The following is a 116,340-nucleotide window of genomic DNA, read 5'->3' as shown; positions in this document are numbered from 1 at the left end:
GAAGTGTCTTTACTTATAAGAAATACATTACACATATATATGTCCCTTAAATCCAAGAAAACATGCGTTATCGGCTAAACTGCAAAATGTGTTGATTCGCCAGTTTTCGGTTTGCAATCATAGAACGTATGTCACAATTACGTAAAACGAAGCAACACTACTCAACATGAGTTGTCCCGCCAAATTATAAGTGGAACGTGTTCTTTTTTCTTTATTTATAAAATAAGTTTCTTAGGTGAAATTATTTTTATAGTTTTTCTCATTAGTTAAACTTGACTATTCGCATTGAAAACAAACACAATACCGTACTTGATATTTTATGACGAAATGCATAACAATACCTGCAAGGCAAACCCATTTTCATTTCATTTAACTTGTATAGGGTTCTATCATGTGCCTATAATTCGTGTAATAAAAAATAACGCATCTATAGTCATAATTAGATGTAAAACATTAAAATGAGAAAGACTATCAAGTATTATCCCAGAGTATCATCCATGTACAGTCAACAAAGGCTTAGCAGAAAATGACACATTCCGCGGTTAAGGATTTATTTTTATTTCAATGATGCCTCTTCTAAACGAAAAAACAGTGTAGGCGAAAATTAACGTAGATATTAAAACATTCATTCAATGCCGTTTTCATGGCCAAGAGCTCAAATGCTTGCTTACAGGGTCTAAAACGTAACCACAATACATCAGTGCCACTCCGGGGAGTCCAAGCGTAAATTACAGTTGAATGGATAATACTTAAACTGCGTTGTCGTGTCTTTCAGACAATTTAGGCCATTACATTGCCACAATGTTGTGAGTAGAAGTTCGCAATTCAGAACAATGTTTTACCGATAGTTTGTTATAACGAATATACGCTTCATAAAGAACACACTTCGTGATTCATACTGCTGTTACTTTTTTTAAAGTATAAATTCTTCTTCAAAGTTAAAAAAGAATGCAACATTAAAAAATAGATAAAACCAAAACTATGCTTTGTGACCGCTTCTTGATGTAGGTAGTCCTTGTGGAAATAATAAGACAAAATAAAATTGCAAGATGAAGATATTCTAGGGGTTATTTAATATGCTTTGTTGCTTGTTTTATGTCTTGCGGTTAGTCAGTTTTGGTACGAGCTTACATAAATGTACCATCGTTAATTAATCAACCAAAATCAGAAAGGACTTAGCTGATGCTATTTATTGGAAAATGAAGTTTCTAGTATATATCGATTCAAAAAGTATACTTTTCTAATAAGTATACAACTTCATTTTATACTGGTTGCATGTCGACGTTGTGTAACAAATCATAGCACCCTTGAATATCACGAATGCGGTACTTATGCAGAGACACGTATAGTCTTAAAGTTTTTTCTGTAATCACTCACGGTGTTCCGTCAAAATATATATTCCTCATTATTGCGTTTTTAAAACGTAAAACTTTCTGATGTACGAAAATTGATTTCAGTTAAATGACGTTGCTAAATCGGGAGCAATTATCACAAGTATGCAATTACAGTCAACACACAATGCAATTGTAAAGCAATAACCGTTATACATGTCGGCTCTCTTTAAAATGATCTCTTTAAAACCCATACACATAAAGGTTAAAGGTGCGGTTTATAGTCCGCATCGATAACGTATGCATCTTCAGCCGACTTCGACACTAACCCACCGATCACTCGGATTTAATTCGTCCGTTTACATATGGCGCACAAGGCAGCCACGGCAAATTTACTTATTTCCCTCACAGGTACCCATTTATACACCTGGGTGGAAAGGAGCAAGCTTGGGATTTATTGTTTGCTCAGAAAAATCCAGTGCCCCAAGCGGGATTCAAACCAGGGACCTTCCGATCCGTAGACCAGCATCCTACCACTAGACCACTTTCCTCACATGACATAACATAAAGAAACATGGTGGCTATTACTGAACTGACGCATCGGTTTCCCAGCAAGACAGTTTCAGACATAATACATTTTAATAACATTGCTATTGTCGATCTTATTTTTTTTATTAAATGACGTATTATTGTTTTAAGTTTAGTTTAGTTTGAAATGCAATTATTTAGATAAATGTTTATTTGCATGTATGTTATTTTTAAAATAATTTTAAAGGGACCGTCCCCTGTTTTGGTACATTGACTAAATTGACAATATTTTTTAAAAGTTGCAAAATGCCGTTGTAATTATGTAATTATGATATTTGCGAGTAAAAAGTAATACAGAACATAAACTATGCTCTACTATGCTCTAAAATGTCAATGTATTCATCGTTTGACAATTAAAAGCACCATAAACTCTCAAAATTAACGAATATGTCTTAAAATATTTCGTAAAATAAAGTTAAATAAACCCATCGAAAAATTAGAGTTCCTTATAGCCAAACGTTAAACGCTATGTGTGGTGTAGAAACATAGATTTAAAGAGATAAAAAATGCTTTTTTTATTTTTTGTGACAATATATTCCATGTTAATTTCGCGCCACCATATCCGCACATTAAAAATTTTGAAAAGAAAATAACGACATCCAAATAATCACGGTATTTGCTTATTTTATAAAATACAAATAGCGAAAACATTTTTCTATAACCTAATGTCAATGTCCTGTACATATGCTATAATACAGATAATGCCATCATTAACCTTTTTATTTCCGTGAATTGTCTTACTATGGAATAGTATATTTCGTGTGCGCGTAATTGAAAACGACAAAAAACAACAACAAACGATTTATGAATGACTAAATGATTGGTTCCAATATTATAGAATCTGTAAAGTGCTTTTAACTCAGAATCTTGGGCGACACTTGACATGCATGGCATGCATCGGCTTTCAGGTGATTTGTATAATCGAGCAATGGTATAAATTACACAAAAGAGTCAGTGTGTTAAACGTTATTGTGCACAAGTGACACAAAACATGCAATGAAGACCATTTGCATTGACTAGTCGAACACAAACTAACAGGTTCTAAAACGGAAACTATAATATATCAGTTCGCCTTAGGGGAATTAAGCGAATAACACAGTTGAAGTGACAATAATTAAACTGCGTTGTCGTGTCTTCAGGGAATGATGCTAGTTAGATTACTTCCAGAGCGTGATTGCACAATTCCGCGATTCAGAATAATGTTTTGGAGTCATAACATGACTGAGTGTATGGTTTGATTGTAGTTTGTAGAAGCCCTGCAAAGAAAATATTACATGAGTCGTGTTGCTGTTGTTATTTGTTTTCTCTTAAATTTGAAAACCGTAGTAACTTAACATCGTAGCAGAAAGGTTGATTTAATATATGTTCTATGCCAAAACTCACTTTTAAAATGTACAAGACTAAATTAACAATTGGTTGCTTGTGGAATTTCGGTAATAAAGCTCAGCATGCTTTCCAAAGATAGTTATCAAGAATATCGTATTAAGCCAACCAATATGTACAGCGTTCACGCTATACGCGTTAAAGCACGTACAGTGTTGCGTTAAAGAAAAATATTTAAGTCAGTATTGTGTATTTTCAAACGTAATACGTTCCCATGTACGAAATTCAATTTCAGTAAATGACTTTCTTTCATTGTATACAGTCTTCCAAAATATTTAACTACAGTCAAAACACAATGCAATTTTAAAGGGGCCTTTTCACAGATTTTGGCATTTTTTAACTTATTCATTAAATGCTTTATATCGATAAATGTAAACATTGGATCGTAAAAGCTCCAGTAAAAAATCAAGAATAAAATTAAAAAAAGGAAAAGAACATTGCCCGGACCAGGTTTCGAACCAGTGACCCCTGGAGTCCTGCCAGAGTCCTGAAGTAAAAACGCTTTAGCCTACTGAGCTATTCCGCCAAGTACACATATTAGACGTATTTTATACCTTATATAAGCAATCTTCGTAGTTTCACAAAATTTAACGACAAAAACAGAACTCTCCAAATTATTCAATCGTTTCGCGTTGCAACGCTTTATAATTTTTAGGTTTTAAAATCGTCAAAAGATGCATATAATGGCTATATTAGACCATGGTAAATGTTCAGTATTACTGTTTCCTCACAAATATCATAACTAAAACGAAAATTTGCAAATCTGAAACAACTTTTTTTTAATTTTGTCAATTTACCAAAGCGTGAAAAGATCCCTTTAAAGCTATAAGGATAAACCTGTATACGTGTAGCCTCGTTAGATAACATTTAACGTCATTATACAAACTAAAGCAACATGATTGGTGTTATTGCATGGAAGCGTTCGTTACCCAGCAATAAAGTTACATAAACAGTGCATTCTTAATTACGTTGCTATGGTTACTCTTAAACCCTTAAGTGATGGCATCAAATTGTTATTCTCGTCTGCTGTAGTTAAGTCTGAATTGCAATGCTTTTAGATTATTGTTTCTGTACACGTGCTCTTAAATCATTTCTAGGATAAGTGTGAGGGTTTATTTTGCCTGTACCCGGTTTAAACTCCAATTCCGTGCAATGGCCCTTTCAAAGCTGTTACCGTAGCTTTCATCTTTTTTTGTTATGCAATACAAGACAGTAACTCCTGCATTGTTCAAACATTATGGTCATATGACTTTTATTATTGAGAGTTTTCCGTTGGTATATTTAGCGCATAAGCAAGACACGTAAGTATTTATAAGCAAGCTAAATCCGAATGTTTGAATAATATTAAATCAAAAGCTTTAAAAAAATTGACATTTTAATACACCGCGATTGTTGATTAAATTAATTGCAGTGTCGTAAAATTGTTGTCTATGATTGACACGAAGTATCAAACGAATTCCTCATTACATCCCCAATCTTTTAAACTCAGACACAAATTATAAAATGTCAAAACACGCATGTCAAAATTTGTAGCATCCCATTTTGTGTCAGTTACTGTTACTGCGTCTGTGTCGGTTTATTTACTCAAAAGATTGATTTAAACATAAAAGTGTTATAAATTTCTTAAGGTAATAATAACAGTAAATATGTAAGATTTTAAATTTGTAATTGAAAAATGCCATCGAAATTATCACAAAGGTTTGCTAATATTATTACACAAGAACAACGAAACATGTGTATGGCCTATGAAAATTTCTTGCCCATCTGATGCATTCCAATGATTTCATACACTGGTATCATTAAGGTTTGAATTAACATTCCAGCTGGTCATCTTAAGATTCAATAGTATAGTTTGTATGAACATCCTTGAAAGACGACACAACAAGAAACAATCGGTGAATGACATAATAATAGGTCTCGCTAAGATTGAAGCTTTGAAGAGCTTTTCATAGAATATGTAGCCTTAGAAACTGTTATATATTAAACTGCAGCGATGCTGCATTTACTAAGTATGTAATTATATAGATAATAACAGGTTACTGTCCCCTCGTTTTGAAATATATCAGGCGAGGCTTAGAATACTATAACGGCGAGGCTTGCCGAGCCGTTATTTTATTCGTGCCGAGCCTGATATATTACAAAACGACGGGACAGTAACCTGTTTTTCTGTTTATCATACCACATTTTCCTTAAAACCTGCAAAACAATCGATTTCTTTATATTGAATATGTACGGATTCCCGCTGATTGTGCTGATTCGGCTTTTACACGTTGACATACATGTAGAAATGGCGTTCGAAAAGACAACAATAATAATAGCTTATTTTAAACATCGTATAGAGAAAAAAAGTTGTTTGCACTACGAATGGGAAGAGTACAACCGCTTTAATTATAAACGTCTTGAATTTGATATCAGGAATTGACTGCAGCGACAAATTTAATCTAAGAACACACTTCACCGAATAGTTTGGAGACGCCATTTCGGGGATGTATATTGAAGTTGACATTTTGATTATGGTGTCAATATCGACATAAGCGTGTAAACTCGTTTGTCTAAATAGTTGATGATTAGCATACAGTTATCACTTGTCTTGACTTTCTGTGCAACATTTGCGAGTGCCAGCTGCCTCGGTCAAATTTTTCATCAAATCCTGCAATTTTGAGTGGAAGCATGAATTTTGGCACACTTATGCTCCAATCTATCCTGAACAATTTTGGATATGGAAATGTATGATTTTGCTAAGAGAAGTATATTTTACTCATTTTGAGTGTTTCCAGATGATTTTTTGTGTGTACGAAAATAATTTCAGTTAAATGACGTTGATATATTGCAAACAGTCTTCCCAAGAGTGTACTTACAGTGAACATACACTGTAATTGTAAAGCAATAACCTTATACTTGTCACCTCTTGAGATCACATTAACCGTCATTATCACATAATAAAAAATAATCATGGCTATTTTTTCCACAGAAGCGTTCGTTTTCTAGCAATACAGTTACATGCCTACATTTTAAATTTGTACATTTGTTATTTTCTTTATTGCTATGGTCGATATTAAACGATTAAGTTATGCAATCTACGTATAATTCTTTTTTTGTGTAGTTAGATTTGAATTGTTATTATTTTAGGTTACTGTGTTTTACACATGCGTGTTTTGTAATTAATTTTAAGATCAGTTTGAATGTTGGCATGCCTGTGAAATGGTTTATATCTCCAAGCAATTAGCAATTAATTACAGGTCAGTGGATGACATGTCAAGTATTAAACATTTTTATTGTGTCAGAACCATACATCGTGGCTTTGAGTCGTTTTACCGAATCTATTCAGTATATCAGTTGTTTCTTTTCAATAGTAATGTGTTTTCAAACAAACAGATAACATGCATAAACATCTAATTTTGTTCATGTTTACGTTCCATGTTTTCTTCCTCTCTTCTATATGATTGCTGAGAAACTATATCGAGGAGCATTTTTTTCCAATTCATAAGTTTTATTATAGAACGCAAAATATTAACATACATTGATATAAACTGAAATCAAAACAGATACAACATGGATAAGTAACATATACAATAAAAATTCCGAAGAATTAGTTAAAAAACACATCAAATAAAGAATAGTTTTAACAGTTGCAAAAATTATTGCTATTGTTATTATAAATTGTTTGTTATATTCGGGTTTAGCGATTATGAAACACTTTTTTGTTTTTGTCTATCGTATCGCTGAAGTTATTGTTGAACTTATGTTCAACGTTTTATAAATTGAGAATATAAATAAGCGTTACATTTTTCCCAAATCTATTAATAGCCTTAATTTACGAATGACCTATACTATGTCATTGAGGTGTATGTGAGAGCGTAACCTATTGCGTTGTTATCGCCCGTGGACTTTCCTTTGTTTATCGACAGGCGCATCTAAAAGCCTCATATTATGAATGGACTGAGCAAAAATACTACGTCAATGAAGACGCTGCAGAAAGTGGACTATTTTATTCATTCATAAACAATCTCCTCCGCGAAACGTACATTACGATCATTGTTTATTGATTCTTTTCTATAAAAGCACCGTTCGAAACTATTGCATTTAACACGATATTAATATCATGTTTCCATTTGTGAATGCATATAATTGGACAACTCCAACCTCTTGCATAAATTATACAACTCTTTCTCGCGTGGATACGCGTAGTAAGCGGGTATTGGGCTCCTAGTAGCTAAGGCGTATAGACCTGAATTTTAGACTTACCACCTTTGACGGTCGCTAGGCGACCATCTAACAAACGATTTAACACGCTAATGTCAATATTGACACCACCATCAAAATGTCAATTTCAATACACATCTACAAAATGGCGTCTCCAAACCATTCGGTGAAGTGTGTCCTTCGATTAAACAACTTTTTTCCTCTATACGATGTTTAAAATAAGCGATTATTTGCGTCGTCTTTTCGAACGCCGTTGCTACATGTATGTAATGAGTAAAAGCCGGATCAGCAAAATCAGCGTACACATTTAAAATATAAAAAATGGATTAATTTGTAGATTTTTAGGAAAGTGTGGTATGATAAACAGAATAATAGTTTACTGCCCAATCGTTTTGCAATATATCAGGCTCGGCACGAATAAAATAACGGCTCGGCAAGATTCACCGTTATATTAGTCTTAGCCTCGCCTGATATATTACAAAACGATGAGATAGTACGTGTGATTCTCTATAACAAAGTCTTATCACATGGGCGTTTATTAACTCTTGTAGGAGAGTTCTTAAAAGTACTTGCATTGCGTCCGAAATTCGAACGCTCGCGACATCCTATGAAACTTCATAAACCCGTGTTGAGCAATATGCGTATCTATAAAGAATAATTATATTTTTAATATACAATATTGAAAATAAGTATTTAATTAAACTGAAAAATATCGTTAATCAATTGTGAAAGCAGCGAATGTTTTTGTTATTAAACGGAACTTTTTTATACTTCAAGGGACATAATAGGTTACAAAGGGAGATAATAGATCATATTCATATCAACGTTCTCACATCATTGTGTATAATATGAGGTATATACAACCCAACCAGAAACATGATCGTCGTTATAGTCATTGATAACCATCAAATGAATTACAACTTCTAAAAAAATAAGAAAAAAAAACATTAACTTTCCGGCACTTCTTAAAGGTTTTTCCTTTAATGCACGATACTATGAGAAGAACCGATATTATGAGAGTAATGGATATATATGAGGCTACACATCAGTTAAACAATTAAGATCCAAACAAATTCTATCCCATTTTTAAATGGCTTTTATAATTACTTTCTTATATTTTATATTACCAAAATATATTATTAAAACGGAATTTCATGTTTTGTTTTTATGTTTTGGAGGAATAATTAACATTGTATGCTTATTTTACTGATAACATTTTTTTTTATTGAACATGCTGTATTAATTCTTTATTTTAACTCGAATTTCGTTGTTTCATAATTTATTCAGTATAATTATGTGTATTGAGAAATAATCAATAGGATATATCTGATAAGTAAGAGTCAATAACATTGACTTATTTGCTAACACGTCAATGCCTTTATAAATTGTATTAAGTTGCAGAAAGCAATAGTGGCTGATAAGAAACACGAGAACAAACCAAGAAAACTTTGATATTTAATTTCGGATCTCTAGATTTACAGAGAGCCCGCGCATTCGGAATTACATCAAAAGCGCAATGTATTGATGCGTTCTTTATACAATATTATCAGCATTAGCTATATCACTATCTATTTCAATGCGGTAGGTTGTTGAAGTTTTTAGCATAGGTGCAACGCAGTATATACGACATTTCGAAAACCCACATCGATCGGTTGACCATTATAAAGCCTTACCTGATCAAAAATCAGACGAAATATCTATTTAATTTAGTATATGGTAATTCTTACAATTTTTTTATGGAAACGTTTTTCTAACGTTTTCTTCCAAGAATATTGCTGACACCGTTTTTAGTGAATTTTTCTTAGCCCGTTTTACGTGAAAAAACCTTCTAAGAAACTAAAACAAATTTGGTTCGTAAAACAATTCTGTTCTTTTGTTGATAGTGACCTCACACCTAATTTCTATTTCCTTTGTTTTCTGTTCTGTGAGAGGTCAAATGTTTACATAACTGAATTCATAAGGCCCTGGTTTAAGGATATGTAACATTTCATCGGTTAATTATAAATAGAAATTAAAACATATTCTCAGCAGGAAGTGGGGCATAAAGCACTTTTATTCTTTGAAAATGTGTAAAAAAATTGGCGGACTACGATGATTTTTTTCTGATTTCTAGTATGCCTGTATTAATTCATGAACTCATATCCAACTGTCTATGTATTGAGAACTGTGAATATAAACAAGCTAAACCTTCTACTAACCTTCTACTATTGCGTTGCTAGCACCCGTAAATACAAAAGATCGCCGCTATCTGTTGAGAACCAAAGAACGTTTTCCAGAAATACCCGTTGTAGTAGCATAAACGAGGTTACGAAACAGGTCATATAAAAAAATAAAAAAATAATGATAATAACACCTTTATTACATGAAGATAACACATTAAGAAATAACATTTCTTTTTTAAAATGTGGTCTTCAGAAACACAGTATATATAAATATAACTCAACAATATCAAGCAATATGTATTACTATATAGGTCTTCAAGAATACTGGTCCTTTCTTTGCAATAATTTATATTTTAGAGCATGGTCAATGTTCAGTATTACTGTGTTCTCACAAATATCAGAACTACAACGAAAATTTACGAATCTGAAACTTTTTTGTTTTAATTTTGTCAATTTACCGAAAAGTGAAAATGCCCCGTTTAATAAGAGATGATAAGAATATTTCTGTGGAGCAACTTATAACTGCAGACGAAACCAATGTTTTATGTGTTTATGAGTACTACGTTTATATTGATTTAAAATACGTTTCAGAACTCCTCGAGGCGTATGAAAGACGTTAAATCGGTTTATGTTATAAAGTACTAATAAATTAAAACTTAAAAACATCCGAATCTTTAGATTTTATGACACACATTCTTGAGCGTTTTGCGCTAATTTATTTCCAATTATGCTGGGACAGGTATGATTTCTTATTAGTTAAAACATCGCTGAAGCTGTATGAAGCTTATCTATACATTAGTCTTATCAAGTAAACTTTTCTCGCGAAAAAGCGTCTTAAGCAGGAATATAATCGGCAAATGATAAAATAAAAAGAAAATATTACATGTACATGTTTTTATTAAAAACATTTTGATATTGGCTTCAAAACAGCTGCAGCAGTCCATATGTTTTGGAGTGTGCTTGGTATGCTATTAGTGCATTCCTTCTACAGGCAGTTGAACTAAGACCCAGTATATTTATTTTACGTTGTTGTTCATTTTCGAATCATTTTAATACACCAGAAAGTGCATAAACCGGTTAAAGACGTATCAAAATGATATATACACAACTATCCATAGATTGCTTTTATTCAGCTTTAAACTAAATTGTGGTCACCTATGTACGAATATCTAATGCACTATAAGATTTAATTCCTAAAATAATACTTTTCATTTGCGATGTTTTTTAAACATAGTGTTTTTTCTATTCCTGCGGATTGATACATTTTGTTGTTGGTATTTGCATCGTTAAAGCACATTGTATGCGCTTACGTTTTCTTTCACTTGAAATGTATTTGCTACGAATGTACTTATTGTAAAGAATACGTACCAGATTCGTAATATTAAGCCATGCCTTTATTGTAAAGTCTGCAAGTATGAAACTTCCGAAACTTGTACAAACTGGGACGTGGTGCATTCTAAAACAGCGTGCCACACATGAGCACAATATTGTGTACTTCGGTTTTGTAAGAATTACATTTTGCAAGAAACTCAAGAAACACGTGTCTTGAATGTAAGAAGTTTATATTTCCTTGAATTAGATAATCATGTTATGATTGGAAACATACCCTACAAACACAAGGCTTATTTTTTGTGATCTATCAATCCTATTTGTACGCATTTGATATCACTGCAAATATCAATGATATAATATTAAGAACAATTCCGATGGCATAACAAGGATTACAACAAGAATTGTTATCTAATGAGAGATTGTATATCGATCTTTAACGTGCATTTCACTACCGTTATACGTGAATATTAGGTTATTTTATTTACCAAATTGTGTGACCATCTCTTTTTGTTATCCATTTTCTATAATAAATATTATGTATCTCGTCGTATTCTTCAAAATATCAAGTAAACGTAACGACTTACAACACGCTGTGGCTTAAATGTCAATGTTTTTCGTCATTGAATGTATTTGTTTATGGCCAATATGCTACGGAGAACTACGTTTAAACAGAAATACATTGTCTTCTAACTGATTCTTCTCACTGAAGAATTGTCTCGCTTGAAACCAGTCAAGAAAACAAATAACACTCACTATCAATGTTGACGAGTCTCATGAAATATAAACAAACTGGAAATACAGGAACACTTTCCCGAATGGATTAGCGAATCAGTTACAAATAAATAGACGTTATCGGATCTGTTTAGTTATTCAGTATCAAGATATTCTAGAAACCGCAAATTAAAATTAATTTCGCATAATCAATAAATAGAAACCCGCGTTTTCCGAAGATAAAATATTTGGAAGCCAAACACATATGCAATCATCTATATTTTTCGTTACCCAACTAAAATTTGTTTATAATCATTTAATTTTCCGATGTGTTATCAAGGTATTAATGTCCATTATTTTGATGAAAATACACTTTATTTAGTTTGAGTCTTTAAAAAGTTACAATTGCAATATAGCATTTAAAATCCCAATTATTTAATCCGTGATTTCCGTATTGGAACGGACACTGGAATGCATTGTATTATTGGGATATGAGATAAAGCAGCTTTTTAAGCTGGTAACAAAACCACAAACACTCTAACAAATCATAATACCAGCAATATTATGTCGTTTGTTCCTTCCGATTGATATATTATATATCCTATTATCGTGATTAAATTAGATTATTGACCCGTAGCTTTTGTCTTTTCCTTGCTGTCTGAGGACATGATATTTGTTTTGCGAATCTTAAGTAATCAGTGCATGTCTTCAGTCGAATGACAGATTGAATAAATATAAACACGTATGCTTTGCTTCAAGCACTTTCTTATGTTATGTCGCCTCAAAACTGTCATTCGTTTTCGTCTTAATTGTACATTTTAATAAGGCATTTTAAAATGTTTCTACAATACATACATCGGAAGTGAAGACACTATGATCAAAATATATTGTTTCGCAATATGCCAAAGATTTGATATGTTTCGATTTTGAGTTCAAGTGTTTGCAACATGAATATTAAATAAACAAGATTAATTAACCATTTTCTACTGTGAACATTTGTTTACATGTGTAAAGGTATCCATTATTTGATTCATTTATGTTTTAAGATTTAGATAACGAAATACTTAAAACTCTATAAAAAGCATAATGTGTTCAAACCCATAAACAAATCGAAACAAATATGCTATATTGTATGTACAAGATAGCATCTCAGAATTGCGTTCACAAATGCTTTTCACGAGACCGTTTATAAAATTGAATTACATTTCACTTACTAAATGGCTTTACATTAACACTATCTACCGAAATGCTATTGCTCCGAAAGAAAAATTTACACCATTAAGGCTTTAATTTAATAAACTGTATACATGAAATTTATTTTTTACTTTTCTTCAACGTTATTCGTACCAAACATACCAACTTTAATTGAAATGATCTGGTTGTCATCCCTGATATTCTTTATGCATTCATCACTAAGCATGAAAACGATGTGTCATTTGTACGTGTTTAAATTTCAGATGTGCTGTTTGCATCGGAGCAATAATACTCAGTACTCTATCCACAATCGACACTTTTGAAACAACAATGACACAGGTTGTGATATATATGGTAAGATTGTTTTCGGTGGTGATAGTTTTCAAAATTAGTGTTAAGTCAGAGGTGATCATTATTTGAGCTATAATTCCATTTCCTTTAATAATCTGGTATTCTAAACATAGTTGTTATAGTGTTGTTTTTATTAATTACGTAATAGGATATATATCCATGTTTGCATAGTGAAATTAAAGGTAGCAGGCGTATATATCTATTCACTTTTTTTACATAGTTTTTATAACCTATGCATTATAAACTCGATTAAACAGAGAGCCTGTGGTCTTAAGAGACAAATTTGAGTCCGCTTATTTTGAAACAGGATGTAAAGTTGGAAGATCTGTAAGTGTGTAGTCATAAGTCTAAATTAATATTCACTTTACTAAACATTTGACACTCTCATGCTTATTCATGTGTATTTTATATTTCAGGAACCAATACTTCTTGTCTGGCTGACGGCGGAGTATGTAACACGAATCTGGGCTTCCGGATGTCGCTCCAGATATCAGGGCTTAAACGGGCGGCTGAAATTTGCTCAACGTCCTCTTTGTGTTAAAGAATATGCTGGTATAATGTAATTTTGTAAAATGTAAAAAACATATAACGGTATAACAAACGTTTAGAAACATAATCAGGCAAAAAATAAGTATGTTCCCCTTTCTTGATAACTGAGATCTATACCATTTTTACAATCAGAGCAATACATCAACACAGCTGTAAACGTAAAAACTGTTGGAACCACCGCCTAAGAACGGACAATTTTATACACAGTTTCAAGTAACTAAAATTTTTCAACTATGCACGATAGGCAAGATTCCTAAACCTGAAATAAATTGGGAGTATACCGTAATAAATAAGACAAGCGCTCGCCTTTTTAAAAGTTAAATGAATACAACGTCAAGTCCCTGTCTGACTGAACCGACTAAAGAGCAACCGTAAATACCAATACAATCACCTTAAAGATGTTCATGCAGGAAATGTGTAGGTAATAGTGTTATCGTATGATGCCACTATAAGGATGTGACCGGCCTGAGAAACGAAATATCGGAATTCTGTTAACGCCAAAATACAAAAGTCGTTCGACCATAACGTTATTAAGCACGAAAAAAAGACGTTTTATTATTTTATTGATGGTTATCATATTTAACCACATTAATGCATGCCAATATTTCTAATCAAATATATCAAATGATTTATAATTTAAATAATAATTTAACAAACTTATATGTGTCCTGTTGTTGTTGTTAAAAAGTTGTTTTCACCCTTATAAACTATTTGAAACAAATTACGATTAATAACTATTCAAATCCTTTTTATTAACAAAAAATGTAATAACGCGTAAATTAAGGAGCTTCACTTAATGGCATTGATCATTCCTTGTACGTACTTACACTTTGAACGTTATTTAAAGTTCGTAGTATAAATTGTTTCTTTCAAAGCGAACTATGCAACAAAAGAAAAATAAACAATATAAATGACTTTTTAACATTTTCCAAACATAAAAAATACCAACGTTTCTTCACGTGTCTTGTTGGAGCTTTTTCAATTACTTGAGGAACATATTCAATCGTAATTCAATATTTCAGATTGCTTTTATATATCTCCCTTTTGACGAAAAAGCTGGGCAAGATTGTTCTTTTGTTAGGTCGTGAAACTACTTTGTGGAGATAATTTTCTGACACAGATTTGATTTGCTAAGATAAGATTGAAAGCTTGTGCACAAGCCTTTTTCGTTCAGTTGTATTTGGCAAGGACTGCATATTTATATTGCTTACAGTCTTGCACTGATCGCATTTGACCCGTTAAAGAACCAATGTTTGTGAAATCAGAACTTTTGATCAGATCAGAGGTAATGAAGTACAACAAACCACCAAAATACTCGGAGAATAAGGCATACTTAATTATATGTACGCGCTAAGCCCGTCCTTCGTAAATGATCACATGAATGAATGCAATTATTTAAACTACTCATCGTGCAAGGCAACAGATGTACATTTTGTTCTATACGCTTTTATTATATAATTATCTTTTTTTTACTTATCTTGTTAGTGCATTAATGCAGATCAAGTTATAAACAAATGCATCATGAATAATATTTTCCGGAAGTTAAATGGGGGTACCAACTAGATATAAAACTATAAATGTAGTCATACAAAGTATTTATATACCCACCAAAACACAGCATTTTAACAAGTGTGTTTCATATTTGCTAGCGCTCTGATTTCCTCGATATAATTGCTTTCGGAACTAATACAAATTCAGTTAGCAATGTCAAACTTTCTCTTCAGATGGATTCAATGAAATTCAAACGTAAATGAATAATGCATTTTTGGGAACAAAACCTCCTAAAATCGTTAACGGCTAATTGTATGATCGCGTTGTGTTCTCGTGATTGAAGTTCAGAAGCGTTATGAGACAATATTTTGTTCTCTGAATCCAAAAATATGTAGTTGAAAAAAAATCATCGACTTAATAGATTGTTGAATATTGTCAATGTTTGACATTTCAAAATATAATAGTATTAAATTATACAAAAACATTGATGATTCTGGGTTTGCACAATAATGGTGATATGGAATTTGATAAGAAACTGTATGGTGTCGTAGATAATTTCACTTTAATTACAACGTCATTATTTCAAAAAATAACTACATGGTTAATTGATTTTCTTATATTAAGGTTTCTACAGCTGGGTGTTGTGTCTGTGTGTACGTGGAATGTACTTGGTCAGCGAATATTTTAGTGTGAAATGATATCAAATGTTACCACTTACATCCAAGCAGATAAGTAGCTGCTGGGGAAAAATTGTCAAAGGTCCATACTTAACGTAAATGTGTTTATAGTTTATCCATCGATGGAGAAAAAATATATGATCTACCAATGACGGTCAATTGCCTATAATATATCATACGATTTACTTTTTCGAGTTCTATTAATCCCTAATAAGTGTGATTAATCAAAAACAGATTATTACCTAGAGATTACATTTCATATTAATCGAGAGTTCAACAAAGCATTTCTATGTTTTGAAAAGTAATACTTTAAGTTACATATACATTGGTTTGTTTATTTGTTAAAACAAACAATAGTTATATATATGTAATGCTTGACAGATGGGTTTCAGCAATTAACTATAGAGAAGAAAGCTGCACATTATTTCATTGTTCTTCAATTTAGAACAAAATAAAAGTGTTTTGCAAAGGGATAAACGAATAACAATTATCTGACCGATGATATATAATTTTGTAATTTGAAACAACATACACGTTGCTTTTCAGCATTTCAAATAAATATCCATACAAAGAGATTATTGTTCACCCGAAGTCATTGGAGCATGTTAATAAGATGAACACAACAGCAGCAGTAATTTACTTAGAATGTCTATATGCAAACGTCTTCTTCGATCATATCTTTTTCTGACTTTGCAGACGGTATTATCAACGTCTCCACGGTGATGGTTATACTGGTAGGAAGCTCAAGCGAGATGTTCGCAGCTTCAACACTAAGAGGACTAATGTTCTTTCAAAGTCTACGTCTCGTGCGCATGGATAGGCGAGCCGGAACCTGGAAGCTGTTGGGTTCCGTTGTGTGGGCCCATCGTAGGTCAATACACTTAACGTTTACACGTGTATTAGTGAAATAGTTTTCTGAGTTCCGAATTTGAACTTTCTATATGTAGTTTATACATTTCTAGAACCTTCTGGGTACTCTTCTATGGGTAAGTCACTTGCAGCGGTAAACGCTTTATTTTCATTATTGTCCTTTGGAATAGTTTTGTCGTACATTTGAACATAAATGAAAATTATTTAACGAGCAAATAGTTAAGGTTTATTGTAGTGGACTTCAAACGTTTTATGCAAAATTAAGCGCCTAGCATATGTCAATTAATTTTGAATATGTTAACCTGATATTTATTGCATATTTAAGCTATAACACAGCAATTGAATTCACAAGTCACAACACACTTTCTCGGAATCATCGTTTATTTACATGTTATGTTGTACAATACCATGGAAATATATAGCCAAACTTGCTGAACATTGTCCATATGTGTATATAGAAAATGTCAGAGCGTATGTACATATATTATAAACTGAAATAACAGAAAAATGTGTATGCGTGTACATGTTACCGGACAAAACTGAAAATAAATACTGCGAAATCCAAATTACTATAAAGCTTCAATACACAAGCAGAATATATTGTCTGATTGAGCTGATACCATTTTTATGCCATTACAATTTCAGACGTTTTCTGCAGTTTTATTTTAATATCATCATAATATATATCATCATGATATGTTTCTAATCAGTAGATGCGTTCCATTTCTAAAAGTATGTGCCTCATTCTGGAACAACATGGCTACATGAATGTGCGTCAAGTGTCGTCCTTGATTAGCCTTTAACGTCCGTACTGGCCAATCAAGGACGATTCTTTCTGATTTTATGGAATCGTTTATTTGAATAAAACTATCTAAATAAAAATCCAGTTAAGGTGGAAAATATCCTTCCTGATTAGTCTTTGAAATTTGCGCTTTAATACTTTACGCCTATCCATTCAGTCCAGTTTGGCCTTAACGAGACTCATTAAATGATAGTACCAAAGAGGTTCCGCGTTTTATATGAGCAGGAGCACTTCAGGTTAATGTGTGTCTATTTATATCATGACCCTATCATATATTTTTTTCTAAATGGCATTTAAAATAACTGAGTATATATTGTTTATGTTACATAAATCAGAGGACACATCTCACAACGTCCTTATTGAATCTATTTCAGGAGTTGTTGACACCAGTTTACATAGGTTTTCTAGGCTTGCTTTTCTTCTCATATTTGGTGTACCTTGCCGAGAAAGATTACAACAAAAATCGCTTCGGAACGTACGCAGATACATTGTGGTGGGGAGTGGTAAATAACACAACATCATTGAAGCCAATAAAATGTTATTTATGACCTCGTAGGCTGTTAACCTTCGAAACCTTTAAATTTGGATCATTGTAAAGTGAGTTTGCCGTGACTTACAATGCTAAGCAAGTAAGACATGTAAATCACAATTTTTCATTACCACTGGGTCCTCATTCAATAAGATAATGTAGCTGTAGAATAATGACCAACGTGCGTCCAGTGTTTCGTGTATATATTATTATTCACATTCGGTTTTAGATGTGGATCACTATCCGCCAGACATCTTGTGGGATCATACGAGGTTGTTAATTAAAGATTCATGACTCCTGTCTTAAACAGGGGTCTTGGTTATATTAGTTTGTTTGAAATATCTTGTCGATTAACATATTTTGGGAATAAGAAAGCATCGTGATAAAGAGCATACTTAACATCAATGACCCGTTCTTAGATTTGCGCCTGTCTTTATCCCACCTTATTAAGCAACATATTCAATTATTTTGACAAAATTATTATATATGATAACTGGTCAATAGTTATTAAATATTTAAACAACAAAAATAAGCAAAAATACATATATTATATAATTAATCTTACGTTTTAATTGTGACACAATGTGTACATATAGCATCACTTGTTATAAAAAATGCGGAGATATATTTTACCTGAAGTGTTAGGAAACGAATTAAGACCGTAGCAAGTGTTACTTTCACGCGACATATAAGGACCTCTGGCATTGTTAATCAAAGAATGAATTAATTTTATATACACGGTTACAACACGAAAGTAGACTCTAAAATAGGTTTATGCAAATGTGTAATTTCTCTAGGATTTAATGTTGAATATCATGATTTCATTTTTCCTTACTTTGAATAATACATTATATTCGACTTTCCATTTCATACTTGTCAAACATTGTGTGTAACATCTTTCTCATTTTTATGTATGCCTATTAATAAAATTGATCTGAAAGTAATATACATGGACAACTGAAGGAATGGTTGATTAAAAAAGAAGTAAGTATAAAGGACACATAAATTACCGCTTTTGATGAACAATATATTTTATAAATATTACGTTAAAGGGGATCACAAATGTGAACATTTAGAATGTAACGACCTATTCCACCGTACAAACTACACATATTTACGAATATGTATTTACGCCAGAAATATAATAATGCATTTCTTCTGGAAGGGGTTTTCAACACATCAAATCGCTACACCAACATCTATTGCAAAATAACCGATTTTTATTTATCCGTTGAATGATTGTTTTGGTTATAAAATATATCATAACTGGTATCATTATGCTTAAGTTACGTTTCGTTCATACGTATTATTCAAAATAATGAAATATAGTTACTCTTTAAACATTAATCGACTTAATATCAGTAAATTTAATTCTTATAGAGATATCATTGTTTATGCAATACTACAACCTACACACGATAATGTTTTGAACAACAGTGTGCATCTAAGAATTGTATTGTATTTTAAAACTGTATATTTTGTAATTTACGTGTATATACATGCAACTTTTGAACTTTATATATATCACTCTTATCGGTCGAAATAACTTCTGCATAATATCTACGATTTCTTTTACGGTCAGGCTTAACATTTGAGATCCTAAAGATTATCTGATACTTCAACCACATTAAAAGTTTGGTTTAGAAGGGAAGTGTTGTGTTTGAGCGATAGCGTTTTTCCAACCTAATCACTACGACATAATGCAACCATAATAATGCAGAACAAACATAGCCATGCTAGTTAGGAGAAACGTTTCCATGATCTTTAAGAGTAAACATTGTCGTGATGTGTAAGAGGTATCATATCCGTGATACAATCATATTTTTTGTTTCGATGTTTCGACATATATATAAATCATTGAACATATGATGTGTACTTGTGTATACAATACATATTATTTTGTGACACATTTCAGGTGGAGGACATTGAATCAAAGCTAGATCTACTTATAGACATGTATAAGAAAGACAGAAAAGTTTTAATTCAATCGCGGACTTTTGAAAACACTGCACACGGTAAGCATGCTCACACTTCTATGAAGCCCAGATCGATTCTAATCGACAAGCAATATACCAGTGAACCATCATCCCCTATAATTGATAAACATCCCAAGAAAATGATGTTGAGAAATCATTCGGATTTAAGTTCTCGAATTCGTAAGCGTGTAACGTATCGATTGAACTCCGCTCCACTTCCTAAACCGGTTGCTAACGAGCAGGCGGAATCCAAACTTTTATTGCGAACGTGGATGCAATACCGATGTGTCGAATGAAGATATTGCCGAAGAGGTAACACACGATCCAATGGTTGAACTTGTAAACGAGACCGGTCGTTGTATGTTTGACTTACATGAAGAAAATGCTAACAACACGAGTAATGATGAGGAGGTGTTTCACGACTCTCACACGGTTTTAAATGATATGCATACCTCTGCGAATGTTCAAAATTGTTGCTCACAAAACGCGGTGACGACAGCAGTGTCAGGCTTCGACCACATAAAAACTGAGTGCAAAATCGACATCGATCATGAAGAAGATATCAAAAATGAGAAATATTGTTTAACCCGAGCTTGTCCAATACTAAATGAACCATCAGATCATAGGGTTTTGGTACCTTTGGGAATGGTAAATTCACTTGTCTCTGATGTAACGGATGTTTAAGTATATTTATTGAGAAGGTATTTCGGCTGCAACAAATATGTTGTTAAGAAGTGAGAAGAGTCTATAAATTAGATGAATTTAAATACAACCGTACCATCATAGTTCCCTGTTTAAACAACGTTAAGATTGTCACACTGGTACAAACAACACAAATTATGTTATTGCTATGAATAGTGTTAGCATCGGTATAGATGTAACCATTTTACTTAAGGTAATGCTGTTTTCTGTTATTATTATTGTGTGTTTGATACATCAATCATATTTTGTGTGAAAATCATTTTATTGTTAACGTTTCTCGTTCGAGTTTGAATATATATATTCTCACGGTATTAGTGTGATCATTTTATTAGATGTTGCATTCGCACTTTGCTGGAAACTTAAATATTGTTCTTATGTCTTGATAAAGTGTTTTTTTGTGCGCGCGCGTAAAAATACAACATTAAATACCAACATAAATATTTGGATGGTATACTAAACACGTGTCTATATTACAATTTCTCTGCGAGAGTTACCTAAGATACTATCATCCCTTAAATGCAGACTTAATGCGGGAGCTAAGTATGCAATTGAACTGATATAGACGTGTTTTGTTTTTCTTAACGAGGCGTTTCGACGGGTTCAGTGGTATTTTAACTAAAATGCGCAATATTCCGGCTTTCTAGACGTCCCATTCCCAAGGTCTGATCAGGATCTTTCATTTCCGCTAATAAGACCTAAAAAAGTGAGATACTTAAAAGCTAACAAGATAGCTATTTAGCGATAGCGATTTAAACGTGTTTAAACTGGTAATTTACTTAATCATAGGGTTGTAGTTCTGTTTTCTGAACGATTCCTCCAATTTATTACAAGATATAAATACAAAATGAAATAGGTGTTGTTTACGTAGTGTCTTTAATACATTACACATATATATGTCCCTTAAATCCAAGTAGACATGCGTTATCGGCTAAACTGCAAAAGGTGTTTATTCGCCAGTTTTAAGTTTGCAATCAATGAACTTATGTCACAATTACGTAAGACGAAGCAACAATACTCAACATGAGTTGTCACGCCAAATTATAAGTGGAACTTGTTTCTTTTTTTATTTTTAAAAAAGGTGCTTAGGTGAAATTATTTTATAGTTTTTCTCAGTAATTAAACTTGACTATACGCATTGAAAACAAACAAATAGAGAATACCAGGTCGGTGCCGATAAAAGCACAGTTTATTTTGCGAGGCTTACAAACTCTAAACCACGAGCCTTGGCGAGTGGTTCAGATTTTCTAAGCGAGAAAATGAACTTTACTTTATTCGGCACCGACCTAGTATTCGATTTATCCCATCAATTTTCTTAGTCGTACATTATTTAAAAAAAATAGAATAGGAAAATCGAACTAGATCTACACGGACAATTCCAAAGTTATTTTAAGCAAACATTGTTTCATTATTTTAATCGTGCCGAGCCTAATACATAACAAAAAGATCAGTAACTAACCTGTTTTTCTGTTAATCATACCTCTACGTCCCCGATTTTTAAGAAATAATGACCAATAAACTCTTAACAACTGCAGCTTGAGCTTGAAAGAACATGCATTGTGTCGTACGACGTGTTAATAGTGACGTCACGAGTACGCGCACTTAATATTTGTAAATAATGTTTTTTTGCTTTTTGGGTTGCATTATGTTTTAAAAACATATTACATCTTGGTATCAAATTGTTTGTTTTGTTGAATCTGATTCGATTTTACTAAAAATGATTACTTTATAGTTGATTCCGATTAATATGACCAATCTCCGCCGCGCGTGACAACTATATTTCAGCACTGCCGAAATACAGGAAAATTTATTCAACAGTGGTTTATTTCGACAATGCACGTCTGATGATGGGATAAAATACCGTACTTGATATTTTATGCCGAAATGCATAACAATACCTGTAAGGCAAACCCATTTTCATTTCATTGAACTTGTATAAGTTTCAATCATGTGCCTATAATTCGTGTAATAGAAAATAACGCATCTATAGAGTACTAAATTAGATGTAAAACATTAAAATAAGAAAGATTATCACGTAGTATTCCAGAGTATCTTCCATATGCAGTCAGCAAAGGCTTAGCAGGAAGACACATTCCGCGGTTAAGGATTTTTTTTTTATTTCAATGATGTCTCTTTTGAACGAAAAAAAGTGTAGGCGGAAATCGACGTACATGATCAGCTTGTTTTGACTGCACAGATCGATACTTGGCGACACTTAACGCACATGCATTAAAACAGGCTTTTCCGAGTGCAGTTAATTTGTACTAAAGGTAAATGCTGTAAATTGTCAGTGTGTTAAACGTCATTGTGCAGAGGTATAATCAAAGCTAGGTTTAGTGTGACGTAAAATGCATTAAGGATGTTTTGTCCGAAATTCTCTCTTTGTCCGAATTTATACGAATTGATCCTAGCGGTTGAGTTCAGAAGCTCAGAGACTACAAGAAAAGACAATAGTTGTGTATATACTACAGTGTACATAGACGGTGGAGGACAACCCGATACTGGTTGTGGGAACGATAACCTTTTGTTTAACTCTACAGATCTGGTAGAGGCTCGTCTACATAGGCGGTGAAGATATACAACAACAACATGGCCGCAAAAAACTGTTATTGTTGGCGTCAAATAAATACCTTTCAATAGCCCAAAATAGTTTTTTATTACATGATTAGCAGATCAGGAAAACCCTCATACTTCCTTTGTAATGTGTATACAAAAAAGAAAATCCACTTAAACCCAAGTCTCACTTTTGCCGGTAGAGCCCCGGTCCATCCCGGATTGCTAACGCCGGTCGACCGGCGAGGACCGGATGATTCGTAGCGTAGACATTTTTTAACGCAGTCACACTATTTGCCGGTGCCGCCCCGGTTGAAGCCGGTCAACAGCCCGGCAGAGTCCCGGTCAACCCGGACTGGCTACGGTTTATCCCGGTCAAACCCCGGTTGTCGCCGGTAGATCCCCGGTGAAAGCCGGCAGCATCCCGGCATAGCCCCGGTTGTCGCCGGTAGTGCCCCGGTGAAAGCCGGCAGCGTCCCGGCAGAGCCCGGTATACCGTAACACCGCCGGCGCTTACCGTGTCTATACCGGCATCAGCATCGGCTACAACAACGCCCCAGTTTCACCCCGGTCGTCTCCGGTAATGCTCCGGCGGAGCCCAGGTGAATGCCGGTGGCATTCCGACAGAGCGCCGGTTTTCTTATGTAACGTAGCTTTACCGGGACTCTAACGGCTTTCATTAAAATGAAAGAAAAGAAAATTGTATGAACAAGTTAACGCTTTCTGCGCAGATTGAGGGTGTTGACATGTTGATTTTCTCTTCTTTCTTCGCATTTTTCTAAGTATTGTTATATTCTGCATTGATCATTAAAGTTTAAATACAATTCACCGTACAATATTTTTTTCTTGACATTTTCAGTTTTTAAGCCCCCAAATTTGTTTCCTCCATTTTTGTGTGGACCTTTAATTTACAAAATTCACTCTCATTCATCCGAATATTGAACAAACAACACTTTTTAAGTATTTATTAATTAATAAATGCATAATATATACAAATATGATAGTTTATAACATGTGACCAAAGGAATAAAGAAACAAGGGCTGTTTGTAAAACATGCATGCCCCCCTATATGGGCTGTCAGTTGTAGTGGCAGCCATTGTGTGAATACGTTTTTTGTCACTGTGACCTTGACCTTTTACTTATTGACCTAAAAATTAAAAGGGTTCATCTGCCAGTCATTATCAATGTACCTATTAAGTTTCATGATCCTGGGCGTAAGCATTTTTGAGTTATCATCCGGAAACCATTTTAATATTTCAAGTCACTGTGACCTTGACCTTTGACCTAGTGACCTGAAAATCAAATGGGGTCATCTGCCAGTCATTATTAATGTACCTATGAAGTGTCATGATTCTAGGCCTAAGCATTCTTGAGTTATCATCTGGAAACCATTTTACTGTTTCGAGTCACAGTGACATTGACCTTTGACCTAGTGACCAGAAATTCAATTGGGATCATCTGCCAGTCATGATCAATGTTTCTATGAAGTTTCATGATCCTAGGCGCAGGCATTCTTGAGTTATCATCCGGAAACCATTTTACTGTTTCGAGTCACTGTGACATTGACCTTTGACCTAGTGACCTGAAAATCAATAGGGATCATCTACCAGTCATGATCAATGTACCTTCGAAGTTTTATGATCCTAAGCGTAAGCATTATTGAGTTATCATCCGGAAACCATTTTACTATTTCGAGTCACTGTGACCTTGACCATTGGCCAAGTGACCTGAAAATCAATAGGGGTCATCTGCACGCATGATCAATGTACCTATGAAGTTTCATGATCCTAGGCCTAAGCGTTCTTGAGTTATCAGCCGGAAACCATTTGGTGGACGGACCGACCTATGGACCGACCGACGGACCGACCGACATTAGCAAAACAATATACCCCCTCTTCTTCGATTCGAAGGGGGGGGGGCATACACATTAACAAACAAGTGATGGCATCATCCTTCGAAAACGAGAAAAATTGCAATCTCTAGTCACGAGTCTTTTTTAAAATAATTTGTCAAACGAGAGCTGTCATCATAGGATGACATATGTCCCCTATAAACGCTTTGATAAAAGTTATAGCATTTACCGAAACCTAAACGCAGATTTCGAGACCTAAACTCGGACCCTCAGTTCAAGGTCAATGTCACAGGGGTCTAAATGTTTGTGCGTATGGAAAGGCCTTGTCCATATAAAAATGCATACCAAATATAAAGGTTATATCTCATAGAAGTTATGAGCATTTTTCGAAACCTTAACGCAGATTTTTAGACCCTTAGTTCAAGGTCAAGTCAACAGGGGTCAACACTTTTGTGCGTATGGAAAGGCATTGTCCATATACACATGCATAACAAATATGAAGGCTTTATTTCAAGGAACATAGAAATTATGAGCATTTTTCGAAACCTAAACGCAAAGTGCGTCGGAAAGACGGAAAGACGGACGATCACTATATGCCCTCTTTTCTTCGCAAGGGGGCATAAAAACATGACAAAAGTAAATTACAATCTTCGAAGATAGAAATCATCTACAATGTATGCTTGAATGAAAAATAAAGAAAACAAGAGCTGTCAGAGGGCATCGCGCTCGACTATTCGAGTGCTTGACAGTATAACATAAGCCATCATGGGGAAATTGTTCAAATTATTCAATAACGTCAAGGTAATAGTTCAGGTATATTTTCAACAATCTATTGAACATTTGTAAAAACATAAAACAAACTAACTTTTCCCAAGTTGGATAGCAATAGCTTGGGTGGAATGTTTGGATGGTCCTTCAAATATAAATATTTTTTTTAACCGTTTTTCAAAGAAAGAAAAATTATTTTTGGGTTGGGTAGGGGGGTTGAGCGGGGGTATAATGTGGGGTGTGATCATTTATTAGACAATTTTTCAAAAATATAAAAGGAAAAAAACATTTTTTTTTGGGGGGGTGGGGGTGCAGGAGACTGAGCTAGGGCGTGGGGTATTGTTTTGTTTGGGTTGAGTCCATTGTGGTATTCAGGTAAGTGTTGTATTGTCAAATTATGAATACAATCTTATCATACATAAAGAAGTTATGGCAATTTAACTGAAATTTATTCTTGTGACCTTGAGAGTCAAGGTCATTCAAAGGTCAAGGTACAATTTAACTTGCCAGGTACAGTACCCTCATGGTAGTTAAAAATATTTGAAGTTTGAAAGCAATAGTTTTGATACTTTAGAAGTCAAGTGGATCTAAACACAACATTTAAGAAAAAATTCAGTTGCTAAGACAAAAAAGGGCCATAATTCTTACAAAATGCTTGATACAGTTGTCTGCTCTAGTTTATAGAATAGGGCCATGTTGATAAAAAAGTTTGCAAAATATGAAAGCAATATGTCAAGGGATATTGAACATATTTGATGTGGTACGCAAACTTTAACATAGATTGATCAATAAAATGCATATTCTAAATGGAAAAAGGGCCATAATTCTTTCAAAATGCTTGATACAGTTGTCTGCTCTTGTTTATAGATTGGGGTCATGTTGGTAAAGAAGTTTGCAAAATATGAAAGCGAGGTGGTACGCAAACTTTTATATAGATTTATCAATAATATGCATATTCTAAGTGAAAAAATGGCCATAATTCTGACAAAAGGATTGATACAGTTGTCTGCTCTTGTTTTAAGTTTGGGGTCATGTTGGTTTAAGATGTATGCAACATATTAAAGCAATATGTCAAGGGACATGGAAAATATTCGGGGTGGTACGCAAACTTTAACATTAATAATATGCATATTCTATGTGAAAAAAGAGCCATAATTCATGCAAAATGCTTGATACAGTTGTTTTCTCTTGTTTAAAGGTTGGGGTCATGTTGGTAAAGAAGTATGCAAAATATTAAAGCAATATGTCAAGGGGCATAGGAAATATTGGGGGGGGGGGGTACGCAAACTTTAACATCATTTATATGCTTATTCTAAGTGAACAAAGGGCCATAATTCTTACAAAATGCTTGATACAGCTGTCTGCTCTTGTTTATGGGTTGAGGTCATGTTAATAAAGAAGTATGCAGAATATTTAAGCAATATGTCAAGGCACATATTTGGGATGGTACGCAAACTTATATATTTGCACGCTCACGCTCACGCCGACGCCGGGGTGAGTAGGACGGCTCCACTGTATATATTTCATATATAATAGGCTTAATAACAATAAGCTAAAAATGGGGGTCACCAGTGAAAAGTTCCCGCTTTACAATCACGGTTACCCCCCTTTTCCAAAAACGCCATACTGAATTTGAGATTTTTATATGTGAGCATAAAGATGAGCTTAATGTTCAAATTTTTTTATAAATAGATAAAAAAGAGGAAAAGCCTATAATAAACTCAAAAACATATAAACATACATACATCTCATATGACATGTGTGAGATAGAACCTACTCAGTGCAGTAAGATTTGCTAACCTAGTTTGAAATGCACGTGAAATGCGTTCTTCTAAAAATAAGGCTTGAAAATGTTACAGGGAAATAAGAACATTAAACATTAATTAACAAGGCACATTTAATCATTCAATCAAACACGTTTAAAAGAAAATAGATTCGTCAATTTATCAACGACTAGTGATACTAGTGATATTAAACTTTAAACTTATTATGACAAACAAAAAAATACATGATTGTCATGATAGTTCTTTGAAGAGCTTTGACAGGTTGGAATTAGTGTCTTCAAAAGACGCTTGGCATTGGTGACCCTGGGCTGACCGTCAGAGTTATTCATTATAAAATGTTCTTGAGACCATCGCGTTCAAAGATCATTTTAAGATGCATAAGGTTGAGTCCAGAGCCAGCTATACTATTTATGTTGTTGCAGCATTGAACACATGACTGTAAACAAGAACACTCAGTGACTGCAAGTTCCTAGCTTTTTAACGGGTTGAATCTGAGTCCATAATCTGTCTGGTTTCATTTTCCTCCTGCACAGGTAATCAGCATACAATGTATCACTGAAAATATAACACCATTGTTGTCTTAAAGTTTTCTCTGTAATCACTCACGGTGTTCCGTCAAAATATATATTCCTCATTAATGCGTTTTTCCAAATGTAAAACTTTCTGATGTACGAAAATTGATTTCAGTTTAATGACGTTGCTAAATTGAGAGCAATTATCACAAGTATGCAATTACAGTCAACACATAATGCAATTGTAAAGCAGTAACAATATATATATGTCGGCTCTTTAGATCTCATTAAACCCCATACACATAAAGGTTAAAGGTGCAGTTTATAGTCTGCTTCGATAACGTATGCATATTTAGTCGACTTCGACATTAACCCACCGAACACTGGGATTTAAGTCGTCCGTTTACATATGGCCACAAGGCAGCCACGGCACATTGACTTATTTCCCTCTCAGGTACCTATTTATACACCTGGGTAGAGGGATTTATTTTTTGCTCAGAAAAATCCAGTGCCCCAAGCGGGAATCAAACCAGGGCCCTTTTGATCCCTAGACCAGCATCCTACCACTAGACCACTGTCCCCACATGACATAACATAAAGCAACATGGTGGCTATTTCTGAACTGACGCATCAGGTTTCACAGCAAGGTAGTTTCAGCCATGAAACATTTTAATAACGTTGCTATTGTGGATCTTAAAACAATTGATGAAATGACGTATTTTTTGTTTTATGCTATAGTTTAGTTTGAAATGCAATTAGTTAGGTTAATGTTTCTTTGCATGTATGTTCTTTTTAAAATGATTTTAAAGTGACCGTTCCCCGTTTTTTGGTAAATTGAATAAATTGACAACATTTTTTATTAGTTTCAAAGTGCCGTTGTAATTATGATACTTGCGAGGAAAAAGTAATACTGAACATTAACTAGGCTCTAAAATGTCAATTATATTCATCGTTTGACAATTAAAAGCACCATAAACTCTCAAAATTAACGACTATGTTTTAAAATATTTCGTAAAATAAAGTAAAATAAACCCATACAAAAATTAGAGTTCCTTATAGCCAAACGTTAAACGCTAGATGTGGTTTGGAAATATAGATTTAAAGAGATAAAAAATAATTTGTTTTATTTTTTGTGACAATATATTCCATGTTAATTTCGCGCCACCATATCCGCACATTTAAAATTTTGAAAAGAAAAAAAGGACATCCAAATAATCACAGTACTGGCTTATTTTATAAAATAAAATTAGCGAAAACATTTTTTGTATAACCTTATGTCAATGTCCTGTACATATGCTATAATCCAGATAATGTCATCATAAACCTATTTATTTCCGTGAATTTTCTTACTATGGAATAGTATATTTCGTGTGCGCGTAATTAAAAACGACAAAAACAACAACACACGATTTTGAATGACTAAATGATTGGTTCCGATATTATAGAATCTGTAAAGAGCTTTTAATCTTATTAACTTAGAATCTGGGACGACACTTGAAATGCATGACATGCAACGGTATTCGGGTGATTAGTATTATCGAGAAATGGTATAAATTACACAAAAGAGTCAGTGTGTTAAACGTAATTGTGCACAAGTGACACTAAAACATGCACTGAAGACCATTTGCATTACCTATTCGAACACAAACAAACAGGTTCTAAAACGGAAACTATAATTTATCAGTACGCCTTAGGGGAATTAAGCGTAAAACACATTTGAAGGGACAACAATTAAACTGCGTTGTCGTGTCTTCAGGAAATGATGCTAGTTAGATTACTACCAAGAGCGTGATTGCAATATTCCGCGATTCACAATAATGTTTTTGAGTCATATCATAACCGAACTGTAAGGTATGATTGTATTTTGTAGAAGCCCTGCAAAAAATATTACATGAGTCGTGTCGTGTTGTTATTTGTTTTCTCTTAAAATATGTAATCCTATTCACAATAAATGGACTGTTGATATGACAAAACTCTACACGATTTCTAATTTAGGTTGTACCTGCCTAAATAAAACAAGAAAATGATATCGCTTAGTATTAAAGACAGTTGGTATAATATGTTTATGTCGTTTTGCTTGTGATTGTCCAGTGATCGAGAATTAAGATAAATAATAGAAAAGTGCTGCAAAGAGTATGTAAACCTTACATAAATGAACATACATTAAGAAATAATGCAAAATCAGTTAGGAATTTGCTGATGATGCCGGTAGTAACTTTAATCGTTGCAGAAAGGTTGATTTAATATATTTTCTATGCCATAACTCACTTTTAAAATGTACAGGACTACATTTACAATTGGTTGCTTGTGGAATTTCGGTAATAAATCTAAGAATGCTTACCAAACATAGTTATCAAGGATATCGTACTTAGGCAACCAAAATGTACAGCTTTCACGTTTTACTCGTAAAAGCACGTACAGTGTTCCGTTCACGAAATATATTTCAGTCATTATTGTGTATTTTCAAACGTAATACGTTCCCATGTACGAAAGTAAATTTCAGTTAATGACTTTCTTACATTGGATACAGTCTTCCAAAATATTTAATTACAGTCAAATCACACTGCAATTTTGGAGCTATGAGGATAAACTTGTATACGTGTTTCCTCGTTAGATTACATTAAACGTCATTATAAAAACTATAGCAACATGATTGATGTTATTGCATGAAAGCCTTCGTTTTTCAGCAATAAAGTTACATAAACAGTGCATCCTTAATTACGTTGCTATGGTTGCTCTTAAACCCCTAAGTGATGACATCACATTGTTATTCTCTTCTGCTGTAGTTAAGTCTGAATTGCAATGCTTTTAGACTATTGTTTCTGTACACGTGCTCTTAAATCATTTCTAGGATAAGTGTGAGGGTTTATTTTGCACGTACCCGGTTTAAACTTCAATTCCGTGCAATGGCCCTTTCAAAGCTGTTACCGTAGCTTTCATCTTTTTTTGTTATGCAATACCAGACAGTAACTCCTGAATTGTTCAAGCATTATGTTCATATGACTTTTATTATTGAGAGTTTTCTGTTGGTATATTTAGCGCATAAGCAAGACACGTAAAGTATTTATAAGCACGCTAAATCCGAAGGTCGGAATACTATTAAATCAAAAGCTTTAAAAATATCAACAATTTAATACACAGCGATTGTGGTTTAAATTAATTGGAGTTCCGTGAAATTCGGTCTATGATTGACACAAAGTATCAAACAAATTTCAATGCTCATGGCTTCAAAATACTCCCAAATGTTCCTCGTTACATCCCAAATCTTTGAAACTCCGAAACACACATTTTTAAATGACAAAACACGCACGGCAAAATTTGCAACACGTAGCATCACATTTTGTGGCAGTGAATGTTACTGAGTCTATATCTGTTTATTTCATTTAAAAGATTGACTTAAACATAAAAGTGTTTGAAAGTTCTCAAGGTTATAATAACAGTTAATATGTAAGATTTTAAATTTGTAATTGAAAATGCTACCGAAATTATCACAAGGTTTGCTTATGTTTTTACACACGAACAACGAAATATGTGTATGGCCTATGACAATCTCTTGCCCATCTGATGCATTCCATACACTGGTATCATTAAGGGTTTTATTAACATTCAAGTTTGTCATCTTAAGATTCAATAGTATAGTCTATATGACAGATATATATTCTTTATTCAGGAAAAAAGGCAATATGCCCATCATTCATCATATAAAACAATACAAAGAAATATATAACTGGTTAATGGTGAGGTATGTTACGTCACGTTAGGTATCTGTACATACATATTGTAAATTAAAGATACATATACACATCATTGAAAGACGACTCAACAAGAAACAAACTGTTAATGACTAAATAATAGGTCTCGCTAAAATAGAAGCTTTGAAGAGCCTTTCAGAGTATATGTAGCCTTAGGACCTGTTACCTATTAAACTGCAGGGATGCTGCATTTACTAAGAATGTTATTGTAATCATTTACACGTTGTTGTTTTTACATTAAAGGTGCGTATCAACGCATACTGTGGATATACATTATATTTTAAAAAGATTCATTAGACCGTTTTTTAAATTTACATTTATGTTTAAATTTTATGAACAAAAGACCATACAACGTACACATCATGATATCGTGATAATTTTTCTGACGCAGGAAAATAGAGAAATAATAAAACTGTAACGCAAAGCTTATTCTAAACACAGTCGTACTGTTTAGAATTATGTATATTATAGTTTTAAAGTTTTTTGTTTGCAAAACAATGTGTTGACGTATTTTGTCTTAAATATAAAGTCCGTTTCTATTCGTAAGATGTGTAAAGATGTTTGTATTTTATATTGAATTGTAAACTGAATTCGTATTTTTTTAAAACTTAAATTGAAGGAATTTCAAACAAAACTTAAATATTTGGATTAAAAAACGAATACAATAACAGGAACATTTATAAAGTGCTTACCACGCGGCTTGAATCTAGAATTTCTAGCAGCAGCAAAAGATACCGCGCAGACTTTAGAACATACATGGTAGTGTATAACGCATTTTGCCTAATATTTAATGAAAACCGCTTTACTAATTTTACGATTTCGATTTATGATAATCGATACACGAAATCTTTAATTCCGGGCTTTATTGTGGTTGATATGAGAATTTAAGTGATTGAAAACGAAAATTCATTTTAATAAACAGGGAAAAATAACGGTGTAAATTCTCGAAGATTATTACTATTTTAATGAGTAAAACAATCTTATTTTTGACGCCATGACGTGAGCATTCGATCGTTATAATCCAGTATATTTGTTTTTAAAATAAGTTAATGGTGGGAAAATATGCGCAACACGTATTTTTTATAATTTATCTGTTCACTATCGATTTAAAATACATAATCTACCGAAAAACAAAATTTCTGTTGATGTAATGTACTATCTAATTAGTCAAAAGTGTTATTTTGCACGCAATTTATACATTCCTTTTTTCGCAAGAGAATGTTCCAAAAACATACCAATCATACACAAACCACACACCGTGACATACAGACCAGCACTGTGCATTTGTGAATTTCAATGTTCTGTTCAGGTGCATTACCACGACCGACATCTTTAATTTCCTTGATTGTTCACCAAAATGGCATTGTGTCGCAAAAAGTTTTAAAAGACAAACAATAAAACCATAGAATCTCGTTACATCTGATAGACAGACGACAAGACTCGTGATCGTTATACAAAAGCTGAACAAAAATTTTGTTAGCAAGGATATGGATGCGTGCTGAAATTGATTGCCTTAGCACCTTTATTTCAATATTAAGCATTATAAAGTACAATATGAAATACAATGTAATTTGGATTTGAAAATAACGCAATTAAAATCCTCATGAATGCTTATTCGATAGCACACGAATAATGGCAACTGTTTTTATCAAAGAATAATAGTAATCTTCTCACCGTAACAATTTAATTTAAATGTTCTTTTTTTCCATTTGCTTGGAACTTAAAGGGACCTGTTCACGTTTTGGTAAATTAACAAAATTACAAACCTTTTTTTCAGATTCGCACATTTTCGTTTTGTTACGATATTTGGAAACACTAATACTACGCATTTACCATGCTCTAAAATATCCATTATGCATATCCTTTGACGATTTGACGATTGACCTGAAAATTATAAAGCATTGCAACGCGAAACGATTGAATACCTTGAAGAGTTCTGTTGTTGTCGTTATGTTTTGTGACACAACAATGATTGCTTATATATAATATAAAGAAGTAAAACTCCAGCTGCTGGAGCAGTATTGCATTCCCATTATATACAATTAGTGAATCCTTTTTTTAAATTCATTTATCAATATAAAGCATTTGATGACAAACTTCAAATACTGCTAAAATCTGTAAAAAGGTCCCTTTAAGATTACAACGTCAAAGAGAAACACACATTCTGTGAACGGTATAATAATTTCCTTCACATATATCACAATAAAATAACTTTTTGAAGTTCTTTTCTGTAAAATCGTTACCTAAGAGACAGTTATCTCATAAGCGCAGTATTTCTGCGAATGCTTTGTACGCATCTATAACGTTGTGGACCATATTATTTTCTTTAAGAGGCATTTCCACCGTTATTATGGTATATTAATAAATAATCAAACTTCTGTTTTATGAAGTTGTAGTTGTTTAAAATGAAACGAATGTGTCTGCACTATACGCATGCGCACTTTTGTCCATCGTAAGTTGCGCTCGTAATTGAATCATTCGAACCGTACATCGACACAATTATATGTTTGTTGCATTTTTGTACACTATTCAATCAATATATCAATGATGCAAATCATATTTATAAAGCTTTGGAAAAGCCGTTGTTTAAAGAACTGTATATGATTACAAGAAATACCATACATATTTGTGGCCCGTATATCCAAGCAGATAATTCTTTATTTATAAGAATTTTAGGTGCCGTGGTTACGTTTTTCTTCTCAATAATTTATCATAACCATGCGTATGATATGAAACACAATAACAAAAAACTATTGATGATATTTTATGCTTCAATTTATAGCAATACGTGTTAACAACTCACACATTCCACCCATTTTCATTTACCAAGTATGTCTTTTTATGGTGTGCATAAACTCGTTTTGTTTCAAGCGATATGTATATCCAGTTAAACTATGATAACTCCATTAAATAACAATACATACGGATACAAATCAGTCAAATCAAATATAAATATTCAAAGAATTAGTCTTTCGAAAATTATATTGCATTTATCATTTCTTTAGGTTTGCCTACCGTATGCGGTCCGTTCAGGCTAATAACGGAGGACAATTTCCGCTTTTATGGGAATTTTCGTTTATAGTAGGTTTTTTTGTAAACGTAAATCCAGTGTAGGCTGGAATTGCCGCCCCATATAAGGATGCGGGGATTGTAAGTTTAATCTGAGACGACACATATCGCAGATGCATTAAGCCCTGCGTTTTAGAGTGAGCCAAATTAAAAAAATGTGACAGTGTGTCCAACGTACATGTGCACTATTTGCAAAATGAAATGTATTGAAAGCAGTTTGAATTGATGAGAGCTCGAATGCTATATGACATAATCTTTGACACACATAATAATAATAATAATAAAATATTTCAAAGACTTATAAAATATCATAGAAAAACCTATCCTACTTCCTAACACTAGTCCCATATCATGTCTTGCGGTATGTATTATATAGGCCGAGCTGGCATCATATGGAAACATGTATCCTTTGATTAATTAATTGGGTATATTAGAATGTACACTGCTCTACCTATCTGAACTTTAAGTCTTTCCTGTTCAATTATATAGACAACGCTCCCAATCTATATTCGTCCGTATGTTACGTGCGACTACAACTCGCGGCGGGTTTTATCTTAAGTGTCATCGTGGACTTCATATCTGAATGCCAATCTAAACAACAACCCGTCATTGGTGTATTGTCTTTGGACTGAATGTACGCCCATGCACCACGATGCCAGATGCTATCTTTGTATTTTCGATATTGGTTAAAGAGGGAATTTGCAAATTTAATTTCTGATGTTTAATATTGTTCCAATATTTATAATATTTAGTCTATTAATATATTATATTTAACTTGTATTTATTAGTATATTTATGATATTTAATTTCATAACTTGATTATCCATCTTGCTATGCGACAGCTATCTGAGTGGTTTTTAAAACGCAAACATTATTCACCAGCCACATTCTTGGGCATTAAAGAGTATAACACCATTGCATTGACAATAATTTAACCGGATTTTCGATTTTTATTTTCCGATTTCAACCAGATTGTTAGTTTGAATTTCACGATATGCTTTTAAGTCAAATATGACCGATGTTTGGTTTTGTAGCCCCGTTAATTATACATTACGTGAGTCAAACTGCTGTTCAGACAGAACTATTCTTCACATTAGATGGAGTGTCACAATTAAAAATTACCTACACGATAAAACACAAACTCTGCGTAGAGTTTCCCCCGCCTCATGTTGCAGGTACTCGATCGCTTAACCTCTTCTAGTATTAACACAATATGCTTTATATTGGTGTTATTTTTCGCTTCTGTTCCATCAGGCTTTGATACGTCCGTTAAGTATGAAAATCTAAAGGAGATGCAATGAGTTTGTTAACCTTACATAAATGAACCAACATAATTAAATCATCCAAAATCCGCAGGGCTTTTGCGGATGCGTTCTGTGAAAATGTTTGGTGTTGATTAAATATAGTTTCGATTCAAAAAGTCCACTTTTCTTATCAGTTCATTTGATGTTGGTAGCTTGTGGACGTCCTTCCATATATTTTAGAACCCTTATCAAACATAATTATCAAGAATGTGTTACTAGCGCAAAGACAAGTAAAGTCTTCATGTTAAACTATGAAATGCATGATGTTTGGTAACAGAAATATATTTTACTCATTTTTGAGTGTTTCCTGATGAAGTAATTTTTTTGTGTACGAAAATTTCAATTAAATGACGTTGATATATTGCAAACAGTCATCCCAATAGTGTACTTACAGTGATCATACATTGTAATTGTAAAGCAATAACCTTATACTTGTCACCTCTTGAGATCACATTAACCATCATTATAACATAATAAAGAACGATCATGGCTATTCTTTTCACAGAAGCGTTCGTTTTCTAGCAATACAGTTACATGACTTCATTTTAAATGTGTACATTAGTTATTTTCTTTATTGCTATGGTCGATATTAAACGATTAAGTTATGCAATCGACGTATAATTCTTTTTTTGTAGTTAAATTTGAAATGTTAGGTTACTGTGTTTTACACATGCGTGTTTTGTAATTAATTTTAAGATCAGTTTGAATGTTGACATGCCTGTGATATGGTTTTTATCTCAAATGTCATGCTTTAGCGGTTTCGAAGCAGTAACCCTTCTTAAATCATTGATTTGGTATTTTAATACATGGCATTCAATTCCTGTATAATACCGGAAAATGATGACATACCTTATATACAAATGACTATATGTTGGTAGTTTAGGCACATATGCGGTAGTAACAAACGTTAAATATTGACCAGCAAACATTTACTAATTGCGAAGATTTGATTTTTTTTTATCAAAAGCATTGAAATCCTGTACTTTTTAATTTGGTGATTTGATCTGATACCATTAAAGGGGCCTTTTCAAAGATTTTGGCATATTTTGAAGTTTGTCATTAAATGCTTTACATTGATAAATGTAAACATTGGATCTTAAAAGCTCCAGTAAAAAATCAAGAATAAAATTTAAAAAAGGAAAAAAAGTAGCCGTTACCAGGGTTCGAACCAGTGACCCCCGGAGTCCTGGAGTTAGTCTGAAGTAAAACGCATTAGCTCCCTCGGCTTTTCCGCCGGGTATAAACAGTTTAAGTATTTTATACCTTATATAAGCAATCTTCGTAGTTTCGTAAATTTAAACGACAACAACAGAACTCTCCAAATTATTCAATCGTTTCGCGTTGCAACGCTTTATAATTTTTAGGTTTTCAAATCGTCAAAAGATACATATAATAGCTATATTGGACTATGGTAAATGTTCAGTAATACTGTTTTCTCACAAATATCATAATTAAAACGAAAATTTGCGAATGTGAAACAACTTTTTTTCAATTTTGTAAATTTACCAAACCGTGATCCCTTTAATACCAAGCAGCCGTTGCATCAATTAATTACAGGACAGTGGATGGCATGTCAAGTATTAAACATTTTTTTTGTCTACGTATGACATGAAGTATCTAACATTCTTTCAAAGCATATGGTTCTCAAATACACCGAATTGTTCATCATTCCAACTCCAATCGTTTGAACTCATTAACAGAACAATAACGAAACACACAAGACCGAGATGTGCACAACGTACCAGCACCAACGTTTTGTGTTTGCTTCTGTATTTTTCCGTTAAATTACCAGTGCTAACTAGTTGATCTTACATTCATTTCATTGCAGAACAGATTCCAGATTTACAAAACAATCACCGAAAGCGTTGGCCGACCGAAGTTAGAGAAGTAAACGCAATACAAAGATGTATTAGAAAGTTCTTTTGGAATTAATAACAATTCAATTGCACTTTGGATTAAAAAATATGTGATTACACACGAAAAACGAAAGATGTTTTGTATCCTCTTTTTAATATGATTATAAACATTATTTGCAACGTTATTATTGAAGTTCCAATTAGCATTCCAGACAATTGGGAACTGTGTTAAGACGTAATGGAATATTGTGTGTGCGCGACACAATATGACAGCACAACAACAAAAACAACGTTTGTTAAACATATCAATTAATTGTTCACTTTCAGTGATCTTCATTTAAAAATATGCTCTAAGAGGTTAGCTGAACTTAAAATGCGTTGAGAGTAACGCAAACACATGCTAGTCTTTAGTGCGGAAGTTATTGCTATTTTATCACAGCAATTTGAAAGGTAGTGTTATTAAATGATTTAATCACATTTCAAGAAAATTGGCTTTCTTCTTTAACGTAAGTGTACGTGTATGACGAAATACAATACATTGAATGCCTATTTACGTATTACAGAACTCAAACGCGAAAGTGCAATTCTGAATTAAAAACCGCTATAAATCAGTTCTAATTATTGAATAATAATTAAGTGTATTGTCTGTCATACAGGGATTGAAACTTTGTGGGTTGATGCCAGCTTTTCTATTGGATTTCATTGCTGCTTTTTCCTGTATTTTCACGATGATGATCTGACATATTAATTATATGATGATATATTCTTATTTGTTTTGTAAACAATAAGTGTATGGTTGACACTTGATCGTAATTTCATTTCATCGTTCCTCAAAAAGTTGTAATTCTGTTGCTCTTAGGTCCTTCCTCCCATTCAGTAATTACATGATAAATAAATAGAATGCGTTTTAATTCCCGTTTATTATTGTTTAATTTGAGTTAAAATGCTATATGTTGTTTCGTATTCTGCCGTACTGTCAAATAATACGTTACCATCATACGTATAGGATCTGGCACGAGTTGTCATAGCATACCATAATTTATTAAACGAGTTCAGGAATTTAGTTTGTAAGAGAGCCTTTGGCGAGCTTACTAACGAATTTCCTGGACGAGTTTAATAAAATATGGTATGGTATGACAACGAGTGTCAGATCTTTTTTTCACATGTTTTTAAATGAGCAAATTAAATAAATATTTACGCAAACATAATGATAAATCCCGAATGTTGTTTACATTTCGTGACGCCATTTGACATTGCAACGTCATTTCAGCAAAATAACTAAATGCGACTGGTCAATAAACGAAAACTTCGCAAATGAAAACGCTGAAAAATGTTGTATTTCACATGTTTAATAAGAAAAATATGTAATAGTTGTATTACATGGGAAACATGGTATAGCATGTGATAAAATTAAGCATGAATACGGGTAAAGTTTCTCTTAAACGCAATTATATTGACAGAGAGAAAAAAGAGGCAATTGTAAAAAAAAAAAATCCCATGATTATAGGAAATGGTATTCACATAAAAAATATTCACCATACTAGACACTGCATGTAAGTATGTGTGTAGTTTTATTGTTTATATTTTATATGCCTTATCGTCACAAACAAATGAATGCATGCGAAACAAAACTTATCAGTTCACAAAATGGAGTACTTTACGACCAATTCTCATCACTAAGCCTTCACGTGTACTCGTAACCATACATAGTGTCTTTGAGTCGTTTAAACTAATCTATTCTGAACATCGGTATTTGTCGATTTTTGATTTTAATGTGTTTTCAAACAAAACAGATAACATGTATTAAAATCAATTTTTGTTCATGTTTAGGTTCCATGTTTTCTTCTTTATTTTTATTTGTTTTTGATCAACGTATTATCTGATAAACAGTAAAATCGTTTAGATGCATGATAAAGCACGTGACGCGAGCGTTCTATTATTTTTCAATAAAGCAAACAATGAATGCTGAAAAACTATATCGGAGGAGCATTTTTTCCCAAATTCATTATAAAACGCAAAATATTAACATACATTGATATAAACGGAGATCAAAACAGATAAAATACGGATAAATAACATATACAATAAAAATTCAGACGAATTAGTTAAAAAACACATTAAATTAAGTATAGTTTTAAAAAGTTACAAATAATGATCTTAAGAACAGTCTTAATTATACATGAACAAATCTCCAGTAGTCTGTGCGTATTCGCCCGTATGACATTAACCCATTTATGCCTAGTGGACTCTCCCATCATTCTAAATTTGATCAATGTATTTCCAAAATTAGGGATGTCTAGTATATTTATTTCTATATTTATATTATTTCCTACATAAACTCCTTTAAGCGAACAGCGCATACCCCGATGAGACATTATGCGGCGTCTCATCTGGGTCTACGCTGTTTACCAAGGCCTTTTTTCTAGACGCTAGGCATAAATGGGTTAAGACACAATTAAGGTGCGGCGCCAAATGCAAGAAGACGTGAAGTGTGTGATGACTTTCATTTAAGACTCATTACAGATGTGGTAAACGTCTAGACGACTGGGAAATAGCGCGACAAATGTTATACAGACATAATATGTATTACTATATATGTATTCAAGATTATTGGTCCTCCGTCTGTTGTGCAAGTTATCCCAATAAATACTACGATGGTCATAAACGCTTCCCAACGTTCCGTGGCTAAATGTTTTACATAATGTTAATGTCATACAGTGCGATCAGGTGACGATTGTGTTGTAGACTTAATACATTGTTAAGTGGGAGCTAGATCATTCCATAAGTATCCAAGAAATCAACATTGTTATCACATAATTAATGATATTGTTGTGAAAACATATGTTGGCATTGTTCCATATTTCAATATTTAAAAATCTATCAACATAATTTTGGATAATTAATTCACAAAACATATCCTTCACCTATTTAGGTCAAACTATCATATAACGACCGAGCTTATATATAGCAAGTCTCATTTTTTTAATTTAAAGTCCGTTTTGAATGCGTTGATCGCTGATTTTATGTTGACGCAACTAAATGTTGTGTAAACTAGTTCAGTACGATAAGCGCTTCTGTGCAAACTGATTTGCATATATATATATATATATATATATATATATATATATATATATATATATATATATATATATATATATATATATATAAACACAGCAATATATCACTGGGTCCTAATGGCTGTTTTGGTGGGCGGCTGCTTTCACATTTACACAAATCACGTTAAAATTCCTCGATTTGCATTAGTCGACTCATCGGATTCAGATGGAAATAGCGTTTGAAATAGCGGTTATTCTTGTGTATTGTCTGACCATTTGGGTGTCTGTAGCTATCCAATTCATCAGACGGGACGAACGCGAATAATTATCATTTTAAAAACATTATTTGTTGCTTTCAATCTGGATTTTGATTTCTTTGAATATGTTTGCTCTTTCTCCGAAATGTGACTCAAAACCATGATTTAAATGGATCTATTTACATATCACGAATTCTCATGTAGACGATACTGTAGTCCGTGTACTGATGCAATATTCTGATGGCCATGTGAAAATGAAACTTTTCACAAGTCTCCCCACGGGATTCAGCAGCAAATGGCAACTGACATTGAATTAATTAAGAAGTATTGTCAGGGCAATCAGAGTCCGGAATACAATAAAATAACTATCGAACGGAATGAAACACGTACGTAAAAAGAGAAGACGAATGGGCGCGTAATGTAATAGCTCCCGAAAAGCGGTCAAGGCGACTTGCGCGGTCATTGCCATACATAAACAACATTTGTTTTATTGAATATTATAAAAAGCTGTTAACTATTTAAGAGGTTGTATTGGTTCGTGTTCATCATAAGTAATACATTCAATTTTAGCAGCACTCTTCTAGCGTCTATATTGACGCGGTATTAGTTGTAGTGTGATTTTTACTGTTGAACCTCATGTTTGAACTAAGAGAAATAGTTACGAAATTTATGTCATGCATGTTATACATTCTAAATTACAAAACGTTTATGCAAATGAGTGATATCTTGCTTTTAATATCAATTGTTAACAAAATTGTGTTATGATTTTGACAGAAGAGCTACAACATAAGCAAAATCAACAAAAGCAACAAGTGGAAAGTACAATATGCCACAAAGGAAGATATACAAAACACATTAGAAAAGGAATACATCTTTGTGCTTGAATGCGTTTTTATGTATTAAATAATTCCATTCTATTTCCGCATTGTAAACAATGTGTCAAGTTTCTATAATTTATGCTGAACGAATAAACAGGCAAAAGGCAAAAGGCAAATTGAAAATGATCGCTTGACCTGTATTTATCAAAATTACATTTTGTGCGATATTGAATAATACTGACCAACACGTTCATCTTTTCTTTAAACGAGGAAGTATTAAACATATGCTTATGTTTGATGCATATATACGTACGCCTACGGTCATGTTTATATGTTTACTTATATGAATGTACATGACTTGGTAGTACAACAATAGTAATTTAATATAACCACTTTTACAAAACCTTTAGCAGTTATGCTTCATGTGTCACTTTCATAAATATGAAACTACTATTACCACTTCTTAATGTGCACGGAAAATTTTAAGCAAATTTTATTTGTGAGTTATAATCAGAGAAAAGAAATGCAAAAGGATGGAATTAATTGTAATATGCTAAGTGTTCTCGTTGAAACTAATGCAAATGTCGTTTTCCATTAGGGTAAATCATCACCATCATTTATTCATATTGAATTAACCAAGTTTATTTTGAACCAGAGTTCACGGGTTTGAAATTCGGAGAGATTGTTTTATGTCTAAACCTGTTGTGCACATTCTTGTTTTGTTTTTACCGTTCCATTAGAAGACTATTTCGTCATAAGTAAACATATTCACTATTGTTTCTATAGGCCTAATACGTTAGTTGCAATACATACGATTGAACTTGAAACTAAATGAGCAATACAAACAATTGTCAACACAATCAAAGAACACTCTACACATTGTTCTACGTTATGGTTGCATACACATATGTTAAATAGATATTTTACATTAAATTACATCGGTCATCAAGCAGTGTGGTTTTGGCAAACTGTTAACGTATGTATTTGTTCCGTGTAAAGTTGGGATTCAATTGCTAATAAGTATTGATGCTATTTATAATCGTGAAAACTATAATGCCGGCAATAAGTCACCTTTCAATCGCGAAAAATTCAAATATGTACTCTTATGATGAGGAAGATATGGTTCGTTCAAATTGATCCAGTCTTTCTTTTCTCAAAAACGCAGTAGTGTTACGATAATGTGACGTTTTAAAGTCCATATTTTTATTGGAGTACATCAAATATTTAAGAAAGTAATTTCCAACATGTGCAGTTGTTTCGGACTAAGACCTAATCAGATATAGACTAACAGTCCCGACTGAAATCAACCATACTCGTTATACGCATATACGACATTGCTTTGTTAAAATAGTAGAAACGGTGTAGCACAAATACAAGTAACGCGTGATTAAATACTAACCACACAAGTTATTGTCCTAATTTTCCTTTTCTAAGAACTGAATGTTCCTCTGGTAAACATGTTTTGATCTCAATCGAATATTTACATATGTCTTAAATTGTACGCCAAATCCTTCCGTTGACTTGCAAAAAACTCTTTGCATTTGCTCCGCATTTGGGAGATTGGCGGATGTATGTCATTGCAGATATAAATCCCTTGGTATAGACATTTTGACATATTTCTAATGCTAAATAGTTTTGGTCATGAAAACCATATCTGCAATATTTTTATTAAGTGTATTTGGAATAGGTCATTTGCCTTAAAACACGATGAAGCTGACAAGAAATGAAAGCTCGGTGAATTACCATACTTTATTAAGTACCAGCATATGACACTTAACCAATCGATAAAATACACGAAAACCTGCATATGAGCCATCCGAAAAATATCCAAAACAAGAAAAGTTCCGTCAACAGCGTTCCAAGATTGCGTTATCGGTAAGTGACCATATACAATACTTTAGTTGCGTGTTTCCAAAGATTTCGTTGGCAAAGCTTTTATATATTTGTTTATCTTTTAATGAATGTATTTTTGTAAATAAAATGAGCCACAAAAAACAAACTCAAAAATATAAATGAACACATCAACCTCAGGGATACCCGCTGTTGTCAAATAATTGCTTTACAAAAACAAAAGTTGTTGATTATGTCAAACCTGATGAAGTTAAGACTGAGGCCACAGACGTAAATCTGCCATGCTCTCACTTTATTTTATAGTAGATGCCCACTCAAAATGGCCCGAGATCGTTTTAATGAAATCCACAACTACCGAGAAAACAATACAAGTTCTTCGAACAAATTTTGCCAGGTACGGATTACCTAAGCAACTTGCTACCGACAATGGAAGTCAGTTAATTTCAGACGACTTCACGAAATTCGTGAAAAGTAATGGTATTGTACACATTCGCACGGCAGTAGCCCACCCGGCTACGAACGGTCTAGTGGAAAGATTTTTTCAAACATTCAAGTCATCATTGCGTGCTATGCGAACAGAATCCGATGATTTGCACTTGACACTAAATGATTTTTTGCTTCAATACTGAAATACGCCCCACGCTACAACAGGCGAAACACCAATGCTTTCCCGAATGGATTAGCGAATCAGTTACAAATAAATAGACTTAATCGGATCTGTTTAGTCATTCAGTATCCAGATATTCCACAAACCGCAAACTAAAATTATTTTTTGAATAATTAATCAACTGAAGCCCGCGGTTTCAGAAGATAAAATATTTGGAAGCCAAACAGCTATGAAATCATCTATATTTTTCGTTACCCACAACAAATGTTTTATAAACATTTATTTTTTCCGATGTGTTATCAAGGTATTAATGTCCATTATTTTGATGAAACACTTTATTTAGTTTGAGTCTTAAAAAAGTTACAATTTCGATATAGGATTTAAAATACCAATTATTTAATCTGCGATTTCCGTATTGGAACGGACACTGGAACGCACTGATTTGTATCATTGGAATATGAAATTAAGCAGCGTTTTGAACTGTCAACAAAACCACAACCAATCTAACAAATCATATAAACGGCAATATTAGGCCGTTTGTTTCTACAGATTGATATATTATACTATCCCATTATCGTGATTAAATTAGATTATCGACCCGTAGCTTTTGTCTTTTCCTTGCTGTCTGAGGACATGATATTTGTTTCGCGAATCTTAAGTAATCAGTGCGTGTCTTTAATCGAATGACAGATTGAATAAATAAAAACACTTATGCTTTGCTACAAGCACTTTCTTATGTTATGTCGCCGAAAAACTATGATTCGTTTTTGTTTTAGGTTTTCCTTTTAAGCATTTTAAAATTGTTTCTCAAATACATCTATCGGAAGTAAAGACACTATGATCAAAATATTTTGATTTTTAATATGCCTAAGATTGGATATGTTTCGATTTTGAGCGAAAGTGTTTGCAACCTGAATATTAAATAAACGAGTTTTAAAAACCATTTTCCAATGTGAACAATTGTTTACATGTTTCAAGTTATGCATGATTGCAAAACAAACTCATGTTAAATTGGTACATACTATAAAGCAATAATGGAATGGTCGAAGAGAATATCTTTAATGGCAAAATATATAATAGCAAATCCTTATATTTATCAAAATAAAAGAAAACGGGAAAACAGAATGTTAACCGCGATTAAAATGATGATTTTCAGAGTAATAACTATTTGAAGTTATGACAATATACGTATACCCTTCCGAAAACATGATAAGAATGAATGATAAGAGATAATCCAACAACACCAATACATCCTTACTTATCAATGCATATTCTTACATGATGATGTGTAAATTGGGTTATATTTCCCATTATGAAGCATTCATACGTCGTCAGAGACACTCGGCATATTGGGCATACAATATTCTAATCAATTTAGGGACATATCATTGAAATTGATATACGGCCAATACATGCATCAAATGTTCCAATCAGCGATTCATGGTGTTTGACGCAGTAAAAATTCTGATACTTTCAAGCCTGTTACAGGGCTTATTTCATTTTCTCAATGAAAATAATCTTCCGATGTTTTATATATGTCAGTGAAACCTTTATGGATGATGGCGTGTATGCTTCGCCAGACATACATTGTATTTGGTATTAACGGACTAAGCGATGTGAAACAGCATTTACTGAATGTACATAAAGATGTTATTGGAGACAAAAGCAAAGTTTGATATCGGTGAAATTCCTCTTTTTCAAATAGGTAACATTATGCAGTATCAAAACCAGGCAAGTGAAAACAGAACATGGAGTGACTTCACATTTGTTATAACACTGTTTTGTTAATTATTGCAAAGTGTTTTTTTATTGCCATTAATTAGACTATTTCGACTATTTTTCAAGATTCAGATTACAAAATGTTTAAAGCTCTAAAAGAGCCTTTGGTGTTTAAAAAATGCTATACACGAGACCGTTAATGAAATTAAATTACAATTCAACAACTTAGTGGCTATACGTTTACAATAAAAAATGTGTCAGTTTGTACGTGTTTAAAGTTCAGATGTGCTGTCGGGATAATAATCCTCAGCACTCTATCCACAATCGAAACTTTTGAAACAACAATGAAACATGTTGTGATATATATGGTACGATTGTGTACGGTGGTGATAGTTTTCAACATTAGTGTCCAGTCATAGGTGATCATTATTTGAGACATTTACTTTTCCTTTTATAATCTGTTCGTACAAATATTGTCGCTATATTGTATTTTTTGTTATTTAAGTAATAGGATATGTATTCTGGTTTGAATAGTAACATTATAGTTAGCGACCATATACATTTATTCTCTCTCTTTGCACATTACTTATAACCTATGCACTATCAACTTGATTGAACAGAAAGCCCGTGGTCTTAAGAGTCACATAATAGTTCGCTTTTTTAAAAACAGGATGTAAAGTTAGTAGATTTCTAAGTGTGTTGTTTAAAGTATAAATAAATATTTACTTCATTAAGCATATTATACTCTCATGCTTTTTTTGTTTGAATTTTATGTCTCAGGAACCAATACTTCTTGTCTGGCTGAATGTGGAGTACGTTACACGAGTCTGGCTTTCCGGATTTGGCTCAAGATAACAGGGCTTAAACGTGCGGCTGAAATTTGCTCAACGTCCTCTATGTATTATAGGTGAGGAACATGCTGGTATAATGTAATTTTGTAAGATCGTAAAACAACAAATGACGGCATAACGAAATTTGAGAAACATAGGCAAATAATAAGTATGTTCCCATTTCTAGATAACTGAGATCTATACCTTTGTTACAATTAGGGCTATGCATCAGCACAGCTGTCGACGTAAAAACAGTTTTCAGCTGGACCCACCACCTAAGAACGGACAATTTAAAACACTGTTTCAAGTTCAAGTAATACAAATCTTTCAACTATGCACGCTAGGTAAGGTTCCTAAACCTGAAATACATTGAGGGTAGACCGTTCAAAATAAGACAAGCGCTCGCTTTTTTGAGAGTTAAATGAATACAACGTGAAGTCCCGGTCTGCCTGAACCGACAACCGTAAATACCAATACAATCACCTTTAAGTTGTTCATGTAAGAAATGCGAAGGTAATAGTGTTATCCTATGATGCCACTAGACTGGCCTGAGAAACGAAATATCGGAAATCTGTTAACACTAAACCCAAAATACAAAAGTCGTTCGACCATAACTTTTTAGGACGTTTTATTATTTTATTGAAGGTTATCATATTTAAACACATTAATGCACGCCAATATTATAATCCAATATGTCAAATGATTCATAGTTGATAAAACAAATCTGATTTAAATAATAATTAAAGAAACTTATATTTGGCCTGTTGTTGTTGTTAAAAAGTAGTTTTTTTCCTTGCAAACTATTTGAAACAAATTACGAGATATAACGTTTCAAATCTTTTTATTAATATTGTAATAACGCGAAAAATAAGGAGCTTCACTGAATGGCATTAATCATTCCTAGTACGAACCTACACTTTAAACGTTATTTAAAATTCGGAGTATAAATTGTTTCTTTCGAAGGGCAATATTCAACAAAAGAAATATAAACAATATAAATGACGTTATAACATTTCCCAAAGATAAGAAATACCAATGTTTCTTCACGCGTCTTGTTGGAGCTTTTCCAATTACTTGAGGAACACATTCAATCGTAATTCAATATTTCAGATTGCTTTTATAAATTCTCCTTTTCGACGAGAAAGCTGTAAACGGTCATTCTTTTGTTAGGTCGTGAAACTACTTCGTGGAGATAATTTTCGGACACAGATTTGATTTGCTAAGATAAGATTAAAAGCTTGTGCACAAGCCCTTTTCGTTCAGTTGTATTTGGCAAGGACTGCATATTTATATTGCTTACAGTCTAGCACTGGTCGCATTTGACCCGATAAAGAACCAATGTTTGTGAAATGAGAACTGTTGATAAGATCAGAGGTAATGAAGTACAACACACAACAAAAATACTCGGAGAATAAGGCATACTTAATTATCTGTACCCGCTAAGCCCGTCATTCGTAAATTATCACATACATAAATGCAATTATTTAAACTACTCATCTTGCAAGGCAACAGTTGTACATTTTGTTCTATACGCTTTTATTATATATCTTTATTTTACTTATCGTGTTAGTACACTAATGCAGATAAAGGCATATACAAATGCATCATTAATAATATTTTCAAGAAGTTTCATAATAAGGGTACCAACTAGATATAAAACTATAAATGTAGTCATTCATACTATTTATATACCCACCTAAATACAGTATTTTAACAAGTGTGTTTCATATTTGCTGTCGCTCTGCTTTCCTTAATATAATTGCTTTCGGAACTTAAACAAAATCAGTTAGCAAAGCCAAAAAATTCTCCTTAGATGGATTCGATGAAAATCAAACGTAAATGAACAATGCATTATTGGGAACAAAACCTCCTAAAATCGTTAACGGCAAATTGTATGGTCGCTTTGTATTCTCATGATTGAAGTTCTGAAGCGTTATGAGAAAATGCTTTGTTCTCTGAATCCAAAAATATGTAGATGAAAAAAAAATTCATCGACACAATAGATGTTTGAATATTGTCAATATTTCACATTTCCAAAAATAATAGTATTAAATTATACAAAAACGTTCATGATTATGGGTTTGCACAGTAATGGTTATGTGGAATTTGATAAGAAACTGTATGGTTTCGTAGATAATTCCACTTTTGTTACAACGTCATTATTTAAAAAAAAATTAACTACATGGTTAATTGTTTCTCTTATATTAAGGTTTATACAGCTGGGTATTGTGTCTGTGTGTACTTGGAATGTACTTGGTCAGCGAATATTTTAGTGTAAAATGATATCAAATGTTACCACTTACATCCAAGCAGATAAGTAACTGCTGGGGAAAAATTGTCAAAGGTCCATACTTAACGTAAATGTGTTTATAAACGTAAATGTTTATAGTATCCATCGTTGGATCAAAAATATTTTATCTACCAATGACGGTCAATTGCCTGTAATATATTATATGATTTTCTATTTCGAGTTCTATTTATCCCTAATACGTGTGATTAATCAAAAATAGATTATTACCCAGAGATTACATTTCATATTTAACGAGAGTTCAACAAAGCATTTGTATGTTTTGAAAAGTATTACTTTAAGTTAAATATAAAATTGTTTTGTGTTATAAACAACATACACGTTGTTTTTAAGTATTTCAAATAAATATCCATACAAAGAGATTGTTGTTCACCCGAAGTCATTGGTGCATGTTAATAAGATGAACACAACAACAGCAGTAATTTACTCAGAATTTCTATAGGCTAACTTCTTCTTCGATCATATCTTTTTCTGACTTCGCAGACGGTATTATCATCGTCTCAACGGTGATGGTGATACTGGTAGGAAGTTCAAGCGAGATGTTCGCAGCTTCAACACTTAGAGGACTAATTTTCTTTCAAATTCTACGTCTCGTGCGCATGGATAGGCGAGCCAGAACCTGGAAGCTGTTGGGATCCGTTGTGTGAGCCGATCGTAGGGTAATATACTTAACGTTTACACGTGAATTAGTGAAATAGTTTTCTGAGTTCCGAATTTTGAACTTTCTATACGTAGTTTATACATTTCTAGAACCTTTTGGGTACTCTTCTATGGGTGGGTCATTTGCATCGGTAAACGCTTTATTTGCATTATTGTCCTTTGAAATAGTTTGTTCGTACATTTGAATATGTATGAAAGTTATTTAACGAGCAAATAGTTAAGGTTTATTGTAGTGGACTTCAAATGTTTTATGCAAAATTTAGCGCGTAGCATATGTCAATTAAGTTTGAATGTGTTAAGCTGATAGTTATTGTTTATTTAAGCTATAACACAGCAATCGAACTCACAAGTCACAACACACTTTATCGGAAACATCGTTTATTTACATGTTATGTTGTACAATACAATGGAAATATATAGCCAAACTTGCTGAACAATGTCCACATGTGTATATTGAAAATGTCAGAGCTTATATCCATATATTATAAACTGATAAAACAGGAAAATGTGTATGCGTGTACATGTTACCGGACACAAACTGAAAATAAATACTGCGAAATACAAATAAATATAAAGCTTTACTACACAAGCAGAATATATTGTCTGATTGAGCAGATACCAAGTTTATGCCTTTACAATTTCAGACGTATTATGCAGTTTGATTTCCGATACCATCATATATATATCATCATGATAAGTTTCTAATCACTATATGCTTTTCATTTCTAATAGTATGTGCCTCATTTTGGAACTAAATGGATGTGCTTAAAGTGTCGTCCTTGATTAGGCTTTAGTCCGTACTGGTTAATCAAGGACGACACTTTCTGCTTTTATGGAATTGTTTATTTAAATAAAGTTTTCTAAACAAAAATCCAGTTTGGGTGGAAATGATTCCTGATTATCCATTGCAATTTGCGCTTTTATACTTTATGCACATGCATTTAGCCCAGTTGGCCCTTAACGAGACTCATTTAATGATAGTACCAAAAAGGTTCTGCGTTTTCTGTGGTCAGGGACATTCCAGGTGTATGTATGTATATTAATATCATGACCTTATCATATATATTTTCTAACTGGCATTTACAATACCTGAGTCTATATTGTTTATGTTACATAAATTAGAGGTATCATCTCACAACGTCATTATCGAATCTATTTCAAGGGTTGTTCACAACAGATTACATAGGTTTTCTTGGCTTGCTTTTCTTCTCATATTTGGTGTACCTTGCCGAGAAAGATTACAACAAAAATCGCTTCGGAACGTAAGCAGATCCATTGTGGAGGGGAGTGGTAAGTAAAACAACATTATTGAAGCCGATTTATTGTTATTTACAACCCCGTAAAGCTGTTAACCTTCGATACCTTTCAATTTTGATCATTGTAAAGTGAGTTTGTGGTAATTTACGATGCTTAGCAAGTTAGAAAGACATGTAAATCACATTTTTTCATAACCCCTGGGTCTTGTATAAAATAATGTAACAGTAGAATAATAACCAACGTGTATCCAGTGGTTTGTGGATTTTATTATTCACATTCGGTTTTAGATTTGGATCACTACCCGCCAGACACCTTGTGGGATCGTACGAAGTTGTATATTTAAGATGCATGACTCCTGTCTTATCCAGGGGTCTTGGTTATATTAGTTTGTCTGAAATATCGTGTTGATTAACATATTTTTGGGACAAGAAAGCATCGTGTTAAAGAGAAAACTTAACATCAATGACCCGTTCTTAGATTTGCGCGTGGCTTGATCCCACCTAATAACGCAACATATTCAATTATTTTGACAAAATTATCAAATATGATAAATGGTCAGTAGTTACTAAATTTTAAAACAACGAAATAAGCAAAAAGTACATATATTATGTAATTCATTTTCTCACATGCTATACCCTGTTTCCCATTTAATACAACCATTACATTTTTTTATATTACACATGTGTAATACAACATTTGAAAGCGTTTTCATTGGCTTAGTTTTCGTTTATTGACCAATCGCATTTAGTTATTTTGCTGAAATGACGTTGCAACGTCAAATAACGTCACGAAATGTTAACACCAGTCGGGATTTATCATTATGTTTGCGTAAATATTTATTTAATTTGCTCATTTAAAAGCATGTGATAAAAAGATCTGACACTCGTTGTCATATCATACCATATTTTATTAAACTCGTCCAGGAAATTCGTTAGTAAGCTCTCCAAAGGTTCGCTTACTTACAAAATTCCTGAACTCTTTTAACTAAATATGGTATGATATGGCAACTCGTGCCAGATCCGTTATGTACGTTTTAATCGTGACACAATTTGCAAATATAACATCCCTTGTCATGAAAAATTTGGATATATATTTTACCTTAAGTGTAAGGAAACGAATTTTGACCGTAGCACGAGTTTCCTCTGTGTTTCTTTCACGGGACATATAATGACCTTTGGCACTGTGAATCACATAATGAATTATTTTTTATATACACGGTTACAACACGATAGAAGACTCTAAAATATGTTTATGCAAATTTGTAATTTATCTAGGATTTACTGTTGAACATCATGATCTCATGTTGCCTTACTTTGCATAATATATTATACTCGACTTTCCACTTCATACTTGTCAATATAAAGACGTTAAAATCCAGCTGCTGGAGCAGTATTGAATTTTCATTTAACAATTAGTTGGTCCTTTATTTAAGGCAAGTGACCGATTGCCCAAACAGTACAAAACAGCACAATACAGCACAATACAAACCAACATAAACACAAAATATGAATAAAGCTGGGGTCACCGCCTTGGAAGGGTCAATGCAAAGCATTGAGGGTTTAAACCTGGTTATAGAGCGCTCAACCTCACACTTGGCCCAGCAATATTCATAATACATTTAAGTGTTAATAAAATTTAACGTCATAGCATTGTAACCCAAATTAAACAATAATAAAAGGGAATTAAAACGCATTCAATTTAATTACTATTTAATTACTCAATTGCATTGAAGATACAAGAGTAACAGAGTTACAACTTTTTGACGAACGTTCAAATAAAACTATTAAAGCGGGTATATACGATTTTTTTTTATATGTGTTTAATTTTAATATATTGATAAAATATGTTACAATAACACAAAATAGGCAAAGAAAAATTATACATTGAAGCCGAATTTCATAAAATGCAGCAAAGAAAAATTCCCGCCCGAGCCGATAGTGACGTACATATTTTCCTACAATAACCGAAGCATTCGTCTTTGTATTATAAACCGTTAAACTACGAGGGGTGTTCCAGAAGTTCGTGGATTTTCGCTATAACTTATTAGTTTGCTGGTAAGAGTCAATGAAATTTACATATTACACAAACCAATTATCACGGACTTTATATATAAGCTAAAAATGCATGAATTCCATAAAGCGCGTCTGAAACGCGTTGCCATAGAGACCTCAGTAACGACATGCGGCGCATGCGTGTATTTTATTATAAGTATGAGCGTTACGCGAATTTAAATTCGGTTTAAATGTCGTTGATAAACAGAATTTACGGCAAATTTCACGTTACAGCGCCTAAGTCCTCCTTACAGCCCGGATTTGGCCCTTATGGACTTCCGCGTCTTCCCGGAAGTTAAGTCACAGTTGCGCGGTATTCGCTTTGCTTTGCAAGTAAACAGGAACTTACAGTTGCAGCAAAGCGAATCGTGTCGTCTTTTGACGCTGACTGGTATAGAGACACTTTTGACAAGTGGATTTCCCGACACATAAAGTGCATTCGCTTTGGAGGTGATTATGTGGAAAAGATTTGACAGTTGTTAACTTCATAACGTCATTGACGTTGAACAGAAACGTTACACGTGCGTCGGTGTGCGCATTGTGCACATGTTTAAATCTCTGTTATATATTTATTGTTTTATGTATTTCCATGATATTTTGAGGGTAGATTTGGAAAGGACGAGATATTCTTAACATGCTATTTGTTTGTCCATTTATGTTGCCAAATGAAAGTTAAAGCGAAAATCCACGAACTTCTGTAACACCCCTCGTAAGTTTAGATGCACATTGTACATGTATGGTATACATGCTGGCGAATTCGGCTGTACAGCCGTTTTCAATTTCAGAATTAAATATCTGGCTTATTTCGCATTTTTCGACACCTGTTCTTTTTAACTTTTATTTTAATTTATATTGAAATATGTATATAAGTTTTTTACACAGTTTATATAAATTCATAAATATTTGACAAAATCGTATATACCCGCTTTAACAATTGTCAACTACATTCCTTCTTTATAGAAAAAGATTTGAGAATATAGCGTCATGGAGTTAAAATCTCAGATAATCATCGCGCAAATACAGGAAGAAGCAGCAATAACTGGTGTAAAAATTCCATATTACATAGCTTGGTTGTTTATGTGACTGCTAAAAAAATTAAAAATAATTAAATCAAACAAGAAACGCCTATCAGAAAATACAAATAAAATGGAACGTTATAAACCCAATGACCTATGCATGTAGATTACAACTGGGAAAGTCGGTCGTATGACGTCACAAAAATCCATAATGACATAATGACGTGAAAAAATTCCAGGGGCAGTACTAAATAAAAATATTAATGGCGCTGTGCTACTAATAAAACAAGTTTAGGTGATTTAATATTAAGAAGCAAATGAATAAAAATGGTAATTCCATTAAAGCGACATTATTGGAATCAAACAGTATATAGGTGTTTTGACAACTGAAGACAGAAATGATTAGATGTACGATTTTAGTCCAAATGTAGTTTTCATGCAGATTTGTTCATACGACACAATGACACAATTTTATTCAACAGTGAAAAATGCCTATAATGTAGTTTTCTAGCAGATTTGTTCATACGACACAATTTTATTCAACAGTGAAAAATGCCTATAATATCACTAATGATTCCAAATTTTAAGGGAAGAAAGATATAGTGAATCGAAAACCATCTAACACGTGTTTTTATGTACATAAGCATCGTATCCTTTTGATAAAAACAAGTTAATTAAATTGAAAAGTTTAATATGAAAATTTGGTTTAACATATTTTAATTTGCGGACACGCTTCAAAACATCTCCGTAAAAAGATGGATGGGAGATTCCATTATTTAAATGCCATTTTAAGGAAACATTATATTTTGAAATTAAAGCACCATACTTAAAGTAAAATCTAGCAAATTTATTTCTTAGGTTATGATACAAAAAGCCTTGTTATAGCAATTTTTTAGTTAATATTAGATTACGATGATTAAAATCTTTAATACACGAACATGCTCTGGCATTACGTACCAACTGCGAAATGTAAATACCATAGGAAGGTCCTTTAGGGATGTTGCCATCTAGAAACGGAAAATTCACAATTTCAAAGTTAAAATCGTCCCGTTTGTCGTATAAACTAGTTTTGATCAAATTATTAATAATAGTTAAATGTAAGTTAAATACGCAGCGTCTGTATTGGATATACACGATCTATTTAAGACTAGTTCTTTTGGGTAGATTTTGTGAATATATTGTTCAAATAATGGATTATCTAAATTAAGTATGTCATCAATGTACCTACGAGTAAGGTTAAAATAATTAATCAAATCTACTTGCTTAGTTTTAGATAATTCTAACATAAATTCGCTTTCATAACAATAAAAAAAAAGGTCAGCTATAAGTGGCGCACAATTAGTACCCATAGGAACGCCAAAAAATTGTTTAAATATTTTTCCATTAAATTCAACAAACAAGTTATCCAAAAGAAAAGTAAGTGCTGCACAAAAGTCAAGACCAGTCCAAATGATGTAATTATCCAACACCTGATTAGTAAAAAAAGCGGTTTTAGTGTTTAAAGCTAGATACAAACACTTCTCTCTAGCAAAGTTTTTTTCAATCAAAGAAACACGTTTGGATTTTATTAAAGCGTGAGGAAGCGTTGTATATAGTGTAGAAAAATCATAAGAAATTACCTGTGACACATTATATTTTTTATTTTCAATTTTATCAATAACTTCTAAGGTGTTTTTTATTGACCAAAATAGGTTTATATTACTATTTTCATAAACTTAATTAAAAAATTTAGCTTATAGTATATGATATCTAATAGCACTCAATGCAGATGTAAGATACACTGATAATTGTTTGGTGGTACAAGACACTGAATTAGCGATAAAACGACTTTTATATGGCGTCTTATGTAATTTAGGTATCCAATAAAGTGATGGCAATTTCTTGTCAGTAATATTGACTATTACATTTAACTTTATGCATTGGGCAATATGGTCGGTAATAATTTCATTAGGTTGCTTATTGTACTCACAATATGATGTAGTTTGTGAAAGTTCTTGTGAAATAGTTTGAACATAAAACACACATTGTTTGTGACATTTTTCTCATTTTTATGTATGCTTATAATTGAAATTAAGTAATGCACATAGGCTATGGAAGGAATTGTACAGTGGATTAAAAAGAACTAAGTATAAAGGACACAGTAATTACCGCTTTTGATGAACAATATATTTGATAAATATTACGTTTAAGGGGAACACAACTGTGAACATTTAGAATGTAACGACCTATTATACCGTACAAACTTCAAATATTTACGAATATGCATTTACGCCAGAAATATAGAAATGGAGTATAATAATATAGACATTTCAAATCGTTATACCAACATCTATTGCACAAAAGCCGATTTTTATTTATTTGTGAATTTATTGTGTAGGTTATGGGATCTTAACTGGTATCATTATGCTTAAGTTACGTTTCGTTCACAAGTATAATTGAAGATAGTGCAGTATATTTACTCTTTGAATTTTAATCGACTGAATGCCATAAATGTAATTCTAATTGGGATATAAAAATCATTGTTTATGCAATACTTCAACCTACACATGATAATGTTTTGATGTCTCATGTGACACTGTGCACAGTCGGATATGGTGATGTCGTCCCAAGCACCTGGGCAGGAAAGCTGATAGCCTCGTTGTCAGCTGTGCTCGGAAAAGCGTTCTTTGCACTTCCGGCAGTGAGTCTCCTTGCATCTTTGTATTTATGTACAGCCCTTCCTACCATGGTCAAGCTTTAGTTTTAAACTGAAACATGACATGTCGATTTATAGTTTGAATATGCTTTTTGCTTTACATGTGGTTACGTAATAAATCTTCGACAATATTGGCCCCTTAAGATTAATTGCTTCAATATTCCTTTAGATGCGATCATTGTACACAAGTGTTCTTGTATAATTAAGGTCTGATAATATTTAGCATACTAACCCAATATAAATCAGTAGATTTGTACAAAGAATTGTAAAGAACTAATTCATTATTTCCATTCTTATAAAGCGGCTTTAACTATTCCACATTTCATTGGCCAACCAAGTATGTACACCAATTTAAGTGTTTGGATAGAGAAGAGATTTGCAGTTATAAAGTCATTAAGCATAAGTGGGCTAGGTAAAACATAAATGTCTACACACACTAAATAAATGATAAATTCAACAATAACCACAGGCGGTTGGCCTCGTAACGTGGATTCGTCTTACAATATGAATAATACTACGCAACCTTTCTTATGACTGGAGACATGCGCCAGTTCAACGCTGTAAATGTTAAATAAGTGTCACACGCAGAGGTATACAATAGGTTAAAAGACATTTATATTGCGTACTCGACGGTAACGACGGTAATTTGTAGACCGATTGTATTAATCACGGTCTGGGCCACCGATACGACCGCCATTCATTTCAGGAATGTCAAAATACATAAATAACAACGCGGAATCCCGATTTGCGTAATAATACTGTACATAAGTTATAAAAGCAATATTAGTATAATGAGGAACTATTACTTACCAGGGTATACTGGGTTCCGGTTTGCCCTCAAAGTTCAACAACAGCAACGACAGAAACATCTAATCTGGAGACGAGTACCAGCCGCGCTGTTGATACAAAGTTTATGACGTTGTTATGCGGCAGACGAGAATTCTATATCCGTTGCTACATGGACACCGCATATGGTTCTCTGTCCGAGTCCAACACAGTATGTATAGCATTGCTGATTAGTTACCTTTCTATTCATCGCAACGCTTATTAGGTGAATTTAATAGTATATGGATACTAATTGCTTACCAACGCGGTACATTTGTTTTCTACACACGTTAATAATCTAAGTTAATAAATAGTTGCAGTACATGTTATGTCCCATGTGGAAGTCAAAGTGTGCTTCACATTTATCTGCAATATTTCCAAATCACATGCAAAACTTTAGGTTGCCGTTCCTATACGTTTCTTACATGCTTGGCAAATCTCGCTTTTTTAAATGTGCTCAATAAGTGCATTGGTAAGTTAAATAAGTAAATGATTATATAAATAACAACTTAATAGACTACGCTGGAATGGGCTTTTTACCCCTAAAATTGTTGAAAATCTGATAATATCTACATGTATTCAACATATAACACTGCATGTATTGCAATGTATGTTATGGGATTATGTCCACCATTCGTTAATATATCTGACATCACGGTGGTTACTGATTGACAAAAAGCAAGGAAATTATGCCGACATATATTTTCAATCAGTCAACAGAAATTTGAAACCACGAATTAAGGTTGTTTGTTAGAGGGTTTGCATTCAGTTGTTCGGATTTTTCAGGAGTAAATTTTTTTACCACTTTATATAAAACCATAGCAGTCAACTAACTTATTTCTTTACAACTATATACTGGACATGCATTTAACAAATCTAATCAATACTAGTCTCTGCTTCAGAGAACGACCTTTCAAGAACAATTCCTCATTTGTAAGCAGATTCTCCGAGCGGCGGAAAACTGGTGGCAATGGAGGCACGAGCTCGAGCAACAACAGCGTCGGGGCCAGCCCGCATTCGCCGCTCATATCGAGAAGGGACTCCAGAAAAGCGGGGAATACTTTGGACGACGATATTCCCGATACATTACAGAAGTAAGTAATACTAAATATTTCGGTATGTCTTGTGACAGTGTTTTTATGATAAACCTTTGGTAGACTGCTACTCATTTTCGGAAACGTTGTCGTACCATCACTGAAAGCATGTGTATCATTTAAAACTATTAATCTATTAAAAATAGTTAAATAAATTATTTCGATGGAAAACAATACTTTATAACATGCCACAGTTATTGTGACAAAACACTTTGTTTTGTTTGCAAATGATTGTATCAGAGTTACAAAATAAAGTGTTATTTATAATAACACGTGCATCCATAATGGATAAAGACTTTTCAGTAAATTACGATAAACAACAAAACAGAAATGAGTTAACATGTACATTCTTATAACTACATGTTCATTTGAAATAATGCAAATCGCTATCTGTTTACTAAAAACACACGTAATCTACACCAATAATATATAAAAGCAAATATATACCATGAATAACACAAATGAACATCAAAGAGAAACATAGCACATTATAAAACGATAAATAATATGGAAGCACAACCTTAATGTAGTAATTTAAAGGACATATATTTATATCGCCTAAATCCATAAGTGTTGTCTGTTGTATCTATTAATGAAAATGATCTTTTCAGCAAATACTGGTCCCGATTGATCGATTATTTAACGGACAATTGAACTAAAGAGATGTGTTTTATATTGCAGTTCAGTGTGCAAAAATGTTATAAAATATAAATGTGAAGTGCTTTTACGTTACCCGAAGTCACTCGCATTTGTACAAACACATTTATGTTTAACTATTCATACAAACGTCATGAATACTTGATGTAATTAATATATATGTCTTTATGAAATCGTGACCAGACCTTTAGTTTACGCATACATTCGTATGCAATTTAGGTGTGAAATATAACGTTTATTCATATATAATGTGTGTATTTGCGGTCTTGAAATATAAAGCTATAAACGTATGTATACATTATATGTATTTAGCTTTCTAAATCGCACATGGTAAGCCCTGTAGCATTTGTTGTGTTGATCTATTGTCTCTTTCACTTTGTAGCATCGTAAATCTTTATATGTTCAATAGTCCCTTATTAGCTGTATTCTTTTAATATATGAATGTTGTTAATGTGTTTAAATATATCTTTTTGACATGAAATGTGATGCTTATGATATGTCATCCATATTTAAAAAGTCACACACTTGTTGTAAGCGTTCAATGGTCAATACTCGTCACTTGTTCCTTGTAGTGATTATGTTTTTATGTGGAATTATTATAATTTCATAAGACACATTGCATTTTATGTCGTCTGTGCTTTGCATTTTATTTCACTTGCACTTCGCAACCGGTAATACAAGTGTAAATGAAAACAATACAAATAACACATCATTTCTCGTTTGAGATAGAGCTTTATCAGCTATTTTTAAATAACTGCAATAACGATACTCAAGAAACATTAAAAAAGATATTCGTTCTTTATTAACTCTAGCTTGTCGTAAATTAAACAAATATTGCCGATTAATTAAGCCTCGCAATGCAAAAAATATTTCAAATTGTATACAAATACAGACTTACTTCCAGACAAGCCCGTGCAGCCTGGTCGGGAGCAAATCAGTCCGCTATAAGGTCACGCAAGATATCGTCATCTTATTAGCGGATATTGTAGTTTATGGCCAGACTGCTCGACTTGGCATGCTTGGCAGGATATACGCGGGTCGCATAAAGCATAATACCCATTTTCGCATGACTTTAGGTATTTACTCTTTCTCGACATTAATGTTAATCAAGCATGCTCTGTTTGGATAGGAGTCATCTCAGTTTGGCGACAGGGCTCATAGATCAGCGAGTAGAACGGTTTGCTGTGCTGCGTGACCACAACATGACAGGGTCATCCAGACATGACCATTCCGAAGGTGAGACTTTGTTGCTACTATACCAGTACTTAGTGCAAATGTACATGTCAATCATTCAACACTTTCATATTTGAATCAGAGGTGAGGGAAATATTTAAGTATAGTTACAATACTACTTGTATAAATTCATTGTAATTGATCTTCTGATTTGGGTTTTATGAGATTTTATAGATTTTATCATCGCTTGTTGTAATTGGTGTATTCCAGATCTTTAATAATTTTTGAAATCAGTCAAAACTTTACTGACCCATTTAAAGCACAAATATAAGTATTATCTAGGTTATCATTTTTTCTAAACTGTATGATTTTCAATACAATTTAAATGGGTCAGCAAATACTCTATCCAAGCGTAATGTGGTATTGATAAGTCTATTAAATGACAGATGTAGCTGTATAACTAAGTTTCCTCGCTAGTCGTGCCTAAAATTCCCATAGTGTATATTTTTCTATTTTAACTATTGTTCTGTTTATGTAAATTGCAGAGGAGCTTGAGCTATCACCAAAAATTCGAGAGCTGACGGTTGTCGACAAAAGAGTCATTCGTTCTCTACGTAAAATAAAGTATTTTGTGGCGCGTAAGAAATTCAGGGAAGCGTTACGACCATACGATGTCAAAGACGTAATCGAGCAATATTCCGCCGGTCACGTAGATATGCTTAGCAGGGTGAAGAGTCTTCAGATGAGGTGACTTAGTTTGTTACGATTTATATACTCAATTTATATTATAATATCGCTTTAACTGAGAATCGTTTCATGGCAGCGAATATTTATTGACAAAACCCACGAATGTGTTTTCACATATGCCGTTTCAAGACGGTGAACATTTTGTGATATAGCACAAATGTATTATTTTTCTCTTTCTTTTAGCTCATCGTCAACCATATTATCTTTTAGATATAGATGCTTTTTAGAGAAAATCTCCGAGACTGTCATTTGCCTCCAATGAACCCAATATATATATTTGTGTGGTATGTGTATGTTGCGTGTATTTGTTGTGCATATACATTTTTCGATATTGGGAACGTTGTTTTGTACAAATACCTTTTATAATTGCGGTTTAACAAACTTGACCAGATATTGGAAAAACTGGAAGCAAGAGCAAGGAATCATACGAATCCAAAGGAAGTCTGTCCTCACGTATCGTCAAAGTGGAGCGACAAGTAAGCAAATACAACAGTGTGCATCTAAGAATTGTATTGTATTTTCAAATATGTATATTTTGTAATTTACGTGTATATACATGTAAATTGTGAACTTTATATATACCACTCTAATCGGTCGAAATAACTATTGCATAATATCTATGATTGCTTTTACGGTCAGGCTTAACATTTGAGATCCTAAATGATTATCTAATACTTCAACCACATTTAAAGTGCGATTGAGAAGGGAAGTGTTGTGTTTGAGCGATAGCGTTTTTCCAACTTCATTTCTAAAACATATTGCAACCGTGTTGTTGAAGAACAAAGCATAGCCATGCTAGTTAGGAGAAACGTTTCCATGATGTTTAAGAGTGAACATTACCGTGATGTGTAAGAGGTATCATATCCGTGATACAATCATATTTTTTGTTTCGATGTTTCGACATATATATTAATCATTGAATTTATGATGTGTACGTGTGTATATAATAGGTATTATTTTGTGACACATTTTAGGTGGAAGACATTTAATCAAAACTAGATCTACTGATAGACATGTATAAGGAAGACAGAAACGTGTTAATGCAATCGCGGACTTCTGAAAACACTGCAAACGACAAGCATGCTCACACTTCTGTCAAGCCCAGATCGATTATAATCGACAAGCAATATATCAGTGAACCATCATCCCCTATACTTGAAAAACATCCCAAGGAAATGATGTTGAGAAATTATTCAGATTTAAGTTCTCGAATTCGTAAGCGTGTTACGTATCGATTGAACTCCGCTCCACTTCCTAAACCGGTTGCTAACGAGCAGGCGGAATCCAAACTGCGAACGTGGATGCAGTACCGATGTGTGGAACGAAGATCTTGCCGAAGAAGTAACAAACGATCCGATGGGTGAACTTACGTACGAGACAGGTCGTTGTATGTTTAACTTACATGAAGAAAATGCTAAAAACACGAGTACTGATGAGGAGGTGTTCGCGACTCTCATACGGTCTTAAATACCGTAATATGCATACCTCTGCGAATGTTCAAAATTGTTGCTCACAAAACGGGGTGACGACAGCAGTGTCGAGATTCGACCACATACAAATCGAGTGCAAAATCGACATCGATCATGAAGATGATATCAAAAATGAGAAAATGTGTTTAACCCGAGTTTGTCCAATACTAAATGACCATCCGATCATAGGGTTTTGGTACCTTTGGGATCGGTAAATGCACGTGTCTCTAATTTAACGGATGTTTAATTATATTTGATGGGAAGGTATTTTGGCTACTAAAATCATGTTGTTAAGAAGTGAGAACAGTCTATAAATCAGATGTATTTAAATACAACCGTGCCATCAACGTTCCCTGTTTAAAACACGTTAGGATTGCCCCACTAGTACGAACAAGAAAAATTATGTAATTGCTGCTAATATTGTTAGCATCGGTATAGATGAAACCGTTTTACTTTAGGTAATACTGTTTTCTGTTATAATAATAATTTTTTGGTTGATACATTAATCATATTTTGTTTGAAAATCATTTTATTGTTATTAATGTTTGAATATATATATATATATATATATATATATATATATATATATATATATATATATATATATATTATCACGGTATAAGTGTGATCATTTTATTAAATGTAACATTCGCACTTTGCTGGGAATTTAAATATTGTTCTTATGTCTTGATAAAGTGTTTTTTTTTCGTGCGCGCGCTTAAAAATACAACATTAAATACCAACATACAGTATGTGGTTGGTATACTAAACACTTGTCTATATCACGATACAATTCCTCCTTCACGAGAGTTGCCTAAGAAACACTCACCCCTTAACTGCAGACTTAATTCGGGAGCTAAGTATGCAATTCAACTGATATAGACGTGTTTTGTTTTTCTTAACGTGGCGTTTCGACGGGTTGAGCGGTATTATAATTAAAATGCGCAATGCGCTAGCTTACTAGACTTTCCATTCTCAAAGTCTGATCAGGATCTTTCATTTCCGCTGATGAGACCTTAATTTCTGAGTGACTTTAAAGCGAACAAGATAGCTTTTTAGCGATAACGAATTAAACTTTTTGTTATTTTTTTTTATATTATTTGTTGTTATTTAAATATTTCGTTAAAGCGAGTATAACATGCTATTGCCAAACATAGTGATACACGACCTCCTTCTGTAATTTTGTTAAGCTGTTTACTAAGATAAATAATAATGTAACCTTTGATTCTGACTTTTGAAAGTACATGATAGTATTCTGCTAAAGCGCATACAAAGGACAGGTTTATAAATCTTAAATCAATGAATCATAGTTGTACTTTGACAGGTGTGCGATGTGGTTTGAATTTGACAGCTAGGGGACACACGCGAAAGTAAATAAAACACAACGGACAATTTTCTGTTTAGGAAGTAATATGTGTTGCTCAAAATAACGTTAGCAACGAAGAACACGGTTTTTATTTGTATAATCTATGGTTAACAAAAAACAGTTTGTAAAACATGAGCGTTCACTATAGGGATAATATACGTTTTCGAGTGCTGCGCACTCGGGTAGGAACGGATTTTTCGAGCGCCCGCAGATGATTATGTCCGAGAAAATGTGTATTTTCGCTATTATTGCATAAACAAATCACAAATACCAAAATAAATTAATATATCATTGAAAACAATGTTTTGTTCATTCGACATCGACAAAATATTTCGATTATTTCAATACAGTTCAAGGTTGTGTTTTACATATGCCTCACTCGGTCATCATCCGAAATGACGAGGCTTTACCTTCGGATAGGCAGTTTACGATCTAAAATGTATAACTTAAGCAGTAAATTAATGCAAAGTTGAAATGCAGCTGCGCAAATTAAGAAATAAGGAATTATTTTGGAACTTACAGCAGGATCGTTTAAGGTACATAACCACTTAAATTTGCAGCATAGTCTTTTGAAAGTGTTGAGTAAATAACCTTAACTTCATTGACGTTGCCAATATAATAAAGCTGTTGTCAAGAAAGTACAGATGGTATAAGTTGAAAAGTGGATTGAAATAGTCATTGCCATTATCACTGCATGCATGAGGAAACTGGTGCTTATTCAATTCCCCATTTATGCTTGGAAAGTCGTCATACGCCGTTGTCGAAGGCTGGAGAAGGGAAGTAACTGCGTGTAGACCAGGTTATGGATATGAAAAACACATAACAGGGCTTGAACGGCACGTGGATCGCCTTGTTAGATTTCTTCCGTTCAAGTCCTCCTTTTGTCAAGTTTCTGCACCCCACCAGAGGGCATTATAGATAGAGTTTATGCAATAATATTGGAACAATAACATGCACTGTAATCTGTTTGAATGGTCAAGACATTGGTCGCTTACATATACGCTCTAAAACGGAAACCATGCATGAGTACTCATCCGGGTAGTTCAAGCGTATAACATTCTTTAAGTAACAATAATTTAACTGCGTTGTCGCGTCTTCAGGGAATAAGGCTAGTTTGATAACAACCCTATAGTTGAGATTATATCGCTATTTAGAATAATGTTCGTGTAAGTAAAATATTACCCTATTATGGTTTGAACGTATTTTACAAGTTCAAAAAGTGCAAATTTCGTGATTCATATCACTGTTAGGTGTGTTTTGCAAATAATATGAACTCTTAGAAGATGGAGTGTTACTTTTACAAATATGCAAGATAAAACCCACAATCTGCTTTGTCAACGTCTCCTGTTTAATGAACTCTTTTCCGAAATAATTCCACAATAAACACATACATGCAATATCAATACATAAGAATCTTGTTTTGTTTATTTAATGTGATTTATTTTATTGATGTCTTACTTCTAAGAATGTCGCGTTGCATTTACTCATTAGCATAGAACCTAACATTATATATTTTCACGGTTGCTCTGCCTCACGGGAAAATATTAATTGAAATTGTTATTTTGGATTTCAAATATGATTTCTATAGTAACCAAAAATATCATCAATACATTTGTTATATTTACAAAAGTAATGAGTGTTATTGTGCTTCGGTTAATGCAATTGATTGCATTCCATTATAATCAAAATGCTGTTCGCATTACACTCCAATCTTCTATATTGATCAAGATAACCATAAAGAAACACATTATGTTACGATGCAACACAACTTCAGACAAATATAATTTCCTTTATTGCTCATGGAGTCGCCATGTTTTGTGAATTAGAATTCAAAAGATAAACCATAAATTTAAAAAAGCATTACGAAAAATAAATATCAAACAAAAAATGTGTATGTGTTTTGATATTATTTTTCTGATCATTTAGATTACAACGTTTAGCATTTGAACGTTTCTTACAGAATCTATAAAAGTTACACGTGACTGTATTGTTATTTAATTTTTATATAATTACAAATTACATCACATTGATATGAATGCTGCATTCTGATCGGATAATTTGTTCACGTGTCCGGTTTTTCATTTTCCTATGAACCCATTTTGTATGCAAATTTAAATATGAAAATTCATGGCGCTACTTTCTGGTCATAAACAAGTTGCCAAAATGACGTAATGTTTTGCGCGAAACTTAATGGCGTTGTTTGTTATTGGTCAATAGCGAAATGACATTATATTTTTGCCTGAACTTCAACGATATACCCGTTTGACGGATATGAAACCGAAACTGAAAATACATTCAAACGCTAGATTAAAAGGAATTATAAATCTTATCACGATAGAATTTCAGCTTTTATATCATTTTGTGTTGTAATTATAACAATTGAATAGCATTTTCTGCATTTCATCGGTGTACGAACTGGAAAAATACACCTAATTTATGCATGAACGCCGTCGGCGTTTATGTAAAGTAGGCATACTTTTCCCGACAGTTCATACATGCGATGAAATGCAGAAAATGCTATTCAAGTTTTAATTGAAAATAACGCCATTCAAATCCGCACGGGTTTGTGAATTGGATAACACACGAGCAACGTCAACATGTTTCGTATCAGCCTGTGTTAATTTTCTCCGCATCGCAATACTCATTTTAATTTAAATTGATAGAGATATAAATAAATAAATAAATAAATAAATTTTATTTTGAGTCGGCAAGACATATAACAAATAACATAAGCTGCAAAGCTTTTTAACCGACTAAACAACAAGTGTAAGCAATAAAACATGAGTAAAACAGCTAAAAGAAAGATCAAATACATGTTTTTAAGGGTGAAAGCACAAATTAAGATAATAAATTACATGCAACACTGAAATAAGTTTGACAATATTAAAGCATTTATAAAATTTGAGGCAATTAAAAACTGTGTAGGAAGCTGCTGATCTAGACCTGCTAGTAGGACTAAAAACTGCAATAAGACGAGTGAATAAGAATCTGAATTCAAACAGAAACACAAAAGTGCGACAGATAAAAAAGTGCTAAGAACGAATATCACCTCGAATCAGATTCGAAATGAACTGATCAGCAGCTTTCTCACAATAAAAACAGAATAAAGCATGAAACAAAATTAAGCATGAAACAAAATAGGAGCAAACTAGAAGCAAGCACAGGCAATCAGAATAAAATAATACATACTACATAAGCAAAACATAGACATCAAAAGCCACTAAACACAAATTAGAAGCTAGCACAAAAATAAAGCATGAAACAAATTAGAAGCAAACTAGAAGCAAGCACAGGCAGACAAAATAAAATAATACATAGTACATACGCAAAAACAAAGACATCAAAAGCCACTAAACACAAGTTAGAAGCAAGCACAAGCAATCAGAATAAAAAACTAAATAATACATAAGCAAAACAGAGGCAGCAAAAGCAACTAAACACAGTGTGGCATGCAGCTCCAGAACTTTATGTACCTATGTAACTTTACAGGAAGAACATTTGCATTCTTTGCCAGTCCAGCTCATCATAAAGCTTTTAAATTGGTTAAAATTACTTGCTTTCCTGTGGCTTTCTGGTAAAGCATTCCACAGAACTGGAGCTGCATGCCGGAAGCTGTTTGTACCATACTTAGTAGACTTGACTTGGGGAATCTCAAGAAGATTGGTATACCTGAAGTGATAACGAGATTCACGTTTGATAACAAGGTCATTTAGAACAGGTGGAGACATTTTATTTATAATTTTGAAGGTTTCAAGTGCTATTACTCTGGTTCTTCTAATGTATAGACTAGGTAAGTTTGCTTTTGTGAGTAATTGGTCATATGAGCTGTTGTAATCATCATATACAAAGCGAAGAGCTCTCTCTTGTATTTTTTCAATTTTGTCTGTGTTACTTTTAGAACAGAAATGCCAAGTTAGAGGGCAGAAACTGAAATTTGATAAGATAAATGAATGGAAAATGGTTAGTCTACTAAGACGACAGAGGTTTTTCCCTATTCTTTTCAGGATATTTAGCTGCTGTGCTGCCTTACTGCAAATGCTACTAATGTGGTGATCAAAATTTAGGCTTGAGTCTAAGTTTACTCCTAAAAGTTTAACAACATCGGCACATTTTATATTAGCATTACTTATGTCGAGAGAAAGGTTTTTGGAAGCGGTTCTCTTTTTATTTGAACAAGCGTTTACGAATACAACATTAAGAAGCATCACACACAATTTGTGAATGGTAAAATAATGTTATGCATATATATCGCGATAATATTACTTTTTAAATTTGCTTCCAGAGGAATTGTAACGTAAGAAAATGTAATCTCTCAAACGCAGACTTTTTGCAGGTGCGGATGCTAAGTATGTAATTAAAACGATATTAATAGATACGGGGTTAGTTACTGACCCGATACGGGATATACGGTTCTGTGGAAAACCATATCGGGGCTAGAACCGTATATCCCGTATCGGGTCAGTTACGAACCTTGTAATGAGTATATCACGCCAACTACTTTCCATGTCATCAAATTAACAAGGACAAACAATTTTTTTTTTTTAACTTGTATAATCGAAAATACTAAATTCAAGAACATTCTTCTGCCCCATAAAGTCTACATACACCATATAGAATATATGGTGTCAGCATGTGACGTCAAACAGCAAATGAGAGAAGAGTATTTTATAGATGGCGTGATATAGACGGTATTTGATTCATTAAAGAGTCGTTCCCTGTATCAGAACCGTTTATTGATGCAATCACAGGGTTCATCAATGTTTGTTGAACGATATCATCAATATATCTTTTTAAATAAAAAATATTTCTTAAACATTGAAAAAAGCTGTTGTTTAAGGAAGTGTCTATATTTACAAGATAAGTCATACACAAGCAGACTCGAACGTTATCGGCTATAGTGCAACATGTGTTGATGAGCTTATTAACGGATAGCAATAATACAACCTTAATCACAATTTCAAACAGGTAGCAACAATACACAACACGATTTTAACGCACTATAATACGTAGAATTTGTTAACCTTTTCTTGATAAATACGAATTTAAGTGTCATGGTTAAATTATTTCTTTTGTTTTTCAGTGATTAAAAAATGACCATACAAATTGTATAAAAACTTAATAACTTAATATTAGTGTTGATATTTTACTCATAAATTCATATAAAAAACGTGATCATTCGCATTGCGAAGAGCACATACGCTGATTTACAGGTACTTAAACTGCAACCATTATTCACCATTACTTTTTCGGAGAGTTATCTCGTACAGCATCCTTAAATTTGCAATAATATAATTGTGCTATCTTCAGGGATCGAGACTATTTACATTACTACCAGAGTGTCAGTGGATTGTCTTGATTCAGAATATTGTTTTAGTGACGTATGATCAACATTTGGTTTAGGTGTATTTCAACGAAGCGCCATAAATTAAACATTTTGATAGAGATATTATTACTTGTTCCTACAACTAGTTGGTTTCTAAACATGAACTCTTTTTCAAATTAGATGGAACACAATTTATAAATAATACAGGTACATAAAAAAAATCTGCGTTTAAGTCGTTATCTGTTTTAGGTTGTTCCAGCCAGTATACGTCTACCAAATGATAATGCTCGATAAGGATCTACTAATGTTCATGTAAAACGAATAACATAATAATAAGTAACTGTTTTTGTCTTCTTTTATATAAGACTGCGATGATTTGTACATTCAGATTAACAATGAGAGTGAACGGCGTGAGCATTACAACCTTACACAAATGTATAAATTTGAAGAAATAATCCACAATCAGTAACATTGGCTAGTTTTCTGATGCTGGCGGTGGTAAATAGAGCATGATTGTTATATTTTCAATGCAAATATTCCACTTTTCTTATCGGAATAATACCGATTTTATATTGGTATTTTGTGGGCTTTATGTCATGTTACCACATATAATTATCAAGAATATGGCTCATGAGCAAAGACAAGTGGATACTCCAAGTTTTTACTGTAAAAACAATTATATAGATATGAAAAAATATAGTTTCACGCATAATGTAGAATTCTACGATAAAAACCATCCAATATACGTACAGTGATTTCAAATAAATTACGTTGTAACATTTGGATAATATTTTCCCCATGTAATTAGACTTCACATTCAATCCAATTGTAGAGCGATAACCTTTAAAATTGTCGCCTCTCAAGATCAAATTAACGTAATTATCCTAACCTAAAAAACATGATGTATATAATTGCACAGAAGCGTTCGTTTTCCCGCTGCTAGTTACAGGCATGGTACGTCTTTTAATTACGTTGCTTCGGTGTACATTAATTTTAAGCGACGACATCGACGAAAGATTGTCTTTTGTTGTAATTATGTGCATTACACTGGTTTTCGGTTAATGCTTTTTTCATGTAAATGATTAATTTTGTAATTAGGTTTAAGCGTAGTGTGAAAGTTTGTATTCTGGTGATCAGGTTTCAACTTAAATACTTCGCATCGACCGTTTAATTGAGGTTACTTTATATTTTCATTTTTTTTTAGTTTTTCAAATTCAATTCGAGGCATTTACTTTCCTGTATTTTTCAGGAAAATAATCACACTACTTATATTTGAATAATCGACGTGCTAACAACATACATTAAGTTTTGACAAGCAAACTTTAACTCAATCTTAAGGTTCGAAGACAGTTTTGAACTCGTCCATATTTATTTTATAATATATATTCACATTAACACTCAGCCTATGTGATATCGATTTATTAAAGTGCAGTTGATGTTCGTCTATGCACGACATAACGTATCGATAAATGTTTCAAGATAACGAAGCAAATGTCGACATAATCTGAATAAGTGACAACTATTATACTATGTTTGTGTCTATTTCTGTTTTTTTTTAATTCTTACTCATCCCCAGTGATTTATGGTCCATCTAAAATTTCAATCATTGTTCACCAAATGTCTTGATCTTTAAAGAAATTTGCCGGGGTCGAACTCTGAAATCGCGGAACGAGTCACGTTAGAGATATAATACACAACAGAAGACGCAATGTTTATGCAATGCAATCGATGAATGCGTAGTAAGAAGAAAGTATGAGTTTAGAAATAAATTATTTTCGAAGATTTGTGGATACTTAAAGTATTTGAAAGATACACCTGCAGTCAATAAAAGTGCAATATGTAATAGTGTAAATTTGGCTTTGAAAATAACGGCATCCATATACGTTTTTTTTCTATTTGAATACAAACACACACATAACTCATGTTAAGTATCACCTCATCTCTTGCTCATCTTATTCTATAATGTCATAATCTAATTTTTATATCAAACTCTAGTTTGTCGCGATTTTTAAAAATAATCTTATGGTACATTATGTGTGCGCGTGCTTGCAAATACGACAAAAACAACAACACATACATTGTGCATGACTACATGATTAGTCTCGATTAGTGGAAGCAGTGAAGTCTTTTTCAGAAAGAATGTAACCTTTGAACTGCAGGACTTCTGCACGTTCTTAGTATGCTGTTTTAATGATATACATATATGTTTTTTTTCAATGGGCGAATCGACGGTATATACGGAAAAACATTATGTTTTAAAAAGTATTCATTTTAGAATTATTTGTGATATAACTTATGTATTTGAATTTCATGAAAAACGTACATAATTCACATAGTGTAATATTGATTTTGTGACGCGGGTCAATGCATAAGTCGGATTAATACTATCAATCAAATACATATCAGCCGCTAAACGCAGGAGTACTATTGAAACATATAGTCTGGTTTAGCAAAACCTTTGTTCTGTGACGATTTTGTGTCGAAATAAAAGCGTTGAAGTAATTTTTTTTCTTTTATTTAACATGAAGCAGTTATAAATACTTATCATATTATACATTTGCTTAGATATGATTTAGATTTAAATGGGATTGAAAATCATGTTTGTATTTTGTAAACAATGTCATTAACTAAATTTACTTACAAAACTGTACTTTTTAAACAGTTTTAAAACATAAAAAAGTTCCTGCTATGAGGCTTCAGCCCTGGAGCTTGAAGAAAAAAGTACCAGTACACCACACATGATTGCTTACATGCAGGATATTTATCAAACACTATTGCGGTAATACGCATTTTAGCTTAATTACCGATACTAAGCATTGCAGGAGCTTTGGTATTACTTTCTATGTACGATTGATGATAATCGTCAAACAAACGTTTAATAATATATATCAAAGGTACTTGGCTGACTGATTGCATTTTGTTGCTTTTTAATAACGCTATTTATAAAAGCTCTTACAGGAAACAATCGACCAACTCTCGTTTGACGTGTTCTCAAGCGATTACGTAGATGCATCGCATAAAATGTGAGTTTTAATGCCATGTGAGTTTTAATGCCACTTAGGTAAAGGCATATCCTTAGGTTAACATACGAACAATATGTGTTTCACTGTTGCAAACACGGAGTTTATGCAAAGTCTAACATATCGAAAATAGTATCATGATCAATTTATTTATTAATACACGACGAAACAATGTTTCTGTTCGAATTCAAACGTCCTTTTTAACGATATGCTACATTTTTAAAGGTTATAATCCTCTCTTAACCATGTAAATACAATCTACATATAATAAGTGCATGGATGCAATTAAACAAAACAATACCCTTTGCATATAAGCTTCCTGATAAGTACCGTGGCTATTTTTATAGACATACAGACAGAGACAGACAGACATACATACATACAGACAGACAGACAGGCAGACGGACAGACACACGGAGAGACAGACAAACATACAGACAGATAGACAGACTGACAGACGGACGGACGGACATACAGACATACATACATACATACAAACAGACAGACAGACAGACAGACAGACAGACAGACAGACAGACAGACAGACAGACAGACAGACAGACAGACAGACAGACAGACAGACAGACAGACAGACAGACAGACAGACAGACAGACAGACAGACAGACAGACAGACAGACAGACAGACAGACAGACAGACAGACAGACAGACAGACAGACAGACAGACAGACAGACAGACAGACAGACAGACAGACAGACAGACAGACAACAGACAGACAGACAGACAGACAGACAGACAGACAGACAGACAGACAGACAGACAGACAGACAGACAGACTGACAGACAGATCATAAATACATACAGACAGACAGACACACGGAGAGACAGACAAACAAACAGACAGACAAACAGACAGACAGCCAGCCAGACAAACAGACACACAGACAGACGGACGGACATACATACATACATACATACATACAGACAGACATACAGACATACAGACAGACACATAGACAGACAGACAGACAGACAGACAGAAAGACAGACAGACAGACAGACAGACAGACAGACAGACACACGGAGAGACAGACAAACAAACAAACAAACAGACAGACAAACAGACAAACAGACAGACAGCCAGCCAGACAAACAGACAGACAGACAGACGGACGGACGGACATACATACATACATACATACATACATACATACATACATACAGACATACATACAGACAGACAGACAGACAGACAGACAGACAGACAGACAGACAGACAGACAGACAGACAGACAGACAGACAGACAGACAGACAGACAGACAGACAGACAGACAGACAGACAGACAGACAGACAGACAGACAGACAGACAGACAGACAGACAGACAGACAGACAGACAGACAGGCAGGCAGGCAGGCAGACAGACAGACAGACAGACAGACAGACAGACAGACAGACAGACACACACACAGACAGACAGACAGACAGGCGGGCGGGCAGGCAGGCAGGCAGGCAGGCAGGCAGACAGACAGACAGACAGACAGACAGACAGACAGACAGACAGACAGACAGACAGACAGACAGACAGACAGACAGACAGACAGACAGACAGACAGACAGACAGACAGACAGACAGACAGACAGACAGACTAGTTTATTAACGCCTCATTTTTCTGTACGTAAAACACATTTAATCAGTACAACCAAAGGTTCTGATTATATATATGTACAAAACTAATCCAAAAGAGTAACGCAAGATGATGGTTCTAAACATTTTACAGTGTTCAACAATTATATACATCATAAAAACTTTCACATATTAAAGAAAATGTAAAAGCGATCCTTAAAGAAATTTGATTTAGAATGTTAAGAGTTCTTACAATTAAAAAACTATATTAACACACACTTAAAATAACAGACATTGCAATTTGTATTTATAAACACTTAATAGTTTTTAAAAAGTTTATATAATTTTTAAATTCATAATTGCTAAGTGCACACATTAAAAGGCTCATGTTACATGTGGTTGCGATGCTTCATTAAAATGTTATGACAGGGTCTTGAACTGAATTAAATGATGCGATCATCTGACATCAAGAATTTTATTTTTACTCTATAATTTAATGCGTTGAAACTTGGGTTTACGAAAATAACACGTTCTGTTGAAGTGGCTCTTATATTTGCGTATAGTGGACACATTATTAAGGCACGCTGTTCACTTTTTACACACTTTTAAAAAATTAAACAATATCGTTCATTTTCCGGTACACCTTCATATCGTCTTGTTTCAATACGAAGAGGTGCGACAACACAGCGGACTTTGGCCATGTTGTCTATTATCGATGTCTTCCCGTCACAGACACATTCGTGCATCATGACCTGTTGATTGCTAATATTATCGAATTGCGTTGATCTTTGCTGTATATATGACCATGACCAAGAGATGAATTTCGCAGTTTTGTATTGACAGATGTAATAATCGTTTTGCTAGAACTGTTTCGTCGTGCGTCCTGTGTGGTTAAGTATTAAAAACACTGTTTATTAAGTATGTTTTCAATCCTGTTTAGGCGAAACCATTGTCCTAGCACATAATTCCACTGTATAGATGTCACACAATTCGGTCTGGTAACGAATGTATTGTTGGGCTGAATATGTTGTTAAGTGGGTATATGACATATGGAGAAAAATTCAAACATTTGAATACAAACATGGCGTTGTTAAAAATTGGAAATTCCGTCAAAACAATTTTGGAACAACAAATCACGAAATATTGCTTACATCTTTTTAGGTAAAGCCATCGAGCGAATAAAAAGCAATTCTAATTCTTCTCAATTTTATAAAATAACTGCAAAATACATACGCTGACTTTATTTGTACATTTACAAATTGTGTTGTTTGTAAACGTTATTTCCAATGTAAAGAAGTTAAGTGAGATTCTGTTCGAACTAATTGGTAAAAATGTATCTGTGAACTCATCAGCGGGACCCTGCTTTTGATCGACAAAAACACATTGAAACAATAACGTTACCGTTCCTCTTTTTTATGAGTATGTAGCTATCCGGTTAATGCAGTGGTTAATTCTAACCTTGGCGATCCTGTTAAATTCACGGTTCCCGGCGCATGTAAGTTGTTCAGTGGTCACCGTAACGGTCAGTTTGGGGTTCCTCTGGGTAATCCGGTTTCCCTCATATAACACGATCAGACGAACTTTTAATATATTTAGTACAACAAAAAGCAGGGTCATAGAGCTATAATTGTACATTCGTCCTAGCTTTTGTGCTTCTGGTAAGTTTATAAGCTAAAAATGCTGGACATACTCCGGGAAGTCGCATAAAGCAGTATCAGGCACGGAAAGAGCTTATTCAGTAAGAAACACACACAAACATAATGCAGGCACGTACAGAAGAAAGCATTCACGCACACAAATACATTTTGGATGTTCCTGTGTATCTAAATAAAACACGTTCATTTATGGCATTCTACCTTGAAGACAAAACACGTATACTATTACAATGTCGTAACGCGTCATCTTATAATACGCTGTTCTAAACTGTTTGTTAATGATGTCTAAACTCAAACGAAACTATGTTTTTCATATTAAATAATCAATTTTAGAAACGTATTATTATTATGGTAATTTGATGCCTATGTATTAATCTGGCTTTCAGACTTTTGCATCTAAATATTCCACAGAGGTTGAAAGCTACGTAGCTTCCGCTAGTGTTTTCTGTGACTTATCTTGCATTGATGATAGCACAGTACATAAAATTGTACAATGTAATTATGTACAGGAAATATAATTGAATATATGTCATCAAAATTCACAGACTTGATTTCAACCATTCATTTCTTAGACACAAAAAATTATACGATGTAACTAATGATTCGAAGAAAAAACATGAATTAAAAGTCAGATTAAAACATTCACGTCAAGCAGATTTATTTGTAATTTGCTGATGAATTCGTAAAACTATACTATTTTTTCTTGAAAACTAAAACTAATATCAAGAAGTGAAACTCCAGCTGCTGGAGCAGTATAATTTGACCATAGTTTTATAATTTGGCGAAACCACCAATCTTGTAGTTACATTAATACACATTGCCAATTCAACATAAATAATATAGTAAATGGCAGCTTGTCAGATAATGGTCTGTAAAAATTCAGTATAACCTGCAGAACTCTCAATTGATGAACATACAAGTTATGAATACAGAGAATGTATAAGAATCTAAGTACAAGAAAAGTCTTTAACAAGGTGTCAAAAAATAAAAGAAATAACAATACCGCTACCAGCGTCTGAAGGCTGAAAATATAACAACATCGAAGATGTGTTCGGGGGAACACGCTACTGCATCAACGCAGCAAACATCAAACTGTTGTTTGCGGAAACTTGATATTCGAAACAGATATTCTGAAAGATTTTACTATTTTTGTTTAATAGTTAAATTCACAGGTATGTTTATCACATACACATTTAAGAGTCAAACATGTGTTTGAGTCATTTTCGAAAAATCATAAACATTTCAAATAATAAAACCGTAATTCATTCATGGCTGAAACGACAAATTCCGCTAATGAGCCCATGTGCATGTCAATAGCAAGCAGCTTGTTCCGGTTGCCGTGTAGTGAGTTTGCTCTTGAGAAGTAATCTAAGTTTATTATTATTGGAAACGCAAATATGAAGCACACATACGTATTGGGACGCTTTTCAAGTTAAACCGATATTTAAAAGTGTTTAGTTTATCTAGCTTCTCTCAATCATAGCAATGCTATTTTTTTTTATAGCAGTAGCCTTGATTGGATCATTTAGCTACACTTTAAAAAAAGAAATCCTTCAAGCATGTTTACTTCATTGTTTAACGTAAATTGTTAAAAACATATTTTGTAAACTTGATTTTTCTTCAAAAATTAAAATCCGGAAGTATTAAAGATCGTGGTTTGAATAACTGACTAAAGTAGTTGAATTACCAAACCACACTCACTGTTTAATGCACTTTTCAAGCATAAACACAAAATGAAGTTTACAAAGGTAAATTCGATAAACATAACAATTAACAGTCAAGTTCAACCAGGATTATACATAATACAAAAATCTGTTAAACAGCTATTGCACTCCATTTTTTTTTTGCAATCACGAAGTAATATATAGGTACTTGGTTGCAATTGCCGTCAAACGGCGTAGCCTGTAAACTAATTCATTGGTTGATGATAAACTTCGATGCCAATGAATAAGCATGGAAAAACGCGAATATTTTTCATTTTTAATCCAAATAAATTTTTGATTTCTTTTTAACATTATTTCGGTTTCTTTGAAGTGTTATTAAAACAGTGATTGAAATGAACCTAACGCAAATATCAAGTAATTTCATATAGGCGATACTGTGTTTAATGTAGTCCTTTTACTGTTGCAATAGTGTAGTGGCCAAGTGGAAATGAAGCTTTTCACAAATATACCCACGGGATTCAGCAGCAAATGGCAACTGACATTAAATTAATGGAGAAGTATTGTTTGGGCAGTGAGAGTTTTGAATACAAGGAAATAACTACTGCACGGAAAAAAAACGTACATGTACATACAAAGGGAAAACGTATTTGCGCGTAATGTCGTTGCTCTCGAACAGCGGTCAATGTCACTTGCGCGGTCATTGTCATAATGGACAACACGTGTTTTATCGAACATCATCGGAAGCTGTTCACTTGTATAAGTATTTTTATTGATAAGTATGCGTCATAATGTATACATTCAATTTCAGCAGCATTCTTCTAGCATGTATATTGATGCGGTATTATTTGTCGTGTGATGTTTACTGTTAAACCTTATTTTTTAACTAAGAGAAACGTTACGAAATTTATTTAATGAATTTTTAATTAAAAAAGGTTTGCAAATTTGTGATATTTGGCTTTTGATAACACTTGTTTATATAATTGTATTATTATTTTTGACACAACAGCAACAGAATCATCAAAAACATGAAAACAACAACAAGTGGAAAGCTACACTATGCCAAATAATAAAATATGGAGCGATAAAACACAAAGTAGGAAGGGAATACATATTTTGGTTTGAATGCGTGCAATATGTTTTTTAGAATTCAATTGTATTTCCGCATTGTAAAAACTGTACCAAGTGTATGTAAATGAATGTAAACAGCCAAAAGACCAATTCTAAAAGATTGCATGCACTGCACTCATAAAACGTAATTTGTGTGTGATATCGAATTGTTCTGACCAACACGTTCATCTTTATTGTGATAACGATCTAATATTAACCCATTTATACCTAGCGTCTAGAAAAAAGGCATTGGCAAACAACGTAGACCCTGATGAGACGCCGGGTCTGCGCTGTTTGCTTAAAAAAAATTCTGTCATAAATATTCTAAATATAGAAATGAATATACTAGACATCCCTAATTTCGGAAATAAATTGATCCAATTTAGAAGTATGAGAGAGTCCACTAGGCTTAAATGGGTTGAATGCATGCTTATGTGTGATGCATGCATACATACGGCATTGTTAATATAATTATTTATTCAAATGTTTATTTTATTATCAATATAAATGAATAGTGACTCGTTAGCAATGGACATTACTTGATAGTACAATCATAGTTTAATATATAGAGAATATTATGTGAGTTTTGGATAAAGATCAAGTTTATCATGCGAGGCTTAGAACCATGTTATCGCGAGCTACCGTGGTTCGAGCCGAGCATGATAAACTCGATATATATCCAAAACTTACATAATATTCTATTTATCCTATTATTTCCACCCTTTTCCCATTAATAATGATAACATATCACATTTTGGGCGATTTTATCTTTCCGTAGTTGACAAAAACATATTCTCAATTTTTTGGAAAACCCCAAATCTGATCTAAAAAATAGCGATAGTATAAAGCTTAAGTTTATACGATCGTTGTTATTCTATCGATTTTCATCTGGTTATAGGATTAAACCTTTTTTACGATATATTTAGCAGGCATGCTATATGTGTCACTTGCATACATATACAACTACCTCTGTCATTACTAAAACGCCTTATTATTGTATTTAAAGTATAGAAACATTTGTACGGACAACTTTAGTTTATTCTTATTTTTGAGTTATAATCAGAGGTAAGTAATGCGAAACGATGGCATTAGTTGTAATAGTTAAAGTGTTCTTGTCAACATTAATGACAATGCCGTGTATTCCATTAAGGCAAATCTTCAGTAAAATCGTTTCATGTTGAAATGACCACGTTTCTTTTGACCAAGTAGTTCCGGGTTTGCAATATGTAAGATGTTTATGTCTCTACCTTTTGTTACATTCTTGCTTTGTTTGTTTACTTTCTCATTATACGACTGTTTCGTCATCAGAAAACATATGCAACGTTGTCGCTAAAGAGATAAAACGTTAGATGCAGTGCAGAAGTGTCACCATGAATCTAAATTAGCAATAAAGCACTTTTCAGCACAATGGAAGGACACTGTGACCATTGTTGTACGTTTAGGTTGCAAACAAATAGTTTATATAGAATTCTAACACGGCACGCGACTTGTTTTCAATAGACAAAGAAGGAAATCAAGTGTGGGTTATTTTGCAATAAATTATGGGCGGAGCTTAATGTTTCGAAAATAGTTCCGAACAAATGAAGAAAATATTGCAGTAAAATGCACGTGCTAAAGGCCGCTCTAAAAGAAATGTAATAAATGTAGCATGTATATAAATGCAATGAAACAACAAATTGTATATTTGGTGATAAGTGGCATAACCACGCCTGCAAAGAATGTTATTTGTTAGGAAACGTAATTAAGAAAACATTTATAGCATGTCAGCTTTTCAGTAACATCAATAAAAGTGACGTCATTTAGTTTCTACGATTGTTGTTCTCAATGAAAGTGACGTAATTTGCAAAATATTCATGAATGAAAACGACGTCATATGTTTGTACAATTCAATGACGTCACTAAATAGTAGACTTTGTACTAAGAAGGGCGGAGTATTGAAAAATATAGTTCACGTCCAAAAGCTTGAACCAAATCAATCAGAATCGTGTTAGAATCGAAATAATATTTTTCTATGATGATTTGTTGTCGAATAACCCACAGTAAGGAGTATAGGTGCTTGTTATCAAATCACTCGTTCTTCGCACTCCTGATTTAATTCCTACGCATCTATACTCCTAACTGTGGGTTATTCGACAACAAACCATGATAGCAAAATATTATTTCTTAAATGTTATATGATGCGCACATATGCTTGAAACATATGGTAATCTATTACATCGGCCATCTAACAGTTTTTTTTGCGCCTGTTTAGGTATGTCCTTGTTCCGAGTAATGTTAAGATCGAATTGCTAATAAGTATGGATCCGGTAATAAATGTAAGGTAAGTTGATTGGCTATTCTTCCGCTGCTCTCCTGAAAAACATTAAAGCAGACCATTTGTCACCATTCAATCGCTTTAGATATAAACGTCGCCTCTTACGATAAGAAAGGTTTGGTTCGTGTCAGAGATCAAGTCCTTCTGATCTCAATTATGCATCAGTGGTACGAAAATGCCAAATTTGTTATGTTCATGTTTATATTGTGAAACATCAACCTTTAAAAAATAATCGACACCATGTTTAGTTATATAAGATTAAGACTTGTCCAATCAGATAAACAGAAGCAATACCAACTGAAAAAAGAAACGTACTCGTTATACGCATTTATGACATTGTTTTACAAATATAGTAAATTTGATGTAAAACCAATACGCGTTACACTTGATCAAATGTATTTGCTCCGAATTTGGGAAATTGACGATAATGTTTCATTACAGATAAAATCCCCTGGTATAGATAGGTATGACATATTTCTAGTGCACATAAGTTTTGTTATTGACAAACAATCACTGGAACTATGTAAAAATGCTTGCATCAGCCACTTATGTATTTAGTATTTAGGAAATTGCTCTATTGACATAAATGAAGTTAAATTAGACAGGAATTGAAAGTGCAGTGATTTAGTTTTCATTCTTTATCAAGTATCATTAAAAGGCACTTTCGCAAGTGATGAAAAACAACAATAACAACATTACATTTTTGCCATAAAAAATCCGAAACAATAAAAGTTGCGAAAACAGCGATCCAAGATTGCAATATCGATAAGTGACAAAATTAAATTGTTACGTTTGTGTTTCAAGAGAATCTTTTCGATTAAATCATGTTAAATATAACAGCGTGTTCGATCAAGGATACCATACCCCTTTTAATAGCCAAGTGATTTCGTCGGGCAATCTTTGATAAATTTGGTTTTCTTCAAAGAATTGTGTTTCTGTAAATAAAATAAGCTCCAAAAATAAGAACACACACACAAACTACTAAATGAGGGCATCAAAATCAGGGAAACCCACTGTTGTAAAATAATTGCATGATACAAATTGTTGATGAAAGTTTAAAATGAAGCCCCGAAAATGCATATATCATGCTCTCAGTTTATTGAAAATGTTAATGCCTCCAATAAAAGTGTGCGTCCCAACTGAGCACTGAAACATATCACAAAATAATACTTAAATCGTGTTATGCACTTGTGTACCAACCTATTAACCTTACAAAAATTTCGAATTACAAGATTTCATGACGCGAGTTTTTTTTTAATTTGTGCATTTTTGCGATAATTTTTCCTGGTAGCGGTATTTTACCTTATAAATCATAATTTCACTGAATCTATATAATGCATATTTAAAGTAAATTCTCAACAATTAAAATTTGCTCGTTAGACAAAAGCAGGGATATAATCGAAATATGAAAAAGGATTGATTACTGGTACATTTTTAATTAAAAAGCCTTTGATATTGGAGTCAAAATAGGTGCAACAGTTTATATTTTTTTGACTTTGCTTTCGGTGCATTCCTTATACATGAAGTTGAACTTAGAATCAGAACATTTTTGCACGTTGTTGTTCATTTACAGAATACATACACTAAATACATAAAAAATGGCATACATCGGTTTAAGACGTATCTATATGATATTTACACCACAAACCATTCATTTATTTTTTGATCAGCTAAAACTATCGTTTATGTTTTGTGTACGTATCGATCTTTAACGTACATTGTGCTACCGTTATAAGTGCATATTCGTTTGTTATATTTAACAAATTGTCAAACCAGGGTTATGTTATCAATGTTCTTCTTTCAATATTATGTATTTTGTCGTATGCAGTAAAAAGGCAAGTAAACGGAACGATAAACAACAAGCTCTGATTTTATCATTGAATGGATTTGAATATGGCTAATTGCCACGGAAAAATACGTTTAAATAAAAAAGCATTGCATTCTGATGGTTCTTCACAACGAAGAATTGTCTCGCTTGAAATCAATCAAGAAAACAATTAAAAATCGCTATCAATGTCAACGCTTCTAATGAAATATAAACAAACTGGCAATAAAGGAACACTTTTCCGAAAAGATTTGTGAATCAATGTCAAATAAACAGAAGTCATCGGATCTGTTAGGTCATTCTGATTGCAGATATTACAGAAAACGCAAATTAACATTATGTTAGAATGTTTCATATAATAAAAGCACGCAGTTGCGGAAGAGAAATTTATTTGAAGCCAAACACGCATGCAATTTTCTAAATCTTTCGTTAACGAAACTTACTTAAATTTGTACATATACATTACATTGTTTCGATGTCCATAATTTTGAAAAAAAAAACGTTATTCAGAGCGAGTCAAAATAGACATACAATTTCGATATAGCATTAAAATCACAATAAGTAAATCCATTGTTTCCGTATTAGAAAGGCCAATTGAATGCACTTGGGTTGAATACATGTTGTATCTGATACTTAGCTACAAAAATACAAGCCTTATATGGTAAAACAGAAATTGATAACGGTTGGTTTTTGCAATTTTCAATGCATTTTAACATGGATATACGTATCGTATTGGTATGGGATATAAAAACGTATAAACAGAATATCCAATGTGAACGGTGAACGAAAAGAGATATATTTAAATTATTGCTGAATTTTTAACTTAAATTTGTGTGTAGTTAATAACATCGATATAAAAAAGGTGTCTGAAAATATATACTGATTTTGTTATTGTAATAAAAAAGCCTTTTGAAGGGTCTGATATAAAAAAAAAACAGCACGTGAAGACGGCAATGTTAGGCCGATTGTTTCTTAAGATTGATACATTATATTATCCCATTACCGTGATTAAATCAGATTATCGACCTGTCGCTTTTGTCTTTTCCTTGCTGTTTGAGGGAATGATATTTGTTTCGCGAATCTAAGGTAATCAGTGCGTGTCTTCAATGGAATGATTTTTTTATATAAATGCAATCACTTATGCTATGCTGATACCAGTTTAGGGAGCAACACAAACAAACAAATAAGACTGTAATGCTTTGTAGCATCAAAACTATTGTGCGTTTTTGTCTTAACATCTTGTTGTACCTTTAGGCAAGTTAAAACTATTACTCTGATACATTTATCACAAGTGAACAAACTATGAACAAATTATTTTGTTTCCGTTTGGCATATTTCTATGTTTAAGTGCTTGCAACATAATATATTAAATTTAATGAATATTAAATAAACGAGTTTAAGTAACCCTTGTATATTTTAAGCACTTATTTACATGCTTTAAGTAATCTATTACCTTTCATTACAAAACTAACCCAGGTAATAAAATGGTACATAATATTGCGTAATAATGACATGGTGTAACATACAATGAAGACAGCCTATATTTAACAAAATAAAACAGGACAACAATAAAGGATGTATACCGCGATAAATGATGTTTTTAGACGAAGAACTATATGAAGTAATAACAAATCACGTATTCTCGAAAAGTGTACACCTCTGATAACATAAGAATAAAAGTAAGAGATAGTAGAACAAAACAAGTAAATCCGAAATTATCAACGCATGTTTTTACAAGATGATGTTGACTCTTTGCTATATTAAACAGTATAAAGCATATACACCGTAAGAAACATTCAGCATATTAGGCATAGTGATACAATCTTCGACTACATTTAGGGACAAAACATTGAAATCAATATTCGGCAAATACATGCACATATATCCAATCAGCGATTCGTTGTTCACGGCGCAGTAAAGATTCTAATACATGAGCTTTCGGGCAGTCTTGCCTTGTCATCTACATGACATCTTTCAAGCCTATTACAGGGGTTATTTCGTTTGATTTTCCCAAAACATAATTATCTTCCAATGTCCCATAAATGTTAGCCAAAAGTATATGAATGATGGCATTTTCATTTTGGCAGACACACATTACATGTACGGTATTAACAGAGTAAGTGTTGCGAAACAGCAGTCACTGGCCGTACATTAATATGTTGCTGGACATGGAAGCGAATTTCGATATCGGTAAAATGTCTATTTATCAAATAGGTAGGAACATTTCGTATCAAAACCAGGCAAATGAAAAATTGAACTTGGGACAATTTCACAGTTATTTTTTAACTGTTTTATTAATTTTAGCAAAGTTTTGTATTGCCTTTTATTAGACTATTTTGTTTATTTTTCAAGATTGAGATAGCACAATACGTGTGCAATTGTACAATTGATATCTTGTAAGAAACCCGTTCTACGCGTTATCTAGATACTGTGTATCTAAAACGTCATGAATAATATCAAATTTATTGTCATACGAAAATACATTGTGTAACAGTTGATATATTTTAGGAGTGTTGATACATTTCGAATTGTTTCTACAGTCTGCTGTGAAAGCATTTTTTTAAAACCTATTTTAGTAATCAAACAATTGTTTACATACCTGTTATAAAACTAATTTTCTTTTTGAAACCAAACAAAGTGCATTTTGTTTTAAAATTAGTTGAACATATAAGTTAAAAGTGGCTTAATAAAAATGAACTGAAATCAACAACATACCTTATCAAACAATCGACACTTTTGGAACAACAAATGACACAAGTTTTGATTTATATGGTAAGATTTTGTTTAGTAGCTGCATTTAATTTTATAATATGTTCTTCCAAACAATATTGTTATATTTAAGTTCATATAAGTAATGGGATATACACTCCTGGTATGCATAGTGAAATTAAAGGTAGCGAGCGTATACATTTATCTCTTTCTTTACAGATTACTAATACCATATGTATAATATACTCGATTTAAGATAAAGCCTGTGGTCTTAATAGACAAATAAGAGTTCGCTTACTTTAAAACAGGATGTAAAGTTGGAAGATCTCTTAGTTTGTAGTCTTAGTTTGTAGTCATTAGTCTTAATTAATATTCTCTTCACTAAACATTTGCCACTATCATGCTATTCATTGAATTTTATATTTCAGGAGCCAATACTTTTTGTCTGGCTGACGGTCGAGTATGTAACACGAATCTTGGCTTCCGGATGTCGGTCCAGATACCAGGACTTTAACGGGCGGCCGAAAATTGCTCAACGTCCTCTTAGTAGTATATGTAAGGAACATGCTGGGATAATAAAAGTGTATAAAATCGTAAAACAACAAATGAAGGTTTAATGGCAATTGAGAAACATCCTCATGCAAATAATAAGTATGTATCCCTCTTTATGACTTTATCTGCACCCTTGTTACAATCAGACACATGCATCACATGTAAACGTAAAACTGTGTACAATCTGTAGATGTCTTAATCAGAAAAACATTGGGAGTAGACCGTTCAAAATAAGACTAGCGTTCGCGTTTTTAAAACTTTAATCAATACGACGTTAAGTAACTGATACACTAAGGATAATGTCGTAAATACCAATCAAATCACCCATTAGTTTCTCATCTACATACTATGACAGTGTTAGTGTTATCTTATGATGACATTATAAGGACGTGACCGGGTTTACAAGCGCAATTGCAGTAATCTGTTCATACCAAACCCCTCGCTCGATCGTTACGTTATAAAGTAAACAAGCAAATTCGTTGCATTGATATCCCCCGCCAATATGCTTCTGTACACAAAAGTGTTATATTTGACACTCAGCTATAAACATTTTTTAAGATACAAAGGGCCATAACTCCGTTATTAACATATGATGTACAATGCCATTTGGCGTGCATCATCCTCTTATCCATATATATATATATATATATACTCATACTAAGTTTCAATGAAATCCGCCAAAGCACTTCCAAGATATGGCTCCGGAAACAAAAGTGCCGGACGGACGGACGGACGGAAAGACGTACGGACGGACAACGCCAAAACAATATCCCTCCGCCTATGGCGGGGGATAAAAAGCTTAAACGAATGGCATTATTCAAGCCTTTTACTTACTTACATTTTGAACGTTTGTAATAGGTCGGCAAAAACAAATTGATTTTTTCAATAGGGAAATATTCAACAAAAGAAAAATAAATAATATAAATGACGTTATTACATTCCCCACAGATAAGAAACACCAATGTTTCTTCGCTTGTCTTGTTGGGGCTTTTCCAAGTACTTGAGGCACACATTCATTCGTAATTCAATATTTCAGATTGCTTTGATAAATTGTCCTTTTGGACGAGAAAGCTGAACATGTTCAGTCTTTTGTTAGGTCGTTTAACTAGTTGTTGCAAACAATTTTCAGATATAGATTTTGTCTTCTGAGATAAGATTAAAAGGTTTTGCGTAACAGTTTTTCCTTAAGCTGTTTTGGAGAGGACTTTATATATTCATATTGATAACAGCCTCTAACACTGTTCGCATTTGACGCGTTGAAGAACTAATTTTTGTGAAATCAGATGTGTTTATAAGAACAGAGGTTATAAAGTACAACACAAATAAACAATACTTGGAGCATAAGGCACATGTTATTATCTGAACTTGCAAAGTGCTATCCTTTGTTAATGATCACTTAAATAAGTGAAATTTAATTCTAGCTTACTATGGATCACATCGTTCAATGCAACAGTTGCCCATGGTATTCTGGAAACTTGATATTATTTAAGAATTGTCGCGTTAGTACGTTCATGCAAATAACGGCACATATTAACGCATTATGACTAATATTATAAGCAAGTCTCATGATAATGGTAAACAAATGATTAACATATATGAAAGTAGTTGTATATACTATTTATATAACCACCACAAAACAGAAAGTTGACAAGATTAAATATTTTTTTTCCTCATAATAATATGTAATTCGAAGAAAATTATAAATACAAAAAAGTATTACGCAGAGTTAACGATTTGAAAATTAAAAGTTTAAATTTCATATATATTGTTTTTTTTAATTGTTAAAAATATGTTTTTCCTTTGAGAAACAAGATGTATTTGTGAAACACAATGTCCCCATATATGATGTTTGACCTTGTAGGATGACCTTGACATTGACCCTTCACCACTCGAAATGTGCAGCTCCTTGAGATACACACGCATTTCAAATATAAAATTGCTAGCTTCAATATTGCAGAAGTGACATTACATGCGCAATTTTGACCCATATATTTGACCTTGAAGAATGACCTTGACATTGACCTTTCCCCATTCAAAATGTGCAGCTCCATGAGATACACATGCATGCCAAATATCAAGTTGCTATCTTCAATATTGCAAAAGTATTCATAAAATGAGCGATTTTGGCCACATATAATTGACCTTTGACCTTGAAGGATGACCTTGACCTTGACCTTTCACCACTCAAAATGTGCAGCTTCATGCGATACACATGCATGCCAAATATGAAGTTGCTATCTTCAATATAGCAAAAGTTATTGCAAAATGTTAAAGTTGGCACAAACAGACAGACAGACAGACCAACCAACCAACCAACAGACAGGGCAAAAACAATATGTCCCCACTACTATAGTGGGGGACACAAAAATAAAAGAGTGGTGTAAAGAGATGAACGTTGAACAAATATTTGACCGATTATATATATTTTTTAATTTAAGATTGCATTTCTGTCAGCATTTCAAGTAAATGGCAATACCAAAGTAGTTTTAATTGCCCGAATGCCTTAGTGCATACTAATAAGATGACAAAAAAAAGTAGTAATTTACTCAGAATGAGTAAAGTGAAAATAAATTATTTTCTGATCAAATCTTTTTTCTGACTTCACAGACGGTATTATCATCGTTTCTACGTTGATTGTAATCAGCATCTGTATACACTTAATTTGACTATTTTCCTATTGTGTAGTCTTTTCGTTCGTTTTGTCATTCACCATAGTTATTTAGGGAGTGCATAGTTGAGGTAAAATGGGAATACTACAAGGGTTTTATGCTAAATTAAGTTAAATTTTGACACATGTCAATAAATACGAGATGTGTTTACTTGATACTTTTTCATATTTAAGCTAAAGCTTAGCTATTGAACTCATCAGACACGACAAACTTTCTCGAAATCATCGTATATATATATATATATATATATATATATATATATATATATATATATATATATATATATATATATATATATATATATATATATACACACATGGCTAGGAAACTTTAATTATGAACTGGTGAATAATGAAAATATATATGCGTGTACTTGCAACCGAACATAACTGCCTTTTATTGCGAAATTCAAATAACTATAAGTCTTCACAACAATCATAATATTGTCTGATATTGAGTTCAAACCACGTTTACACCATTGTCACCATTTGCACCATTGGAATTTCAGACGCATTATGTAGTTTTAATGTCATCATGATTAGTTTTCAAACAGTTTTTCGTTTCAGTTCTAATCATATGAGCGTCATTCTGAGAAAACATGAAAAAAAAGAATCGGCGTAATCAAAGACGACGGTTTTATGTAATTTTTCGTTCAAATGAAGTCTCTTTTATACAAAAATCCATTTTAAGTGGACATTTTTTTCCTCAAAATTGACGCTGTCGCACTTTACGCACGTTTATTAGGCCCAGTTTAGACTCTGGATTAGGTTCCAATAAGTTTCTGCGTTGTATGTAATCAGTGACACTCCAGTTGTATTTATGTCTCCTACTATAATTACTTACTCCCGAATATTTCCTAACTGACTTTTATGATACTTGATTATATATTTTATGTAACATTTATTAATGGACAAATCTCACAACTTCATAATTGTATCTATTTCAGGAGTTGCTGAAAACAGTTTACAAAGGTTTTCTATGCTTGCTGTCTTCTTATATTCGGTGAATCTTGCCGAGAAAGAGTACAGCAAACATCGCGTTGGAACGTACGGAGATGCATTGTGCAGGGGGGGGGATGCGTATACGGGAGCTAACCGCGTTTAAGTGAGAAAGTTGTTGCAAAACTTCAAAGATGGCGTCGTTTAAGTGTTTGTTTGTGAAGGAGTAGAGGATATTTTCACCCGGTAAGCCAGTTTATATTTATATTTCTTTTTAATGAATAAGCCCTTTCGGCTCTACGGTGTTTGTGCTCCCCTCGGTGTTTTGTTTCATTACCGTAGACGTCGGAATAAAAAAGTTATTGAAGCAAAACCGTCGACAAATGTGTTGTTTAATTTCTTGACCTTCGAGATGTTGGATGTTCGAATATCATTTTTTCTCATAATAAACAGTATTTGTGTATGTTTACAGTAAAATATAACATAAATCACGATTATTTTATTATCCCGACGCGGTTTTATGTCTATTGATTCATTTAATGCCGTATTATAACGGGTTAACCCCCATTTTTTGAACTAAACTTCCTTTTAAGCACATTTTCGGACCTGACTTCCAAATGATAAACAGCTCTTTTCTATGTTTTATGCGAAATAACTTTCGTGAATGAATTCCGCATTGGTGCGAATGTTTTGGAAAACATTTTCACTTGAGGAAATCAAGAGTTATCTTTTATCTATTAATTGTTATATTATTAATTTTTATTATAATATGTTTTATCGCGTACTTAAGCGTTAATAACGCTAACATTTAGTGAGTGATATATAAGACATTCGACCGTATTATTAACACAGTGTAATTCTTACCTGTTTATTTTAACACATATGGACATACTTGTGTTTGAATATGCATCAAAAGGAATACTATGCCTACTAAACGGAATACTATGCTTACTATTTCCAGATATCAAGACGCCAGTGTTATATGTTGAGGATGCCAAGATTAAAAAAGACGGCGTAACGAAGTGTGTACCGCTCTAGAAAGAGGTAGGTACATAAAAACCCACCAATCAAACAAAAAAGATTACGTCGAAGTACCATGCCAAACAATCACATATACGTGCAATAAAGGTGTAATGAAAAAAAGAAAAGGGTTAAGCCAGTTTGATACTTGTATAAGGTTTATGTAACCAAATACTGCCGTTGTTGCGATTCGGAATACATGAAGCAATTTGGAATACCTGACATCTGCTTAGAAGATGCATATTGGTGGATGTTTTTTTATGAAAACTTAAAAATTAATTGTTTATTTAATACAATGACATTTGACGCGTTTTACCATAACGATACTGACACATGTATATGACTTTGATGTGACACATTTTTGACGACCTTCTTTAAAACCAGTTCTGAGTTGGTCACTATATTATAGTCGCAAAAAGTGAATTTGTAGTGGATAGAAAGATTTGTGCAAATGCAATACACGATATGATTTCATTAGAATTGATCAATATATACATGTATTTTTTCTGTTTGATACCTATGTGAATACATATTATTTATGACTGTTGTATTGAGGGCATACAGTATTGGTTCACTTAGAAAGTGAAGTTTGTTCCTAACATTGCCTTTTAATCGTAAGTAATGTTAATATGTCAAATGCACAACGAATTAAATCCGACCCAAATCTTTTTTATTATGTATGTAAGTGCTGAATATAATTGAAAATGTATGCAGAGACATCGTAGGAAGAAATGACGTAACATATATAATGGTTTATTTTCATTACAAAGTTAGAAACTAGCATCCTTAAATAAACGGAACAAAACGTGTAAGTAAGTAGCACTAATAGCAATTATATGTCAGACGTGTCTATGTAGACTTTATAAATAAAACAAAAACACTACAAACATCAGCTGTACATGTTTTGTTTGGTTCGTGTTTTTTTATTTGCTGTTTTAGTCCGGCTCTGTTGAAAGATTCTTTCTTGCATATTCTACATTTAAACTGATGTGGTCCATGAATGGGGCATGGTATCTCAATCCTCCCATGATGTAAAATTCCTCATTACATATACTGCAACGAAAGATGCACTTATTTTCGCCCTTTAACCTGCATCATCTGAAAAGACAGTAAAAGAATGGTTAAAAAAAGTTCATATCTGAATAAGGTCGACACGTCATAAAATACATTATATTAATTATAATATTACTGAAAGGGCTGACAAAAGTTCTATTATCTCGTACATCAGCCACAACACAGCCCATATTCTTGAAAATAGGTGAATTGATTCAGTTGGTCGGCAGGTTTTTCGTACAGCATTATTATTATTCTACAGTAAGTAACTTGATTAAGAAAACACTTATATTGCACCACATAACATGCTATAAAACTATAATATTGAAGTGCACATATACACTTTATTTAAGATGGGTAGGTATATCATGTCAAGCTCTTTTACATATGAAATAGCTGTTTGTCATTTGGAAGTCAGGTCCCAAAATGTGCTTAAAAGGAAGTCAGTTCCAATTAAGGGGGTTAAACCAATAATGTTTGCCAATAAATTAATTATCAGTGATAAAACGGCGTCGGTAGAATGAAATAATCATGATTTTATTGATATTTTACTGTTCACGTGTGTCAATTCTGTGTATTATAAGAGAAAATTATATGTGTACATCCAATTGATCGAATGTCCCGTAAGTAGACAACAGATTTGTTGACGGTTTTCCTTCAATAACTTTTTTATCCCGACGTCTACGATCATGAAACCAAAAAAAAAAACGAGGGAAGCACAAACATCGGAGAGCCGAAACGGCGTATTCATTAAAAATAACTATAAATACAAAGGGGCTTACCGGGTGAAAATATCCTCCCTTCCTTTAAGACATCCAACAAACGACGCCATCTTTGAAGTTTTGCAACAACTTTCTCACTTAAACGCGGTAAGCGCCCGTATACGCATGCCCCCCTGATTGTGGCGGGGAGTGGTACGTAAAAAACCAAACATTATTGAAGCCAATTAGATGTTATTAATAAGACCATGCAAAGCTGTAGGCATTCGATACCTTTTACTTGGGATCATTGCAAAGTGCGTTTTCAGTGATGGATCCGTATATTAAGTGAGATTAAGGCAGCAGAAACATCAGTTTTTGTTTTGATGGTGCAAAATTTGAAAGTGTTTGTATCAGAGCTTAAATTAAGATTTTAACACAAAAAGTCGTTGAACCTTGATCTGCCGTGCAAGTGATTATTGATCCCATATCGAATAGCTTATAATCATTTACACTGGAAGTCAACCATTTAATTTAACATTGAAGTTTGCGAATAAAAATGATCACTCTACTATTTTAGTACTGCAAATGTAAAGTAATAATCAAATATTGATAAAATACTCAGACAGCATACGTGTATGAAACGCGACACTATGTCAATGTATAAACTAATTTATACACGCGATTTCCTGATCTACTGTCAATTCCCTGCACTTAGATGTTATTATTTGTTTACACTCCTTGCTTATTGTCCTGAACTATTCCTGTTAATCTTGCGCATTTCACAATGTATATACAGAACAACTTGCTAGTATTATTGTATATTCGAATTAATGCGATGAGTCGAAGATGAAGACGTCTTGTAGAGCCGAGTAAGTCTTTCTAGGACGAGTCAAGTACACAATGTCTTTAACCGAGTATTCTTATCCTACAAAATAATTTCGCTGATGGACTCGGATAACAGTATTTAATTGATAAAATCGAACGAAAACCAGATTATTTTAACTGAATCTGACCGTGTTTAGTAATATAAATTATATGTGACCGTTTTTGTTGACGCAACTAAAAATAGTCAGTAAGAATTATATACAAAAATATAGTAGGAAGACACACTAACGCTGTATGCCTTGATTTAAATTTAATCAACGTTGTTAATGTTGCACACTCAAGTACATGTAGAACACAGAAGGTTATAATTTGATGTATCGTTTAAAAACAACAACAATGTTATGCAATGTTAAATATCTTATTGCATGTAAAAATAAATAATACGTCTAACAAACTAATCAGACTGTTTCCCGCAGAACGAATAGCCATAGATTTGATATCAGAAATTGTTCAATAAATCCTATTTCACATGTATCAACACATTTTGGATCCACCGACAATGATTGCACTTTATCAGATTTCTCTTTTTTATTTTTACCCTTTGATGTTGTTCAAAACATTCTAGACCGTTTATGCAAATAAACATATTGGATACATAATTTAAAAACTATAATTCCTTACGGTCTAAATAATAAATGCTTTATGACATATAGAACATAAACATAATAAACATATACTTATGATGTTTGTCTATTACTTCGTTTTTTTTGTTTATAAATTATATTACTACTAATAGGCTGTTGTATCATCAATGATCCATCTTTGTATTATGTAATATTATGTACTATATATATTTGTTTCCGCCAGACGACATTACTTTATTGTATGACGTTGACGTCGCTTGTTATGTATTTGTTTATATTGATGTACATCTGATGAAGACTATGGCCGAAATATGTTTGGTACTTGAGACATTTTGATAAACAAAAGTGACGTGTTTGTACGATTTATTTTATTAATGTATCGTTTCATCAATCCAAAATAGCGGAAACAAACGTTTCAAAATGTGTCCTGCAACGTGAAGCATGATGCAGCATTAATGTAATTACTCTAAGGTTTCGGAACTGTAAGTTTTCGGACCTCCTCTTTTTAGCAATGGATATTCTTTGATTCACGACTTGTTCATCAATAAAATTTCCTTTAACAGTTTAAATTAAGCAAGCATTTCCTTCGAAAAGTGAAAGAACAATTTCCTGTGATTGTGATTTTGACAATTGAATGCCAGTAAATTTAAATCTTATTAAAACTATTAAAATGTATTGTTTCACGCCGGGTATGCGGATACTTTGATACCAGATGGCACTTCGATACCAGATAACAACAAAAGCCACGCGCGAGAGGTGAGTTCTCCAGCATTTTTTGCATTTATGTTCTGTTAATTTGGTTTTCAGACACGTTACATTGTTTGGTCGATTAATGGTATAGTACTTCATATTGCGGAGCAAGAAAGTCGTGAAAAAAAAACTACAGTGGATTATAAAATTGGAGATACAATTTCATCGATAATCGTCATGAATTCGATGATCAGTACTTATTTCAACAAAATACAAATACTTGGAAATAAATCAAGAACGTGCCAACTTATCGTAATAAAAGATCAATTTGTCCATTAATGTTACAACATGTTAAATTTAAGATGAATAACGTATTTGAGGAAATTCAAATGTTTTAAGAGTCGGATGCCAAATTTTCATGGACACTTCTTTTAACGATCATCTCAAAGACAATGGCACTTCGATTCCAGATAACTCGACACTTTTTACAAGATATAACACACTCTATTTAGTGAATCAGAAACACAGAATTCGCTGTGGAATACTTTTATAGTAAGCAGGCAATAAATAAAAATGTATGTACTGACGTAAATTAAAAACGAATTACTGAAACATGTTCTTATCCCTTTTGGATATGATAATAAAAGGGAAAGGGAAGTGTAAAGCTCAATATATTGGGCGTTCTCCAATCTCTTTTAAATGTTGTGGCTACGCATAAGTATCGTCTTCATGATGCGATTCTAATGAACACCAATGACAAAGGATTTTATGAGGTGTATTGGCCGCTTTAATCTAAAAAATCCTTGCTCCCCTTATTTAGAGTCCTGCTTTAAGTTAAATTGAACACAGTCGTGTTGATCCACATCATCCGTTGTATTTTCAATTCTCTTAATCTCAATTTACGACTTAAAAACAAGTTTATTATTTAGACAATTATTTTCGGTCGTCGCTTGAAATATATAACTTCAGAAATAAACATTTGAATATTATTTAAAATGTGCACTTATAATATTAATTAGTTAAATTAATAACATAAGATTTTTGAAAACGAACAACGCCGTTGGTTATATTTTACATGTGTATGTAATAACGTTATGAATAGGTTCCCAATGTGTCGGGCAATGCAAATTGATTCGAACTTTAAAATGTTTGGTTAGAATAGCCATATTATACATAAATGCATTTCAGGTAGAAGATAAAACTCGGTTATCAGAGTGCCCAATTTGTTGAACGTCTCTGTTATCGAAGTGCCCTATATTGGCAATCAAAGTATCCGCAACTTCATGGATACCACCTATTAAAACATGCTCTATATTCGTTTATATTTCATTGAATACTATCATATTTCAGTATTTGAAGCACAGTGATTACTCTACATGCTGGAATATCAAACACGTTCTTGCAATATTTCTAAGTAGTTTTATTTTGTTGAAATGTTTACTATCCAGTTAATGCTGTTTTCCGACCGAATTTTCTTCTTTTGGGGGGAAATATCTACCATTCTTCCGTGATGTTTTTCTTTGCAATAGAAAAGGATACACCATTTATAAACTCGACCATGCTCCTTGTCTAAAAAAAACTAATCTTTATGATTTAACTTTAAAAAACTGATGAACTTACCTCTCGCGCGTGAACTTAACTCTCGCGCGTAGCTTTTGCTGTTATCTGGTATCGAAGTGTCATCTGTTATCAAAGTATCCGCATACCCGGCGTGTTTTTATACCATACTATAACCTACATTAGACACGTCCACCGTCGGATATGGTGATGTCGTCCCTAGCACTTGGGCAGGAAAGCTGATTGCCTCGTTGTCAGCTCTGCTCGGGAGAGCTTCTTTGCACATCCAGCTGTGAGTATTTCAGTCTAATTGCTACTTTGTATTTATTTGCATCGCTCCGATCAAGGACAAGTTTTAGTTTTGAACTTTAACACGACATGACGACCTCAATTTGATAAGCCTTTTACAGCAATCTGTAATGCAAAGGCGTATTTTTTAATATTTAATATTCCTTTTTATTTGTTCGTGTTTACTTTATAAATCCTCGACAATATTGGTCTCGGCGCTCATTACGATGCGAAAATCGTGTAATAGTATAATTATTTTCTGACAATGCAAACTAATCGAATATAAATTGATGATTTGAACATCGGAATCCAAAGAACTCATACATTATTAACATTAGTATGTGTGGCTTTAACAGTTGCACATTTAACTAACAAAGTATATACACCGATTAAAGTTTTGCGAAAGAGATCGGGTTTGATGTTCTTAACATATTAAACAGAACCGTGTTATGAACAATTTATAGATCTAGACAAACCAGATAAATTATTCATTCAATGAAACTAAAAAATAACCAACTGCGTTTTGCCCACGACTTGAGAGTTGCGTCTGTGCAAACGAAGCTTATTTAAAATAAGTGTTCCACGCAGAGATATACAACAGGTTGAATGGCTTTTATATTGCGCAATCGACGATAATGACGGTAATCATTAACCGACTGTATTAATCACAGTCTGGTCCACCGATACGTCCGCCATTCATTACTGTCTTTGGAAATGTTCAAAGGCAACAATAACAACGTTGAATCCCGATGTTTGTAATAATGCTGAAGATAATTGCAGAACAAAATGTTAGTATAATGATGTACTATGTCTTACTCGGGTATACTGGGTTCCTGCTTTGTCCTCAACGTTCAACAACAGCAACGACATGAATATCTGCTCAGGAGACGGGTCCCAGCGGCGCTGTTGATACCGAATGTTGGCGTTGTTATTCGGCGCATGAGAATTCTAACACTTATTATGGAAACTTGATATTTGGATATTACATGTTCCTCGAAGATATTTACCCACGCGGTACCTATTGTCGAAACGATTATTGTACATATCTATATTTGATTTAACTGTTAAATTCTTTATTTAAGATCCTTAACGATTATCAAATACTTTTACCACATTACAAGTGCGTTTAAGAAGGGACGTTATCGTTTGAGCGATAACGTTTACGCATGTATTAAAACATACTGCACCCGCGTTGTTTAAGAGCAAAACATATGCATGATCGTTAGCATAAATCGTTTCCATGATGTTTATGAAAAAGCATTTCCGTGAAGTTTAAGAGGTTACATATCAGAGATGTAATCCTTCTTTGTGCTTGGACATATATTAAGTATTGAACTATTTAATTGTTTTCGCATTTATATAATATTTATAAATTATTACACATTTTAGGTGGAAAAAAGATAGAAAGCTAGATCTACTTATAAACATTTATAGGAAAAACGCTGCACACGACAAGCAAGTTCACACTTCTGTTAAGTCTAGATTAATTCGAATAGACAAGCAATATACCAGCGAACCATTCTCCCCTATAATTGACAAACATCCGATGTGTCGAACGAAGAAATTGCCGTAGATGTAACAAACGACCTAAGGGTTGAACCTGAAGTTAAGAGCGATATAAGAGTATCTTTTTTAGTTTAAACATATTTATTTCTTTTGGCAAACACAGTGTACATCAAGTAATTTACAAAACAATCAGTATAAGAAAAGGATTGAAACGAAAGAAATAAATCTTATATAGTTTCTCTCCTTGCAGTAATAGTTACGCAATATATGGGTGTATTATAAGACTAGTTAGCAGTGGATATGCCAGAAATAAGAGCTATACGCGATAAATCTGAAAAATAAAAAGTGTTGAAAGAGAAATATGGGGATGAAGGACTGTTTATGCAAGAGATCGTACATGAGGTTGCAGCAATTTGTGACTGTGTCAGTATCGGATTGTTATGAAAAGCGCCTGGATTCTTTAATATATTGTTGTACACATTTAAATATTTTGGAGTTTTCATTTTCGTCGAGGTGCGAACATCCAAAGAGTAGTGTATCGAGTTCGACATCACTAGTTATACCGGTTATGATGTTAATAAGTTCAGTGCGAATGTGGATATATTTCGGACATAAGAAAAAAAAGTGGTTAGTAGTTTCAATAGCACCACAAGAGCAAAGAGGCGACGAGATAATGTTTTTCGCAAAAAGGTGATCATTTAGCGCACTTGATTTGGTTCTTAACCGCGTGTGAGTTAGTTGGAGATAGCGTTTACCTACATAATAATACGCCGGAGTTTTAACTAAGGTTCTGTTTAACTTGGATTTAAAGATGTTTAGCGATTCACTATTTTTAACCTCGTCTGGTAATGTGTTCCACTTTCGTATTACTGCGGGAACGAATGAATTATAATAAAGGGTTGATCTACATTCGGTAGTGCGTAAATCATTTGCATTTCGAAGATTATACCTCGCAATAGATCCTACCTGTTGGGGTACCAGATCGGATAAGTATTGAGGACTTAGAGAGTTTTGCATTTTGTAAAATAATATGAGTTTATGTTTATCGCGTCGATCTTGCAGCGGTTCCCAGTTAATTTCGTGTTGCAAATCATTTAGGGACACTAATTTGGTTGCTCCACAGGCAATTCGCGCTGCTTCGTTTTGAATTTTGTCCAGTTCATATTTTTCTTCTTGTGTGCAATTATCCCAGATAACATCTGAATATTCGATAAGTGGGCGAATAAAGGACGTATAAATGATTTCTAAAGATTTTCGGTCAAGCTTAAATTTTAGTTTGCGCATAATATTAATTCTACCCCATGCTTTATCAGTTATATATTTAAGATGTATGTGCCATTTACAATCCTTCGACAGGAAGACTCCTAGATGCTTGTGGGAACTAACACCAGGTATTTGTGTAGCGAGCATTGTGAAGTTGTATTGATTAGGTTGTTGCTTTCTGGAGAATGTAAGTGATTCTGATTTAGATGGATTAAATAGAACATGCCATTTTAAAGCCCAGTTAGAAATTTTATTGATATCATTTTGTAATATTGCATTTGAATGGTTGGGCTCGTCTATAATAATGTACAGGGATGTGTCGTCAGCGAATAGACGGATGCTACTTTGGATATCATTTACAATATCGTTTATGAAGATTAAAAATAGGAGGGGCCCAAGTATAGAGCCCTGGGGAACCCCGGCCTCTAGTAAAGCCCAATTAGAGACGGCGCCTGGAATGACTACTCGTTGGCGTCTACCATTGAGATAATTTTGAATCCAAGATAGCAGCTTACCGCGGATGCCATAAGCATGGAGTTTAAGTAATAGACCCTGGTGCCATACTTTGTCAAAGGCTTTGCTTATGTCAAAGAAGACAGCTTTGACCTCTAATCCATTGTCAAGGGCTTTGCAAAACGTATCATATATATAAGTGAGTTGGTTGGTGGTTGAGTCCCCCGGCAGAAAACCGGACTGGAATGGGGTAAGAATTTTGTTACTTACAAGATGATTGTACACATGTTTAAAAATTATTTTTTCAAAGACTTTTTCCATCGTGTTAAGTAGAGAAATTGGACGGTAGTTACTCACTTCTTTGGGATCACCTTTTTTAAGTACTGCAGTGACATTAGCTTCTTTCCAACAGCTTGGCATTATACATTTGTTAAGTGAGAAGTTAAAAAATTCACATAAAGGAGTGGATAATTCAGCTCGACATTCCTTTAAAATATGGTTACTTATGCCGTCAGGTCCTGATGCTTTGTCAACAGAAAGAGACTTAAGGATGTCATGGACATCAGAAGGTGAAATAATAAAAGTTTCTAAAGAGTTAGTAATTGGAGCATAAGTGAGCTCTGGTGTACCTACGTTATCAATGTTAATAATTGATTGACTTTGAAAGAATGTATTTAAAATGTTCGCCTTTTCAAAACAATCAGTCACGGTGGAATTGTCCAATGGATTAATAATATGAGAGTTCATGTTATTATTAGGTTTATTGATAAAGGACTTAAGTATTTTCCACCAGTTCTTAGGTGTGTCATTATTTTCTTTAAGTTTATCGCTTAGACTGTCGTAGTACTGATTTTTCGCTTGGCGAATAAAAGATATTGTCTGGTTTCTGATTGTTCGAAACTTGGACCAATGATAATTACTTTTTTTAGTTTTTGCAATACGGTAAGCCCGTTTGCGTTTTCTAATCATTCGAAGTATATGTGTATTTAGCCATGGAGCATTACGCGGTTTGATTTTTATAACCCTGTTTGGGATACAAACTTTGGCATTACGAATAATAGTGTCGGTGATATTAGTACAATATGTGTCAGTATCCAAACTTGAAATTGTATTCCAATTAAGTGAAGAAAACGTTTCACGTAGCAAATCGTAGTTACCATCCTCATAGCTCCATATATGACGCTCGTATACGTTCGCATTTGGCATTTTATATTTAAAAAGACCATATATAGGACAATGAAAGCGATGTTGTTGATCAAGAAAGGGATCACCAACACCTGACAATACCAAGCTGTTGGGGTTTGTTAATAGCAATAGGTCAAGAATTGACGAGGATCTTTCCGTAAAATGCGTAGGTTCATTGATAACTTGAACAAGATTGTATTCTAGGCACCAGGAGTCAAGCTTTCTTACTAGTATTGGTTGACTATTATTCATATTGAAGTCACCGGTTATAATGATGTCAGATATACCAGTTTCGATTGCCAAACCAATCGAGTCGTCAATTAAGTTGGTATATGATGCATCCGCGTTTGGTGGTCTATAAAATATTCCAAATAAAACACGCTTCATACTCAGCAAGTGGAGCTCAATCCAAATGCACTCTAACGTAATCGGTTCGAGGTCAACTCTGCGTTTATAATGGATACAATCTTTAACATAAAGCATAACCCCACCATGGCTATCATGTATTCGATCTTTGCGTTCGGGACATTGGTAAGAAGGGATAAGGAGTTCATCAGTTTCGATAGAGTTGTTAAGCCACGTCTCAGAAAAGGATAATATATCGAAATTTGAAAGTTCTGCTGTAAGAATTTCTATTTTGTTCCGTATACTCTGGACATTGTATTGCAAGACGGAAAGGTTATTGGGCATTGCTAATAAGCAGTTTAGTGAATTGTACTCCGATATATTGGAATCAAGAGAGCTAATCGATACAGGGCCTGGGTTCAATTCGATATCCCCAGAAAGCAACATGATAGCATAAATCCATGTAACTAAGACGACTGTAATTAAGACGAAAATAGATCTAATTACGAACAGTGAGTTAGAAGCGTAACGTTTACCAACTATGGCGCGTGTATATGGCCATCGGATACATCGGCAAAGTTGAGATTTGCCTTTGATGTTTCGTAGAGACGACTCTAGAGCAATTTCATTTGTATGTATAGACATAAGAACTAGCACATTTAACGATGAAAAGAACAATCCGACTGACGTGTATCTTGATAAAATACTATAAGTATCCATCACTACACAATACAAACTGTGAGTGCTCTTTGTCACGAATTGCTACAATCCCATGGGCATCAACAAATCCTTCTTCATGAAATAACACAGAACAGTAAACAATGCAAATAAAGATAACAAAGAAAAGGGTTATGGGTAGATAGATACAAGGAAATACAACAGAAAAATAAACAATGGAAGCAAAGAAAACAAAACAAAGCATTATGAATAAATAGGTAAATAGGTAGGGCATTATGCGAGAAAGTCGGTCATATGATACGATTCACATGTGCTGTATATGCTAACAAGATGTGATTGTAGAACACAATGTCCCACTATATGACGTTTGACCTTGAAGGATGACCATGACCTTGACCCTTCACCACTCAAAATGTGCAGCTCCATGAGATACACATGCATTTCAAATATACAATTGCTAGCTTCATAATTGCAGAATTGACATTACCTGTGCAATTTTGACCCATATATTTGACCTTGAAGGATGACCTTGACCTTGACCTTTCACCACTCAAAATGAGCAGCTCCATGAGATACACATGCATGCCAAATGTCAAGTTGCTATCTTCAATATTGCAAAAGTAATCATAAAATAAGCGATTAGGGCCACATATATTTGACCTCTGACCTTGAAAGATGACCTTGACCTTTCACCACTTAAAATGTGTTGCTCCATGAGATACACATGCATGTCGAATATCAAGCTGCTATCTTCAATATTGCAAAAATACTCATAAAATGAGCGATTTTGGCCACATATATTTGACCTCTGACCTTGAAGGATGACCTTGACATTGACCTTTCACCACTCAAAATGCATCATGTTTATTACAGGAAATATCGCAATGACAGTCATGCATGTTATTATAAGAGAGAATACATTTCTGAGTGACATAATTCGAAAAGAGCTTACACAAATCACACGAGAAGAAAGAAAACAGATGCAAATGATATAGAGAGATTGCTATAGACATGATTAATTTCGAGAAAATCTTAATTACAAATAAGCAGAAGAGAAAATGAATCGACAGTCTGTTTTGAAAAGGATTTACTCATCGCCGATGTATCATAAATGGTTCGTAAAACACGTTTTTAAGGTATGATTGTGTATACTGTTCATCATAGAAAAGGTGGAGCAGTTAATGGCTACTTGCTAGCTGCAACAGACGCATACGATCTGGATTTGGCGCGTAGCTCAGTGATCTGCTCGGGTTTGTCTATTCGGTGGATGACCCGCTTAAGATCACGAACCAACACTTGCCCGTCATGCGTCCACGCACCCTCTACGAGTTTGTCTGAAGCCAGCTTGCGAGCATCGTAGAACATCTCGCTGCGGTATCTCGTGAGAGCCTCGTTTACATAGACTTTCTTGTAAGGGTCAGTTGTTTTCGCACTTGTTCTAACGTTATAGAGCTTCTGCCGGGCCCTGTAGGATACGAATTTAATGATGATATCTCTTGGTTTTGATCCCACTTGTTTGCGAGGTCCTAGGCGATGAGTGCGATCAATCTCATCAATTGAAAGGTTTGCGCCTAGGTCGTTCACCATCTTTAAGATTATGCCGTCCGTATCCTCCTTTTCAGTTTCAGGGATCCCACTGACCCGAAGACAGTTACGGCGGCTATACTGTTCCGCCCGATCTGCTTGTACTTGCATCTCAGATATCTGATTTTTCAGGACCTTGTTCTCGCATTCAAGCGATGTAATCTTGGTGGTTAAGGACTCATTTATGCCACTGATGATCTGTGGTATTAATGATTGTACAACTGAGTTTACAATTGCTTCCACGTCAGCTTTAAACAGGTCACGCATTTTCCTGGAAATGACATCAATGTCAGCCTCGCTGAGGTGGAATTGATTGGTTTCTCTATTTTCCATAAGGTCAGAGTCAGAAATTTTATTCTTTTTGTTGCCAGGGACCAAATCAATACTCGAAGTGGATAAATCGCGTTTGTCCGGCCGCCTCCCTTGTATAGGTGTGGAGTGATTGTCCATGACGGCGCTATTTATTTTGACCAGTATAGATATGCGTTACGGTCAAGGTACGTTGATATCGAGGATCTCGAGGATTACGAGGAGTACAGGTAAAAGGCAATAGTAGAATGTACTGGTTATTAATTGTCAACAGTCTAGTATCTAGTTCAGTGTGATAGATCTATAGCTATATATAGAATATCTTTTTTAAATAAGAAAATAAATAAGTCAACCAGATTTCTATATATCACGAAAAAAAAGAAACAAAAGAAAACTTCTAAAATACCGTCATTAAATGCTTTATGTTTATAAATTTAAACACTGGATCTAAAAATCTCCAGTAACAAGCCAATAATGCATTTACAAAATATAACCCTCAACAGGGCTCGAACCACTGAACCCTGGAGTCCTGGAGTAAAAAAGTAAAAAGTCCATCATTTAGACCACTCGGCCATCTCATACAATGAGAGTTGTATTTTATACTTTATATAAACAATCCTCGTAGTTGCACTAAATATAACGACAGCAACAGAACTCTCCAAATAACCTGATAGACATACTCAGAAAACTTGTATTACCGAATATACTGAAAATATGAAAACTTAACAACATTTTTCAAGTAATGTAATATACCAGTCGTGATGTTTTAATCAATATAAACTAATAATTGTAAACAAATACGGTATTTAAGAACTTTTCTGTTCATGTTATATAAAGATATATGGTTGACCCTTGCAAGTGTTAATTAATTCCAAACAGATAACGTTTGTAATCCTATACATTATTGGGTACATAATTCAATTGCTACTAACGAATAAATTCTATCATTAAATAACCCTACACACTCTGTGTATACCAATGGTGTGCATATATACAATACAATAATGTTTTCAAGCTTTTTGAAGAGAAATAATAACCTTAGAATCTGTCATCTCTTAAAGTAGACTTTATGCTGTGCTACGTATGCAATTATAGTATTGCCGGATTCTGTTTCCTTAACGAGGCAGGCCCTCGGTAAAGCGGTGTAATAATTAAAAAAAGAACTTTACAAGCTTAATAGCTCTCATTACAAAAGTCTTATCACAAGCTAACATTTCCACTAATAAGACCTAGAGAAATTGATTGACTTTAAAGCGGACAATATATCACCTGAACAAAATTCGTTCGCTGTACGTGGTACAAAAAATTGCTTGCATTACCAGGCGCATATGCCGTACTTTATGCTATAGCATTGCATCTCTTAATATTATTGCCTTACAGTATTTACTAATAAAACACGACGGCGGTTTTAGAACAACTCGGATAACCTTAATTTTCGATCTTATACAATGCCTGGTGGTAAAAGCCAAGGCAGCTAATCAAATTTACTATTTGTTAACACTATTTTTTTTTAAATATTTCTTTTCATTAAATTTCTTCTTAATAAGAGAGTATTCAACCTCTTGCCGAACGCAATGATAAACGATCCCCTGTTCGCAGTTTTGGTTGAACTGTGTGCTAAGATAAAAAATGTCTTATTTGCATTTGACTTGTGAATATATATATAATTTTTCTGCTAAAGCGCATAAAAGGCCAGGCTTGCACATCGTGAATCAATGATTCAGAGTTGCACTGTGTGTGGTTTGAATTGAAAACAACGGACGAATTTCCTGTTTAGGGACTAATATGTGTTGTTCAAAATAACGTTAGCAACGACGAACACGATCAGGTTTTATTTGTATGATCAAAACGTGATTATGGAACAAAATCATACAGTGTAAGCCGATTGAATTGTCAAGACATTAAACGCTAACTTACAGGTTTTAAAACGGAAACCATACTCAAGCAGTACCCCTCCTGGCTGTTAACGCGTTTAACAGCCATACAGTGACAAAAATTAGAAATCGTTGTGTCTTCTGGGAATGAGACGAGATGAATTACGACCAGATTTTTAGCGGAATTTTGCGATTCTAAAGAATGTTTGTGTTAGTAAAATAGGATCGAATTTATTGTTTGCGACGTATTTTATAGAAGTCCCATAAAGTAAACATGTCTTGATTGATTTTCTGTTAGGTGTACTTTTGCAAATATGATCTCTAAGAAAATGAAGTGTTACTGTTAAACAAATAAAAGATAAAACCCAAGTACTACGTTGTTGCCGCTTCCTGTTGAAGGAACTCTATTTCAAAATAATTCCAACATTTTCTTGCACTCAGTAAGAATCTTCGTGTGTTTATTTTGTATGCTTTATATTATTTATGTTCTTTCATGTACGACAATAATAAGTCCTTATTAAGCCTTGCATATATGTACTTACATATTTAAATAATTTAAAGTCAGTAAGATATGCGCTTATTCTGACTGTTGTTACAATAAATTGGAGGATGAAAGTTGGCTCAATGTATGTTCGATGACAAAAGTCCACCTTTCTATATTATATTATTGATTTTATGTTGGTTGCGTGTTCACTTTCTGTTCTAATTCTAAGCAACTTTTTGACTAAATATAATAATTAGGAAAATGATACTTGTGAAAATACAACTATATTATTCAAGTCAAGTAGAAAAACACGTAGAGTTTGCAATTAAATATATAATTATTTCCAGATATAATACTTTAAAATGTAAAAATATAGTATTCATTTAAATGACATTGTTACATTTTGAACAGTCTTCAAAAATAAGTTATTACAGCAATAACCTTCATACGTGTTGCTTCTTTAAATAGTATGCATTTATGTTTTCAAAAGTATTAAATTCACAATTCTATGCTATTTAAACTTTATTTTTGAATTTCACGAATTTCCCACACGGGCTAATAAAGTGGAGCAATAATAAGAATTAAATGCAAAGCTATCGTTAAACGAAGGCGCACTGAAGGGAACTATTATCTAGTGCCGTAAATCATTAGTTAAATATAGGAATTTAATTGGAACACAACATGCATGGCATTTTTTATTCCGAAATATAACATTAATCTATATTTGAGAAGTATCATAATTATTATCATAAAGAATGTAACTACATATGTATACTCAAACTGGAATAGTTAACGACTTTCGTATTTATGAAACGTTTAATTGAAGGAACTTCGAACAAATCCATAATATTTGGAATTGTGTTAAATAAATAAAATTGCCAAAAAGTGTTAAATGAAAATTACGCGATTGCGCTATGGTGTAATAGTGGACTCTATATAGCAGCACCAGCTACAACGCAGGCTGTACACGATGTGTGATGGTTTAAACACTTTGTCGGTAAAGTGTCGATGGAGAGCGCTTACCATTGTTCATTTTTTTAAACCTATTTATTTAAGCTCGATTGCGTAACAAGCTTAAGCTTATATGAAACGCTCTCGAGTCCGTTTCCTTGGTGTCTATGGGGATGATTTAAAGAACGCTCCCACAGTGGGGATCGAACCCGTGACCTCCCGATCGCTAGGCGGACAACATATCCACTACGCCACGGCGATCTTGATTTAATATTATCAATACACGCACACTTATTAACTGCTTTATTGTGGTTTATATGGAATGAGTGATGTATTGGACGTCATCATTGATGACGTTCATTCGAACGAATGATAAAGGGGGCTAAGTTTCGTTAAGTTGAGGCATATAGCCGCGATTTGAGCGCCTTGAAAACTGGCCGAACACGTTTGCTGAAATTTGACATGTATATGGACAAGAATGCTATCTACCTGTTGGCATAGGCGTTATACCTGGCAAAAATCAAGTTTTCGAGTATTTTGTGTTTAAATACTTTTATGGGAAAGGGCACGCGCACAGATAAACATTGTGACGTCACTTCACAAACAGCGTTAGACATCCGCCATCTTGTAACGCGACAAAGAAACTCAGTGTTATTAGTTCAATAAGCACAGAAAATATGATTGTGTTTAATTATCATTAATACAAATGTCTATATTTTGTGCAGCGGATGTTTATTCAGACGGATACGACAGAATTACGTAAGTATCATTGTGTACTTTACAGTAGATTTTACTACGGAAGAAATTTATTATATCTCACTCAGTCACTGACAAAATGAGCTTGACACATAAACAACAACCGGATCGGATTTACATCCACATAATATTGTGCGAATCCGATGCTATTCAAATTACTAATGTTTGATAACGTTTGATGAATTCGTTATATCAATATGCATTAACTTTCAAGGGGAATAATTATAATTGAAATGTGCGATTCAATGACAGTGTTATATTGGGATAATTAGTCGTTTAGCCGTAACAGATAAGTATTTAGTTTGTTGTGTTTCATTTTCAACATAGTTTTACCGTTTTTTACTTAAAGTAAAACAGTTCAGTCGTCATTATATCTTGAATTTTAAATATTGAAATACATGTCGGATATTTCATATTTTCGGACGTTGCTACGTAAGCTAGTTGTCAACATAATTATTAAGATACATATTTACCTTTTACCATACAGTTGTGCAGCTGATGTCTAATTAATGACGCGCTGTTTAATGTCAATAATGTTTTTCTGCCCGTGATGATAATAAGTCTTTAAATCAACAAACCCCAGCAATGTCAATGGTCTGTCAACATTAGAAAAATATTAGCTAAAGAAACTTCAGCGTACAATTTATATGGTATTGACATACCTGTACTCTGAAGCCAACTCTGTATCGAAAGTCAACCAGAGTCGTAACATATTTATGTCACGCTATAAATCAAAGAATACTCATTTTCTTGGATACATTTCTACATATATTGGTGAATGAATATAAATTACTGCATCGAGGAATGTTTTAAGGTTTAAATGTTTCAAATGCATCTAACAATAGATGAAAATAACTCTCATCAGTCTGAAATTCACAATTTTGAAGCCATTGTCGCTTTGTCCAAGACTAGTTTTCATTTGGATACTGTCGGATCATCCTTGACATCTTTTGCTAATATTGTAAACATTGCCTTTGTTTTCTGAAATCTATTATTTGTGATTAACAACATACGTCTGGTGGATTATAAAACTGATTTCAGTGTGAATCGGGTAGTTTTAAATATTTACTTTGAGTTTGTATTTACACTACAATTTGTTAACAACACAAGCCAGAATATTCTAAAATACCGGGAAATGTCATTCTGAATTTGAAAACACTTGAGCACATGGTATACAAATATACAAATACAAATTTTATTTTAAGTCAGTTTGTACATAACAAGTATAACATTAACATCTACATTTTCACAACAATAACACGTATACTGAAAGCGCTTGGACAAAGCGGAAAGAATCCGGGTATTTCGGACGAGGGTATTTCCGGGACAGATTTACTCAATATGCAAAGGAAAAATATGATATGCCTAATCGACAATTTCAATTGGGTTTCGGAACGCATGGTTTTATTTTTCTATGCGTAATCGGCAATTTTACATTGGGTATTTACACAAATGTGCACCTAATCTGTAGCTCTGTTACAGTAATCTGTGAAACAACGTCATTAATATAACAAAAAATATGTTTGACCACAACGGTGGCTAATAATGTTTAGGAAAAATTACCAACAATATAGATTTATCTATAACATAACATGTTAGAATTTTATCATGCATTTATAATCACTCATAATGAGATTTCAATATACAGTTACATGCATAGACAGTTTTTTTTAAGCCAGTGCCTTTTGAATTCAGAAAATAAGCAAGATAAACCATAAAATTGGGAAAAATAGATAGTAAACCATAAAATGGAGAAAAATGAGGCATTATTAATATGATTATAAATAACAGAATCACAATAATATTGTTTTTAAGTGCATGATTTAGTGCATTTTTAAATTTATATTATAAAATGCTGCTTGAATTTCTTTTTACCTTTCATATGTAAAAAAAGAAATATCATCTGCTAGTGCAAAATATGACTGGTCATTTCGTAGCAAAAGAGAAGAAAATAAGTGCATTAAATAAATGAATTAATATTTTTGTATCTGGAATAGTTGTATTTTAAATTGATCCTCCACCCTATTATGGCCGAATAAGGGCTAAATTGCTTTCCAACTTGAAATGAAAAGGCATATTGGTTGATCGTGTAGCGTTTATGTGCAAAATTTGAGGGCCAATTGATAAAGCTTGTTGATGCCAAAACAGGTAATAATAATAATTTATTATCAGGTACATGTACACAAGCAAATAAGTATATTTAACCCTTTCAGTGCGGGAACCAAATTTTAAAGGCCTTTGAAAACAGTTTGGATCCAGATGAGACGCCACACAACGTGGCGTCTCATCAGGATCCAAACTGTTTGCTATTCTGATAGTATTCTTTGATAAAAAATCGAAGAAAATGCTAATTTTAGAAATTCAGCAGACGACATTTTAGCAGACGACAAATTTCCCAGCATGCAAAGGGTTAAGATGCTTAAGGTGTGGAAGACTCATAATCAGGTTTGGTGTCCCTCAAACCCTAAGCGTCTTGTTATTTCTTATGCAGTTTGTATAGATAGTGCCACATCCTGACACGTAAAGCTTGTGCTTTGTTGGCAGCGTTAGTTGGCTGTTAACAGGTTCATTGTGGTTATCTCCACCATCAGTCTGTCCGTCTGTCCTAGCCACTATCTCTTACACCATAAGCACTAGAACCATGAAACTTAAACACATGGTAGCTATGAGCATTATGTGCGACCCTGCACTATTTGGAATTTTGATCTGACCCCTGACCTCGCAAACCAAATAATGTTTCTTTAAAAAAATCTATGGCGGTAAAAAGTTAATGTGCAACGTCGCGGAAAATATTATACTTGACGACGTCATACAATGATGCGACTTTTAACAATTTAAGATTTAAAATTAAATCACATTAATGATTTAACAATGAGTTTTGATAATATAAATGCCATTGAACAGAAAATTGACATAAATGTGACCATATATTAATATTTGTACAAAATAGCCGACAACAACCGATTAAGTGTTAAAATTCCCGGGTACATTTTAGTATATTTACCGTACCCAGGGTACGAGCCTTACTAACTGTATTATTATTATATCTCACCGACTACAAGGTACCTTTACCTTGTTGTGTTTATCAACCTGGAATTTATGTAAAATCCGGCTTTCTTTACTTTTATTTTTCATTCATTTGATTAAGCAATTGTTGACGTATCTCGTGGAACATTATTTGAATCTTGGGATTTTAATGGCGACAAGCTGTGTCAATTTATTTTAAAAACAAATCTAAGATTTTAAGTTTTGTGTGTTTGTCATGCATAATTCAGTGTTTTCCAAAAAAAATTGAGTAGCCAGTTATATGGCCAGCAACAATGCAGTAAAACTAAAGCATTTGTGACATTTTACTTGATATACTTGGGGAAAGTAGTTGGCGTCTAGAGTAAATGTAACCGGCGAAATGGCCCGCTGCCGGTCTTACAGAGAACACTGATAATGGTAAACTAAATTAAAAAAACTCGCTGCGACTGGATTACGGGTTTGTAAAATTGTTTTTTGGGTCATAATATGGTTAGCATTCAATACAAATGTTATTATAAAGTATTGTGGTTTAAAATTCATTTTGAGAATAGGATGGAAGAACAGAAAATGAAAGGGTATACAGGGATGAAAATTAGTGGTTTCCCGTGAGCCCAGGACAAGTAGTTTTGGCCTGGGCAACTCAATTTCCAAAGTTGATAGTCTGGCCGGGCAACTTGTTTTTTTTTTAAAGCTTAAAACAATTCAGTGCAATAAAAATTGAATAACAATTGACCACCATGGATCAATACTAGTTAAATAACATTCATTATTTAGGAATAGGAAATAATTAAATTCAGGCTCATAATAAAACATCAAACATTGAGTAGTGCAATGTCAGCAAATTTATTTAATTATCTATTATTTTATTAAAAGAAAGTATAATATACACATGTACATATTTCTGGGCTCGTTATTCTTTATCTGGGCAACCAAAATACTAAAGATGGTTGCCAGTGCAGGCAACCAATAGTAATAAGTTAGTTTTAATCAATGAAATATCATTGTAACTTTATTGTTATAAGCATTGCATTAAAGTTGTGATTGAGGTAAGCTTGTTGTTAATAATATAGTATATTTACTTTTTAGCTCGACTATTATATATGAAATATATAAAGTGGAGCTATCCTACTCACCCCGGCATTGGCGTTAGCGTGCAAATGTTATAGTTTGCGTACCACCCCAAATATTTCCTATGTCCCTTGACATATTGCTTCCATATTTTGCATATTTCTTAACCAACATGACCCCAACCTCAATACAAGAGCAGACAACTGTATCACTTGCATTTTATAAGAATTATGACACTTTTTCCATGTAGAATATGCATATTATTGATAACTCTACAATGTTCGAAATTCGCACTAGCCCGGAGCTAGTTGATCTTGTTTCGGGCTACTGAATTTCAATGGGTACTAGCCCGATTGGGCTATTGATTTTTCGAACTTTTGAAATTAAAAATGCTCAAAAATATTATTTTCATCCATCGTTTGAACCATACCTTAGAGGGTTTATTTAGCTTCGTATCGCGTTTCCTCACCCTTCCGATTATGTTGACATGATGAGAGTTTGAATGACAATTTTTTTTTGATACTGTGCAAATAAAATGCGGATCTACCCAGGTTGTTCAATTTGCTGTACTTTCAGAAAACCATACAAGTCTACAAATGTTTTAAATGTCCGCCATCTTGGATTTGTAATGATCTATTGACGAATTAACGCATTGCAATATCATATTTTAATAGAATATGTCAACCAAATTATATATTGATAGCGTAGTTGCTTGGTTACTTTTTACTGGTTTTCAGTTTTGGCAGTCAAACGTTATGCATATTTTATTTCACGTGCAAGGACTTACATTGATTGTTTTTGGACAGTTGTTTCCGGATACGGTATTATCTGTCGATTTTAATTTATTTTCGACATTCTTGATAAAAAAATATCTAGAATGATGAATACACATGCGATGTTACGGATGGTCTGGTTGATAATTTTTCACATTGTACTCACCAGAATTGGACCTAGAAAGACTATAATAAAAAACAGTAAGCTAGGGGGAGGAGACACTGCCCTCTATTCGCTTTATCATACGGCCTAAGACTTTCGGCTAAATGTTTCGGATTTCAAATTTGGGACAATTGACATCTAAAATTATTTACAGACTGGATATAAACCTTTGCATCTTGACTGCATGTAAGGTATTGATTGACGAATATCGTCATACATAAATATTATAATCGTATTGTGTCATTGAAAATGAAATATTATAATAACATTTCCAGTTAATTGGGATCAACTGTTTGTTGCAATCCTCATCAATTACACCCTACCTGCAATAAAATCTACCCAGAACCGCAAAAATATAAACTTATTTTAAAAACTTGTGATAAACAGTTCGGGTTAGTAAACTTTGGTTCGGGCTAGTGAAAAATTCCATCTGGTAGCCCGAACGGGCTAGTGGTTTCAAATGTGAAATTCGCACACTGACTCTTTGTTAAAGTGTGCGTACCACCCCAAATATTTCCTATATCCCTTGATATATTGCTTTCATATCTTGAATAATGTTAACGTGCATATTTTGTATTAACGTCTTGTTATTGTAGTGTACATATTTTTCGGATTTCGGACAGCCCATTCATTGAGTATTATTGTTGTGGTTTTGTGAGTACTCTTCATGTAAAATACTGCTGTTTAGATGTTCATTTTTAGTCGTATATATATCAGGATTCAATACCTATACCTTAGTGAAAATGGCATCGGAAGAACATTTGTTCATTGTACTAGATAAAAGTAAACATTATATCTATCCATCTTATTGTTTATTGCAGTTTCAGTAATATTCTGTCTAAAAATGATTTCAACATGATATAATTATAAATCATGGCTAGGAAATGTGTATATATGAAGCAAAAATTAAAAATAGATGGTTCATTTTTTCCCATTTACATGTATGTATATTTATCTATGTATACATCTTTTGTTGTAAACAGTTATGCGACATGTCGGGAAACGCCCAGGACAAATATATCGACGTAATGATTTTTTCACTTATGTGGGTGTATGTTGGCTCCACTTCACACGATACAGTCATTGTAGTTTAATTGAAAAATGCATCTTACAATGTGAGATGAGTTCTGGGTTCAAGCCCCAGCAGTGGCCTATCAAGTGTGAAATATGGAGCCATTATGATTAAATATACACAGTTATCTTTTTAAACAATACAATTAAATATAAGGAATAATGTTAAAGGGGAATTGCTGCTTAGCTATTTTTGACATTGAATAACAGGGTTTATATACACCCCAAGGATAAATGCTTCTAAATTTGTAAAAAAAACAAAAAACAAGTCGAAGTGTGCAGAATATTAAACATTTGCAACTTTCTGATGTCTAAAAGTCATCAAATGCCACTTGAAGTTTACTTTTTTTTTGTACAAAATAACCCATTTTGTGCTGTCCATTATCGGTTAATGTTTTACGCTGTCAGGTCCAGAAGCGCTCATTCTGTAGCATGTTTGGACCATAATGTATAATGCGACCAAGTTTCAGCAGATTCAGCCCAGTGGTTCTGATTTTATACGCTGTGCCTAGCTTTTATTGAGTATAAGTACTATTACTCACTGATTTATGCATATGAGCTTGGCTGTTTTCGAACAAAACCTGAGGTTTTGTCATAGCAAGCTCATTGTGTCATGAAGTGTCTTTTCGCCATCCGGCGTCCGCCATGCTAAAACCTTAACATGAACCCATTGTACCCACATATTTTTTCGTACCCATTTTTTTCGTACCCAAATATTTTTCGTAATCAAATGTTTTTCGTACCCAAATTTTTTTTGTACCCATTTTTTTCCTACCAAATTTTTTTTTCGTACCCATTTTTTTCGTACCCAAATTTTTTCGTACCCAATTTTTTTTTTCGTACCCATTTATTTCGTACCCAAATTTTTTTCGTACCCAATTTTTTTTCGTACCCACATGTTTTCGTACCCAAATTTTTTTTCATACCCTTTTTTTTGTACCCAAACTTTTTCGTACCCACTCTTTTTCGTACCCACTCTTTTTTTTTAACCCAAAATTTTTCGTACCCAATTTTTTTCGTACCCAAATTTTTTTCGTTCCCATTTTTTTACTACCCAAATTTTTCGTACCCAAATTTTTTCATACCCAATTATTTTTTGGTTCCCATTTTTTTCGTACCCAATTTTTTTTCGTATCCAAACGTTTTCGTACCCACATTTGTATATTCTTACCCATTTATTTTTTTCGTACCCAAATGTTTTTCGTACCCAATTTTTTGGTCGAAATAATCGGTTTTCAATTTGATTTGATCTCCCCACTCATTCCATCCCGCGAAACCCTTAAGGTGTCGCAACTCTGGTATGGAATGAGTGATGTATTGGACGTCATCATTGATGACGTTCATTCGAACGAATGATAAAGGGGGCTAAGTTTCGTTAAGTTGAGGCATATAGCCGCGATTTGGGTCTCTTGAAAACTGGCCGAACACGTTTGCTGAAATTTGACATGTATATGGACAAGAATGCGATCTACCTGTTGGCGTAGGCGTTATACCTGGCAAAAATCAAGTTTTCGAGTATTTTGTGTTTAGACTTTTTTTGTGGGAACGAGCACGCGCTCAAATAAACATTGTGACGTCACTTCACAAACAGCGCTAGAGATCCGCCATCTTGTAACGCAACAAAGAAACTCAGTGTCATAAATTCAATAAACACAGAAAAATATGATTGTGTTTTATAATCATTAATACAAATGTCTATATTTTGTGCAGCGGATGTTTATTAAGACAGATACGGCAGAATTATGTAAGTATCTTTGTGTACTTTACAGTAGATTTGATAGTGGTAAACAACTGCGTACCGGTTAAGTTCAATCTAGCCGATTTTACTACGCAAGAAATTTAAGTATCTCACTGGCAAATTGACACATAAACAACAATCGCATCCGATTTACATCCACATAATATTGTGGGAATCCGATGCAATGCAAATTACTCATGTTTGATAACGTTTGA

General features: G+C 33.4%; 1 pseudogene; it reads left to right on the top strand.

Annotated features, from left to right (window-relative positions):
- Positions 1-8,353: 8,353 nt before the first annotated feature.
- Positions 8,354-63,284, top strand: LOC127857289 (potassium voltage-gated channel subfamily KQT member 5-like; annotated as a pseudogene).
- The last annotated feature ends 53,056 nt before the right edge of the window (positions 63,285-116,340 follow it).

Source organism: Dreissena polymorpha, chromosome 14 (genome assembly GCF_020536995.1).
Source record: "Dreissena polymorpha isolate Duluth1 chromosome 14, UMN_Dpol_1.0, whole genome shotgun sequence".
Taxonomy (NCBI): Eukaryota; Metazoa; Mollusca; class Bivalvia; order Myida; family Dreissenidae; genus Dreissena; species Dreissena polymorpha.
This window is presented reverse-complemented; position numbering and strand designations above follow the sequence as displayed.